Source organism: Ovis canadensis, chromosome 6, assembly GCF_042477335.2.
Source record: "Ovis canadensis isolate MfBH-ARS-UI-01 breed Bighorn chromosome 6, ARS-UI_OviCan_v2, whole genome shotgun sequence".
NCBI lineage: Eukaryota > Metazoa > Chordata > Mammalia > Artiodactyla > Bovidae > Ovis > Ovis canadensis.
Genome location: NC_091250.1, coordinates 129,408,445 through 129,544,091, shown reverse-complemented (window position 1 = coordinate 129,544,091; position 135,647 = coordinate 129,408,445). Strand labels below are relative to the sequence as shown.

Here is a 135,647-nt window from a genome sequence, read left to right as displayed (position 1 = left end):
CTGCCAGCTTCCCTCTGGCCTAGCCTGGCTCTCCTCACCCCTATCCTCATGCCTTTCCCTTAGGCCTCTCCCAGTATTTCCCACTGGGCATCTTGCCCATCCCTTTCCACAACCCACTGGACTGACTCCTTTACACTGCCTTGCAAATCATAACTCTCAGTGCGGGGCCTGGCACCCCCAGGAAGCCTTCCCTGATACACTCTCCTTCACATGATACCCCCAGTCTGAGCCTTGCAATAGGAATTGTAGTTGCTCTTTTAAGGAGGAAAGTTGGCTTTCACAAATAGGACCTGACAACCCGAGTTTGCACAGCTAGTGTAGGAGCAGAAGGCCTGAAATTTTCAGAATTAGGTCTGGATCAGGGATAGTGACCGTGGCAAGATGCCTAAGCTGTCTGCATCTCAGCAGTCCATCTGTAAAGTGGGATGCCCATAGATGTGCTGGAGACCCAAGAGGAAATGCACAGGAGATAACGACAGGCTATCTTTGAGACTGGATCTGTTATGCCCAATAGCCTAGCAGAAGAGACTACTTGAAGGTCTAGGACCCGTGACCTTGGTTCCTGGCAGCAAATTTTGTTAAGCAAAAGAGCCAGTGCGCATGTGTTCAGGTCCAATGAGATGCACCATAAACTCCACAGTGAACCCAAGCACCATGAGAAGAATGCAGGGTGCTGGCAGTGCCTTCTTGTCCCCTGTGTCAAAGGTGGGTGTGTGGCCTGTGAATCTCTTCCTGATCTGGGCCATAGCAGCTCTTGAGAGCATGAAGCATGACTTGTGCTGGGTGTTCCAGAGAAAGAACGGCCCGACCCTCCTCTGTGCTGCGTGGGAGTTTGTAAGATGGGCCCACCAGCACCACTTCCATGCATTCTTTGTGACATAGCGCTGTCTGTCCTCTAGGGCATGTGACCAGCCTGGGGGCTCAGGATGCCCTGATGGACAGACTGCCTGCACTACACCCGGTGCCAAGATCCACCCAACAGCAGCAGGGCCCAGGCATCCTCTAGCTTCCAGCCTTCCATTGCTGCCCTGTCTGCCCTCTGGGAGCCTGACCCGAAGCCTGCACCTAGGCCCTCCAGCACATGTCTCCCCCTGCCTTTCTGGCCTCACCTCCCACCCACTCTTCTGCTCAGTCCACCCTGAAGCTGCTGGAAGCTCCACTGTCCCCCATCCTCATGACCCTTTTCCTCTGCTGAGTCCTGGCCTCTGTGCTCCTGGCCTGGAAGGAGCCCCATCCTCCCAGCACCACAGCTGCAGGGTCAGGGCCTCCATACAGGTTGAGCCCTTTCCCAGGTCAGGCCCTTTGAGGTGCTGCTCCCTCTGCTGGGAAGCATCTTCCCCCACTTCCTGTCTGGCAGGTGCTATTCCTCCTTTATGTCGCCTCATCTCTGAGAGATTTTCTGTGGGCCTCCCATCCAGCCTCCATAGCATTTACTGAAGAATATTATTCTGTATTAACCTGTGTGCTTGGTCCACACCCTCCTCACCCACCAGACAGGCTTCATGGGTCCATTATGTCCTTTGCTGGATCAGCTCCAGGAACAAAGCAGGACCTCTTGATCTTTCGAGAGAAAGAACTCAGGGATGTAACTGTCATGGACATGGCTGCTCCCCTTCTACCATGGACGACATGGGTGATACCCGCAGCACAGCATATAGAGCTCAGCTCAGCAGCGCCTCCCAACTCCACCTCCACCTGCTGTGTGACGAGCCCCTCACTCCTGGAGCAGGGCAGTGCACACCTCCTGACAGCCTGACTCAGAGCCCCGGGCTCCTGACCTGTACAGCGGGCACTTGTAGGTCTTTCCATAGGATGGTCCGGATACTAAGCTGCTGGAGATGTATATCCCCCCCCCCCCCCCCCCCCAGTGCTTGACCACAGAGGTAACTCTCCTCATACACAGCAGGTCCACCCCACCCCAGGCTGAAAGGCTGCCTGCACCCCATTCTCAAGTTTTCATCAGTTAACAGCTACTGAATCCTGACTCTGTGCCAGGCTCTGTGCTGGAGGTGATGGGACAGGAGTTGTGCTGCCCCCAGGATGTCCTTGTGGGGAAACAGGACTTGGCCATGGTGGCTCTGACCACAGGAGAATCTATTCTGGTGGTCTGGAGGCGCTTGGAAGACCCTGGAGGGCTTCCTGGAGGAGGTTTGGAGGGGACAGCATGCTGGGGAGATGGCTGGTCGGGGACCATGGTGTTGGAGGAGAGCCGGGGCGAGGCTGGGTCTTGCAGGCTCTTTCTGCCCCTGTGCTCCCTCTTCCTCTCTTCATAGCTGAAGCTGGACAACTGCTGTGCCCATCTCCTCTCTACTTCTTTACCGAGGCTGGAGGAGGGGCAGGAAAGGTATTCAAATCCATCCACCCCAGCACTTTAGGTACATTTGTGTCTTGAATGATAGACTTTTGCTGTCATGTTAAATGAGGTAGCTGGGAACAGGCAGTCCACCATGTGGCCTTCAGGATCACTCTGAGGCACCTCTATTTTCCCTCCTCTTAATTGCCTTCCTAATCCTTGCTCCACTTTATAGATTATGCCAAAATCACGGTGGGGAGAACTGTAACCCCATCCCCAGCAGGCATTATGTTTGGGTGGGAACAGTTAGTTTGAGTTCTGGTTTGGCCAGCTGCTCTGTTTTTCGCTGTCCTCACCTCAGTGTCTTCTCCATGAGATGGGAACCATAAACAGGCACGTGATACAGTCACTGAGCGTCGGAGAAGTGGCCGCAGTGACTACTTGGCAGAGCACTGTCATCTGGGACCCAAGGCTCCACCCTCCCCATCACCTTGTGACCAAACCCTGGAGTTGTCCTCTGACAGGTGCCCCGTACTCCCCATCCCTTGCTTGGAGCAGAGTCACAGCCAGGAGATGGAGATCAAGGGAGGGGGGCATGGCGTGTGGGTGGGGGAGGAGATGCAGGAGTAGGTTGGGAAGAGCTTTCTTCACCCTTCAAAGTTTCTTTCAGCTGATCTAACAGTCAAATAGACATGAGACAGACTAAGAGGAGGAAAATAATTTCAGACATCAGGAATCCTGCATACTTCAGAAGTTCAGTGACAGTAGGTAAAATAAAGTATACATGTCCTTCTGAGCCAGGGGACTGGAAAGAGACCTGGGGCTTCGAAGGGAGATATTCAAGACAATTGGAAGAAGAACAAGTGTTTGTTAGTAAGATGTGTGACGTGCTATACAGATAGGTCACTCAGATAAAATTTATCACTGGTAGTGATTCTTATTCTAAGAAACACCACTCCCCGCCACTCCCCACCCACCCACCCTGCCAGCCGCCCCACATCCCACAATTTCAATTCTTCTAGGTAGTTAAGTGAGGGGTGTAAGTGTCTCTTGCCTACAGGGTCTTGATTGCTTTTAGCTCAAAATAATCCACATGCAAAGTGGCACATCTTGTGGAGGCTTATTCTGATCACCTTCAGTCCAGCCTTTGAAAATTCTCCAAGAAATTCACAGTCCAGAAGTTGCGTTGGTAGATGCTTCATCTCATTGAACCAGTCTCTTAGTCCCCAGAATAGTTCAGTTCAGTCAAATGGCTGTGTCTCATTTCAAGAGGTGGTGATGAAGGCAGGCTCCCAAAGTTAGAACTGTGGTACAAGTAATCAGGTACTTAATAAGAGGCATTTCTGTGGAAGGGCTTCCCCGATGGCTCAGTGGGCAAGTAATCGATCTGCATTTCTGGAGACACAGGAGATGTGGCATTGATCCCTGGGAAGGGAAGATCCCTTAGAGGAGGAAATGGCAACCCAATCCAGTATTTTTGCCTGAAAAATCCCATGGATAGAGGAGCTCGGCAAGCTACAGTCCATGGGGTAGCAAAGAGTCATACACGACTGAGCAACTAAGCATTTCTGTGGAAACTAAAGGGGAACAATACTGACTGGAGCTAATTATAATCCTGGTTTCTGAGTTCTGAAGAAAACCAGCCAAGATTTCTAGATGTCCAGCTCAAAGGACATTCAAATGGAGTGAAGATATGGAGACAATCACATATTGATAGGTTTTGTTAATTTGTAATTGGAATGTCTCCAGTCATCTTTCTGAGCAGCCACACAGCAGCAGGCACAAAGATTGTCCACACATGAACCACTATGCTGACCTCTAGGCAGTTTACATCAATTTGTCCAACATTACCTTGAACAGCTTTTAAAAAGGTCAGTTTTAGTTCTCAGTGATTCTACATCAGAAAAGTGGGAGAAAAAATTTAAAATGTTAGTTTGGAGTGTTTGTGCACAGTCACTCAGTCATGCCTGACACTTTGCAACCTTATGAAAACTAAGATCATGGCATCCGGTCCCATCACTTCATGGCAAATAGATGGGGAAACAGTGGAAACAGTGGCTGACTTTATTTTTTTGGGGGGGGGGTCTCCAAAATCACTGGAGGTGGTGATTGCAGCCATGAAATTAGAAGACGCTTATTCCTTGGAAGGAAAGTTATGACCAACCTAGACAGCATATTCAAAAGCAGAGACATTACTTTGCCAACAAAGGTCCATCTAGTCAAGACTATGGTTTTTCCAGTGCTCATGTATGGATGTGAGAGTTGGACTATAAAGAAAGCTGAACGCTAAAGAATTGATGCTTTTGAACTGTGGTGTTGGAGAAGACTCTTGAGAGTCCTTTGGACTGCAAGGAGATCCAACCAGTCCATCCTAAAGGAGATCAGTCCTGGGTGTTTATTGGAAGGACTGATATTGAAGCGGAAACTCTAATACTTTGGCCACCTGATGTGAAGAGCTGACTCATTTGAAAAGACGCTGATGTTAGGAAAGATTGAGGTCAGGAGGAGAAGGGGATGACAGAGGATGAGATGGTTGGATGGTATCACCGACTCAATGGACATGGGTTTGGGTGGACTGTGGGAGTTGGTGATGGACAGGGAGGCCTGGTGTGCTGTGGTTCATGGGGTTGCAAAGAGTCGGACATGACTGAGTGACTGAACTGAAATGAACTGAACTGTAACATGCCAGGCTCCTCTGTCCATGGAATTCTCCAGGCAAGAGTACTGGAGTGGGTTGCAACTTCCTACTCCAGGGGATCTTCCTGAAGCAGAGATCAAACTTCCATCTCTTGTATCTCCTGTATTGACAAGAGGATTCTTTACCACTAGAGCCACCTGGGAAGTCCTAGTTCTTAATGATTCCATGTCAGAAAGGTGGGAGAAAAATTCAAAATTTTAGTTTGAAGAGTTGTCCTCAAATAGGAGGAAACTAGAATTCATGATCCAGTTGAGGTTAGTGGTGGAAAACAAAATGTTAAAAGACTGTGCACAGCATTTAAATGTAATAGCCAAAAGGTTTATTACTAAAATGTAATTTTTCTCTCTAGAAGTAGCCCCCTTTTAACCAAAGATAGCCAAATTAAGACTAATTTGTTAGCAAGTTAAGTCTAAATTTAGCAAATTTGTCCTCTTTATTTACATAATTGCAGCAAGAAAGGGCTTCATAAGTGGCTCAGTGGTGAAAGAATCTGCCTGCAATGCCACAGCCACAGGAGATGCGGGTTTGATCCATGGGTTGGGAAGATCCGCTGGAGGAGAGCATGGCAACCCACTCCAGTATTTTTGCCTGGAGAATCCCATAGATGGGGAAGCCTGGTGGGCTACAGTCCATGGGGTCACAAAGAGTTGGATACAACTGAAGTGACTTACACACAACAGGAATAGTGAAAGATCATATGTATGTATGTGGGTGCTCAGTTCAGTTCAGTCGCTCAGTCGTGTCTGACTCTTTGCGACCCCAAGAATTGCAGCATGCCAGGCCTCCCTGTCCATCACCAACTCCCGGAGTTCACTCAAACTCACCTCCATCGAGTTGGTGATGCCATCCAACCATCTCATCCTCTGTCGTCCCCTTCTCCTCCTGCCCCCAATCCCTCCCAGCATCACAGTCTTTTCCAATGAGTCAACTCTTCACATGAGGTGCCCAAAGTACTGGAGTTTCAGCTTTAGCGTCATTCCTTCCAAAGAACACCCAGTACTGATCTCCTTTAGAATGGACTGGGTAGATTTCCTTGCAGTCCAAGGGACTCTCAAGAGCCTTCTCCAACACCACAGTTCAAAAGCTTCAATTCTTCAGCGCTCAGCTTTCTTCACAGTCCAACATTCACATCCATACATGACCACTGGAAAAACCATAGCCTTGACTAGACGGACCTCTGTTGGCAAAGTAATGTCTCTGTTTTTGAATATGCTGTCTGGGTTGGTCATAACTTTCCTTCCAAGGAGTAAGCGTCTTTTAATTTCATGGCTGCAATCACCATCTGCAGCGATTCTGGAGCCCCCAAAATAAAGTCTGACACTGTTTCCCCATGTATGTCCAATTCTTTGTGACCCCATGGACTATAGCCTACAAGTGTCCTTGTTCCATGGATTTTTACAGGCCAGAATACTGGAGTGGGTTGCCATTTACTCCTCCAGGGAATTTTTCCTATTCAGGGCATCTGATATGTCTCCTGTATCGGCCGGCAGATTCTTTACCAGTGAACCATCTGGAACTATCATAGAGGGTCTTTTAAATCTGATTTGCTGAAACTTTTTCATAAGGAGTCTCAGATTGAACTTTTAAAGGCCTCTTGCTGCCAGGAAGCCAAGCCAAAGGATTGCCATCAGACTCATCTTCAATGCCTAAAGATATGAGCAAATTGCTCTCTTCTTGAGGTCTCCTAAATAACCTGAGGTTCCTGCAGACACCAAGAAGTGACCTTCCCTACTCATCTGCTAAAGCCACTGAGAAACCTATAGGCAAAGGACTAGTTTATTCTTTTAAGGACATTTATGCTCCCATAACATCAGTCAGTTCCTTAAAGTTTGTCTATTTATATCTGAATTTATGAACATTTTCAAACTGGGTATTCCAACCAAAGTGTTGGCACTACAAAAAATATTTTCAATTATGTTCTGTTATAAACAAAATCGAATCTTATAGAAATTATGCAAATACTTATATTGCCACAAAAATAAGAATACTCACTAAGAGTTTCCAAATTCTGGAAGGATTAGGTAGAGAGAATAAGATGAATGTTTCAGTTCTTCCTACAAAGTTAGAAGGTACCAAATTACTTTAAGTCATATTTAACTTAAGAGGAAAAGTTTCCTCATATCTAGAAAAAATATTAGAGAACCAGCATAAAGAATCATAAAAATGATAGTCATCCTCATTGAATCATTTAATCTCCTGTAATTGATTCTTGCTGATATTTTTCTAAAATTTTATTGGAGTATAGTTGATTTACAAAGTTGTGTTAGTTTCTGCAATACAGCAAATGAATCAGTTATATATATATATATATATATATATATATTTGTATTTGCATATATATGTATATACACACATATATCCAGTAATTTTAGATTCTCTTCCCATATAAGTCATTACAGAATATTGAGTAGAACTCTCTATGCTATACAGTAAGTCATCTATTTTATATAGAGTAGTGTGTATGTGTCAATTCCAATCTCCCAATTCACCCCTCTCCCCTCTTTCCCCCTTGGCAGTCATCAGTTTATTTTCTACATCTCTGATTCTATTTCTGTTTTGTAAATAGACTCATTTGTGCCATTTTTAGATTACACATATGTGATACCATATGACATTGCCTTTCTCTTTCTGACATACTTCACTCAGTATGACAATCTCTAGGCCCATCCATGTTGCTGCAAATGGCATTGTTTTCTCTTTTTATGACCAAGCGATATTCCATTGTATATAGGTACCACATCATCTTTAGCTATTCCCCTGTTGATGAATATATAATAGGTTGGTTCCATGTCCTGGTTATTGTAGATAATTCTGAAATGAACATTATGGTGTATAATTCTTTTCAAATTATATATTTTTCTGGTGTGGCTAGGCTGGTAAAGAATCTGCCTGTCATGTAGGAAACCTGGGTTTGATCTCTGGGTTGGGAAGATCCCCTGGAGAAGGGAAAGGCTACCCACTCCAGGATTCTGACCTGGAGAATTCCATGGACTGTATAGTCCATATGGTTGCAAAGAGCTGGACACAACTGAGTGACTTTCACTTTCACTGGATATATGACCAGGAGTGGGATTGCTGGATCACATGGGAGCTCTATTTCTAAATGTTTAAAGAACCTCCTTACTGTTCTTCATAGTGGCTGTACCAATTTACATTTCCATCAAGAGTGTAGGAGGGTACCATTTTCTCCACATCCTCTCCAGAATTTATTGTTTGTAGATTTTTTGATGATGACCATTCTTACCACTGTGAGGTGATATCTCAGTTTTAACTTCAGTTCAGTTCAGTTCCGTCTCTCAGTCGTGTCCAACTCTTTGCAACCCCATGAACTGCAGCACTCCAGGCCTCCCTGTCCATCACCAGTTCCCGGAGTCCACCCAAACCCATGTCCATTGAGTTGGTGATGCCGTCCAACCATCTCATCCTCTGTCGTCCCATTCTCCTCCTGCCTTCAATCTTTCCCAACATCAGGATCTTTTCAAATGAATCAGTGCCGGGGGCCAGCATGAGGAATCCCGCCCGTGACAAAGTCATGCGGAAGGAAGCCTGACAAAACGCAAGGACGTGATCAGGCTTCAGGGACTCCCCCTGGAATTTCCTGAGCATCCACCCACCAAGACCAGAGTCTGCCTGATTTACTGTGTTATGCTTTCCACCTGCTCTTCTGTCATTAACAGGGGGCTGTCCCCCCACCACCTTTTTCTGGAAAAATTAGAGCTTTTAGATAATAAATCTCCTGGGCATAATATGAGTGTTTCAATCCAAAAACCCCTGTGATGGCTTTCTAGCCTGCCTGCAGGACTCGTACAGCTACGCATGTGATTGTTTGAGGCCTCCTGAAGGCAGGAGGCACAGGAAGCTTAAAAAATCCTAGGATTGCTGGGGCTTCCGAGGTGTCAAGATCATTAGAATAAAACTGATTAAGCGTTTCATTGTTGAGCCAATACTTGCTGCCAAATTTTCATATCTTTTATTTGTTGATATAGTTGGTATATAGAAAAAACAAGTAGCAACATTAGATCTTTGAGTTAAGTACTTTCTTTGTTAACCCACTGCGCCTTTGTTCTATAGAGATGTAACTTTAGTGCTTTAAGGAGATGCAGATTAAAGAAAAACACTTCAGGGGAAACGAGATTAACATTCATTAAGGAAGAGAGCCAAAAAGTGTTAGCAAGCCTCTTGGCCAGAAGATAATGTAAATCACCTGAGACCTTTTGTATACAAAAAGATATACAGAAAGGGTCAGGACTGCTGCCCCTGCATAACTCTGTATCTTTCATTATGTAAAATTTAGGGTATATAGTAGTTTTGATGTTAGCAACCCTAGACTTTTGAGTTAATTACTTTTCTTTTGTTATAAATCACTGTACTCCTTTTACTTGTTATAAATTGCTGTATCTTTGCTATGTAAGAATGTAACTTTAATTAGTGTTTTCTGAGAGTGGCACCAGACTTTGGGAAGAACAACACAAATAAGTCTTCTGGTTGACAAACCCTTATCAGGAAAGGGCCGTAAAATGTTAATTGGCCCTCTGGCTAGAAGATGATGTAAATCACCTAAGACTTGTGTATACAACTAGGTATGCAGAAAGAAAGCCTGGTTTTGAAAAGAGTCAGGGCTGCTGATGCTGCATAACTTTATATTATCCATTGATGTCTATGTACAAAAAAAAAGGTATAAAAGGTCTTTCTGGACAATAGGGGCCGGGCCAGTCATTGGAAGGACTGGTTTCCCCTGTGTCTTCTCTTTAATTTCAGGCTGAATTCCCATCTGGGGCATGGAGGCTCGCCATGTCTACTTACTTGTCCCGGCTTCTAAGATCCATAAGAGAGAGAGAGCCCAAGGCGGGGCACTCTGCGATATTCAAATGGACGCCTATGGCCTAATGTAGATGGTGCAAGCTCCTTGTCTGGAACTTTATTGGCTTTCCACGTAAACCAAGTTATTCAGCCTCTTTTCTCCAATTAATTTTCCTACTACACTATTTCTTCCTAATCTAGTCTTATATTAATAAATAAATAAGTTTTTTCCCTCTTCAATGCCGTTCCCTCTTCAAATTCCCTGGATCCACCGTGGCTGGACCCTGGCAAGTCAGCTCTTAGCATCAGGTGGCCAAAGTATTGGAGTTTTAGCCTCAACATCAGTCCTTCCAATGAACACCCAGGACTGATTTCCTTTAGGATGGACTGGTTGGATCACCTTGCAGTCCAATGGACTCTCAAGAGTCTTCTCCAACACCACAGTTCAAAAGCATCAGTTCTTCTGCACCCAGCTTTCTTTATAGTCCAACTCTCATATCCATACATGACTACTGGAAAAACCATAGCTTTGACTAAATGGACCTTTGTTGGCAAAGTAATGTCTCTGCTTTTGAATATGCTGGCTAGGTTGGTCATAACTTTCCTTCCAAGGAGTAAGCGTCTTTTAATTTCATGCAATCACCACCTGCAGTGATTTTGGAGCCCCCCAAAATAAAGTCTGACACTGTTTCCCCTGTTTCCCCATCTATTTGCCATGATGTGATGGGACGAGATGCCATGATCTTAGTTTTCTGAATGTTGAGCTTTAAGCCAACTTTTTCACTCTCCTCTTTCACTTTCATCAAGAGGCTCTTTAGTTCTTCTACACTTTCTGCCATAAGGGTAGTGTCATCTGCATATATGAGGTTATTGATATTTCTCCAGGCAATCTTGATTCCAGCTTGCGCTTCCTCTCATGATGTACTCTGCGTATAAGTTAAATAAGCAGGGTGACAAGATACAGCCTTGACGGACTCCTTTTCCAATTTGGAAGCAGTCTGTTGTTTCATATCCAGTTCTGTTGCTTCCTGACCTGCATACAGATTTCTCAAGAGACAGGTCAGGTAGTCTGGAATTCCAATCTCTTTCAGAATTTTCCACAGTTTATTGTGATCCACACAGTCAAAGGCTTTGGCATAGTCAGTAAAGCAGAAATAGATGTTTTCCTGGAACTCTCTTGCTTTTTTGATGATCCAGCAAATGTTGGCAATTTGCTCTCTGATTCCTCTGCCTTTTCCAAAACCAGCTTGAACATCAGGAAGTTCATGGTTCACGTATTGCTGAAGCCTGGCTTGGAGAATTTTGAGCATTACTTTACTAGCATGTGAGATGAGTGCAATTGTGCGGTAGTTTGAGCAATTTTTGGCATTGCCTTCCTTTGGGATTGGAATGAAAACTGACCTTTTCCAGTCCTGTGGCCACTGCTGAGTATTCCAAACTTGCTGGCATATTGAGTGCAGCACTTTCACAGCATCATCTTTTAGGATTTGAAATAGCTCAACTGGAATTCCATCACCTCTACTAGTTTGATACTTCCTAAGGCCCACTTGATGAAAGTGAAAGAGGAGAGTGAAAAAGTTGGCTTAAAGCTCAACATTCAGAAAACGAAGATCATGGCATCCGGTCCCATCACTTCATGGCATATAGATGGGGAAACAGTGGAAACAGGGTCAGATTTTATTTTGGGGGGCTCCAAAATCACTGCAGATGGTGACTTCAGCCATGAAATCAAAAGACGCTTACTCCTTGGAAGAAAAGTTATGACAAACCTAGACAGCATATTCAAAAGCAGAGACATTACTTTGCCGACTAAGGTCCATCTAGTCAAGGCTATGGTTTTTCCTGTGGGCATGTATGGATGTGAGAGTTGGACTGTGAAGAAGGCTGAGTGCCGAAGAATTGATGCTTTTGAACTGTGGTGTTGGAGAAGGCTCTTGAGAGTCCCTTGGACTGCAAGGAGATCCAACCAGTCCATTCTGAAGGAGATCAGCTCTGGGATTTCTTTGGAAGGAATGATGCTAAAGCTGAAACTCCAGTACTTTGGGCACCTCATGCGAAGAGTTGACTCATTGGAAAAGACTGTGATGCTGGGAGGGATTGGGGGCAGGAGGAGAAGGGGACGACAGAGGATGAGATGGCTGGATGGCATCACGGGCTCAATGGATGTGAGTCTGAGTGAACTCCGGGATTTGGTGATGGACAGGGAGGCCTGGTGTGCTGTAATTCATGGGGTCGCAAAAAGTCGGACACACTGAGCGACTGAACTGAACTGAACTGAACTGAACTGAAGGCCCACTTGACTTCACATTCCAGGATTTCTGGCTCTATGTGAGTGATCACACCATCGTGATTATCTGGGTTGTGAAGATCTTTTTTTTAATAGTTCTTCTGTGTATTCTTGCCACCTCTCCTTAATATTTTCTGCTTCTGTTAGTTCCATACCATTTCTGTCCTTTATTGATCGCACCTTTGCATGAAATGTTCTCTTGGTATCTCTCATTTTTTGAAGAGATCTCTAGTTTTTCCTATTCTATTGTTTTCCTCTATTTGTTTGCATTGATCGCTGAGTAAGGCTTTCTTATCTCTCCTTGCTATTCTTTGGAACTCTGCGTTCAAATGGGTATATCTTTTCTTTTCTCCTTTGCTTTCGGGTCCTTTCTTTTCACAGCTATTTGTAAGGCCTCCTCAAACAGCCATTTGATTTTCATTTCCCTAATGTTTGGTGATTTTGAGCATCTTTTCCATGTGGTTTTAAACCATCTGTATGTTGTCTTTGGAGAAATGTGTATTTAGGTCTTCCACCCAGTTTTTGATTGTGGCTTTTTTTTTTAATTGATACTGAGATGCATGAGGTATTTGTGTATTTTGGAGATTAAACCCTTGTTTGTTGCATACGTTGCAAATATTTTCTCCCATTCTGAGGGTTGTCATTTCATTTCACTTATGGTTTCCTTTGCTGTGCAAAAGCTTTTAAGTTTGATTAAGCTTTGTTTGTTTATTTTTGTTTTTATTTTTATTATTCTAGGAGGTGGACCAAAAAAGATCTTGCTGTGATTTATGTCAGAGAGTGTTCTGCTTATGTTTTTCTCAAAGAGTTTTATAATATTTGGCTTTACATCCAGGTCTTTAATCCATTTTGAGTTTATTTTTGTGTAGGTTGTTAGGGTGTGTTCTCATTTCTTCGATTTACACATAGCTGTTCAGTTTTCCCAGCACCATGTACTAAAGAGACTGTTTTTTTCTCTGTTGAATATTCTTGTTTTGTTTGTCATAGATTAGGTGACTATGGGTGCAAGGGTTTATCTCTGGACTGTCTACCCTCTTCCATTGATCTGTATTTCTTTTTCTGCATTCATACCATACTTTCTTGATTACTGTAGCTTTGAAGTATGGTCTGAAGTTGGAGAGCCTGATTTCTCCAGCTCCATTTTTCTTTCTCAAAGTTGCTCATGCTATTTGATATCTTTTTTTGTCTCCATACAAATTGTAAAGTGTTTTATTCTAATTCTGTGAAAAATGCCATTGGTTTTGATAGGGAATACATTGAATGTGTAGATTACTTTGGGTGTATAGTCTTTTTGAAAATATTGATTCTTCCAATCTCAGAACATGAGATATCTTCCCTGCTGTTTGTGCCATCTTTGATTTTTTTCATCAGTTATTCTTGGGATAAATGACCCTTGCGCATGGTATATGATCATTTTAATGTGTTGTTGGATTCAGTTTGTTAGTATTTTGTTGAGGATATTTGTAACTCAACAGTGATATTGGCCTATATATATTTTTTTGTGTGTGGTCTTTTTATCTGGCTTTTGTATCAGAGTGATTGTGGCCTCACACAACGAGGAGAGTGTTCCTTTTGCAAGTTTTTGGAATAGTTTGAGAAGGATAGATGCTAACTCTTCTCTAATTGTTTGATAGAAGTCACTTATGAAGCCATCTAGTCCTGGACTTTTGTCTGTTGTGTGAAATGAAATATTCCTGCCATGTCAGCAGGCAAGAAATATCACAGCCATTGGCAATTTTGGGCCTCCAAATGTGAATGAGGGCTCCCCAAGTGGAAAACAATGCCTGCGATCCAACAGATGCTGCCATCCCCACCCCCATGGTGGTTTCTGAGGAATTCAGGGGAATACAAGCAGTAGCCATCCACCCAGGCTGTAAAGAGTCTGCCTGCAATGCAGGAGACCTGGGTTCGATCCCTGAGTCGGGAAGAGTCCCCTGGAGAAGGAAATGGCAACCCACTCCAGTATTCTTGCCTGGAAGAGCCCATGGATGGAGGAGCCTGGCAGGCTATAGTCCGTGGGGTCACAGGGTCGGACACGACTGAGTGACTTCACTTCACTTCTTCAGTGAACAAGGTATTAAGGGTGGGAACAGTCAAGAAACAATCAAGGATTTGGCTCTGGAGGTGCGTATGAAAGGAATGAATTCAGTGAGTCTGGAGGCTTGCATTTTCCCACACATAGAAGTGAGGTGAAGTGAAGTCGTTCAGTCGTGTCCAGCTCTTTGTGACGCCAATGGACTGTAGCCCACCAGGCTTCTCCATCCATGGAATTTTCCAGGCATGAGTACTGGAGTGGGTTTCCAGATAAGTTTCTTAGCTTGGTGTCTGGTTTTCCTTCCTCAACAATAATCTTTGATGCTCATACTGCCTTTCCCCTTTGTTGAAAACTTGTATATAGCCTGAATCCCTCTCTTGACTCCTTGTAACAGTTTTCTCAGGGCTACTAAGATGCTGCCTCCCTGGATCAGAGTCCTTAACGTTCCCACCAAATAAAATAACTCTCTATTTTCAGGTTGTGACTAATTTTTTTAGTCGACAGTTGGGAATATTTTTAGTCACAGTTTTAATTTCAGTACTTGTGATTGGTCTGTCCATACTTTCATGTTTTTCTGGCTCACTCTTGGCAAGTTGTATTTTTCTAAGCATTTATCTATCTCTTCTAGGTTGCCCATTTTACTTCCATATAGGTGTCCATAGTAGTCTCATGATCCTTGGGATTCCTGAGGTATCAGTTGCAACTTACCCTTTTTCATTTCTAATTTTGTTGATTTGGATCCTCTCCTTTTTCTTCCTAATGGGTCTGGCTGCAGGTTTATTAGTTTGGTTTATCTTCTCAAAGAACCAATTTTTAGTTTCATTGATCTTTGCTATTGTTTTCTTCATCTCTATTTCATTTATTCTTGCTCTGTTCTTTATGATTTCCTTCTCTCTGCTAACTTCAGTTTTGTTTGTTCTTCTTTCTCTAGTTGCTCTAAACGTAAGGTTAGGTTGTTTATTTGCATTTTTTTTTGTTGTTGTTTGTTTCCTGACGTAAGGTGGTGTTGCTATAAACTTTCCTCTCAGAATTACTTTTGCTGTGTCCCATAGGTTTTGAATCATTTTGTTTTCACTGTTATTTGTCTCTAGGTACTTTTTTTTTTTCATTGCTCTGATTTCTTCATTGGTCCTTTGGTTGTCTAGTAACATATCGTTTAGCCTCCAAACGTTCATGTGTTTTTACAGTTTTTCCCTCCCTATAATTGATTTCTCACAGTGAAGTGGTTCAGAAAAGATGTTTGATGTGATTTCAATATTCTTAAATTTGCCGAGTCATAACTCGTGGCCTAAGGTGTGATCTAGCCTGGAGAATGTTTCATGTATACTTCAGAAGAAAGTAAATTTCTGCTGCCTTTGGATGGACTATCCTATAGATATAAAATCAATCTGATCTAATAAGTCATTTAAGGCTTGTGTTTCCTTATTAATTTTTGGTCTGGATGATCTATCCATTAGTGTGAGTGGGGTGTTATAATATCCCAGTTGTATTGTGTTACTGTTGATTTCCCCTTTGATAGCAGTCAGTATTTGCCTTATTTATTGAGGTGCCTCTATGTTGGGTCCATATATATTTATAATTGTTATATTTTCTTCCTGGATTGATACTTTGATCCTTGTGTAGAATCCTTTCCTGTCTCTTGTGATCATCTTCATTTTAAAGTCTATTTTTTTCTGATATGAATATTGCTATCCCAACTTTCTTTGATTTCCTTTTGCATGGACGCTCATCTGCAATCTCACTTTTCCTCTGAGTCCCCTCCCAGGCGTTGATCTTGACCACATCACCTTTTTCCCCTTTCCTATTCAATTATATGTGTATCTTATGTGTGTATCTTTCTTATAGGCTTGATTATATAGGAAATCTTCTGTCAGTTTTCAGTTAAGTTTTTAGTGAGAACTGTTCCATATGTACATATATTTTTGGTATGTTCAGGGGAGCAGGTGAGTATCACATGCTTTAACTCCACCATCTTGATCTTCTCCCCTACCACCAATAAGAAAGCGACAAAAATATAATCTAAGGAAGTTTTAGCATGACTTATTTGACAGTCTCCCCTATATAACTTAACATGTGAAATAAGGCTAATTCATGTAATATCTTTCTTTACATAAAGAGCAAAAATCTTCTGAGATGTTTCAGGGACCTCTGAAAGGTCCCCAGATAAACTTGAGGTCAAAAGGACTTCATATATAACTTGATTTGGGATAGCTTGTCAAAAAAATAAAAAGGTTTGGATATTTGATTAACTAGGATGACAGATCATTATGAAACAATATGTAACCACCTATTTGACCAAAGTGACAACAAAAAAATTTCAAAGGAAAATACAAAAGGTTGCATAGTTGTGAGCAAAACTTAGCTCTCTTAATATTAGGAAGACTTAGTTTTCTGAAACTGTCAAACACCTGATAGACACAAAATTATTTTGATGAAACACAACACCTTGGCTCTCTAAGTGGATTACTTAAAAGGGGGGAAAAATCTTTCAGGATCTCTTCAGGAGCAGTCCAACAGTCCATAAAACTTTTGTCCTTTAATAGATGAAAGGAAAAAAGAAATAAAGTTTCATTTTTACCTAAATATACTATTAATTTTAAAGCTTAATTTCATAAGCTTTATAGTTCAGTTCAGTTCAGTCGCTCAGTCATGTCTGACTCTGTGCAACACCATGAATCGCAGCACGCCAGACCTCCCTGTCCATCACCATCACCTGGAGTTCACTCAGACTCACGTCCATCGAGTCAGTGATGCCATCCAGCCATCTCATCCTCTGTCGTCCCCTTTTCCTCCTGCCCCCAATCCCTCCCAGCATCAGAGGTTTTTTCCCAATGAGTCAACTCTTCGCATGAGGTGCCCAAAGTACTGGAGTTTCAGCTTTAGCATCAGTCCTTTCAAAGAAATCCCAGAGCTGATCTCCTTCAGAATGGACTGGTTGGATCTCCTTGCAGTCCAAGGGACTCTCAAGAGTCATCTCCAACACCACAGTTCAAAAGCATCAATTCTTCAGCGCTCAGCATTCTTCACAGTCCAACTCTCACATCCGTACATGACCACAGGAAAAACCATAGCCTTGCATAGACGGACTTTAGTTGGCAAAGTAATATCTCTGCTTTTGAATATGCTATCTAGGTTGGTCATAACTTTTCTTCTAAGGAGTAAGCGTCTTTTAATTTCATGGCTGCAGTCACCATCTACAGTGATTTTGGAGCCCCCCCAAATAAAGTCTGACACTGTTTCTACAATTTCCCCATCTATTTGCCATGAAGTGATGGGACCGGATGCCATGATCTTCGTTTTCTGAATGTTGAGCTTTAAGCCAACTTTTTCACTCTCCTCTTTCACTTTCATCAAGAGGCTCTTTAGTTCTTCTTCACTTTCTGCCATAAGGATGGTGTCATCTGCATATCTGAGGTTATTGATATTTCTCCCGGCAATCTTGATTCCAGCTTGTGCTTTCCAGCCCAGCGTTTCTCATGATGTACTCTGCATATAAGTTAAATAAGCATAGTGACAATATACAGCCTTGATGTATTCCTTTTCCTGTTTGGAACCAGTCTGTTGTTCCATGTCCAGTTCCAACTGTTGCTTGCTGACCTGCATATAGGTTTCTCAAAAGGCAGGTCAGGTGGTCTGGTATTCCCATCTCTTACAGAATTTTCCACAGTTTATTATGACCCACACAGTCAAAGGCTTTTGCATAGTCAATAAAGCAGAAATAGATGTTTTTTCTGGAACTCTCTTGCTTTTTCCATGCTCCAGCAGATGTTGTCAATTTGATCTCTGGTTCCTCTGCCTTTTCTAAAACCAGCTTGAACATCAGGAAGTTCACGGTTCACATATTGCTGAAGGTTGGCTTGGAGAATTTTGAGCATTACTTTACTAGCGTGTGAGATGAGTGCAACTGTGCGTAGTTTGAACATTCTTTGGCATTGCCTTTCTTTGGAATTGGAATGAAAAAGGACCTTTTCCAGTCCTGTGGCCACTGCTGAGTTTTCCAAATTTGCTGGCATATTGAGTGCAGCACTTTCACAGCATCATCTTTCAGGATTTGAAACAGCTCAACTGGAATTCCATTGCCTCCACTAGCTTTGTTCATAGTGATGTTTTCTAAGGCCCACTTGACTTCACATTCTAGGATGTCTGGCTCTAGACGAGTGATCACACCATCATGATTATCCAGGCTGTGATGATCTTTTTTGTAGAGTTCTTCTGTGTATTCTTGCCACCTCTTAATATCTTCGGCTTCTGTTAGGTCCATACCATTTCTGTCCTTTATTGAGCCCATCTTTGCATGAAATATTCCCTTGGTATCTCTCATTTTCTTGAAGAGATCTCTAGTCTTTGCCATTCTGTTGTTTTCTTCTATTTCTTTGCATTGATCACTGAAGAAGGCTTTCTTATTTCTTCTTGCTATTCTTTGGAACTCTGCATTCAGATGCTTATATCTTTCCTTTTCTCCTTTTCTTTTTGCTTCTCTTCTTTTCACAGCTATTTGTAAGGCCTCCCCAGACAGCCATTTTGCTTTTTTTGCATTTCTTTTCCATGGGGATGGTCTTGATCCCTGTCTCTTGTACAATGTCATGAACCTCATTCCATAGGTCATCAGGCACTCTATCTATCAGATCTAGACCCTTAAATCTATTTCTCACTTCCACTGTATAATCATAAGGAATTTGATTTAGGTCATATCAGAATGGTCTAGAGGTTTTCCATACTTTCTTCAATTTAAGTCTGAACTTGGTAATAAGGAGTTCATGATCTGAGCCACAATCTGCTCCTGGTCTTGTTTTTGTTTACTGTATAGAGCTTCTCCATCTTTGGCTGCAAAGAATATAATAAATCTGATTTCAGTGTTGAGCATCTGGTGATGTCCATGTGTAGAGTCTTCTCTGGTGTTGTTGGAAGAGGGTGTTTGCTATGACCAGTGCATTTTCTTGGCAAAACTCTATTAGCCTTTGCCCTGCTTCATTCCGCATTCCAAGGCCAAATTTGCCAGTTATTCCAGGTGTTTCTTGACTTCCTACTTTTACATTCCAGTCCCCTATAATGAAAAGGACATCTTTTTTGGGTGTTCGTTCTAAAAGGTCTTGTAGGTCTTCATAGAATCGTTCAACTTTAGCTTCTTCAGCGTTACTGGTTGGGGCATAGACTTGGATAACTGTGATATCGAATGGTTTGCCTTGGAGACAAACAGAGATCATTCTGTTGTTTTTGAGATTGCATCCAAGTACTGCATTTTGGACTCTTTTGTTGACCATGATGGCTACTCCATTTCTTCTGAAGGATTCCTGCCCACAGCAGTAGATGTAATGGTCATCTGAGTTAAATTCACCCATTCCAGTTTATTTTAGTTCACTGATTCCTAGAATATCGATGTCCACCCTTGCCATCTCTTGTTTGACTACTTCCAATTTGCCTTGATTCATGGACCTGACATTCCAGGTTCCTATGCAATATTGCTGTTTATAGCATCGGATCTTGCTTCTGTCACCAGTCACATCCACAGCTGGGTATTATTTGCTTTGGCTCCATCCCTTCATTCTTTCTGGAGTTATTTCTCCACTGATCTCCAGTAGCAAATTGGGCACCTACTGACCTGGGGAGTTCCTCTTTCGGTATCCTATCATTTTGCCTTTTCATACTGTTCATGGGGTTCTCAAGGCAAGAATACTGAAGTGGTTTCCCATCCCTTCTCCAGTGGACCACATTCTGTCAGGCCTCTCCACCATGACCCGCCCATCTTGGGTGGGCCCACAGGGCATGGCTTAGTTTCATTGAGCTAGACAAGGCTGTGGTCCTAATGTGATTAGATTGACTAGTTTTCTGTGAGTATGGTTTCAGTGTGTCTGCCCTCTGATGCCCTCTTGCAACACTTACCCTCTTACTTGGGTTTCTCTTGCCTTGGGCATGGGGTATCTCTTCACAGCTGCTCCAGCAAAGCACAGCCAGTGCTCCTTACCTTGGATGAGGGGTATCTCTTCACTGCCGCCCTTCCTGACCTTCAACGTGGGATAGCTCGTTTAGGCCCTCCTGCACCTGTGCAAATTCACTTAATTTTAGCCAGCTTGACCACTCATAGTGAGTTTCTTACCCCCTGTTCTGCATGCTGTGATCTCTCCTTCTCTGTTTCATCCTGAGACAAATACTTGCAGGGGGAGGAGGGGCTTTTGTTTGTTTTTATTTTTAGCAAAATCACATCCCCATATCTCATAACTTTTCTTAGCCAAGGACACATCCTTCTTTCCTTGCAAAGTTGTTTCTTCTGTTATTTCCAGTAGTCCTAATTAAATACATTAGTTAGAATTCTGAACTTTTAGAAACCTTAATTTCTAATAAAAACTAAGAAGTAGGCATATGAACTGTCTGTCATACCAGAATTAATTAGATTGACAAATTTATGAATACATTTTATAATATCTAGAAACATGTGCCCTTCAACTACATCATTCTCAATCTCCATTTTTTTCCTTCTAGATATATAGTTCTATTTTAATTAATGAGAGATGGCCTAAAACAATTTCTACCAGGTTCTGAATATCAGCTGTGATCATGAGTTTAGTCAGATCAGTTGCCTCTCATCTTATTTTCTACTTTTAAAATATATTTACTCATCTGAGGAAGTTGTCCATTTACAGAAACTTGAAGATCCTGGTTTTAAGGAATTCTTTAACTACAGCCTATAGTTTGGCCTTTGACCAAGGAGTTAAAGATGCCTGAAAAGGATCATCTGTAGCCTCAGGTGGTCTTATCTTAAAAGTTAACTGTAAAGAAAAAAAAATTGACTGCTATTTCAGTACTACAAGGATCAAGCTATCCACCATTGGTGCACGTTAGGAGAACTCAGGATGAAAAAAGGGGAAGCCTTCTGTGCCCTGGATCTTCTATAATTGGTGACATTGCTAAGTATTACTTGGCGGTGGATAAACGAACTTTGAGGAGTAGGCTTTCCTTGGATTTAACTTCAAGAAAAGATCCCTGGGTTACCCTGGAATTTACAGGGATTAAAATGCAATTAAAATGTAAATTAAAATTTACAAGGATTAAAGTTACAAGAATTTTTGCTCAGTTGAGAGACACTGGGGTAGTTTGGATTCAGTGATTAAATAGGAGGCTGAGATGATGTGTTTCCTATATTCAGCTACTTTCATAGAATTTGTTGGAAAAAATTATAGATACCAAATGAGAGCTCCCAGCTTCAAAGAAATGAAACAAATCTTCCAACTGATGACAGCTTTCTCAGGCAGCCAAGAAACTTGTGGGAGTGTTGGAGGCAAGTCCACATACTGGGTAGTGGTCCCATCAGTTCAGTTCAGTTCAGTCGCTCAGTTGTGTCTGACTCTTTGTGACCCCATGAATCGCAGCACGCCTGGCCTTCCCTGTCCATCACCATCTCCTGGAGTTCACTTAGACTCATGTCCACCGAGTCCGTGATGCCATCCAGCCATCCCATCCTCGGTCGTCCCCTTCTCCTCCTGCCCCCAATCCCTCCCAGCATCAGAGTTTTTTTCCAATGAGTCAACTCTTCGCATGAGGCGGCCAAAGTACTGGAGTTTCAGCTTTAGCATCATTCCCTCCAAAGAAATCCCAGGGTTGATCTCGTTCAGAATGGACTGGTTGGATCTCCTTGCAGTCCAAGGGACTCTCAAGAGTCTTCTCCAACACCACAGTTCAAAAGCATCAGCACTCAGCCTTCTTCACAGTCCAACTCTCACATCCATACATAACCACAGGAAAAACCATAGCCTTGACTAGACGGACCTTAGTCAGCAAAGTAATGTCCCTGCTTTTGAATATACTATCTAGGTTGGTCATAACTTTTCTTCCAAGGAGTGTCTTTTAATTTCATGGCTGCAGTCACCATCTGCAGTGATTTTGGAGCCCCCCAAAATAAAGTCTGACACTGTTTCTACTGTTTCCCCATCTATTTCCCATGAAGTGATGGGACTGGATGCCATAATTTTCGTTTTCTGAATGTTGAGCTTTAAGCCAACATTTTCACTCTCCTCTTTCACTTTCATCAAGAGGCTTTTTAGCTCCTCTTCACTTTCTGCCATAAGGGTGGTGTCATCTGCATGTCAGAGGTTATTAATATTTCTCCCGGCAATCTTGATTCCAGCTTGTGTTTCTTCCAGTCCAGCATTTCTCATGATGTACTCTGCACAGAAGTTAAATAAGCAAGGTGACAAGATACAGCCTTGACGTACACCTTTTCCTATTTGGAACCAGTCTGTTGTTCCATGTCCAGTTCTAACTGTTGCTTCCTGACCTGCACACAGATTTCTCAAGAGGCAGGTCAGGTGGTCTGGTATTCCCATCTCTTTCAGAATTTTCCACAGTTTATTATGACCCGCACAGTCAAAGGCTTTGGCATAGTCAATAAAGCAGAAATAGATGTTTTTCTGGAACTCTCTTGCTTTTTCCATGCTCCAGCGGATGTTGGCAATTTGATCTCTGGTTCCTCTGCCTTTTCTAAAACCAGCTTGAACATCAGGAAGTTCACGGTTCACGTATTGCTGAAGCCTGGCTTGGAGAATTTTGAGCATTACTTTACTAGCATGTGAGATAAGTGCAAGTGGTCCCATAGAGAGACTCATTTATTAATTTAAAATTTGCTTGTGCAGATAATAGGTTACAGTGAATGGCACCACCAGATTTGTGGTCTCTGAAGGAGAAGGTTTAACTCTGGAACCAAAGATAGTCAGTCACTCAGAGCTTTGTGTGCAAAGTTTTACTTAGAGTGACAGGATAGAGAAAGCTTCTGACATAGACACCATAAGGGGGTAGAAAGAGTACCTGCCTCACAAGTTTAAGCAGGACCTTATATACTTCTCAACTTGCTGCTGAGAATTGATAAAAAAAAAAATACCTCAAGGTTGTAAGAGTTCCACCAGAGCCTTTCCCAAGGCATACATCCTAAGATAACTTTGGCACAAGATTGGCCAGGGAGAATGGGTTCTGGGCAATGTCTCTGGGCAAGATATACTATTGCTGTGTAATCAGGGGTACAAGTCTTGAGAAACAGGTTCCCAGGCAAAATCTGTTACAATTATAATTATTAACATGGAGCCTAAGAAAAGCATTTCCATGAGTAAGACCTTGTGGTCTGTGGTCATTAGTTCTGGACCTAAGGAAAGGCCAGTTCTCAGGCAAGATACATTATTGAACAAGGATTAAGGAAAGCATGAGAGAGAATGTTCATCTCCACCTTAAAGGGACTGCCTGCCTAAGATTTAAATCTTTCACAGGGACCCGCAGAAAAAGTTGGACACCCAATGCTCTCAACATTCACCGTGGTTATAGACTGCAGGAGGGAGAAACTGAGAAATGTAAGAGTTGAACAACTCTAGGGTGACACCGAGAGAAGTTATGCTCACAAGTAGCACCTTGGCCTATCACTCAGCTATCAGTATGATTTTATCCTGACTAGCCAACTTTAAAATGGGAAATAAACCTTTCAAATTAAAAGGAAGAGGGATGACAGGTTGCCAGCCTTCAGCTTACACCCCAACCCAGGGTTTATATAGGTGCAGGACTTATACTTGCAAGTACTCACTTAATTGAGAACTCACCCAAGATGGAGCTCTGTTGATACTCCAAAGCACATTTTGAATTTTGTGTATGCAGTTAGAGAAAGTTGTCTTGATAAAATATCTCCTCAGAATTCTGACCTTAAAGGAACAAAAGCCCTTCTGGGAGGAACTTGAATTTATCTCCCTGTGCCTTTGAGATGTATATGTTGTACTTGAACTGCTAGGTGTCCTGTTTCTATTTTGAGAGCTTGGTCTCTGCAGTCCAGAATGTACACATAATATGGGGTACAGCTTCCAGCCGGTCAGACAAACTGGGTTTCCAAGTAGTCTCTTGGCTGTGTCGGCTCTCAGGGAAATTTGTCATACAGGGTCCCATTCTATAAAGGCCTGTGTCATCTCAACCTTCATTGCATCTGCTAAGCAATGAAGGCCTTTACTTTCTTAGGCTGTTTTCTAGAGCTTGTGAAGGCAATATACTTTGCACTCCCTTGTAGGGACGCCTCTTGCCTCTTATTGGTTTGAATTGCTATTGAGATAGTATTTGTCAATGGGAGATGATGGATCCTTAGATGGAATAAATTTCTAAATTGGTACATTTTTAAAACGCTCTCATTGTAAACAGGCCAGAAAGGCAGGGGGGATGAGTCCTAGAGGGTCTGAGGTGCAGGCTGAGGGTCAGTTCCCAGAGGGCAGACACAGGAGCTGTGGAAGGTTAGAAGCTAGAGGATACTGGGTCCCTGCCGCTGTGAGGAGGCGCTTGGCACTAGTGCAGCTCCAGGCAGTCTGCTCATCAAGACAAGTTTGAACTCCCCAAGACATTTCACTTAGCAAAGTGGACAGAGAATGCTAATGCCACAAAGAATGCATGAGAACGGTGCTCGTGTGTCCACTCCATAAGCTCCCACGCAGCACAAAGGAGGGCTGGGCTGTTCTTTGTCTAGAACACCCACACAAGTCATGCTTCACACTCTCACAAGCCGCTGTGCCCAATCAAGAGGAGCTCGCAGGCCACAGGCCCACAGGTGGGAACAAGTTGACTTTGCTGCAGGGGAAGTATCGCACCCTGCGTTCTCCTCACCAGGTTGGATTCAATATGGAGTTCCTGGTGATCTCACTGGAGCGGCCAAAACACATGCAGAACCATCCCATTTGCTTGACGATTTGCTTCCAGGAAACAAGGTCATGAATCACAGAACATCAAGTAGCCTATTCAAACTGGGCGTGACAGAGCCTGTTCCAGAAAGACTTGCTCTTGCGCTGTAGCCTGTCCCTGCAGTGAAATGCCAACTCATGGTGAAGAACAGTGAGCCCCTGAGGCTGACATAGAAGCTGCCCTGACTCATAGCCTTGCAATCTTCAGATCTGCAAGATAAGATACATCTGCTGTTTATGTCCTTTCTCTGTTATCCTGTTATGGCAGATTAAACACCAATCACAAAGGATTTAATAGCAGGAGGCACGTTAACAGCTTGCAGAGTACTTGGAAGGAGGACAGGGTTGGTCTACACTGAGTGAAAAAGAGATGCCAACTCTGCCATGACAGGTGGAGGAGGGAGGATTAAAGATGCAGGGATGTAGGAATAGGCTGGATGGTGGTGGTTGGTGAGGTCAGAGGCCCAGAGGACCTTCCACAAACTGAGCACCAGTATCACCAACAAGCTCAGACACAGGGCTGGGCTGTAGACCAGGGCTGATGGTAGACACAAGATTACAGAAGTGGCTCCACGGTGGCACTTGAGGTAATACGATGCGAGAATCAGAAGTAAGGTGTCTGAACGTAGTTGTCAGAAGGAAAGTCAATAAATTACTGTGACGTTTCAAGACAAAAGGGGCAGCAAGCCCACTCTGGGCTATGGAGATGGTTACAAGGAACCAGGACTCTTAGGGGCAAAGTAGATGAACAGATGACATGGGTGACCCTCACACTGGCCTCTGAGAAGGAATCAGGGATGAATGGGTTAGGAGGTAAAGGGTGCCAGTTAGTGGTGTGGATTTTAGTAAGGAGGTGTGGCAGTGGGCACACAACCATGAGGACTACTGGTCCGATTGTGAACTGCCAGACTGAGAGAGAAATGGAGCAACCAGTGGAGGTTCTGTTGAGCAGGAGCTTGGAGATGGCACCTGTGACACCGGGGCACTGCCCTCTAGGAGGCATGTATACCCCAAACCAACGACCACAGCCAGGTGTTCCCAAGAGGTAGAATATGTGGGAAGGAAACAGGTGGGGCCCATTTGTCATCACTTGCAGGGACCTACTTGGGAATTGGAATCTCATATACACGACTCTGGACACTGCCAGTTCAGAGGTCTGGGCATTCAAAGTGGGGATGCTTCCACCATGGGAGAAGTTCTTGCTGGCCTGGTCCCTATGGGTTACTCCTGTCAAAAGGCCAGCAGACAAGAGTCAGCAGTGTAGTGGGGAAAACTGACCCAGACCATGTGAGGAGGTAGGTCAGGTCGGCTGAGTACAAGGAGGCTGAGAAGACTCGGTTTGGAGTTCACATGGGCATCTCTGGTCTTCTATTCTTCATCTGGATGCTGAATGGACAGGTAGGGGCTGTGGCTCAAAAGGCATGCTGACCAAGGGTCAGGCCCTCAGGAAAGAGGCTCTGGGTACCACCGGGTCAGCATCATACCAGCACAGGTGCACACTGGAGGTGAAAGGAGATGGATGGTAGGTAGGGACATGAGTATCTTCCACATCCCGCATGATCTACAAGAACAGCTAATGCACAGGCCTGGTGGAAGGGACGATGGTAGACACCTGTGGGATGTGGACAGCATCTCCACATGGGTGCAGGCGCGTGGGGCAGGGGCTGGAGCAGCGGGGCTGGCCTGCCCCTCTCTCTGTAGGGCTCCTAGGGCTGCTGCATGTCTCCTTCCACAGGGCCTGGTTAGGGCTCCCCGCAGCTGGGCGCGCCGGGATCCACACATGAGCCCACCAGGGACCAAGGCAAACTGTGTCTTGCCACTTCTGACAACCTCCAAGTCACACAGGCCATCTTTTCTCCATTCTGTTGGTTCCTAGACAGTCACAAGATCACCAGCTTCAAAGGGAGAAGATGCAGATCCTGTACTCAATAGGAGGAAGTCAAGATCAAGTCAGGTCAGGTGCATACCAGGGACAGGATGGGACAGAGAGGATGGAGAGCTGCCAGGAGACTGTGCTCTCCAGTTGTATTTGCCGGGGGAGTGGACAAGGTGGCCAGAAGGGAGAGTGAGTCACAGGTCTGGAAGCAATAGGAAGAGCCATTCAGGCATTTGGAGGTCAGAGAGAGGAGCCCATTCCCAGACCCCTGCTCCTAAGTCAGTGTTAGAGACCTCCAGGCAACACTCTGACCCCTGTAGGCTGCACCCTTTGCCAGGCATCCTCCAGGAAGGATACACCGCTATTGTCATCTCTTGTGCATTCCCTCTTGGGTCTCCAGCACATCTATGGGCATCCCACTTTACAGATGGACTGCTGAGATGCAGACAGCTTAGGCATCTTGCCACGGTCACTATCCCTGATCCAAACCTAATTCTGAAAATTTCAGGCCTTCTGCTCCTACACTAGCTGTGCAAACTCGGGTTGTCAGGTCCTATTTGTGAAAGCCAACTTTCCTCCTTAAAAGAGCAACTGCAATTCCTATTGCAAGGCTCAGACTGGGGGTATCATGTGAAGGAGAGTGTATCAGGGAAGGCTTCCTGGGGGTGCCAGGCCCCGCACTGAGAGTTATGATTTGCAAGGCAGTGTAAAGGAGTCAGTCCAGTGGGTTGTGGAAAGGGATGGGCAAGATGCCCAGTGGGAAATACTGGGAGAGGCCTAAGGGAAAGGCAAGAGGACAGGGGTGAGGAGAGCCAGGCTAGGCCAGAGGGAAGCTGGCAGTCCCCCCCAGGGGAGGCGGCATTTGGGGTTTGTCTAAAGGCAGATAGTCAGGAAACCGCAGATGGGAGCAGAGCGCTGCAAGGCAGTGAGCGACTGCCACCTGCCTGCACTGCTTAGTGACAGCATCTGTGTGGGTGTCACTCCTGGTTTCCTTTCCACTGCATCCACCAAAGGGTGTGGCCCAGTCAGCTGGCAGGAGGGCGGACCCTGCAGGCAGGCAGACGTCCTCCAGCCCCTGAGCTGGCCAAGGAGATGGAGCCACAGGGCTGGCTACCTCTGCTCCTGCAGTTGGGCCTGATGTGGCCCCTGGGGGCTCTTTCTGAGCCCCAACTGAGGGTATTTGTGGTTCCCCACAGCCACATGGACGTGGGCTGGCTGCACACCGTACAGGTAGGTGCCCTGAGTGACCCCTGCACACCTCTTGAAGCTGCGGTCCTTATTCCATCTGGACTCCAGAGTGGGTTTGTGTCCTGGGTCTCTGCTGTCAGGGAACTTGGCCTTGGGCCCACCTGTACTTGGCTATGGACTGGATGTTGGCTTTCCTGGTGGCTAAGATAGTAAAGAATCTGCCTACAATGCAGGAGACCCAGGTTCGATCCCTGGGTCAGGAAGACCCCCTGAAGAAGGAAATGGTAACCCACATCAGTATTCTTCCCTGGAGAATCCCAAGGACAGAGGAGTGTGGTGGGCTATAGTCCATGGGGTCACAAAGATTCGGACACGACAGAGCAACTAAGGTAGACTGGCTGTGGGCAGGGGTGAGAATGTGTCCCCAGCCGCAGCGTGTGGAAGGTGTCCTTTGAAATTCCACTGAGTGAATGAATGAACCAGGGCAGAGGAAAAGAGGGAGAGACTGATTTTTATAAGTTTCTGGGGCAGGTAACTGAAATGAATACCCAGACCTGCACAAGCTCTTTCTGGAAGGAGGAAGGAAATAAATGAATAGGACCACTCTGTGATCATGGATACAATACTTTCCATGAGATGTTAATAAGTGAGTCGCTCATTTTAAAGGGAGTTGGGCAGCAAGAGGCACTGAGGCTGAGGGTTGAGTCTCGTTCCAGCTCACTGGGCAGCCTCTGTGGGTGGTCACCCACCTACATGTGGAACTGCTGACATGTGGGGAGGCATGCTCATCACCCCCAGTTTAGAGAAGAGACACTGAGGCCCGGGATGGTGTGCTGCCCAAGTCACAGACATTGCTGTCTTGCCAGCTAACCCCTCCCAGGGCTCCTTGCATTCCTTTATTAACATCTCTGGGCACCACAGTGAGCCAGCCTGACCCAGATGGGAGCATGCTCAGCTCCATCATGGGGGCTCCCAGCCTCTGGAGAGGAGATAGATTCAGAGAGATGACTCGCAGGGTCAGCTTCTCTCAGCCTCAGCCCTTGACACACACTTCCCCATCATTTCATCCCAAGAAGGCCCATCAGGGTTCCTGGATCTCACTCCTTGGGCCCTGTTGTCAATTGGTCTGTGCTCCAAGGCAGGAGTGGTCAGCACACCCCTCTGGGCTGGCCCAGGGCCTTGGCTGGGCTGTCACATCCCTCTACCACGTAGAGTGTCTGTCTCCTCATGACTCTCCTCAGGGGCAGGCTCCCATCAAAGGTTGTCCACCCGGATACTTCTCTCAGTGTAGGGCTCACCATGTGTCCATCACAGACTGAACAATGTGCTCCCTTGTTTGAGGAGAAGGGGGAGCTGATTGCAGGGCCTGGACAGGCTTGGTGGGAGTGCCAGTGGCCCCCAGACACCGTGTCTCCCTGGACGTTCCTCCTCGGTCCCTGGTCCATGCCCTGTGGTTTCCCCAACGGATCTGGAGTGACAGTCTCTCCCCCTCCCCACCCCAGGAGAGCATGCAGGTTTATGTCACCAATGTCTACAACTCCGTGGTGGAAGAACTGACCCTTGAGAAGAAGCGCAGGTTCATCGTTGTGGAGCAGGAGTATTTCCGGCTGTGGTGGGATGGCATTGCCTCGGACGGGCAGAAAAGCCAGGTAATGCTGCCCTCAGGGGGTCCTCACCAGGCAGCTGAGAGCAGATGCCCTGGAGGTCCCAGGGACAACCCTGCAGGAAGCTCCTGGGTTATGCTCTGTGTGACCAGGCCAGGGCTGCATAGACCAGGAGGCCCCAATTGCGCTGAGCTATGCCCAGGGTCCATTTAGTACAGGTTTGTGTTCAACCCCATGCCCAGGGGACAAGTTCGTGTATGATCCTACCTTGCTGGTGCCTCCCGAAAAGTTGCAGCTCTGGCAGCCCAGCCGGGCACTAGCTGGTGTGAATGGGGTCACCTCTGACCCTGGCCACACCAGGGTGACCCTGTGTCTACACCCTCTGACTTCATTTATGAATCTGTGTGGCTCCCACGTACACTGTAGCCAGTGACCATCCAGATGTGCAGGAGTCCCTGTGGATTAACCTTCTGATCAACTCTGTATCACAGCGGGTCAGAGGCCATGGTCCTGGGAGGGACAGTCTAGGGCCAGGTCCTCTCCCCCTCTCTGTGTCATCAAGATTGGGACTGACCTCTTCAGCTGCATGTGAATTCATTGGTAGCATCAGTTCAGTTCAGTCACTCAGTTGTGTCCGACTCTTTGTGACCCCATGAATTGCAGCACGCCAGGCCTCCCTGTCCATCACCAACTCCTGGAGTTCACTCACACTCAAGTCCATAGAGTCAGTGATGCCATCCAGCCATCTCATCCTCTGTCGTCCCCTTCTCCTCCTAGCCTTAATCCCTCTCAGCATCACAGTCTTTTCCAAAGAGTCAACTCTTTGCATGAGGTGGCCAAAGTACTGGAGTTTCAGCTTTAGCATCATTCCCTTCGAAGAAATCCCAGGACTGATTTCCTTTAGAATCAACTGGTTAGATCTCCTTGTAGTCCAAGGGACTCTCAAGGTCTTCTCCAACACCACAGTTCAAAAGCATCAATTCTTTGGCACTCAGCTTTCTTCACAGTCCAACTCTCACATCCATACATGACCACTGGAAAAACCATAGCCTTGACTACATGGACCATTGTTGGCAAAGTAATGTCTCTGCTTTTGAATATGCTGTCTATTTTCGTCATAACTTTTCTTCCAAGGAGTAAGCGTCTTTTAATTTCGTGGCTACAATCACCATCTGCAGTGATTTTGGAGCCCCAAACAATAAAGTCTGACACTGTTTCCACTGTTTCCCCATCTGTTTGCCATGAAGTGATGGGACTGGATGCCATGATCTTCGTTTTCTGAATGTTGAGCTTTAAGCCAAGTTCTTCACTCTCCTCTTTCACTTTCATCAAGAGGCTCTTTAGTTCCTCTTCACTTCTGCCATAAGGGTGGTGTCATCTGCATATCTGAGGTTATGGATATTTCTCCCGGCAATCTTGATTCCAGCTTGTGCTTCCTTCAGCCCAGGATTTCTCATGATGTACTCTGCATAGAAGTTAAATAAGCAGGGTGACAATATACAGTTTTGACGTACTCCTTTTCCTATTTGGAACCAGTCTGTTCCATGTCCAGTTCTAACTGTTGCTTCCTGACTTGCATATACGTTTCTCAAGAGGCAGGTCCGGTGGTCTGGTATTTCCATCTCTTTCAGAATTTTCCACAGTTTATTGTGATCCACACAGTCAAAGGCTTTGGCATAATCAATAAGGCAGAAATAAATGTTTTTTTTGGAACTCCCTTGCTTTTTCCATGATCCAGTGGATGTTGTCAATTTGATCTCTGATTCCTCTGCCTTTTCTATAACCAGCTTGAACATCAGGAAGTTCACGGTTCACGTATTGCTGAAGGCTGGCTTGAAGAATTTTGAGCATTACTTTACTAGCATGTGAGATGAGTGCAATTGTGTAGTAGTTTGAGCAATTCTTTGGCATTGCCTTTCTTTGGCATTGGAATGAAAACGGACCTTTTCCAGTCCTGTGGCCACTGCTGAGTTTTCCAAATTTGCTGGCATACTGAGTGAAGGACATTCACAGCATCATCTTTCAGGATTTGAAATAGCTCAACTGGAATTCTATCACCTCCACTAGCTTTGTTCATAGCGATGCTTCCTAAGGCCCATCTGACTTCACATTCCAGGATGCCTGGCTCTAGGTGAGTGAACATACCATTGTAATTATCTTGGTCAGGAAGATCTTTTTTGTACAGTTCTTCTGTGTATTCTTGCCACCTCTTAATATCTTCTGCTTCTGTTAGGTCCATACCATTTCTGTCCTTTATGGAGCCCATCTTTGCATGAAATATTCCCTTGGTATCTCTCATTTTCTTGAAGAGATCTCTAGTCTTTGCCATTCTGTTGTTTTCCTCTATTTCTTTGCATTGATCGCTGAAGAAGGCTTTCTTATCTCTTCTTGCTATTCTTTGGAACTCTGCATTCAGATACTTATATCTTTCCTTTTCTCTTTTGCTTCTCTTCCTTTCACAGCTATTTGTAAGGCCTCCTCAGACAGCCATTTTGCTTTTTTGCATTTCTTTTCCACGGGGATGGTCTTGATCCCTGCCTCCTGTACAATGTACAACTTCATTCCGTAGTTCATGAGGCACTCTATCAGATCTAGACCCTTAAATCTATTTCTCACTTCCACTGTATAATCATAAGGGATTTGATTTAGGTCATACCTGAATGGTCTAGCGGTTTTCCCCACTTTCTTCGATTTAAGTCTGAATTTGGTAATAAGGAGATCATGATCTGAGCCACAGTCAGCTCCTGGTCTTGTTTTTGTTTACTGTATAGAGCTTCTCCATCTTTGGCTGCAAAGGATGTAATGAATCTGATTTTGGTGTTGATCATCTGGTGATGTCCATGTGTAGAGTCTTCTCTGGTGTTGTTGGAAGAGGGTGTTTGCTATGACCAGTGCATTTTCTTGGCAAAACTCTATTAGCCTTTGCCCTGCTTCATTCCGTATTCCAAGGCCAAATTTACCTGTTACTCCAGGTGTTTCTTGACTTCCTACTTTTGCATTCCAGTCCCCTATAATGAAAAGGACATCTTTTTTGGGTGTTAGTTCTAAAACGTCTTGTAGGTCTTCAGAGAACCGTTCAACTTCAGCTTCTTTAGCATTACTGGTTGGGACATAAACTTGGATAACTGTGATATTGAATGGTTTGCCTTGGAGACGAACAGAGATCATTCTGTTGTTTTTGAGACTGCATTCAAGTACTGCATTTCGGACTCTTTTGTTGACCACGATGGCTACTCCATTTCTTCTGAGGGATTCCTGCCCGCAGTAGTAGATATAATGGTCATCTGAGTTATATTCACCCAATCCAGTCCATTTTAGTTCACTGATTCCTAGAATGTCAATGTGCGCTAATCATTGGTAGCATGATTGAATTCCTGATTTAGGTGATTATATAAGTGCTATAATGATCTTCTTGCTCAACACATAGTGAACTATGGAATTAGAGACATGAAGCTGCTAACGTTTGTTCTCAATTGGTTTAAGTAAACCATATCTTGGATTTAAATAAATAAATCGTGTTAAGGAAATGGGTAAACAATATTAACAGTGAGATAATTGGGGGAAGCTGAAACTCCAATTTTTGGCCACCTGATGAGAAGAGCCAACTCATTGGAAAAGACCTTCATGCGTGGTAAGATTGAAGGCAGGAGGAGAAGGGGATGACAGAGGATAAGGAGCTTAAACGGCGTCACCAACTCAGTGGACATCCAACTGAGCAAACTCTGGGAGATAGTGAATGACAGGGAAGCCTGCAGTGCTTCAGTCCATGGGGTTATAAAGAGTCAGAGATGACTGATCAACTGAAAAACAACAATCTGTGGAAAGATTTATGGGAGGGGAGTGTTTTTTACAATCCTTGCAATGCTTTCATAACCTTGAAATTATTTCAAAACAAAAGTTGTGAACATATGTACCTGTATACATGCTTGATGAAGCATTAGCCATAGCCAGGTGCTGTTCTGATAGCCGGACACAGGGCTGACCAGGACAGACAGTGTCCTGATATTTGCAGAAGAAATGAGGCTGAGGAGTCTGAAGGAAGGACCGGGAGATGCACTAGCATGAGATCAGCAAAGAAAAACGGTTCAGCCTGGGAGGTGTAACGTGGCGTTTTTCTCTGCCAACCATGCCAAGGTCCGCCAGCTTGTGGCTGAAGGTCGCCTGGAGTTTGTCCTCGGAGGCCAGGTCATGCACGACGAGGCCGTGACCCACTTTGATGACCAGATCCTCCAGCTCACAGGTTTGATTATTCTTCCCCAGACCAGAGTCCCTGTGGCCTCCCTCGGGGCTGGGACTGGGTGTCTGAGCCCTGGTCCTGGGCTCTGTCTTCCGCCCTCAGCAGGAGACTGTCACCAGTCAACAGTGTGATTACTGACATGTGTCCATGTGTGCCTGAGTACAGGGGATGAGGGTGTGGCTTTTAGATGAGCCAGCCTGGCTGGTTCCTGACTCTGCTAACTCCCAACACTGTGAAACTGGGCAAGTGAGGCAGCCTCAATAAGCCTCAGCTGCCTCCTGTATAAAAATATTTGATAATGATGTATGATCTATCTCAAAGGGGTGTTATAAAGTTTAAATAGAAATAATTCAAATAGATCACATTGAGTACAGCATGTGGGTCTCTAATCAATGATCAATAAGGGTCAGATGCCATCTCTGCCATCACCTCACCCGCCAACTGTTCAGCCAATACCAACACCTCCAACACCACTGCCATTGCCACCGTTACAACTGCCACCAGCAATACTCGCACCTGTATCACCTCCAACACCACCACCTGCAAGTCTGTTATGAATGCCCCAACACCACCATCACCACCACTAACATCTTGGCATGTCATCGCATAATCTATAATACCAACACCTCCCACATCAGCACCATCACCACCACCACCACCATTACCAATGTCACCACCACTATCTCCACCTGTACCACCTCCAATACCACTGCCTCCAAGTCCATAATGAATCCTCCAGCACCACCATCATCGCCACTAACACCTCAGCCCATCATTGCATCACTTCTAACACCAACACCTCCAACAGCAACACCAAAATTACCACCATTACCACAGCCTACCCATCATGTACCTCTTCCAAAACCACCACATTCTTTATCACTATTTGCATTCCTACCACCATCAAAATTAAAAGCGTATTAATTTTTTTAAACACCATTCTTGTAGAGAAGGAGGACCAAAAAAAAAAAAAGAAGCAAAGGTAGAAAAATATGGGAAACCTATTGAAAATGTATTCATTTCCCATTTCCCCATTTCTGATTTCACCTCCAACATCAATACCACTTCTAACACCAGTGCATACAAGAACTCTCTCAACGGTTACATCCACACCATCACAACACCAACACCTCTACTATTACCCAAATCTCACCACCTTCACCACCATGAAAACCAACAGCAGCTCGTCTACCGCTGACATTTCCCCCTCTGCCACCAACAACACTATCTCCACCACCACAAGCACCACCAGAATCACCAGCACTATCACCTTCATGGTGACCTCTAACACTCCAACCTCTTCCGGCACCATCGCTTCCAGCAGCACCACCAAAACCTCCAGGGCTAACTGTACCACCACTGGACAACTGCCATCATCCATGCCAACAGCGTTAACAGGAAACTGATAATCATTACCACCGCCTATACCATCCTCACTACCATCATCATCACCACCAACTCCATTTGCATCATCATTATCCCTGTCAACACCACAACCACTGTCATCACAGCCATCATCACCAACACAGCTACCGTCAATACCACCACTACCACCACCATCGTCTCTTCCACATGCATTACTAACACCACCACTGTCGCACCACCATCACCTTCACAACCTCCATCGCCACATATTCTGTCACGAAGGGCACATTCTCCTCTACTTAACAGGTGTTTTTCACAGGCATCACTTCACTCACCCGAGAAGGCAGGGTGTCCAGAGGGCATCAGGCTCTCAGTCTCTTTCGCAGAAGAGACACTAAGGTGGAAGCTACAAGAAGTACAAAGTGTCATTGGGAGAGCCAGGTTGACTGCAGTGTGGGCTGGGCTCTAGTCCACTGTCACTCCCCTAAAGCCGGACCCTGTGCAGGACATCACGATGGCACCTGGCACTCTCTTTGGATTTTCTTACCGTCTCTCCTTTCAACTCTTTAATCTGTGCTTGCTTCCTTCTGAGTTTCTACTGCCTTATTTCTAGATGTAAGTGATAAGCTCATGGGAATCTTTATGTTTGACCATATAAACTCCCCCGTCTGCAAAATGCGGCCTCAGGCCTCACCTCCTGTCTTCCTCCTGTTCCTTCTGCTCCCTGCTTCCCAGATCTGCCCCTAAGACAAGGCCTCCTGTGGTTCAGAACAAGGTCTCTTGTTGTTTCCAGCCAGACGCACCTATGGAGTCTCATGTCCAGGAACCTTCCACTGGGGCCACAGTGCTCAAGCACCTCCCCTCTTCATGGTGACCTACAGTTTGCTTCTGGCAGTGACTGGTGTCTGATTCTTGTCTGGGTCCCCAGGGCTCAGTCCAGGATTTGACCAGAGCAGGGCTGGTGGGCATAGAGGGAGGGAAAGGGCACTGAGCTGTCTTCCTCCCGGTATGTACAGAATGACCATTCCTCGTCTCTGGTCTCAGCCAGTCTCACCTTCTTGAACATCACACAGCTGACCTTGCAAGCCAGACCAGAGGAGCCAGAATCTAAGCTAAGACAGGTTCCCATCACTGGGGCAGGAAGGGCTGTGAACCTCTCGATCCTTCCCAGGGGATTCTCTGAGGCTCCATTTCCAACACTGTCAGGCTCCTGGAACCCTCAAAGCATGGGCCCTGACTTCATCTCATGACAACCTCCTTTTCTAAGAACAAGGCATACACTTCCTTCCTTCAGTCCTCGTCGCAGTCCTGGAGATGGGGAGACTTACAAAACCCCATTCTTGGAAGTTGAATATGAGGCAAAAATGCTGCTGAAATTTACATTAATCATGCTGCCAGCAGGAGATGGTCTCAGTCTTTTTTAACAAAGTTATTTACTTTTTCCTTATTATGTTTCTTATTGAGGTATGGTTGACTTACAGTGTTTTACGTGCAGAGCAATGTGATTCAGGTGTACATACACACATATTATTCTTGAAATGATTTTTTATTATAGGTTATTATGAAGTATTAAGTGAAGGTGTGCTGTCCAGCACACCTTTCTTGTTTGTTGCATATCTATTTTTTAAATTAAAAATCTAGCATTCTATTCATACTTAGTCAAACAACTGAAATCAAAATGTCATACATTTTTTATTTAGGCAGAAACTCATGAATATTCTAAGATGTATAAGTATATGTTATGCATATTTTATATGTATATATATATACACACAATAGCATTGCTACTACAATTGAATAAAGGGTGGAAAAGAAGAAAAAAGATGAAGAAATTGGAAAACAAAAATTAAATTAAATGGGAGCACTGAATATTAAATAGCAAAAGTGAAACAAACTAAATAAATTAAAAGATCATCATATAGTCCAGTTGTTTTTAACTATGATAGTTCATTAGAAACATATCTCGAGCTCTGGAGGAAAAAAAGCAATATTGGTCATTTGTATTAAAAAAAATTCCAGGAAAATTCTGATACATATCTGCAGTTTAAAAAGTAATTACAGATTTTTCTATTAAATGGTAGTTTTGGTGATATAGAGTTCTATAATAATTCTGTTGAATAATCGTGACACAATAGTATTGAGTAAGTTACATAATCACAAAGGTAAAATATCTTATCAGTTTTCACAATCAATAGCCAGAGAGAAAATAAAAGATAATTACAATTACAAATGATTCTGGGAACATGATTAACCTAAAAATATAAAATAGGAGCAAATTATTTACGTGGGTTAAGCAGATTGACCTGGTAAGTGGAGGTTGGTGTTTTTCATGCATTTACATTTGAGATGATTATCAATATGTTTGATCCAATTACCATTTTCTTAATTGTTTTGGGTTTATTTTCTGTAGATCTTTTTCTTCCCTTGTGTTTCCTGCCTAGAGAATTTCCTTTGGCATTTGCTGTAAAGCTGGTTTGGTTGAGCTCTCCAACAAATGCTAAAGGGTCTTCTCTAGAAAGGAAACACAGAAAGGGTGTTTAACTCGAATCCAAAACAACAAAGTAAATGGCAAAGGGATCATACTTATCAATAATTACCTTAAATGTAAATGGGTTGAATGACTCTACCAAAAGACAAAGCCTGGCTGAATGGATACAAAAAGAAGACCCCTATATATGTTGTCCAGAAGAGATCCACCTCAAAACAAAGGACACATACAGATGGAAAGTGAAGGGCTGGAAAAAGATATTCCATGCAAATAGAGACTAAAAGAAAGGAGGAGTAGCAATACTCATATCAGATAAAATAGACTTTAAAATAAAGGCTGTGAAAAGAGGCAAAGAAGGACACTATATAATGATCAAAGAATCAATCCAAGAAGAAGATATAACAATTATAAATATATATGTACCCAACATAGGAGTAAGGCAAATGCTAAGGGGAAATTAACAATAACACAACAAGAGTGGGAGACTTTAATATCCCACTCATGCCTATGCATAGATGAACTAAACAGAAAATTTAACAAGGAAACACAAACTTTACATGATACAATGGATCAGTTAGACTTAATTGATATCTATAGGACATTTCACCCAAAAACAACGAATTTTCCCTTTTTCTCAAGCACACATGGAAACTTCTCCAGGATAGATCACATCCTGGGCCATAAATCTAGTCTTGGTAGATTAAAAAAAAAAAAAAAGAAAGAAATCATTCCAAGCATCTTTTCTGACTACAATGCAATAAGATTAGATGTCAATTACAGGAGAAAAACTATTAAAAATTCCAATATATGAAGGCTGAACAACACTCTGCTGAATAACCAACAAATCACAGAAGAAATAAAAAAAGAAATCAAAATATGCATAGAAACGAAGGAAAATGAAAACACAACAACCCGAAACCTATGGGACTCTGTAAAAGCAGTGCTAAGGGGAAGGCTCATAGCAATGCAGGCTTACCTCAAGAAACAAGAAAAAAAATCAAATAAATAACCTAACTCGACACTGAAAGCAACTAGAAAAGGAAGAAGTGAAGAACTCCAGGATTAGTAGAAGTAAAGAAATCTTAAAAATTAGGGCAGAAATAAATGCAAAAGAAACAAAAAAGACCATAGCAAAAATCAACAAAGCTAAAGGCTGGCTTTTGAGATGATAAAGAAAATTGACATACCATTAGCCAGACTCATCACGAAACAAAGGGAGATGAATCAAATCAACAAAATTAGAAATGAAAATGGAGAGATCACAACAGACAACACAGAAATACAAAGGATCCTAAGAGACTACTATCAGCAACTATATGACAATAAAATGGACAACATCAAAGAAATGGAAAAATTCGTAGAAAAGTACAACTTTCCAAAACTGAACCAGGAAGAAATAGAAAATCTTAATAGACCCAGCACAAGCATAGAAATCGAAACTGTAATCAGAAATCATCCAGCCAACAAAAACCCAGGACCAGGCTGCTTCACAGCTGAATTCTACCAAAAATTTAGAGAAGAGCTAACACCTATCCCAGTCAGACTCTTCCAGAAAACTTCAGAGGAAGGTAAACTTCCAAGCTTTTCTATGAGACCACCATCATCCTAATAGCAAAACCAGACAACGATGCCACAAAAAATGAAAACTGCAGGCCAGTATCACCAATGAACATAGATGCACAAATCCTTAACAAAAGCAAGCAGAATCCAACAACACATTAAAAAGATCATACATCATGACCAGGTGAGCTTTATGCTAGGGATGCAAGGATTCCTCAATATCCACAAATCAATCAACGTAATACACCACATCAACAAATTGAAAGATAAAAACCATATGATTATCTCAATGGATGCAGAGAAAGCCCTTGACAAAATTCAACATCCACTTATGAGTAAAAACCCTCCAGAAAGCAGGAATAGAGGGAACATACCTCAACATAATAAAAGCTATATATGACAATCCCATAGCAAACATTATCCTCAATGGTGAAAAATTGAAAGCATTTCCCTTAAAGTCAGGAACAAGACAAGGGTGCCCACTCTCACCACTACTACTCAACATAGTTTTGGAAGTTTTGGCCACAGCAATCAGAGCAGACAAAGAAATAAAAGGAATCCAGATTGGAAAATAAGAAGCAAACCTCTTACTGTTTACAGATGACATGATCCTCTACATAGAAAACCTGAAAAACTCCACCAGAAAATTGCTAGAGCTAATCAATGAATATAGTAAAGTTTCAGGATATAAAATCAACACACAGAAATCCCTTGCATTCCTATTCACTACCAATGAGAAAACAGAAAGAGAAATTAAAGAAAGTATTCCATTCACCATTGCAACGACAAGAATAAAATACTTAGGAATATATCTACCTAAAGAAACAAAAGATCTATATATAGAAAACTATAAAACACTGATGAAAGAAATCAAAGATGACTCAAATAGATGGCAAAATATACCATGTTCATGGATTGGCAGAATCAATATAGTGAAAATGAGTATACTACCCAAAGCAATCTATAGATTCAATGCAATCCCTATCAAGCTACCGATAGTATTTTTCAGAGAACTAGAACAAAAAATTTCACAATTTGTACGGAAATACAAAAAGGCTTGAATAGCCAAAGCAATCTTGAGAGAGAAGAATAGAACTGGAGGAATCAACCTGCCTGACTTCAGGCTATACTACAAAGATACAGTAAGCAAGACAGTATGGCACTGCCACGAAGACAGAAACATAGATCAATAGAACAAAATAGAAAGCCCAGAGATAAAGCCACGCACCTATGGACACCTTATCTTTGACAAAGGAAGCAAGAATATACAATGGAGAAAAGACAATCTCTTTAACAAGTGGTGCTGGGAAAACTGGTCAACCACTTGTAAAAGAATGAAACTAGAATACTTTCTAACACTATACACAAAAATAAACTAAAAATGGATTAAAGATCTAAATGTGAGACCAGAAACAATAACATTCCAGGAGGAAAACATAGGCAAAACACTCTCCGACATAAATCACAGCAGGATCCTCTACGACCCATCTCCCAGAGTAGTGGAAATAAAAACAAAAATTAACAAATAGGAACTAATTAAACTTAAAAGCTTTTGCACAACGAAGGAAACTATAAGCAAGGTGAAAAGACAACCTTCAGAATGGGGGAAAATAGTAGCAAATGAAGCAACTGACAAACAACTAATTTCAAAAATATACAAGCAACTCCTGCAGCTTAATTCTAGGAAAATAAACGACCCAATCAAGAAATGCACCAAAAAATTAAACAGACATTTCTCCAAAGAAGACATACAGATGGCTTAGAAACACATGAAACGATGCTCAACATCACACATTATCAGAGAAATGCAAATCAAAACCACAATGAGGTACCATTTCACGCCAGTCAGAATGGCTGCTATCAAAAAATCTACAAACAATAAATGCTAGAGAGGGTATGGAGAAAAGGGAACCCTCTTACACTGTTTTTGGGAACGCCACTATGGAGAACAGTGTGAAGATTCCTTAAAAAACTGGAAATAGAACTGCCATATGACCCAGCAAACCCAGTGCTGGGCATACACACCAAGGAAACCAGAATTGAAAGAGACACGTGTACCCCAATGTTCATTGCTGCACTGTTTATAACAGCCAGGACATGGAAGGAACCTAGATGTCCATCAACAGATGAATGGATAAGAAAGCTGTGGTACATATGCACAATGGAGTAGCACTCAGCCATTAAAAAGAATACATTTGAATCAGTTCTAATGAGGTGCATGAAATGAGTCTATTATACAGAGTGAAGTAAGTCAGAAAGGAAAACACTAATACAGTATACTAATACATATATATGGAATTTAGAAAGGTGGTAATGACAACTCTATATGCAAGACAACAAAAGAGATGCAGGTGTATAAAACAGTCTTTTGGACTCTGTGGGAGAAGGCAAGGCTGGGATGGTTTGAGAGAATAGCGCTAAATCATGTATATTATCATATGTGAGACAGATCACCAGTCCAGGTTTGATGCATGAGACAGGGTGCTCAGGGCTGGTGCACTGGGATGACCCAGAGGGATGGGATGGGGAGGGAAGTGGATGGGGGGCTCAGGATGGGGAACACATGTACACCCATGGCTGATTCATGTGAATATATGACAAAACCACTGTAATATTGTAAAGTAATTAGCCTCCAATTAAAAAAACCAGCTGGTTTGATGGTGCTAAATTCTCTTCACTTTTGCTTGTCTGGAAATCTTTCAATTTCTCCATCAAATCTGAAGGAGAGTCTTGCTGGTAGAGTATTCTTGGTTGTAGTTTCTTCCCATTCATCACTTTAAATGTATCATTCCATTCCCTTCTGGCTTGCAGAGTTTCTGTTGAGAAATCAGCTGATAGCCTGATGGGAGTTTCCTGATATGTTGTTTGTTGTTTTTCCCTTGTTGCTTTTAATATTTTATCTTTGTCTTTAATTTTTGTCAGTTTGATTACCATGTATCTTGGTGTGCTCCTCTTTGGGTTTATCCTTCCTGGGACTCTCTCTTGTCTCCTTCTGGGACCCCTATAATGCAAATTTTGCTGCATTTAATCATGTCCCAGAGGTGTCTTAAGCTACCTTCATTTATTTTCATTCATTTTTCTATATTCTGTTCTGTGGTAGTGTTTTCCACCATCCTGTCCTCCAGGTCATTTTCCCATTCTTCTTCCTCAGTTATTCTGCGATTATTCTAGTGTATTATTCATCACTGTTTGTTCTTTAGTTCTTCTAGGTATTTGGTAAACATTTCTTGCCTCTTCTCCATTATTTCCCCAAGATCCTGCATCATCTTCACTATCATTATTATGAATTCTTTTTCTGGAAGGATGCCTATCTCCACTTCATTTAGTTGTCTTTCTGAGGTTTTATCTTCTCCCTTATTCTGGGACATATCTTTCTTCCTTTTCATCCTGATTAACTTTCTGTAATGTGGTTTTTGTTCTAGCCACTGTGGAACTGCGGCTCTTCTTGCTTTTTCTGTCTGTCTTCTGATGAAAGAGGCCAAGAGGCTTGGGTAAGGTGCCTGATGGCAGGGACTGACAGTGGGGAAAACTGGATCTTGCTCCAGGGGGCAGATCTTTGCTCAGTAAAGCTTCAATCCAATTATTTGCTGATGAGTAGGGTTGCATTCCCTTCCTGATAGTTGTTTGGCCTGAAGTGACCAAGCACTGCAGTCTACAGGGTCTATGGTAGGGTTAATGGTGACCTCCAAGAGGATTTACAGCAAGGGAGACCTTCCAGGACCGTGGCTGTCAGTGCCTCTGCCTCTGAGGTGAACCCCGGCTGACCCAGGCCTCCTCAGGAGAACCTCCAACATTAAAAGGTAGTTTGGCTCAGCATCCTGTAGGGTTACTGCTCCTTTCCTGGAGGCCTCTGTGTGTGCAAGATTTTGTCTGGGTCTTCCAAGACTGGAGTATCTGTTCCCCCCATTTCTGTGGAAGTCTGATAATCAAATGCCACTGGCCTTCAAGGTCAGATTTCCTGGGGATTTCCAGGTCCTTTGTTGGTTCCCCAGACTGAGAAGCATGACATGTGGTTGAGAACCTTCACAGAAGTGGAAGGGCTTCTTTGGTATTACTGTTCCCCAGTTCGTGGAGAACCTTACCCCATGGGGATGGCATTTCATTATATCGTGATTGTACCCATCCTACAGGCTCAATATATAGCATTGTACAGGTGGTAGTTACAAAAACCATCCTCAAGAAAAAGAGATGCACCACAGAAAATGGTTGCCTGAGGAGGTCTTACAAATATATTAGGAAAGAAGAGAAGTGAAAGGCAAAGAAGAAATGGAAAGATATGCCCATCTGAATGCAGAGTTCATGAAAAGATATGTCCTTCTGAATGCAGAGTTCCAAAGTATAGCAAGGAGAGATACAAGAAAGGTTTCTTAAGCAAAGAAATAGAGGAAAACAACAGAATAAAAAAGACTAGAGCTCTCTTCAAGAAAATTGGAGATACCAAGGGAACATTTCATGCAAAAAGATTGGCACATAAAGGAAAGAAATGATAAGGAACTAACAGAAATAGAGGAGATTAAAGAAGATGTGTCAAGAATACACAAAGGAACCGGAGAAAGAAGTCTTGATGACCTGGATAACCACTATAGTGTGGTCACTCACCTAGAGCCAGACATTCTGCACTGTGAAGTCAAATGGGCCTTAGGAAGCGTAGTATAAACAAAGCTAGTAAAGGTGATGGAATTCTGGCTGATCTATTTAAAATCCTAGAAGATGATGCTGTTAAAGTGCTGACTCAATAGACCAGCACATTTGGAAAATTCAGCAATGGCCACAAGACTGGAAAGAGTCAGCCTTTATTCCAATCCCAAAGAAGGGTAATGCCAAAGAAAGTTGAAACTGCCATGCTCTAATTTCACATGCTAGCAAGATAACAGTCAATATCCTTCAAGCTAGACTTCAATAGTACATGAACGGAGAACTTCCAGATATTCAACCTGGATTTAGAAAAGGCAGAGGAAGCAGAGGTCAAATTGCCAACATCCTTTGGATCATAGAAACAGCAAGAGAATTCCAGGAAAACACTTACATCTATCTCATGGATTAGGCTAAGTCTTTTGACTGTGTGGATTATAGGAAACAGAAAACTCTTCAAGAGATGGGAATACCAGACCACCTTACCTGCCTCCTGAGAAACCTGTATGTAGGTTAAGAAGCAACCGTTAGAACTAGACATGGAACAACAAACTGGTTCCAAATTGACAAAGGAGTACACCAAGGCTGTATATTGACACCCTGCTCATGTAATTCATATGCAGAATGCATCATGCATAGCAGGCTGGATGAAGCACAAGCTGGAATCAAGATTGCAGGGAGAAATATCAGTAACCTTGAAACACAGATGACACCACCCTTTTGGCAGAAAATGAAGAGGAACTGAAGAGCCTCTTATTGGAGAAGGATATGGCAACCCGCTCCAGTATTCTTGCCTGGAGAATCCCAGGGATGGGGGAGCTTGGTGGGCTGCCGTCTATGGGGTCGCACAGAGTCGGACACAACTGAAGCGACTTAGCAGCAGCAGCAGTAAAGAGCCTCTTGATGAAAATGAAAAAGGAGAGTGAAAAAGCTGGCCTAAAACTCAATATTCCAAAAATTAAGATCATGGCATTCAGTCCCAACACTTCATGACAAATAGATGGGGAAACAATGGAAAAGAGCAACAGATTATTTTCTTCAGCTCCAAAATCACTGCCAAAGGTGACTGCAACCATGAAATTAAAAGACACTTGCTTCTTGGAATAAAAGCTATGACAAACAGACAGAATATTAAGAATCAGAGACATCACATTGCCGACAAAAGTCCATATAGCCAAAGCTATGGTTCTTCCAGTAGTCATGTATGGCTGAGGGAATTAGAGAAGGCTGAAGGCTGAAGAATTTGTGCTTTCAAACTTTGGTGTTGGAGAAGGCTCTTGCGAGTCCCTTGGACAGCAAGGAGATGAAACCAGTCAAGTCTAAAGGAAATCAACCCTGAATGTTCTTTTGGAGGACTGATGCTGAAGCTGAAACTCCGGTACTTTGGCAACCTGATCTGAAGAGCCAACTCATTGGAAAAGACCCTGATGCTGGGAAAGATTGAGGGCAGGAGGAGAAAAGGGCAACAGAGAATGTGATGATGGATAGCACCACCAGCTCAGTGGACATGAGTTTGAGCAAATTCTGGGAGACAGTGAAAGACAGGGAAGCCTGATATGAGCAGTCCAAGGGAATTCAAAGAGTTGGACCCGACTCAGCTTTCAGACAGAAACAAATCCCATTTAACAGTAACAGATATAAGGCAAAATAGGCATTAAACCAAGTTAAAACATTGTAGGGAACTAGGTTTAAAGAAGGTTGAGAAGTGCTTGCAAACGAGACTCTCAACCAGGGCTGAACATTCTTGCAAATGAGATGTTCTGCCCAGTGTAGGGAACTAGGTTTAAGGAAGGTTGAGAAGTGCTTGCAAACGAGACTCTCAACCAGGGCTGAACATTCTTGCAAACGAGATGTTCAGCTAAGAATCCTGTTTGTTCCCATGGGAAAAGAACATTTCTTGCACACAAGGATGTTTCTCTGATTCCTCAAAAGGAACAGACCCTGGGACAAAACGGATTCTAAGTTGATAAGAAAGTTCCCCAAAACAAAGTCTTGGCTGCAGTAACTAAGCCAAGGTAAAGGTTATCTCACCCTGCGCCTGCGCACTGTATAGTCTTTGAATCATAGTGCTTGGCAGCTTGCCCTGTAGGTTGTTGTGCAAGGGATATAAAATAAAGCAGCTGTAAGAAGCAAGTGTTAAAAATATAAAGATTTAAACCACTCTGCAGTGTTGGTGTTTCATTCCGTCGCCGGCATCTGGCGCCCAACGTGGGGCACGACAGAACCGAAAGGGTAAGCACCCTGGGGCAAAAGGCTATAAGGGGGACTTTTGAAAAAAAGAAAAAAAAATCCAAAAGGGTAAACACCCCGGAACAAAAGGCTGAAAGGGGGACTTTCGAGAAAAAGAAAAAAAAAAAATCCGAAAGGGAGAGCACCCCGGAGCGAAACGCTAAAAGGGGGACTTTCGAGAAAATAAAAAAAATAAGAAAAAAAAAAAAACAGAAAAAAAAAAAACCTATGGGGAATTCCCCGTCTTTAAAGTCACAATATATGGAGCTAGTTAAGGGGCTCCTGCATTCTATAAGAATTAAAACGTCTACTCGCCGCTTGAGTGAGCTATTCTGTCTTATAGAGCAGCATTGTTATTGGTTTCAATATCAAACAAAAGTACAGCTGAATTTGAAAAAATGGAAAGTGGTGCAGAAAGAGTTAAGAAGGAAGCATCAAAAAGGAAATGTGATTCCTTTAAGGCTGTGGACTCTATGTAGCGTTACAACACAGGCTTTAAAATTAATGGCTGCTAATAGTGAGGCCGCCTCATGTTATCTTGAGGAGGGGGCTTCACCTCGGCCTCCGCCCAAACCTCCGGATGATAGTACAGATTCATCCACTGAGCCACATAGAGATGTGAGTTCTGGGGAGGATTCAAATTCTGTAAAAGCAATGACTGTTGCCTTTTGAAAGGTTTTATTAAATAAAAAACAAACTTCCAAGGCTGTTAACCCTTCTGCACCACTTTACGCATCCCTGTTTCTAGTAGCTGCCGACAAGGCTGAGGTAGGGAGAGAGAGTCAATGGTTTTAGAAGTACGGAAAAAAGTATATTTTAGAAAATGCTTATTAATGACTCTCGTCCTTTAATGTCACTGATTATTAAAGGTAAACAGTTTGAAGGATTAATAGATACAAGAGCAGATGTTTTGGTTATTTCTCTCCAGCAGTGGCCTACTGACTGGAAAAAAGAAAAAATTCCTCTTGTTTTAACAGGCTTAGGATCAATAGCAGATGTGTGGAGAAGCGCTCAACCTTTGTCATGCCAATTGTCTAATGAAAAAGAACGTATCTATTTCTTTTTACATTGTTAATATACCTATTAATATCTGGGGAAGAGATCTTTTATTTTCTTTAGGAACAACGCTCACCATCTCATCGAAAAACTTGTAGCCACTGCTCAGATTCCTCGAGCTCTCCCATTGAAATGGTTAACTGATGTCCCTAAGTGGGTTGAGCAGTGGCCGCTTCCAAAAGTGAAGCTCGAGGCTTTAGAACAATTAGTAAAAGAACAGCTTCAATCTGGCCATATTGAACATTCTACCTCTCCTTGGAATTCTGTTTTTGTCATTAAGAAAAAATCTGGTAAATGGAAAACGTTGACTGATTTAAGGAAAGTTAACAAATGTATAAAACCTATGGGAGCTTTGCAATTAGGTCTCCCTTCTCCTGCTTTGATTCCACAGGATTGGTCTTTGATGGTTTTAGATTTGAAGGATTTTTTTTTTAATATTCCTTTGCAAATAAAAGATAAAAATAAATTTGCTTTTAATCATGGGCATCCCGTAAAACGTTATCAATGGACAGTGTTGCCTCAAGAAATGATTAATAGCCCCACGTTGGGGGCCAGATGCCGGCGACGGAATGAAACACCAACACTGCAGAGTGGTTTAAATCTTTATATTTTAACACTTGCTTCTTACAGCTGCTTTATTTTATATCCCTTGCACAACAACCTACAGGGCAAGCTGCCAAGCACTATGATTCAAAGACTATACAGTGCGCAGGCGCAGGGTGAGATAACCTTTACCTTGGCTTATTTACTGCAGCCAAGACTTTGTTTTGGGGAACTTTCTTATCAACTTAGAATCCGTTTTGTCCCAGGGTCTGTTCCTTTTGAGGAATCAGAGAAACATCCTTGTGTGCAAGAAATGTTCTTTTCCCATGGGAACAAACAGGATTCTTAGCTGAACATCTCGTTTGCAAGAATGTTCAGCCCTGGTTGAGAGTCTCGTTTGCAAGCACTTCTCAACCTTCTTTAAACCTAGTTCCCTACAAAACATAATCAAAATTAAAAGTTACATTATGTCCACAGTTAAGGTCAATATGTTTTATCAGGCCTTCTTAGAATTTTTTGATGTCATCAGATGAAGAAGAGTTGAAGAAAGTCTTTTCCTTGAAGCAGAGAAACCCACCATGGGAAGCCCTCAATTGATGAGGAGGTTGACAAGTTGAAAGCTGAGTCACATAGTTAATTTTAAGGCTTCAAGGTCTATGACAATATCTGTGCACAAAACCAGTCTGTCATAGAGACAGGTCCTTCTTCTTAGGGAGAGTTTGAGCCCTCGTTAAAGCTACAGGGAGAACATTAAACCAACTGTCTCATGTTTCTGAGTTTCCTACACAGATGCCTCTTAATAATGTCATTAGCTTTTCCAACTTTTTCTGAAGATTGGGGTCTCCAGGAACAGTGAAGTGGTATTCTATTCCTAGAACTTTTGACACCACTTGAGTTACAGTAGTTTTAAAGATGGAGCCATTGTCACTCTGAGATTTAGAGTTTAAGATCCCACTTACATCATGAGAAGTCAGTACAGTAAGATTTTGTCTATTAATAAGCTTAGGAGCTTTAGGTTTAGGAAAATGCTGGGAGCCAGCATGGGAGATCCCTCCCATGACAAGGTCATGTGGAAGAGACCTGACGAGCAAGGCAGATCAGGACTTGAGGGACCCCTTAGACCTGCTCGAGCATCTACTCCCAAACCAGAATCTGTCTTACTATTTTGTGCCTTTCACCAACTCTTCTGACATTAATAGGGGGCTATCTCCGACCACCTTTCTCTGGAAAAAAATCAACTTAGGGCTCTAGTTGATAAGTTTCTTGGGCATGAAAGGAATATTTCAATTCAAACCCCTTTTGTTGGCATTTTAGCTTGCTTGGCTGGTTTATCCAGACTTTTGCAGCTATGCATGTGATTGTTTACAGCCTCCCAACTGTGAGAGACACGAGAAGCCTAAAACATTCTAAAATATAGAGCCTTTTGAAGAGTTAAAAACTATTAGAGTAGTGCTGGTGTAGGATTTCATTGCTGAGCCAATGCTTGCTGCCAAGTTCCCATATCCCTTATCCACTGTGCACCTGGGTGTGCATTAGTTAACATAGTTGGAATGTAAGAAAAACAAGTAGTAGCCTTGGAATTAACCACATCAGACCTTTGAGCTAATTGGTTCTTTCTTTGTTGTAACTCACTGCACCTTTGCTCCGTGAAGATGTAACTCTGTTTAATACTTTCTGAGGCTGACATAGATTAAAAATATAAAGAAAAAACACTTTAAGGGAATATAAGTTTTCTGGTTGAGCAGCCTTTATCAAAAGAGGGTCATAAAATGTCCACAGGCCTCCAAGGCCAGAAGATAATGTACACAACATTGTTTATGGAAAAGGTATACAGAAAAAAATCCTGATTTTGATAAAGACAAAACAGATGTAATGTTTGGGCTGACTCTGCATGACTTTGCATCTTTCATTTCCCTCTACGTACAAGTCAAGGTATAAAAGTTCCTTTTGAAAATAAAGTTACGGGCCTCGCTCACTGAAGCTTGGTCACCCCATGTCATTTTTTCTCTCTCCCTTTCTATTTCAGGCTGATCCCTTGGAGTGCAGAGTCTCTCTGAGTTCACTTTCCTGCCCAGGCTTCTAAGACCCTCTCAAGAAGGTGCTCTGCACCTTCTTCCCATCAAGAGGGTGCCTGTGGCCTATGTGAACAGAACAAGTCCTGTGCTGGGGCTTTATTGGTTTTCTCTTTCTCTCCTCTATTTTCTTATCTGCAACATTCTTTCTTTTTCTCTTTCTAAATCTCTCTCACCAACGCTGTTTCCCCTGAGGGTACCCCTGGATCCTGCTGGGGCTGGACCACAACAGCAAAACAATAGTGTTAATTATCCTTTAAGCAATGCAGCCATGGCCTCTTTTTCAGTAACAAAGGGATTAAACTCTGATCCTTTGGGTAAGCTCAAAGTGGGAGCCTACCACAGAGCAGTTTAAAGAATCTTAAAAGCCTTTTGGGTTTCTGGGGACCAAACCAGCTTGTCAGTTTGGACCTGCTGAGTCTCAGTTGTAAGTTAATATAACGGCCAGGCAAGTTCTGCATAACCCAGAATCCAAATGGGGCAGTTGCCTGATTCCTAAAAATCCTCTCTTGTCTTAGTGTCATAGGTAGGGGATGACTTAATATAGGTTTAACTCTAAAAACTATCAATCAAATCAATGACTGAAAAATATTTCTCCTTCAGAAACTTTAGACAATAAAATATAAGGATTAGACACTTATTATTTGTATATCTTGAAGAAGTCAAGTATGAAACAGTGTACAAGGCTGTATATTGTCACCCTGCTTATTTAACTTATACGCAGAGTGCATCATGAGAAATGCTGGGCTGGAGGAAGCACAAGCTGGAATCAAGATCGCTGAGAGAAATATCAATAACCTCAGGTGCAGATGACACCATCTTTATGGCAGAAAGTGAAGAGGAACTAAAGAGCCTCTTGATGAAGTGAAAGAAGAGAGTTAAAAAGTTGGCTTAAAGCTCAACATTCAGAAAACTAAGATCATGGCATCCTGTCCCATCACTTCATGGCAAATAGAAGGGGAAACAGTGAAAACAGTGGCTGACTTTATTTTTCTGGGCTCCAAAATCACTGCAGATGGTGATTGCAGCCATGAAATTAAAAAATGCTTACTCCTTGGAAGCAGAGTTATGACCAACTCAGACAGCATATTAAAAACCAGAGACATTACTTTGCCAACAAAGGGCTGTCTAGTCAAGGCTCTGGTTTTTCCAGTGGTCAGGTATGGATGTGAGAGTTAGACTATAAAGAAAGCTGAGCCCCAAAGAATTGATGCCTTTGAACTGTAGTGTGGGAGAAGACTCTTGAGAGTCCCTTGGACTACAAGGATATCCAACCAGTCCATCCTAAAGGAGATCAGTCCTGAGTGTTCACTGGAAGGACTGATGCTAAAGCTGAAACTCCAATCCTTTGGCCACCTGGTGTGAAGAGCTGACTCATTTGAAAAGACCCTGATGCTGGGAAAGATTGAGGGCAGAAGGAGAAGGGGATGACAGAGGATGAGATGGTTGGATGGCATCACGATTTCTATGGACATGGATTTGGGTGGACTCTGCGGGTTGGTGAAGGACAGGGAGGCCTGGCGTGCTGCAGTTCATGGTGTCGCAAAGAGTCGGACATGACTGAGCGACTGAATTGAGCTGAACTGAACAAGTCTCCATTTATCATTTGAGTTTATTTACATCTAAAATAGGAGTGTTGTATGGACTGTTACAGGGAATTAATAGTCCTTGTTCCTGTACATTTTTAATGATTGGCTTTAACCTTCCTTAACTTTGGGCATTGGTGGGCACTATTTTTGATGTGGAAATGGGTGAGAGTCTTTGAGCTTGATAAAGACAGGAATAGCATTTTGCGCTCAACACACAGTTTTTCCATCAGCCCACACTTTGAGATTTACATTTTGTTTAACTAATGGGAGAGAAAGAGAAAGCTCCATATGCACGAAAACAGAGGCCTGGACGTTGTTCAGTATATTCCTCCCCAGAAGGGGTGAGGGAGACTTCATCACAATCAGAAACTTGTGAGAAAACAGCACAGAGTCTCAGTTACAGCTTAAAGAATGACTGAAATAATAGCATATGACTTGTCCTGACAGTCCCATTACAGTAGTGGACTGGGAGGAAACTGGACGAGGTCTTCAGTGCTCACAGAGAAATTTTCCTATTTCCAAAAGAAATCTACTGATTGGCCCTTCGCAGTTATTAATACCTTGAGTTCCTCAGGTGTAATTAGGAGGGGAGCTTGTGTGGGGCCCAAGACACCTTCAGTCATGATCCCTGGGGCCTACACCTCATAAAGCAGTCTCTTTTCCAGTATGTTCCTTTGCAGACTAGACATGGAGCTGAAGGCACTTAGATGCCTGAGGGCAATCCTTCTTGAGATGTCTGTCCTTTCCACAGTAATAGCAAGCCCATCCCTTTTTACCTGGGTCCGTCTGGGCATTTTTCTCAGGCAGTTTCAGAGCAGGTCTAACAGCCATTGTTGGGGCATCAGTCTTCTGCCTGGCTCTTTTTTTCGTATTTTCATCCTCATCTTCTCTGCCATAACATACTGTCTGAGCCAGCTGCAACACTTTTTCTAAAGACTGGTTTGGTCCAAACGCCTGTTTTAGTAAATTATGGCAGATATCTGGAGCTGACTGAGTGAGGAATCTATTTTTAAGGACCATTTCTCCATCTGAACTTTCAGGGTCAACATCAGTAAATGTGTAGAGAGCCTCCCATAATTATTAGGAATTTACCAGGAGTTTCCTTCCCTCCCTGTTCTATGTCAGCCAACTTAGCATATTTAAAAGTCAGTGCACACTCGCTTGAGTCCTGCGCGAATACATCCAGCAAAGAGAGTCTGTTATGGGAACTGCTTGGTTGCAAGTAGGGAGGAGGGCTATTTCGTGTTCCCACTTTCTCCTTACCTTAAGCTACTCATCTCCAAAAGTAGTAACTTCCCCCAAAACTCAAGCTCTTGAGTCAGGAGTCAGCATCTGTCCTAAGACATGTATTCATTTCAGTTCAGTCACTCAGTCATGTCCAACTCTTTGCGACCCCATGAATCAGCATATCAGGCCTCCCTGTCCATCACCGTCTCCTGGAATTCACTCAAACTCACGTCCATCGAGTCAATGATGCCATCTAGCCATCTCATCCTCTGTCGTCCCCTTTTCCTCCTGCCCCCAATCCCTCCAAGCACCAGTCTTTTCCAATGAGTCAACTCTTCCCATGAGGTGGCCAAAGTACTGGATTTTCAGCTTTAGCATCATTCTTTTTGAAGAACATCCAGGGCTGATCTCCTTTAGAATGGACTGGTTGGATCTCCTTGCATTACATCTCACCAAATAAGGTCATAAGGAAAAGTTAGTCCCAGAAAGCCTTCCATGTACCTTTTGGATCCTCTAAATATTCTACTGAGACTGAGGCAACCCCTCCTAGAAAGGTGCCCTGATTCTCAGCCTGTTCATTTGGAGCCCCAGATAGAGAGGCAAAGTAAGAGAACAGGAGGGAGCTGTAGGTTTCACATCTTAAATCTGTACCCATAGGACACAAGTCTGGAATGTCTCGCAGAGAGATAAAGAGCAAGACAGATGGCAGTTCTACTCATTTCTCTTGTTTTCTTCAGAACCGGTCTAGTTATAAAATAGTATCATAGTTAAGAGACCCTTCAAATGCCCAGAATTCCCCATCTTTCATAGGATAACATGACCATTCAATATCACAGAAGAAGATCAGGCATGTTTTCCTAACCTCTGTAGATCAAGCTGGTTTTTTGAAAAGGCAGAGGAACCAGAGATCAAATTGCCAACATCCGCTGGATCATGGAAAAAGCAAGAGAGTTCCAGAAAAACATCTATTTCTTCCTTATTGACTATAACAAATCCTTTGACTGTGTGGATCACAATAAACTGTGGAAAATTGTGAGAGATATTGGAATACCAGACCACCTAACCTGCCTCTTGAGAAATCTGTATGCAGGTCAGGAAGCAACAGTTAGAACTGGACATGGAACAACAGACTGGTTCCAAATACGAAAAGGAGTAAGTCAAGGCTGTCTATTGTCACCCTGCTTATTTAACTTATATGCAGTGTACATCATGAGAAATGCTGGACTGGAAGAAACACAAGCTGGAATCAAGATTGCTGGGAGAAATATCAATAACCTCTGATATGCAGATGACACCACCCTTATGGCAGAAAGTGAAGAGGAGCTAAAAAGCCTCTTGATGAAAGGGAAAGAGGAGAGTGAAAATGTTGGCTTAAAGCTCAACATTCAGAAAACGAAGATCATGGCATCCGGTCCCATCACTTCATGGGAAATAGATGGGGAAACAGAGGAAACAGTGTCAGACTATATTTTGGGGGGCTCCAAAATCACTGCAGATGGTGACTGCAGCCATGGAATTAAAAGACACTTACTCTTTGGAAGAAAAGTTATGACCAACCTAGATAGTATATTCAAAAGCAGAGACATTACTTTACCGACTAAGGTCCATCTAGTCAAGGCTATGGTTTTTCCTGTGGTCATGTATGGATGTGAGAGTTGGACTGTGAAGAAGGCTGAGCGCCAAAGAATTGATGCTTTTGAACTGTGGTGTTGGAGAAGACTCTTGAGAGTTCCTTGGACTGCAAGAAGATCCAACCAGTCCATTCTGAAGGAGAACAACCTTGGGATTTCTTTGTAAGGAATGATGCTAAAGCTGAAGCTCCAGTACTTTGGCCACCTCATGTGAAGAGTTGACTCATTGGAAAAGACTCTGAAGCTGAGAGGGATTGGGGGCAGGAGGAGAAGGGGACGACCGAAGATGAGATGTCTGGATGGCATCACGGACTCGATGGACGTGAGTCTGATGGAACTCCGGGAGATGGTGATGGACAGGGAGGCCTGGCGTGTTGCGATTCATGGGGTCGCAAAGAGTTGGACATGACTGAGCGACTGATCTGATCTGATCTGAGGATCAACTTCTCCCAGCATTAAAAACAAAACAAAACAAAAAAACAGTTTAAGGGAGTGGTTCTGGAACTGCTAGCTTCCATCTGTAGAGAGAAAAAAGCGCCATCCACAACCATGTTTTTTTTTTTTTTTTTTTTCCACCAGAGGCATCCTTCCCTGCTCTAGATGGGGGTGTATGCAGACTCTCCACCAAAGGTTTCCTTCCCTGGTCAGACTTTGTCAGTCCCTTACCAACGCAGGCATCTTCCTCATCCCTCTCGGTTCTACCACTGAGGCGGGGTGGAGATGCACAGGGGGTAGACCTGATAGCATCCCAGGCTGATGTAGTTCCATACCACCAAAACCTTTGTTTGACTGGCCCTTTTCTCTGATGCCATCCGGGGTGGAGCAGAGCAGTTTCCCCAGAATGTTTCCCAAGCTCGGGCTCCTAGGGGAAGCATCCGTCTTTCGCGTGCTTGTGTGCATTCCTGAGCACAGTCCTGACCGCAGTAGAAGCAGTGAGTCATAAAGGGCAGACAACAGCCAAGATAGCCCATCTGAGTGTAACCAGGCCCGTGTATGTGTAGCCAAGATGTGGTGGGGGGTTGGCCAGAGATGAGATTATATTGAGGGGAAACCCTTGGGGAGCTGGAATCAATGGCATATCAAATTTGGGACTTTCTGCAGTCACCTGATTCGTGCTTCTGTGGGCTGGCTTATAAATCATGCATTAAGATGTGAATAGACCAATGATTCGGGGAAGAAGTCCTAATATTACCATCTACTTCAAAACCCCTCCTTGCCTGTTAGGTGGCATCTCAGCCCTGGAGAAGGGCACAGGGCCCTGAGGGAGTGACAAAACTTATCTCTTTGCAGAAGGACATGGGTTTCTCTATGAAACATTTGGGGTCCGGCCACAGTTCTCCTGGCAGGTGGACCCATTTGGTGCATCCTCCACGACCCCTACCCTGTTTGCCCTGGCGGGCTTCAATGCCCATGTCATCTCCAGGATCGACTACAACCTGAAGAAGGTCATGCAGGATACCCGGGTGAGTGGTGGGCCACATCTACTCATCTACTTTCTCACCATTAGAACTGAAAAAAGCCGCTGTACCTTTAGTGATGGTGATGAGCTCCCCATGTCTGGGGATATTCAAGCTGAGTTAGAGACAGCCTGGCAGGTCCTGGCAGAGAGTCCTGCCCTGAGGAGGGTCAGATGAAGGTGCAGACAGGCAGCATCTGGAGGGCCAATTCCTCTGCCTCCTGTGGCTTGGGAGGTCAGGGGGAACCTTGAGGAGGGGGCAGCAGAGGGGGATCTTGACCCTTAACCCCTGAGAGCAGCGAGTGCAGAGAGGAGACTCAGGTGGGGCCTACGGAGGGGAACCAGCAGCCGTGTCGCCCCTGGGCCCTCACCCTGTTCCTTCCGGGTTTGTAGGAGCTGCAGTTCGTGTGGCGAGGGTCCAGATCCCTGTCCGTGCAGCAGGAAATCTTCACACATGTCCTGGACCAGTTTGGCTACTGCTCGTGAGCACCTGCCTCGGGCCAGTCCCCATCCCAGCACCCTCCCTGGACCACCTCAGCCACACCCTTCATGGCCAGCCCTGAGGGAATGCACTGAGCACGCATCTTACAGAAAGAATAACTTAGGCCTGGACACCCAGCCAAGGTCCTGCAGTAGCAGCCATGGGGCAGATGGAGTGGCTCAGGCGATTGAGTCAAAACTTCCGAGTTCTGGCACCAGCCCTCCTGTGGGCTGTCTGGTGGGGGGCCCTGGGTCCAGTCCCTCTGCCCTCTGTTCTTGGGGGACTGTGGGTGGGGGCTGAGCCCCCGTGAGCAGAGGAGGTGGGATGAAGCAGCAACTGACAGAAGAGGCAAGGGGAACTCACTAGCAGGTTCTGGGTGCCCTGTAGGATCAGGGTGAGGTGCCCAAGTGCCCACAGGGCTCACACAGGGGCATCTTCTGTCCACACAGCTCTCGTCTGCCCGCCACCACACTGTCCAGCCCCTGATGGGAGACGGAGGCCTCGATGCTCTGGCCTCCCTGAGCCCTGCCTGCCTCCCCACCCTTGTGCTGCTGCCATTTTCAGGGCAGGGCCCCCTAATGCTCCTCTCTCCCTTAGTGAGGGATTTAACTGGGATGGCGAAGCCATCTTCCCAGGTACATCCCCGAATGACATGTACCTCCAAATGCAAATCCCTGTCACCAAGGACAACATCCAAATATTTACCAGTCTCCTGGTGAGGAATGCGTTGACTCGAGCCACCTGGTTCCGGACACCACACGTCCTCTGGCCCTGGGTAAGTTGGGGTCCCTGGCCCTGGTTCCTCAACTCTGTGCAGGTGTTGCTCTCTTCGGTCTGACCCCAGGACTTGCCTCCTCCCAAGACTGTGTGTCCACCTCTAACCATTCCAGTGTCCATTCAGGCAGTGATCCCAACTCCAGCTCAGTCCTCCTTCCCTTCACCCCAAGTCCTCACCCAGTCTACCAGCTTCTCCCCCGACCCTGGATCATCCCCACAGTCTCTGCCTCCACGGCAGCCCCTCCTTTACACAGGCTCCAGCTCCTCCGCAGCTCTCCCCTCCTTTCCCATTCTCAATGTTGGGGGCAGAGGCTTCGGCCTGAATCCTGGCTCCCTACTCAGGGGCTGTGAGACTCGGACAATCTGAGCCTCACTTTCCTCTTCTGTGAAATGGGTATGATGACAGGACCTGCTCCATTGGCTGAATTTGTCTTATAATGAAAGACACCCTCATGGGACAGTGCTGGACACCCAGTCACCATTGTTGTCCCAGCCAAACTGGATGGAGCACCTGCTGTGCTCCCAGAGGAGAGAGCTTGTGAGCCCCGTGCGGCGTCAGTGTCCACCATGCGGAGAGGGGGGCCATCCTGCAGATGAAGAGATGCTACCCCTATGCAGGCTGGGCTCTTTACCCAGAAGGGCTGGACATTGTTTCTGTCCCCTGGCTGCAGGGATGTGACAGGCAGTTCTTCAATGCCTCGCTGCAATTCACCAACATGGACATTGTAATGGATTACATCAATAGTCACTCATTGGAGTTCAATTTATCAGTGGAGTATGCCACGCTCGGCGACTATTTCCTGGCTGTGCACTCTGACCAAGTCTCCTGGCAGGTCCGAGACCACCGCGACTTCCTGCCCTATTCCTTGGGTAGGAGCCTCTGGGGGTAGGGAGGGATTCGGTGCAAGGGAGATGTCACCAAAGCAGTGACATGTGGTTTCCCAGTCTCCTCGGCTCTGCCAGTGGAGCCCACAGGGCCACTGGGTCAGACAGCCCTCCCTCACCCGCCTACCTCCTGTGGACTGCCTGGGGTGGGGACAGATACAGGCGGGCTCAGTGTTGTCCACTGTTCCTTTGCCGGTTCCTTTCTTCACAAGAGAGGCTTGAGTGATGTCCAGAGGCAGCCTTGGTTTCCACTGGGGCACTGGCGGGGGTTGGTCATGCCCCCTGGGGACTTCGTCATGCCATGACCTTTGTGTCCAGGGTAAGGAGAGTGATTTCAGGGATCTCAGCTCCCAATGGCCCTGCCAGCCTGCCCCCATGGACAACCAGAGGGACCTGGTGGAAAGCATGCCTCTCCAGACCCTGATTTTCCTCAGAGGCACACAGGGGTGGCCAGCACTCCAGCCCTTCCATTCTGTGTTCTGACTTCTTGGCCCTCATCCCTCTACCTCCTCCTCTGAAGTCCTCCAGGGCCCCTTCCCACAGGCCATCCCAGGGGCCCAGGTGCTCACTGGGATTCTTTCCTCGTCACAGTGTCAGGCCTCCCCCGGCCTGCCCCCGCCCAGCCTGACCCTGTCAGTGGCCCAGGCCTTCCAGGGATCTGGTACCATTGCTGACCTGGCTGGACCAGGAACCCTGAGATCACCTGCTGGCCTAGGCTGTGTCCCTGGGGACCCAGGCAGATCCATCCTGACCTCATCTTCCTCAGCATTTCCCAAGTGGGGCTCAGGGGCCTCTAAGGGCAGGCCCTCCCACTGACTCCTGCCCTTTTTCTCCTAGACATGCATCATGCCTGGACTGGATTCTATGCCTCCCGAAGTGGGCTCAAGGGGCTGGCAAGGAGAGCCAGCAGTCTGCTGTACGCTGGGGAGTCCATGTTTACTCGCTATGTGCTGTTGGCTCCCCACCGGTTCCTGAACCCGGCCTGGGGCCTGCAGCAGCTCCAGCAGCTCCGCTGGGCGGTCTCCGAGGTAACACAGTGCCTCCCAGAGACAGGACAGGATTGGATATTCCGGGGCTGTGTGCTTCCCCCTCCCTAGGCCAGCGCACCTCCCTGTCCCTTGTTGCTATAGGTCCCTTTTATAGATGAGAACACTGAGGTCACCACTGAGGTCACAAGACCATGCATGATGAAGCTGCCCCAAGGCTAGGACCATGGCCTGCCAGGGCCCAGCTGTGGTTCAGTAAGGTTTAAAGCCAGACTGTCCCAGAGCAGTAAGGGCGAAGTGGAGCAGCATTGGTGTCCAACAGTCCTGGCTGGAGTCAAATCTCAGCTCAGCTCTATGAGCTCAGGATTCCCCTCTCTGAGCTCTAATTTCCTCCTTGAAAAATGAGAACTACATGCTCACTCAGGACATTAATAGGACAGTTGAATGTGATAATACACATATGCTGGTGGGCTCTGTGGCTGACACAAAGAAAGCTGTTCATAAATCTGCATATTATTTATTCCCCACTGTGCAGAAGGGAAAACTGAGACACAAGATCTCCTGTAACTTGTCTCCTCTCCAGTCAGAAATGGGCCTCACGGCCCATGAGATTCATAGTCACTAAAGGAAATTGCTGGCAGGACCAGTCATTGTGTGGGTGTGTGATGGGATAGACTTTAGCATCCATCAGGGTGAGTGGACACGTGGCTTCACCGCATGGGGTCATGTTTCCCTTCTGGGAAGAGGAGACCATCCATCCTACATGGTGCAGATGAGTACAAGGCCATGTGTGGGGCTTGTCTGGAACAGGTTATCAGCAATTCTGGGATGAGTGGGTCACAGAGGGAAGCTGGGCAGGCTCCTTTCCAGAAGTCTGTTTTCTGTCCAGCATCAGGGACATAGCTATGTGTTTTCCCAAGGTCAACAATACTTGGGGCAAGATCATCAGCCTCTCTGACCTCAGATTTCTCTTCTGTAAAGTGGGAGAAATCCCCAGTTCTCCAGCAGCACCTACTGAGAGGGAAGCGGAGTCAGGGCCCAGTGGGCATCAGGACAGCAGATGCTGAGCAGAGGCCAGCCTGACCCCACTCTTGTCCTGTTCCTGTGGGGGCCCAGGTCCAGCACCATGACGCCATCACCGGAACTCATGTTCCAAGAGTGGGTGACATGTTTGTGGAGCACCTGAGCACTGGGATGGAAGGGGTGCACAATCTGATGTCCTACATCATCCAGGACAGGTTTCCAGCCCACTCAGGTAAGTGAGGCCCATGGGGACAGTGTGGGCCATGGCGGGTGTCTGCCCCAGTCTGAGAAGACAGCCTGAGGGTTAGGGGACTGGCTGGAACACCTGAGCTTCAGACTCGAGGCCCGTCCAAGGGAGGCTCTCATTTCGGCATGAGCTGGGCAGGTGCCTTCACTTCATTGAGCTGTTTCCTCTCTGTGATTGAGGAAGGCCTAGTTCCTGCCTCCAACTAGAGGCAGGAATAAATGGTAATGCAGTGTGGATGTTGCCAAGCACACTGCTTGCACAATTTAGTGTAAAACCTCACACATCCTGAAAGCTGGAAGTGTTACTGTCCTCACTTCATAGCTGAGGGCACACAGGGAACAGAGATCGTGGAGCTGCCCAGGGTCACACAGGAAGGAATGGTCCCCATACTCCTGAGCTGCCCAGAGTCACACAGGGAGGATGATACCCATACCCCTGTGCTGCCCAGGGTCACACAGGGAGGATGATACCCATACTGCTGTGCTGCCCAGCTCCGCAGACAGGATGCACATGTTCTTTTGACTTTGCAGGTTTCACAGGTAGAGGATGAGTGATCACCCTGTTTGTCTGAGGGGATTCACCCCTGCAAATCCTGGGCAATCAGAGATAGGTGCCTTCCCTGCAGGAGCATGTGGCCCGCCCACCTTCCCAGGGTCCACACTCACCCTGCTCTCTCTCACTGTGCCCTCCCCACTCCGTCCCTCCCCTCACCTGCCCTGCTCTGCCCTCGGCTCTGTGTCTGTGTGCAGTCCCATCTTGCCTTCAGACACTGGAAGGGCCCCGGGGTCAGGAGTGCAGCAGACTGGAATCCTGTCCACTAGGACTGGTGGTGGGAGGGGATGATGGCCATAGAAAGGGAGGTAGAACTGGGTCCTTCCAGTGTCTGGTGAGACCAGCCATTCCCATGAGCTCACGGGGGCAGCTCCCCAAGGAAGGGGCAGGTGGAGACCCCAGAAAGGCATCCAGCCATGGGAACTGCCCAGGCAGAGACCGGGGACTGGACATTGTGTGTGCAGTGTTCAAGGATCTGGGAGTCATTGAATGTGGTCATAGATGGTCACCTGGGGTGGGGGGTAGAGCAGAAAAAGAATCCAGGTTCATACCAAAGAGGGCTCCAGTGCTGACCTTGGTGATTGACCTTGACCCTCCAAGGTCCAGAGAATTGTCTGTACATTGCCAAGCGCTCCAGCTTTGGAGCCAGGCCATAGGACATGGGTCACCTTGGACAACTAACCCTTTGCTATAGACCTCAGTCTTCTCACCGGTAACGTTGGCTGAAAAGTAGAAATGAGTGAGGAGGTCAAGGACCCTCATCTTTAGGGGCACGCTCCCCCATCCTGCCTAGGAATCAGAGCCCAGCTTGTACAGATGAGGAAGGAGTTGGGTATCAGACCCCATGTGTCTGTCTGTCCTTCCCCCTGGCCTCTGCAGAGCTGGTCTCACCTACCTTAGATTCTCTTGTTCTGAGGGGCACCAGGGGTGAAGGTTGGGTCGGGTAGGGCAGTAGAGCCTGTTCTCTGTGTGCAGGCCCAGAGCCTGGGGGTCACTTTGCGGTGGTCTACAACCCACTGGCCTGGACGGTCACCACTATCATCACCCTGACTGTGGACTTCCTCAAAGTCAGCATCACAGACGAGTCAGGGCGCCCTGTCCTGGCACAGGTAAGGGGGACATCCCGTCTATGGTGCAGGCCCTGTTGCTTCCCCTGCTCTGCACTGGGCCCCCGAAGTGGGCATCTAAAGGGAAGAGGTGACACGCTGCCTGACTGTGAGGGGTGTCCTATGGGTGAGTCGCCATCAGGGTCAGCGGATCCACCCAGCGGACTGACCCTGCCCTTTGCGTACCTGAGTTGACCAGAATCCGCCTGTAATGCAGAGCCACAAGAAACATGGGTTCAGTACCTGGTCAGGAATATCCACTGCATGAGCGCATGGTAACCCACTCCAGTACTCTTGACTGGAGAATCCCATGGGCAGAAAGCCTGGCGGGCTACAGTCGATGGGGTCACCAAGAGTCAGACAACACTGAGGTGACTTGGTGTATATGTATATAACCCTGTGTCAATTTCTACTTCTCATGGGGAAGCCAGCAATAGTCTTCACTGTGCATCTTTATGGAGGTGCTGTCATAGGGGCAGGCCCCAGCTATGACACCCACATCCTGTGTGGTCCCTCCTCATCTCCTTCCCAGACCTGGAGCTAGACTTGACTATAGAGGTGACCCTCCTGTTACCAAGCCAGCCCTTCCTTGGGGAGATGGTTCGAGTAATGCCATCAGTCAGCCATTCAGCAAACATTCCTGAAGCCTGTGCTGGGCTTGGCCCAGGTGAATGCTCATCCCTGGACTCGGGAGCCATCCTGGGATTCAAGGAGCAGACGCAGAAATGGACAGTTAAGGTGTGGGGTAATGACCAGGCAGCCAGGGCAGCGATCCTTAGCTGAGAGAGAGAGGGGGAAGATTCCTCTATGTCAAGGTCAGGGGAGGGAAGGGTGTTGGGTGGAGTAGACCCGACATGGAACATCTCCCTTCCCCACCCAGAGGCACCACCCACCAAGCCCAAATGCTCTTTCTTAAATACTACTGAACACCTAGTATGTGTCAGGAGTTACTTTAGGCATTGGATAAACTTTAATAAACAAATAGACAAAAGTCTCTGCACTCAGGGGCTCCTATTCCAGTTGGGGATCCAGGCAAGAAAAAAATCAGAAAGGATAGGAGTGACAGATGACAACTGTGGTGGAGGAAAACATCAGGACAGGTTAGGGCTGTGGGGTGGGGATGGGTGTCTGCTTTAGTTCAGAGAAAGGCCGGGCTGGAGGCTGTGAGGAGCCGCATGGGCTTGCCCGTAGTGCCCCAGACCTTCCCACAAGACCTGGAAGTGACACTTGCTTCCTAGAGACTGAAGAACCTCCTGCCTGGACCCAGTGCCCTCATGCAAATCCCTTCCCTGAGTCAGATGACACAGAGGTAGAGAAAGACCTGCAGGCTGACCTGGAAACCTCCCTCCTTGGAAAAATCAGAGGGCTAGGAGACAAGGGAGCCCCTCTAAAGAGGTCGAGGGAGCAGTGTGAGCAGTCTCAGAGGCAGGAACAGAGGGGAGTGTGGGAGGAGGGCAGGTGGTTTGCAGCCCCAGGAGAGGAGGAAGAGGGGAGAGGAGATTAGACCCGGTTGAGCAGGGAGGGTGCAGGAGGGGAGCCAGCTCAGCCCCGTGTTGGGTGACCAGCTGTCTCCATGCTGAGCAAGCACTCCATCTGCCAGGTGTGTAAGCCCAGGGTTTCCAAGGGAACGGAGGCACCTTCCATCCTGACAGCCATCGTTCATCCTGTCCTTCGGGTCTTTCAGGTCCAGCCCTCGAAGGAGATGCCCTCTGCCTATGACCTGTATGTGCTGACCACAATCCCAGGACTCAGTTACCGGCACTACAGCATCCGCCCCAGCAGGAGTTCCCAGGAGAAAACTGGGGAGCCTGAGCCCTTTGTGGCCAAAACCATGCAGTTTGGAGGCCGACTCAGGAGAAGTGCCCGGCAAGTGGGCGGGAGCCTGGTGCCTGTGAATAATGACTGCTACATCGTCTTCCTGGACCTGGACACCAACCTGATGCACAGCGTCTGGGAGAGGTGAGGTGCAGTCGTTGCTGTCTCTGAGGCCAGGGTGTGATGGTACTGAAGCTGCCTGTAGTGCATTGAGCTCTATTTCTAAGTGTGTGAGTCTAGGCCAGGACCCAGAAGCAGCCAGGACCTACAGGATCCAGCAGAGGTGGTCAGGGGGAGGGTGTGGGGAGCAGCAGAAATGGAGTGCAGCCCCAGAACGTTCTGAGTCTCCCTGTTCAGGCTGGGAAAGGTGCAGTCAGCGCTGTGGACTTAGGCTCCATCATGGCTCAAGCCCCACGCATCTTTCACCTCCAACAAGCCCTCGTGACTCGAACCTCCTTTCTGTCTCTCCAGACTGGCCTACATTGACATATCATGCAATGAGATTATTCCATATGTGGTACTTGGCAGGCTGCCTTCTTTCAATTCTCGTCATGTTTCCAACTTTCCGGCACGTTGAAGGGTGAATGAGACCCCTCATTCTTCTTGCAGACTCAATAATATTCTGTTGTACAGACAGACCACTTTCATCCTGTTGAAGGGTCTCTTCATCCCTGGCTCGTGGCTGGCGTCTCCATGGAGGCTCTGTGAGCCTGGTTCCAGCATGAGGATACATGTTTTCTGTCATGATGACACTGCTTTCTCTTTCCTCTGTGTGCAGGCAGAGTAACCGAAAGGTATACATGACCCAGCAGTTCATGGAGTATCATGTGAAGAGTGATGTCTGGAAAGGCTCTGTTTCAGACAATTATGTGTTTACACCCAGCGGTGCAGCGGAGCCAGCGTGGGAGGCTGTGAGGATGGAGATCGTGGAGGGGCCGCTGGTGACTGAGATCCGGCAGTACTTCTACAGGTGAGGGCGGACCCCTGGTTGTGCTCAGCACATGGAGGTGCTCACAGGCAGGGGAATGAGGAAATGAGGGCCCGTCATGCTTCAGACACCCAGCTCCTGGACCTGGGCTTGGCACACGGTCCTTCCTCCATGGAAGTTCGATGACGTCATGAGCTGCTCCAGTCTCTGCCGTCCTGCTCTGCTTGCCTGAGCTGTGTCACCTTGGTGGTACCTAAGTCCAGAGGTGGGACAGGAGCCCATGGTGGCAGTGACCTAGACACGAGAGCAGTTCTTGTGTTTTCATGAGCAGGACAGACAGAGCCCCCAGGCCTGGTCGGGTAACCAGAGTCTTCAGAGGACAGGGTCCCTCCTGTTCTATTGCCCAAGCAGGCTACCCGGCCTGCTGGCTGCAGGAAGGATGGAGGGAGGGTGATGGAATGAGATGAAGGAAAGAATAAGGGAGGTACATCAGAAGGCACCCTGCGCTTGACCTACCTGTCCTGCTTCTCCTCCAGGAAGGTGAACGACAGTGAGCCCACATTCGCCATCTATTCCCGGTTGGCCCGCAGTCCCCAGGGCTCTGACGGGGAGCTGCTCTGCCATCGCATAGAGCAGGAGTACCGGGTGGGCCCCTTGGAGCTGAACCGCGAGGCCATCCTGAGGACAAGCACCAAGCTGAACACGGGGCGGGTCCTCTACTCAGACAACAACGGCTACCAGATGCAGCGCAGGCCCTACAGGGACTACAAGAGCAACACCATTGCTCGGGTACGTCCTGAGCTGTCCTGGAGTTGGCTGCTGTAGACCCAATCTTGATGGCCAATTTCCAGAAAGCAGGAGAGTCCCCTTAGGGCCAGATCATCTCTGGAGCCCCACTGCCCTGAGTCTGCCCCTAGGGCCTGTGGTCAGGAGTGTTCAGACCAAGTCTCAGAGCTCTGGGGCCACCGCGGATGAGCTGTCTCCCTGAGGTCTGTGTGCACCGCGGGTCCTCCTCAGTCAGATGGATGACCAGCTGGGGGTTGCTTGAGGGTTAAGCACGTGGTGCCTGTCTAGGCCTGAACCGGGTGTGCCCCTCCTTGGCTACTCAGAGGTGAGCCACAGCCTGTCCTCCAGGGAGAGCTGAGCAGGGGCTCGATTCCAAAATCATTCAGTTCCCAGACCTCGCCCTCCAGAAGCATGACCTTGGGTGAGTCCCTGGCTGTCCCTGGACCTCGGTGCTCTCCTGGGAAGACAGCGACCTCCCCCAGAGCTGTGCTGAGGTCTGGGATGATCCAGGGGCAGCGCCGTGCTGGGCACCTCCTGAGCCTTCCTCTAGTTAGTTGTCTCTCCTTCCAGAGGGACCTGGAGAAGGGGTGTAGCTCCTCCCTGCTCTGTCTTCCGTGAGCTTCTGTCCGTTCATCTCTACAGCTGTTCTTCACACACTGTGCCCTGGGCTCCAGAGGGTCCAGGGCTATCTGCCCCGGACATCTTCCTTCAAAACAGGGAAGGACAGAGCTGTGTGAGTGCTTTCCAGCCCAGACACCAGCGCCTTTCTATTTGGGAACCCCTGGCTGGGGGCCATCTCTGGCTGGAGTGGCACAAATGCCTCACTGTCTCCCTGCACCAGGGGGACGTTTTGGGCACATTTTACAGAGGGGGAAATTGAGGCTTGGGCAGGCTGGCTGTCCCAGGGCATAAGGTCAGGAAGCAGTGGAGCTGGATTTGAATATAAGTGTGTCCATCTCACAAGTCAGAGCCCCTCCCATCACTACTGTGCCACCCTGGGCTGCTGCTGTCCCCATGCAGGAGGCCGCCTGGGGCCAGAGGGAGACCCTGGACCTGCTGGCTGACCTGGCCCACTGCTCCCACCACAAGCCTGCCAATGTTTCTGTCCACAGAATTACTACCCCATGGTGCAATCGGCCTTCATCCAGAGCAGACGCAGCAGGCTGGTGCTGCTGTCTGAGCAGGCACACGGCGTCTCCAGCCAAGGGAACGGGCAGGTGGAGGTAGGAGGAGGCCCCTCTGGTCACTCTTGGGGACCCCAGGGCCCAGGCAGGCCCGGTCAGACAGTTGTCCCCTGCAGGTCATGCTCCACCGGCGGGTGGTGAACAACGATCCGGGAAACATGGTTGTTGACCTCACACTGAACGACACCTCGGTCGTCCAGCCAGTGCTCTGGCTCCTACTGGGATCCAGGGCCCTCACCAGTGGCCTGCGCCAGAGGAGTCGGCTGGCGTTGCAGCACCGGCCCGTTGTGATGCTCAGAGAGATCAACGGTGAGGTGGGGGGGTCCTTTCAGTTCACCTGCCTTCGCTGCCCCCAGGGGAGCCCACCTTTCCAGGATGGGGCTGAGCTCGTATTGATAGCTAAGGGTGAATGATGTTGATTTGTGGTCTCTGAAGATGAAGATTTAGCTTTGGGATCAGGGCCCAGGCTTGATCACTCAGACCTTTTGTGTGGCAATAGTTATATTACACTGTAAAATGACAGAGAAAGCCTCTGACATGGACATCAGAAGGGGGAGGGGGAGAACCCCACTTGGTAGTCATATCAAGCCCTTATAAACTTTTACCAGACCCACTCCTACAAGTGACATCTTAAATGAACAAGGTTAGAACCAACAAGAGACAGGTCTTACCAGACTGACTGCCACAAGTAAGTCGTAAGATAAGATTAGTTGGAAGGTACTTCTTAAGAAGGAGAAACATGTCCTGGAGCACGATACTTTTTTATTATCTAATCATTAGTACAGATTGAGCAAGATGAGTTTTGTAGTGTAATCATTAGCTCTGGGCTTAAAGAAAGTTAGTCTTAAAGATTGCTGTCATAACACCTCAGAGTTTAAGTAAAAACATCTTTTGAGTCTAAGACAAAGAAATGTAGAAGAAAAAATGTTTGTCCATTTCTTCTCCTCAAGGACCCTGGACTGCTTATCAATCCATCTAAGGATTAACTCTCTCAGTACCTGCCAGGATCTGGGCTACTTTGGGGTAGGAAGGGACCAGAGTACTCACATCCAGGCCCCTCATTTTAAATGTGGGCAACTTGAGGTGCACAGCGGTTCAGTGACTCATTCAAGGTCATACAGCTAGTTGGTTCACAGCAGGGACTTACTGCAATCCCCTCCTTACCTCTTTCTCCTCAATCTCCTCTATTTCCTTCTCTGAGGACACATTCTACTTCTTCCTATGATATATGTCACCATTCAGGTCTGGTTGCTCAGCATTTAAAAGGCTGGCTTTATCTGAATTAAGTGCATTGTCACCAAGTGAGGGTGACTCTATTCTATGTCCTGATCTGCAAGTTTTACGAGTTGCCTCTCCTGAGACTTCTATAAATTTCCTTCACTACAGTTGGGTATCATAGCTAAATAGTTGGACATGAAGTACTTTAAACAGTGAGTGCGTTTGAAAGTATTTGAAGATGCTACTACAGAGAATCTTTAAAATTTTATAGACATAAACACAAAGTGTGCATTTGTCCGTTATATGCATATATGCATTTCCTTTTTTTTTGAGCACTGACGATATTGCATTGTTTACAAATTGAAGGTTTGCTGCACCTTGCATGCAGCATGTTCATCTGCACTGCTCTTGCAACAGCATTTGCTCAGTTCACATCAGTGAACATCAGTGCATCACATTTTGCAATTTCTCACAGTATTCAAATATTTTTCATTATTACTATAATTACTATAGGATTAGTGATCTTTGTGATTGTTTTTGCAGAAAGATTGCTAATCACTGAAGTCTCACCTGAGGTAACTTTTTTAACAAGAAAGCTTTTAAAATCTAATGTATATATAAACTTTTTCTTAGACATAATGCTGTTGCACACAATAGATTATACTAAAGTATAAACATAAATTTTATATGCACTATGAAGCCAAGACACTTGTGTCTGGCTTTATTACAATATTTGACTTATTTCAGTGGATGGAGTCAAACTCACATTAATTCCAAATTTTGCCTGTAATCCTTAACCTGTTTTCTATTTCTCATCACTTGCAGAAGTTTTGATGAGGGTGTGATTTTAGGTTTTCCCTGTTTGAGATTTAGGCTAGACCTTCACAAGGCATTAGCAAGAAGGTGGGTGGCAGCTGACTCGTTCACTGAGCATTTGTTGAGTGCCTGACATATGCTGCAGACTGTTACTGCATTTGACCCAGCTCTTGTCCTGAAGGATTTCTCAGGGGCTCTACTGGGGAACAAGTCATGGGATCCAGCTTCAGGGTGAAGAGGAATTAGACGTCACAAGAGACCTGATGTCTGTCTGTTTGGTGGAGTTTGCAACCCCAGACCAGGTGGTGTACAGTGATCAACTTCAAGAGATAACAGCTGATGTTCTCTTGTTTGGCAGTACAGAAACTGAAGGGGCAGGTAGTTGGGCTGGGTGTGGGGAGCAAGCGGAATGGAAGGATGAGCTGGACAAGAAGCTGGGGCAGGAGGGAAACAGGGTAGCTCTGAGCCTCTCAGGAGAAAGTGGTCATGTCCGTCTCTTTTGGGACTGTCAGGAACTGCCTGCCCAGCCACGCCTATGTCCAGGGGCAGACTCTGAGGAGAGGGATGGGTTTGGGCAGCTGGGCTGGGGCTGCTCCTGTGTCAGTCAGTCGTTCCTTCCTGGCAGCAGAGAGGATGATGCCATGGTGAAAAGGCTCCATGACTGTGGTCAGCTCCATCCACGGTCCTGTCCATGGCTGTGGCCAGCTCCATCCCAGGTTGGGGCACTGGGCTCTTCCACCTGCAAAGAGAGAAACCAAAGGTACTGAGATGGAGCCAGAGGAGCGTTTATTCTGGGGCAGACGCACCCGAGAGAAGGGTAGCGTGTATTGCTTCCTCGGGTGCTGGGCCCTTCATGCGGCTGTCCACCCTCTCTTTCTGTCACCTGAGCTTCTGTCTGCAGACCTTGTTTCTCCTCTCGTCTGGGAGGTGGCTGTGAACAACTCTTGGAACAACTCTGAGACGCCTGTGTCAAGGGCAGAAATCCCAGGAAAGGCTCTGATTGGCCCAGATCAAATCACGTGACCCAAGCCTGGCCAATCACTGAGGCCTGAGAACTTAAAGGGATGGCGGCTCCAGCTGGAGCCCAGAGTTGAACAGAGCATCTCCTGCAAGGGGAGGGCCGAGCCCCTCTGGGCAGAGGCAGCGATAGACGACAGCACGGGAGCTGGCGTCTGAGACCTTGTTTAAGAGCAGGTCTCTGTGTGAACTCCCCACAAGTTCTTGAAGAAATGGCGTCTTCTCTCTGCTCCCATCTCCCAGTCTGCAGTTTGAACTGACTGGACCAGATAAAGGCAGGCTGGGGCGTTTGCACCAACAGGTGCTTCAGGCTGCCTGCCGTGTGGGCCACAGGTGGGAGGGAGTGAGATCAGCTGAAGTGGGGGACTTAGTGTGGCAAGCTGTGAGTCAGGAGGAGAGTTTGGCTCAAAACCTCTCCTTGTCCATCTGCCTTTCAGAGATTGCCCCGCGTGGCTCAGGTTCCAGGCAGCAAGAGGCTGTGACGCTGCCCCCAAGCATCCACCTGCAGATCCTCAGCATCCCCGGCTGGAAGTACAGCTCAAACCACACAGAGCACCTGCGGACTCTCCAGAAAGGTGCGGCAGGTGTTCAGGTGTCCAGACTCACTCCTGCCTCCACATGTCAGCCCGGTCCCCCAGCCCATCACTGGACAAGAGGGGCTCTCCTCAGAGTCGTCCAGGCTCTGTGAGGTCTTGCTTCTTCCAGGGTCTTCTCCTGGAGCCACTTACACTGATGTCCCACCTAAATTTTGGGCTCAAGCATGACTTTGATGAGGTTCCGTTCTTGCATTGAAAAATGATTCTAATGTCAGGCACTGTGGATTGAGCCATGGATGACACAGGAAACATCCCTGGGCTCAGCGCGCCCCTGTCCACAGACGGAAGCAGGCAGCTCATCAGAGAGCAGTGACAGTGATCTGAGGAAGGTCCCAGCTGGTCCCCAGCTGGATCACTGAGGGCTTCCTGGTGGAGGCAAGATCTTCCAGAAACGAAGAGGTCCTGTACCCCTTACCTGCCTCTTTAGGCTCTGAGCAGTTCCAGGACAGGGCTGACAGTGCCCCAGCCACTGCTGTGTCCCCAAAGCTGCACTCAGGGCCTAGGGTGTTCCCATATAAGTGTCAGCCCAATTAAGAAGGAGGAACAGAAAGAGGTCAAGGCCACAAGTTACCTTTGTGCCTGATACACTGGATCTATGAAAGGCTGGCTCACGCCTGCAGCCACGTGGCTTACTGACCCTGACCTCCAGCATCCCTGCACCACTGCCCACCTGACTCATCTGACGGGGTGGACGGGGTTCCCAGCAGCAGCAGAGTCATTTGGCTCCAACGTATGTGTGTGTATGTGTATGTGTGTGTGTGTAAGAAGCTGAGTGAGGGGAGCACAGGGGATGGCAAGAGGGCCGCCTGCCTCCCCAGAAACAAACAACCCCCTTATCATCATCACCTGCATCACCATTATCATCTCCAGCATCATTTTCCAGTGCCAGGAATCCTTCCCTGATTCTCGAGCTCCAGTCCCTAAACCCATCACTTGCATGGAGACAAGAGACTTCGCAGGCCTCTTATGCTGCAGTAACAAGGAGCCCACACGCTCTCTGCCTCACACAGCACAGTTCATTTCGACCCCTTGCTCTGTGGGACCAGCAGGGTGGCCCTTCTCATTTGTTCTCCAACGACCAGAGATGGAGGCTCTAGTATGACACAGTTCCTAGGTCTTGGCGGCAATGACCTGACGCATGACCTTTGCAATAGTGACTCATCTTCAGGGTTACAAGGCCACACTCCCCTTCACAGGGGCCAGGGCAGAGAATCTTCCAGAGAACAGGAGGCTGGAGGGACAGGCCCAATGAGGACCTTGCCAGTGAATAAGAACGAAGACTTGCCACACTTCAGCACCGGCCTCAGTGTGGGTGGTGGGAGGCAGTAGCTTTGGTTGCGCCTGGGTTGGAGTCCTCCCCCTCCTTAATGCACACCAGCTGTGTGTCTGGGCAAGTGCCCGCCCCTCTCTGAGCCTTGTTTGGTCATCTGCAAAGTGGGGCTGTGTTAGCTGCCTCCGAGGGAGGGTGAAGATGTGAAAGGGAGGTGAGAGTATAAAGTGCCAGGCCGAGACTGTGTCCTCATGCCACCTTCCTTCTGTCCCCAAGACCGAAAGCACGAGCCGAAGGCAGACCTCCGCCGTGTCCTGCTGCGGCTCCAGCACCTGTATGAGGTGGACCAGGACCCGGTGTTGTCTCGGCCTGTGATGGTGAACCTGCGGGTAACCTGCCCCTCTCGTGTCCTGCTCCGACATCTCTGAGTCAGGCCCCCAGGAGGAGGCACCCTTGGGAGACAAACCCTGGTGTTTCGGTGTTTGCTGAGGTGGCCCCACCTGCCTGCCACCTGCTGGCAGTGCTGATCCAGCTCAGCACTTGGGAGCAGCTCCTTCCGGCCTCAGTTCCTCATCTGTAAAATGGGACTGCCCCTCCTCCCATGGGACTTCCGCTACAATGAACGTGGGGGATGCTGGGCCCGGGCCCCGGTGTGGCTGCCCTTCTTCATCTGGTTCTCTGCTCAGATCTGGGGTCCGGGTGCTCACCCCTCCCTGTGCTCTGTCCTGCAGTCTGTGCTGGAGGGACTGGGCTCCGTGGTGTCCGTGGAGGAGCGCTCACTCACAGGGACCTGGGACGTGAATGAGATGCGTCGCTGGACCTGGAGCACGCGGGACCGTCACCACCACAGAGGTCCGGGCTCCCTGGTCCTGATCCGGCCCCGGGTCCCCAGCCTGACCCCCAGCCAGACCCCAGCTCTGCCCCTAAGGCCTGTGTGACCTGGAGCTGGCCGTCCTTCTCTGGGTCTCAGTCTTCCTGAATCAGCTGCAGAAGGTTATAGACTCTAGGCTTCAGGTCAGTCTCCACGTGCCAGAGCCACAGATAGGTTGTGTGTGTGCGTGCATGCACTGGTGTGTCCAAGACTACACCCCTCTGCGGCCTCGAGTGACCGCAGACTTTAGGCGCAGCCCAGGTGCTGGGACGGCTGCCCCGCTCTGCGTTGTGCTGCACGCACACACTGCTTCCTGCCTGGAGACATGTGCCCCGGCCGCTCCTTCTGCCTGGAAAGCCCTTGGCCCTTTATCTGGCCCAGGGCTGAGTCAGTAGCCTCCCTTGCTCTCCCCTCTCCCTCACTTTGCTCTGTCCCATTTATCTCCTTTTCTGCCTACTGCACACAGCATAGCCTGGCTGCATGGGTAGGCACGTAGTCAATGTATGATAGACAGATGGATAAAGGGAAGATTTGATAGAAAAAAAGGATGGAGGGAAGGAAAAAAAGTGGATGGATGATGGACAGGTCAATGGTTGAGTGATGGATGGATGGAAGGAGGAAGGAAGGAAGGAAAGGGAATGAGTGAAGGATGCATGAAAGGGAGGGACATGGACGGCAGACGGACTGTTGTGTAGACAGAGGGTGAACAGATGGACAGGAGGACGCAGGATGGAGGGCAGCATGAAAGGATGGGAGAGTGTGTGGTGGGTGACTGGATGTCTGCAGGGATGGATGGATAGAGGGATGGATGCAGGAGCCAGTTTCATCCCAAGGAGGAAGCCTAAACCCCAGGCTGTGTCTAAGGACAGCCCACTGAGATCAAGGACAGGGCCCCTCATGGCCTCAGTGAGACAGCTCTTATGAACATATCCAGGTCCACAACCCACGGAGAAACCAGACCAAGCAGGGCCAGAGCCCCCTGTACCTGGCTTGACTGTGCTGTGCCCTCAGGGGAGGCCAGAAATGAAAGAGGCTCCCCGGGAGTGCAGTCCTGTCAAGAGGGGTCAGCTGAGGGTTGTAACCACGGACCACAGACGCAGCAGGAGCCGTGTTGCCAGGGGGATGCGGAAGGAGAGGACCTGAGGAAGCACGTGGCCCAGGGGCCGTGCTGGACTGACCCTCTCTGCTCCCAGGCAACTCCAGTTGGCCCTCGCCACCGCCAGGAGGCCCCGAGGTCACCATCTACCCGAAGGAGATCCGGACGTTCTTCATTCACTTTCAAGAGCACTGAGCCCTTGGCAGATTCTTGGACCGAAAACACAGGAAAGCAGCCTAGAGGGATGACTGGGACGCTGCCAATCTGGTGGGCTAAGGGCAGGAAATGGGTGGATGGGGGTGTCCTGACTTCTTAAATAAAATTGCATTAAGGACCTATGTCTTCCCCTGCCCACTGGAGCCAGCCCTCTCTCTCCTCTCCTGTTACGGATGGTAGCTTCACACATGCTCACACTCCTGCTTCACCTGCAAGAGTCGAAGCCAGGAAGTTCTCCCAAAGACAGAAGGAACAATCCCCAGGGATAGCAAAATGCATCTGCCTGCCTCCTGCCGGATCTCAGCAAGTCCACCAGCGTTACCACTGGCCCTGCTGTGTCCCGGGCACCTTCATGGGCTCATCCCAGGGTGGAGACGCCCCTGCTGTGGAGGGATATGCCTAAGATATATGGGAGGGAGCTACAGCACTGGCCTACTGACCCGGATGTGTGATGCCAGGCTCTGCGTCCAATCTCATACTCTTGCGTGGCCCTTGGGCACACCTGCCCTACAGGAAGTTCCTACAGCTCAGGCCACCGAAAGATGGAAGGAAATCATGTAGCAAGTGAAACATGGAAAACCCAGTGTAAGGATTATTAATATTAAAGATCCCACTGGCCTCATAATTTCAGGACCAAGAACAGCAGCTGCCTCAGGACTCTGTGCCCCTGGTGACCATTATGAGACAGAGCAGGACACGGAGGGGCTCTGGAGCTGGTGGGTACCCTCAGAAGGGTTGGCGCAAGAAGGGGAGAAGAAGAGATGGCAGGAGCAGATGGTCATATGCAAGCGTGTCATGCCATGCAGCGGTGGCCTCTGTGCCCAGGTTCTGCCCTGGGGTTGCCTGCCTCAGTGTGAAGCCCATTGTATGCAAGACAGACTGAACGGGAGTGGGTAGAGAGGAAGGTTCTCAAACTGCGGATGTTTGACTCTGCCCTGAAAAACTTTTCCTTCTCCCCAGCCCCAAATGCCCTCTGTTGGGGGGAGAGCTGTCTGAACTCCCCTGCTCCCCAGGGATGCCCTGTAGAGCTGGACAAAGCCCTGGAAGCCAGTTCCAAGGAGGAAAATAGAGCTGCTCCCCGTGTGATCTTGACAGATGAGTGGAGGACTGACCTTCTGATTCCAGCTGCCTCACCCAGTGCAGAACAATAGCCTCCCCTCTGGACACTAATGACCCCTAGAGTGCAGGAGTGTGGATGGACTTGAAAACCCTGCCTACCCATCTCCCAGCCCCAGAGTGAGATTAGAGGAGAGAAGGCCAGGGAGAGGGAACAGGTGGAGTTCTAAAGAGCCAGAGCAGAGAGAGAGAAAGAGCCTGCAAGACCCAGCCTCGCCCTGGCTCTCCTGCCACACCCTGGCCCAGGACCAGCCATCTCCCCAGCACCCTGTGCCCTCCACCCCTCCTGGAGGAAGCCCTCCAGGATCCTCCAAGCACGTCCAAACCAGCAGAGCAGATTCTCCTGTGGGCAGAGCCACCGCGGCCAAGTCCTGTTTCCCCACAAGAGCATCATGGGGGCAGCACAACTCCTGTCCCCTCACCTCCAGCACAGAGCCTGGCACAGAGTCAGGGTTCAGTGGCTGTTAACTGATGAAAACTTGAGAATGGGGTGCAGGCAGCCTTGCAGCCTGGGGTGGGGTGGACCTGCTGTGTATGAGGAGAGTTACCTCTGTGGTCATGCACTAGGCTGGGGGCACTTACATCTCCAGCAGCTTAGTACCCAAACCACCCTATAGACAGACCTATGAGTGCCCACTGTGCAGGTCAGGAGCCCGGGGCTCTGAGTCAGGCTGTCAGGGGGTGTGCACTGCCCTGCTCCAGGAGTGAGGGGCTCGTCACACAGCAGGTGGAGGCGGAGTTGGGAGGAGCTGCTGAGCTGAGCTCTATATGCTGTGCTGTGGGTATCACCCATGTCGTCCATGGTAGAAGGGGGGCAGCCATGTCCATGACAGTTACATCCCTGAGTTCTTTCTCTCGAAAGATCAAGAGGTCCTGCTTTGTTCCTGGAGCTGATCCAGCAAAGGACATAATGGACCCATGTGGACCAAACACACAGGTTAATACAGAAAAATATTCATCAGTAAATGCTATGGAGGTGGGATGGGAGGCCCACAGAAAATCTCACAGAGATGAGGTGACATAAAGGGGGAATAGCACCTGCCAGACAGGAAGCGGGGGAAGATGCTTCCCAGCTAAAGTGATTTAGCAAGCACCCAGTGAAGGAGTAGCACGTCAGAGGGCCTGACCCGGGAAAGGACTCAACCTGTATGGAGGCCCTGACCCTGCAGCTGTAGTGCTGGGAGGACGGGGCTCCTTCCAGGCCAGGAGCACAGAGGCCAGGACTCAGCAGAGGAAAAGGGTCATAAGGATGGGGGGCAGTGGAGCTTCCAGCAGCTTCAGGGTGGACTGAGCAGAAGAGTGGGTGGGAGGTGAGGCCAGAAAGGCAGGGGGAGACATGTGCTGGAGGGCCTAGGTGCAGGCTTCGGGTCAGGCTCCCAGAGGGCAGACAGGGCAGCCATGGAAGGCTGGAAGCTAGAGGATGCCCGGGCCCTGCTGCTGTTGGGTGGATCTTGGTACCGGGTGTAGTGCAGGCAGTCTGTCCATCAGGGCATCCTGAGCCCCCAGGCTGGTCACATGCCCTAGAGGACAGACAGCGCTATGTCACAAAGAATGCATGGAAGTGGTGCTGGTGGGCCCATCTTACAAACTCCCACGCAGCACAGAGGAGGGTCGGGCCGTTCTTTCTCTGGAACACCCAGCACGAGTCATGCTTCACGCTCTCAGGATTCACTATGGCCCAGATCAGGAAGAGGGCACAGGCCGCACACCCATGTGTGACGCTGGGGACAAGCTGGCTCTGCTGTGGGGTCCTGCCAGGACCGTGTGTCCTCATGGTGCCCGGGCTCGGTGTGCAGTTCCTGGTGCCTCTCGTTGGAGCTGAACACATGTGCACCTGCCCTTTTGCTGGACATCACTTTGCTGCCAGGAACCAAGGTCATGTGTCCCAGAACCTCAAGTAGCCTCTTCCACTGGACCACTCAGCATGACAGAGCCTGATCCAGAAAGAACCGCTCCTGTGCCTAGCCTGTCCCTGCAAGGAACCGGTACCTTCTCTTGAAGTGTCTTAGTCACTCTGTCGTGTCTGACTCTTTGTGATCCAAAGGACTGTAGCCCACCAGGCTCCCCTGTCCATGGATTTCTCCAGACAAGAATACTGGAGTGAGTAGCCATTCCCTTCTCAAGGGGACCTTCCCTATCCAGGGACTGAACCACGGTCTCCTGCGTTGCAGGCGGATTCTTTACCATCTGAGCCACCTACTGGTAAAGAACCTGCCTGTCAGTGCCAGAGACATAAGGGATTCAAGTCAGATCTCTGGGTTGGATAGATACCCTGGAATAGGGCATGGCAACACACTCCAGTATTCTTATATGAAGAGTCCCATGAACAGAGATCCTGGAGTCCATAGGGTCCCCAAGAATTGGACTTGACTAAAGTGATTTAGCAAGCACTCAGTGAAGGACAGCAAGCCCTGAGGCTGTCACAGAATCTGCCCTAACCCCTAACTCTCTAGGGGTTTTCTGGTCTCCCAATTTGAGATAATACATGTCTACTGTTTAAGACACTCAATGGGAGGAAAGTGCAGGTCAAGGCAGGTCAGGTGGGTACCAGGGAGGGGATGGGAGAGAGAGGATGGAGACCTGCTTGGAGACCGTGTTCTCCACATGTATTTGCTGGGGGAGAGGACACGGTGGCCAGAAGGGACAGTGAGTCTCAGGTCTGGCAGCGGTATTAAGAGCCACTCAGGCGTTTGGGTATCAGACAGAAGAGCCCACTCCCTTGCTCCTGAGCGAGGGGTACAGAGACCCCCAGGCAACACTCTGGCCCCTGCAGGTGCACCTCCGTGCCAGCTGTCCTCCAGTAAGGAGATCCTGTGGTTGTCATCTCACGTGCATTCCCTCAAAGGCCCCAGCTCCTGTAAGGGCGTCCCATTTTACAGATGGGCTGCTGAGACCCAGAGAGCTTAGGTTTCCTGCCAAGGTCACTATCCCTGATCCAGATGTAATTTTGAGTTTCAGGCCTTTTTGCCCCTCCACTAGCTGTGCAACCTCGGGTTCAGTTCAGTTCAGTCACTCAGTCATGTCGGACTCTTTGGAACCCCACGAATTGCAGCATGCCAGGCCTCCCTGTCCATCACCAATTCCCAGAGTTCACCCAAACTCATGTCCATTGAGTAGGTGATGCCATCCAACCATCTCATCCTCTGTTGTCCCCTTCTCCTCCTGCCCCTCATCCTTCCCAGCATCAGAGTCTTTTCCAATGAGTCAACTATTCGCATGAGGTGGTCAAAGTACTGGAGTTTCAGCTTTAGCATCATTCCTTCTAAAGAACACAGGACTGATCTCCTTTAGAATGGACAGATTGGATCTCCTTGTAGTCCAAGGGACTCTCAAGAGTCTTCTCCAACACCACAATACAAAAGCATCAATTTTTCGGTGCTCAGCGTTCTTCACAGTCCAACTCTCACATCCATACATGACCACTGGGAAAACCTTAACCTTGAGTAGACAGAACTTTGTTGGCAAAGTAATGTCTCTGCTTTTTTATATGCTATCTAGGTTGGTCATAACTTTCCTTCCAAGGAGTAAGTGTCTTTAATTTCATATCTGTACTCAACATCTGCAGTGATTTTGGAGCCCCCAAAAATAAAGTCTGACATTGTTTCCACTGTTTCCCCATCTATTTCCCATGAAGTGATGGGACCAGATGCCACGATCTTCGTAGTCTGAATGTTGAGCTTTAAGCCAACTTTTTCACTCTCCTCTTTCACTTTCATCAAGAGGCTTTTTAGTTCCTCTTCACTTTCTGCCATAAGGGTGGTGTCATCTGCATATCTGAGGTTATTGATATTTCTCCCAGCAATCTTGATTCCAGCCTGTGCTTCTTCAAGCCCAGCATTTCTCATGATGTACTCTGCATATAAGTTAAATGAGCAGGGTGACAATATACAGCCTTGATGTACTCCTTTTCCTATTTGGAACCAGTCTGTTGTTCCATGTCCAGTTCTAACTGTTGCTTCCTGACCTTCATATAGGTTTCTCAAGAGGCAGGTCAGGTGGTCTGGTATTCCCATCTCTTTCAGAATTTTCCACGGTTTATTGGGATCCCCACAATCAAAGGCTTTGGCATAGTCAATAAAGCGGAAATAGACATTTTTCTGGAACTCTCTTGCTTTTTCCTGATCCAGTGGATGTTGTCAATTTGATCTCCGGTTCCTCTGCCTTTTCTAAAATCAGCTTGAACATCTTGAAGTTCATGGTTCATGTATTGCTGAACCCTGGCTGGGAGAATTTTGAGCATGACTTTGCCAGTGGGTGAGATGAGTGCAGTTGTGTGTTTGAGCTTTGTTTGTAATTGCATCCTTGGGTAGTCAGGTCCTATTTGTGGGAGCCAACGTTTCTCCTTAAAAGAGATATTACAATTGCTATTGCAAGGCTCAGTCTGGGGTTTCATGTGAAGGAGAGTGTATCACAGTGGGCGTCCTGGTGGTGGCAGTCCCCACACTGAGTGTTACGTTTTGCAGGGCAGTGTCAAGGAGCCAGTCCAGTGGGTTGGGGGCAGGGAAGGGTAAGATGCCCAGTGGGAAATACCAGGAGAGGCCTAAGGGAAAGGCATGAGGACTGGGGTGAGGAGAGCCAGGCCCTGCCAGAGGGAAGTTGGCAGTCCCCCCAGGGGAGGCGGTATTTGGGGTTTGTCTAAAGGCAGATGGTCAGGAAACCGCAGATGGGAGCAGAGCGCTGCAAGGCAGTGAGCGACTGCCACCTGCCTGCACTGCTCAGGTGACACCATCCGTGTGGGTGTCACTCCTGATTTCCTTCCCACTGCATCCACCAAAGGCTGAGGCCCAGTCAGCTGGCAGGAGGCCGGGCCTTGCAGGCAGGCAGACGTCCTCCAGCCCCTGAGCTGGCCGAGGAGATGAAGCCGTGGGGCTGGCTGCCTCTGCTCCTGCAGTTGGGCCTGATGTGGCCCCTGGGGGCTCTTTCTGAGCCCCAACTGAGGGTATTTGTGGTTCCCCACAGCCACATGGACGTGGGCTGGCTGTACACCGTACAGGTAGGTGGCCCGAGTGACCCCTGCACACCTCTTGAAGCTGCGGTCCTTTTTCCATCTGGACTCCAGAGTGGGTTTGTGTCCTGGGTCTCTGCCATCAGGAGTCTCAGCCTGGGATCCATCACTACTGGGCTATGGACTGGCTGAGGGCTTCCCTGGTGGCTCGGATGGTAAAGAATCTGCCTACAGCGACAGAAACCCAGCTTTGATCCCTGGGTCAGGAAGTTCCCCTGGAGAATGGAATGGAAACCTACACCAGTATTCTTGCCTGGAGAATTCCATGGACAGAGGAGCCTGGCGGGATATGGTAAATGGGGCCACAAAGAGTCGGGCACAATGAGCATCTCACATGGGCTGGCTGTGGGCAGGGGTGAGAATGTGTCCCCTGCTGCAATGGGTGGAAGGTGTTCCTCAAATATTCCTTGAGTGAACGAATGAAACAGAGCAGAGGAAAAGAGCTCAGGACTGATTTCCATAAGTTTCTGGGGCAGGTAACTGAAATGATTACCCAGGCCTGCACAAGCTCTTTTCTGGCAGGAGGAAGGAAATAAGTGAATAGGACCACTCTGTGATCATGGATACAATGCTTTCCATGAGACGTTAATAAGTGAGTCGCTCATTTTAAAGGGAGTCGGGCAGCAAGAGGCGCTGAGGCTGAGGGTTGAGTCTCGTTCCGGCTCACTGGGCAGCCTCTGTGGGTGCTCACCCACCTGTGTGTGGAACTGCTGACATGCAGGGAAGCATGCTCGTCACCCCCAGTTTAGAGATGGGACAGTGTAGCCTGCGCTGGGGTGCTGCCCAAGTCAGCACACATCGCAGCCTTGCCCGCTCACCCCCTCCCAAGGCTCCTTGCATTCCTTTATCAGCATCTCTGGGAACCATGCTGAGCCAGCCTGATCCAGATGGGAGCAAACAGAGCTCCATCCTGGGGACTCCCACCCTCGGGGTGCAGGAGTAAATCGATCCAGAGAGATGCTCAAGCTGTCAGCTCCTCTCAGCCTCAGCCCTTGACACATACTTCCCCATCATTTCATCCCAAGAAGGCCCATCAGGGTCCCTGGACCTCACTCCCGGGGCCCTGTTTTCGACTGGTCTGTCCTCCAAGGCAGGAGTGGGCAGCACGCCCCTCTGGGCTGGCCCAGGGCCTTGGCTGGACTGACACATCCCTCTGCCACGTAGAGTGTCTGTCTCCTCATGATGCTCCTCAGGGGTAGGCTCCCATCAAAGGGGGTCCGCCCGGGTCCCTGTCTCAGTGCAGGCCTCACCGTGTGTCCATCAGAGTGGACACCAGGCTCCCTTTTTTGAGGAGCAGGGGGAGCTGATTGCAGGGCCTGGACAGGCTTGGGGGGAGCGCCAGTGGCCCCCACACACCATGTCTCCCTGGACGTTCCTCCTCGGTCCCTGGTCCATGCCCCGTGGTTTCCCCCACGGGTCTGGAGTGATGGTCTCTCCCCCTCCCCACCCCAGGAGAGCATGCAGGCTTATGTCACCAATGTCTACAACTCCGTGGTGGAGGAACTGATCCTTGAGAGGAGGCGCAGGTTCATCGCCGTGGAGCAGGAGTATTTCCGGCTGTGGTGGGATGGCGTCGCCTCAGACAAGCAGAAAGGCCAGGTAATGCTGCCCTCAGGGCGTCCTCACCAGCCAGCTGAGAGCAGATGCCCTGGGAGTCCCGGGGACGACCCTTCAGGAAGCTCCTGGGTTGTGCTCCATGAGGCCAGGGTGGGGCTGCATAAACCAGGAGGCCCCAACCTGGCTTAGCTGTTTCCAGGGTCCATTTAGTACAGGTTTATGGTCAGCCCCAGACCCAGGGGACAGGTTTGTATTTGATCCTGCCTTTCTGGTTTCTCCTGAATAACTGAAGCTCTGGCAGCCCAGCCAGGCACTCAGGTGGTGTGAATGGGGTCACCTCTGACACTGTGCGCTCTGGGGTGACCTTGTGTCCACACCTTCTGACTTCATTTGTGGATCTGCGTGGCCCCCATGGGCACCAGAGCCCAGGACCAGCCAGGGGTGCAGCAATCCCTTTGGATTAGCCTCTGGGGCTGATTAATTCCATATCACAGGGGGTCAGAGGCCCTGGTCCATGGAGGGGCAGCCTGGGGCCAGGTCCTCCCCGATCCCTATGTGGTCACAGGTGGGGCTGTCTCTTCAGCTGCATGTCCCACATCTGGAAGCAAGAGTATCCTCCCTCCTCAGAGAGGCTGTGCCCAGAATGTGCCCAGGATGTAAGCACCTAGGGTGCCTGGGGCATGGTCCCTTCCAGGCATCACCTGCCCTCAGAGCAGTCACTGATGGTGAAACTCAGAGGCTCAGCCACCTGCTCAAGTCAGAGAGCTCAGACGGTGAAGCCAGGTGTCCACCAGGTCCCCAGAGGGGATGTGACCCTGCAGCCTGTGGAGCCGAGAGGATGGGCCTCCCATCTGATGGGCTCTGCCATGGGCCAAGTGTGGGCTCAGGTTTGTAGAGGTTACTCTACTGACTCCTCCCCATAGCCTGCAAGGTGAGGACCCTTATCCTACTTCACAGAGCTGTTCCAGGTTCAGAGAGGGCAGGCATCTGGCTCAAGGTCACGCAGCTTATACCTGACAGGTGGGTTCTGGGTCAGTATTGTTAATCAAAGCATAGCTCTCTGGTGTCCACTGGGCAGTTCTTCCTTCTTTATATGGACACGCCCAGACACAAGTCCCTTAATCCTCCTCTCACAGCTAGGTGTGCTGGCTAAGACCTAGACAGGAAATTCAATATGTCCCTGAAAGTGAAAGTGAAGTCACTCAGTCGTGTCCGACTCTTTGCGATCCCATGGACTGTAGCCTCCGACTCTTTGCGACGCCATGGACTGTAGCCTACCAGGCTCCTCTGTCCATGGGATTTTCCAGGCAATAGTACTGGAGTGGATTGCCATTTCCTTCTCCAGGGGATCTTCCCAACCCAGGGGTTGAACCCGGTCTCCTGCACTGTAGACAGACGCTTTACCATCTGAGCCACCAGGGAAGTCCCTGGAAACTAGCAATTTTCCGTGAGTTGTGTGGGCTGACTCCAGGTCCTGGATGGGGCCCAACATGAAGCAGGTGCACATTTGAAACAGTACACAGCAGGCGTCATTCCACATTTCTCAAATGAACGGTCTGCAAAGACAGTCCTTTCAGATCAGATCCACGCCACAGTCTGCCAGGAGCATGGTGTGCTCAGTGTCACGGTCTCTGACTGTATTTATGCTTCCACTCTTCCCTTCTTTCATGGATATACTTTATTTTTGTACCATGAGGTCTGTGGGTTGTTAGCTCCCTAGTTACAGTAAAAAGGAAAGCAACTCAGTCATGTCCAACTCCTTGCAATCCCATGGACTGTATCCTGCCAGTCTTCTCTCTCTGCTGCTAAGTCACTTCAGTCATGTCTGACTCTGTGTGACCCCATAGACAGCAGCCCACCAGGCTCCTCTGTCCATGGGATTTTCCAGGCAAGAGTACCGGAGTGGGGTGCCATCGCCTTCTCCGCCAGTCTTCTGTGTACATGGAATTCTCCAGATAAGAATACTGGAGTGGATAGCCATTCCCTTCTCCAGGGGATCTTCCCAACACTGGGATCAAACCTGAGTCTCCTGCATTGTAGGCAGATTCCCCACCACCTGAGACACCAGGGAAGCCCAAGAAGGGATCAGAGTCACATCCTCAGCACTGAAAATGCATCCTACACACTGAAGTCCCAGGAAATTTCCTTCATTCCTGTATTCTAAAATATTTGCCAGGCAAGCATGTGCCAAATGCAATTTGAAGAGCATTCTACAAACGTACTAGCCTGAAACCATAAAAATTATGAAACAGAAATGCTCAGGAAGTGTTGGAAATTAGAGGATAAACTCCAGTATTCTTGCGTGGAGAATCCCATGGACAGAGGAGCCCAGTGGGGCACAGTCCACGGGGTGGCAAAGAGTCGGACATGACTGAGAACCTGAGCATGAATGCATGCGCGCATTACTAACGTGAAACAGCCTGAGTGGTGATCATTCTAGAGCAGCTGTAATGATCTTTTTCTTTCAAAAATGACCTGAACTATTCAGATAAAGGCATACAGTTGCTAACTTGTACTTTCAAAAGGCTTAGAAAAAACTGACTGTGTGTAATGACACGGGGGAGTGTGAACATAAAGAGGTAAAAAATGTTAGCAATGAGCTAATCTGGAGGATTTATGGGAGTTTTTGGTACAGTTCCTGCAAGTTTTCCATAATCTTGGCTTCATTCAAAAGCAAAAGCCGTGGACATATGTACCTGTGTATACGCCTGATGAAGCAGCAGCCAGGGACAGGTGCTGTTCTCGGAGCTGGACACAGTGCTGACCAGGACAGACAGCGTCCTGCTCTTGCAGAATAAATGAGGCTGTGGAGTTTGAAGGAAGGACCATGAGATGCTATGGGCATGTGCCCAGAAAATACAACTGGCTCAGCCTGGGAGGTGTAACCTGGCCTTTTCTCTCTGCCCACTATGCCAAGGTCCGCCAGCTCGTGGCCGAAGGTCGCCTGGAGTTTGTCCTTGGAGGCCAGGTCATGCACGACGAGGCTGTGACCCACTCTGATGACCAGATCCTCCAGCTCACAGGTTCGATTACCGTTCCCCAGATCAGGGTCCCTGTGGCCTCCTGTGGGGCTGGGACTGGGTGTCTGAGCCCTTGTCCTGGAGTCCATCTTCCCCTCTCAGCAGGAGACTGACCAGTCAGCACTGTGACCGCTGGCGCCGTGCCCATGTGTGCCTGAGTGCAGGGGCTGAGGGTGTGGATTCTAGACGAGCCAGCCTGGCTGGTTCCTGACTCTGCTAACTCCCAGCCCTGTGACCCTGGCACGTGATGCAGCCTCATTAGGGCTCGGTTCCCTCCACTGTGAAAGTGCTTGATGGTGATAGAAGATCTATCTCAAAGGAGTGTTATGAAGATTAAACTGGGATAATTCAAACAGAGCATACTGAGTAGAGTTTGTATTGTTGTTCAGCCTCACAGTCGTTTCTGACTCTGCGACCACATGGACCATATTATACCAGGTTTCCCTGTCCTTGACCATCTCCCGGAGTTGCCTCAAACTCATTGAGTCCATTGAGTCGTTGATGCCATCCAACCATCTCTTCTGTCACCCCGTTCTCCTCCTGCCCTCAATCTTTCCCAGCATCGGGATCTTTTCCAATGAGTCAGCTCTTCATATCAGGTGACCAAAGAATTGGAGCTTCAGCTTCAGCATCAGTCCTTCCAATGAATATTCAGGGTAATTTCCCTTAGGATTGATTAATTTGATTTTGCTTTCCAAGATTTTCGAGTCTTCTCCAGCACCATGATTTGCAAGCATCAATTCTTTGACGCTCAGCCTTCTTTATGCTCCAAGTCTCACGTCTGTATTTGACTACTGGTAAAACCATAGCTTTGACTCTGTGGCACTTTGATGATAAAGTGATGTTTCTGCTTTTTAATACAATGTCCAAGTTTGCCATAGCTTTTCTTCCAAGAGAAGCTTTAAGTTTTATCATATGAATTCCCCAGCCTGCAAAATGCAGCCTCAGGGATCACTTTCTGACCACCTGTTCCTTCTGCCTCCTGCTTCCCTTGACCTGCTCCCATATCAGAGTCTTCTGTGCTTTCAGAACAAGCTTTCCTGTTGCTTGCACCCAGACTCAGCTGACGAGTCTCATGGTCCAGGCTCTCTCCCCTGGGACCACAGTACTCGAGCACCTCCCGTCTTCACCATGAACTACAGGTTGCTTCCACAGTGACCAGAGTCTGATTCTTCTCTGGGTCCCCAGGACTTAGTCCAGGGCTGACCAGGGCTAGTGGGCACAGAGGGAGGGAGTAAGCACTGAGCAATCCTCCTCCAGGTGCCCACAGCAGAAGCATCCCTCGCCTCTGGTCTCAGCCCATGATGCCCACCGTCCTGAACACCCCAGAGCTGACCCTGCTGGGCTAACCACAGCAGCCAGAATCCAGGCAAAGTCGAGTTCCCATGACTGGGACAGGAAGGGATGTGGACCCCTGGATCCTCCCCAGGGGATTCTTTGGGGCTCCATTTCCAACACCAGCCAGGCTGCTGGGACCCTAGATGATGGGTCTGACTTCATCCCATAATGACCTCCTGTTCTAAGAACAAGGCATTCACTTAATTCCTTCGGTCCTTCAGTCCAAGAGGCAGTCCTAGAGATGAGGGGGTCTTACAAACTCCCACTCATTGAGGTCGAATTTGAGGCTCAAAAGTTGCTGAGTCTTACCCGAATCCTGCTGCCAGCAGGTGAGGGGCTCATTCTGACCAAGCCTGGCCCAGTCAGTAATGTGCTTGAGAGCTCAGCCCCCCTCTCAGGAGGCTGAAGCAAGTGCCTGCCTATCTGTTCTCTCCTGGGGGCCTCTGAACAGCTTGGTGGCAGGTGGTGGTGTTCAAGCCCCGTTTTCAGGGTGAGGAAACTGAGGCACAGAGAGCTGTAAGGACGTCCATGCAGCCAGCAGTCAAATGACTCTAGCCGGGCCCATCTGGTCCTGCTGTGTAACTTGTGCCCCCAAGTGTGTGTGTGTGTGTGTGTGTGTGTGTGTGTAGGGGCAGGGGTGTACATCTTACTTGCAGTGGGGCCTTTTCAAGCCGCCATCCCTGATTCCCTGGACCACCACGTGTGGTTGTATCCACAGTCTGTCATATTTCTCTGATGTTATGGGCGGGTCATGCTGGACCACACCTCGCTGGTCCTGGATCCATTCCCTCCTCTTCACCTTTGTTGAGCCCCTGCTGAGTGTCAGGCTCTGGACAGGAAGAATGAAGCAAGGAGGTCAACATGGGCTCAGTCTAAGGTCAAGATGATTTCTCAGGTAGGGGTCAGAATGGGCAGGATCTTGTTAGGAGAGGACAGGCCTGTGACCTTCTGCTGCTGTAGCATGGCTTCTCAGGCATGTCTTTTAAAAAGTTTTATTTTTGATTAGAGGTTAATTGATTTATAATATTGCATTGATTTCAGCCTTATGTCAACATTAATGAGCATACATATGTCTGGTCCCTCTGGAAACTCCCTCCCCACCCACCCAGCCCTTCCTACCCCTCTAGGTTGTCACAGAACACTGAATTTGAGCTCCCTGCATCATACAGCAAAGTTCCACCGGCTATCTAATTTTGCATATGGTGATGTATATGTTTCAGTGCTGTTCTCTCAATCGTCCCACCTTCTCCTTCCTCTTCTGTGTTCACAGGCGTGTTCTCTATGTCTGCATCTCCACTGCTGCTCTGGAAATCGGATCATCAGTACCATCTTTCTAGATGCCATATATATGTGTATTAATATATGTTTGGTTTTCTCTTTCTGCCTTACTTCACTCTGTATAATAGGCTCTAGGTTCATCCGCCTCATCAGAACTGGCTCAAATGCACTTTTTTATGACTGAGTAATAGTCCATCATATGTACGTACCACAGCATCTTTATCCTTTCATCTGTTGACAGACATCAGGTTGCTCACATGTCCTACTTATTGTAAACAGTGCTGCAGTGAAAACTGGGGTATATGTGTCTCTGTATTTCTCACCTTTTTCCCTGATGAGTCTCACTAATGGGTGGTCAGTTTTGTTTATCTTCTTAAAGAATCATCTTTTAGTTTTTTTTTAAATCTTTGTTATTACCGCCTTCATTTCTTCTTTAATTTGTTTCTGCTCTGATATGTATGATTTCTTCCCTAAGTTTGAGTATTTTTTGTTATTCTTTTTCTATTTGCTTTATATGTCAGATTTGGTTGTTTATTTGATGTTTCTCTTGTTTCTTGTTTTTTTCTTTTTCTCTTGTTTCTTGTTTTGCTGTAAACTTCCCTCTTAGCACTGCATTTACTGAAACCCATAGGCTTTGAGTTGTCATGATTTCATTGTCATGTGCTTCTAGGTTTTTTTTATGTTTCCTTGATTTCTTCAGTAATCTCTTAGTTATTCAAGACATATTGTTTAGCCTCCATGTGTTTGTGTTTTTATAGATTTTTCCCCCTGTAATTGATATCTATTCTTATAGCATGTGGTCAGAAAAGATGCTTGAAATGATTTCGGTTTTTAAACTTTACCATGGTTTGATTTGTTACCTAGGACGTGGTCTATCTTGTGCATATTCCATGTGCACTGGAGAAAAATGTGAAATCTACTGCTTTTGGATGAAACAGTCCAAAGGGTCCAATGTATCATTTAAAGCTTCTGTTTCCTTGTTAATTTTCTGTCCGGATGATCTGTCCATTGATGTGAGTAGGGTATAAAAGCCACCCACTGTTATTGTGTTACTGTTGATTTCCCCTTTAACAGTTTTTAGCATTTGCCTTATGTATTGATCTGCTCCTCTGTTGGGTGCATATATACTTATACTTGCTGTAGCTTCTTCTTGGATTGGCCCCTTGCTCATTATGTGGGATCCTTCATTGTCTCTTGTAAAGGGCTTTATTTTGAAGTCTATTTTATCGGATATGAGTATTGCTACTTTCACTTTCTTTTGATTTCCATTGTGTGGAGTATCTTTTTCCAGCTCCTCACTTTCAGCCTGTGTGTGTCCCTAGGTCTGAGGTGGATCTCTTGTAGATAGCATGCACAGTGGTCTTGTTTTTGTATCAGTTCAGCCAGTCCCTATCTTTTTGTAGAAACATTGAGTCCATTTACATTTAAGGTAATGATTGATACCTGTGATCCTATTACCATTTACTTTCTTGTTTTGGGTTTCTTTTAGGTCTATTCTTTCTCTTGTGTTTTCTGTCTAGATAAGCTCATTTAGCGTTTGTTGTAAAGCTGCTTTGGTGCTGCTGAATTGTGTTAACTTTTGCTTGTCTGGAAAGCTTTTGATTTTTCCGGAATGCAGTCCTTGCTGGGTAGAGTAATCTTGGTTGCAGGTTTTTTCCTGTAATCCCTTTAAGTCTATCCTGCCACTTCCTTCAGGTCTGCAGAGCTTCTGGTAAAGGATGTGCAGTTAGCCTTATGAGAAACACCTTGTGTGTTATTTGTTGCTTTCCCCTTGCTGCCTTTAATATTTGTTTTTTGTGTTTAAAGTCTGGCAGATGTGAATGATCTTGCCATGACCGATGAGACTAGTGATAAGTCATCCCTTTAGACTGGGTTTGTGTTCCCTGAATGAAGTAAAGACTGAATGTGGAATTGAAAGTGAAAGTGAAAGTGAAGTCGCTCAGTTGTGTCTGACTCTTTGCGACCCGTGGGCTGTAGCCCACCAAGCTCCTCCGTCCATGGGATTCTCCAGACAAGAATAGAATGTGGAATTAGGGGCCACCAAATCAACACCCATTGGGCCTGCCCTCCTCAGACAGACCATCTGGGGTCAGGGTGTGCTCTACACAGTTTACTGACCCCTCATCTCAGACCCACCATCCCCAGGTCTTCCCCCTCCTCTCCAGCTACTCCTTCTTGGTCTCCTCTGTTTCATACACACCATCTGCTGCTCCCATTGGTCCCTGAGTCCTCAGAGCCCGCCCCCAGTCCAGCCACCTGGTGGACTTCATCACCTCCTCTGCACCAGACCCCAAGTCTACTCCAGGCTCCCCCCAGCCTCCCAGCAGTCACCCACCTCCTGGTTGGGCCTTGTTTGTGAATCTGATCTCATTTTTGCCCCAGAACCCTGGAATCTTCTGGGCCAGAGCCAGTGTCCCAGACTGGTGAGCTCGTCAGTGAAGGGCAGTTTGACTTGGCACCAGGCACTTGAATTCATTGAGGCTTTGTTCTCTCATCCTAACATGCAGAATTTAGCCCCAGCTCAGAGTATTCAGGTATTATATTTCAGGAGCATCTTTGGGAAGTTTAACCAATAGATTCTCAAATCTGGGGACTTCTGCAGTCACCTTGATCTCTGCACATAGGGATGCCATGAAAATCATGAATAAATAGATGAATATTTAGGTAATTCTGGAATGGGCCATTTGACTTTGTATCTGTTTCACCAAGACCCTGCTTGGTCTGGAATAGAATTTCAGCCCTGGAGAAGGGCACGAAGCCTGAGAGAGTGAGGGGGTGATGGGCCACCATTCAGTCACTGAGGAGCTTTATCTCTTTGCAGAAGGACACAGCTTTCTCTATGAAACATTTGGGATTCGACCACAATTCTCCTGGCAGGTCGACCCATTTGGTGCATCTGCCACGACCCCCACCCTCTTTGCCCTGGCTGGCTTCAATGCCCATGTTATCTCCAGGATTGACTACGACCTGAAGGAGGCCATGCAGATTAACCAGGTGAGTCGTGAGCTGCATCTACTCATCCACGTTCTAACCATCAGAACTGAAAAACACTTCTGCACCTATAATGATCCATAATGAGCTCCACAATATTTGGGGACATTCAAGCCGAGTTACAGACAGCCTGGCTGGCAGGCCCTGGCAGAGAGTCCTGCCCTGAGGAGGGTCAGATGAAGGTGCAGATAGGCAGCATCTGGAGGGCTGATTCCTCTGCCTCCTGTGGCTTTGGGAGGTCAGGGGGAACCTTGAGGAAGGGGCAGCAGAGGAGGATCTTGACCGGAACCTCTGAGAGCAGTGGGGGTGGTGAGCGATGAAACTCAGGCGGGGCCTGGAGGGGGGGAGCTGGAAGCCATGTTGCCCCCGGGCACTCACTCCATCCCTCCGGGTTTGCAGCAGCTGCAGTTCGTGTGGCGAGGGTCCAGATCCCTGTCGGCACAGCAGGAAATCTTCACACACGTCCTGGACCATTTTGGCTACTGCTCGTGAGCACCTGCCTCTGGCCAGTCCCCGTCCCAGCACCCTCCTTGGACCACCTCAGCCACGCCCCTCATGGCCAGCCCTGAGGGCACACACTGAGCACCCATCTTACAGAAAGAACAACTGTGGCCTGGACGTGCAGCCAAGGTCCCACAGTAGCAGCCATGGGGCAGCTGCACTGAGCTCTGGAGGCAGTATCAAGGCCTTTGTGTCCTCAGCCCCTCTGTGGGCTGTCTTGTGGGCAGCTCTACATCCAGTCCCCTCTGCCCTCTGTGCCTGCGAGGCTGTGGGCAGGGGCTGAGCCCTCATGAACAGGGGAAGTGGGATGAAGGGGCAGCTTGGAGAAGAACCTGGGGGGACTCACTAGCAGGTTACTGACATTGGGCTCCACTCTGCACCTGGCACTGCTTCTCAGCTTTTCCACCAGTACTTTCACTCAGTCCTCTTAGTGATCTTCATACATTCTATGATCAGGAGACTGAGGTTCACAGTGTTTCAAATTGGTCATTCCTGTGGGCTGGTCAATGGGCCCCCCTATGTGATTCCTTGCTGCCCAGCATGAATGGCGAGACCCTCACCAGCGGCTGTCCAGAGCCCTGAGGTTCCTTCCTGGGGTCAGAGCCTCCCGGGCTATATTGGAGTCTGAGGATTTTGTGCTACTGCTCTATCTTTGTATAGAATTTTGTGATTCTGTTCATCATGATGTTTTTTTCATTATATTTTATTTCAAAAGTGTGAAAATCTCATCATGGTGATACTGAGATTTTTGCAAGTGCGAAGTTTTGTGCAAAGGTGAATATCTCACTTGCGTCGTTTAGGTCACAGCCCTGCTCGGGGTTCTTGGAATAAGATTTGATGGCTAACCCTAAAGAATGAATGATCACACAAATCATACCTGATCCATGTGGAAGAACTGGGGCGCAGAGGGTGTGTGCTCCACAGAACAGCTGAAAAATCATGGGCCTTTCAGGGTAATGTGGCCAAGGTCCTGCAGGACTGAAATGTGACACCTTCTGTCCACATAGCTCTCATCTGCCTACCACCACCCTGTCTGCAACAGAAGCTCCGATGCTCTGACCTTGCTGAGCTCTGCTTGTCTCCCAGACCTCGGGCTGCTGCTCTTCTCAGGGCTGGGCCCCCTAATACTCCTCTCCCTCTCTCAGTGAAGGATTTTACTGGGATGGTGAACCCATCTTCCCACATCCACCTGCGGATGGCTGGTACCCCAACATGCAATTACCTGTCACTCAGAAAAGTCTCCAGTCCTTTGTTGAGGCCATGTTGTACTACGTGGGGGAATGAGCCACCTGGTTCCAGACACCACACCTCCTCTGGCCCTGGGTAAGTTGGGGACCCAACCAGGCCCTGGTTCCTCAATTCTGCCCAGGGTGTGCTGTCATGCGTCCGATCTCAGCACATGGGTCCACTCGGGACTGGTGCTCAGTGTTAGCCAGGCCAGTGTCCATCCAGGCAATGGGCCATCCCAGCCCCGGCTCCGTCCTCCTTCCCAAGTCCTCACCCAGTCTACCATCTCCTCCCCCCACTCTGGATCACCCCCACCACCTCCACCTCTGAGGTATCCCCTCCCCGACGCAGGCTCCAGCCTCTCCCCAGCTCTCCCCTCCTTTCTCCTTCTCAATGCTGGCAGCAGAGGCCTGGGCCTGAATCCTGGCTCCCTACTCAGGGGCTGTGAGACTTGGGACCCTCTGGGCCTCACTTTTGTCATCTGTGAAATGGGGATGATGACAGGACCTGCTTCATAGGCTGGTTTTGAGGTCAAGAAGGGAAAGACACCCCCAGGGGACAGTGCCCAACACCCAGTCACCACTGTTGTCACAGCTAAACTGTATGGAGCACCCAATGTGTGCCTGGTACTCTTCTATGGGATGCATGAGTCTCCCCCATTTTCTCTGCCCAACTGGGCACAGGGGCAGGCCCTATAGTGTCCTATCTGCTACTCATAAGGAACCAAGAGCCAGAGAGGTTAGGGAATCTTTCTGACGCCACACAGGTACTTAGCAGGGCAGCTAGGAAAGTGGAATTTGTGCTCAGGCCATCAGAAAAGCTATACAGCCTGCTTTCTTTGCGTACAACTGTCTCTTTTTTTTGGGGGGGGGGAGTTAAATTATTTTTAATATATGAGTGTGTGTGTGTGTGTGTGTGTGTGTGTGTTAGTCACTCAGTTGTGGCCAATTCTTTGTGATCCTGTGTACTGTAACCCTCTAAGCTCCTCTGTCCATGGGATTCTCTAGGCAAGAATAGCGTAGTGGTTTGCCATTTCCTACTCCAGTATATATGAGCAAATATTAATAACTTTTGAACAAAATTGTATATATTAGGTAAACAGGAAAACTGATATGATAACTTAAATCAAAATATATTAATATTTGGCAGCTTGACAGGCTGCCAGTTAAAAAAAAACAATGAAATGTTTACTGTCTCAAGAATTATATGTATGTATGTATGCTTATGAGGCTTCCCTGGTGGCTCAGACGGTGAAGCATCTGCCTGCAATACGGGAGACCCAGGTTCAATCCCTGGGTTGGGAAGATCCCCTGGAGAAGGCAATGGCAACACACTCCAGTATTCTTGCCTGGAAAATTCCATGGACTGAGGAGTCTGGTGGGCTACAGTCCATGGCGTTGCAAAGAGTCGGACATGACTGAGCAACTTCACTTTGACTTTCACTTTTATGTTTGCATATATATGTATTGTAATATGATCACTACAAAGATCTCGTTAATATTTGTCACCACAAATAGTTACACAATTTTTTTCTATAATACAAACTTTAAAATTTACCTTTTAACAACTTTCAATTCAATAATAGAGTATGGCTCACCACAGCCTCCACTCTGTGCAGTACAACCTTACAACCTTGTAACTTTGTAGAGGGCAATTTGTACCTTACGGCCTCTATCATGCATCCACCCTACCCTCCTGTTTTTGGCATCCACCAATCTGTTCTCTCTGTACATGAACCCATTTTTCACATGTTTTCTCTTTTCCGTTAATTCACATATGCATGACACCAACAGTATTTCATCTTCCTCTGTCTGACTGTTTCCCTGAGCATAATGCCCTCAAGTTCCACGCATGTTGTTGCAAATGGCAGGATTTCCTCTTTTGATGGTGAATAACACTGTGTACGTAAAGCACGTTCTCTTGATCTGATCATCCATTGATGGTTGGTTGATTCCACGCCTTGACTGTTATAAATGATGCTGCAGTGAACATGAGGATACAAAAGTCTTTTCAAAATAGTATTTTCGTTGCCTTTGAATAAGTATGAAGAGAGGGGATGGCTGAATCAGCTCTTTTATTAATTTTGGGGGGACTCTCCATACTGTTTTCATCATGGCTGGGCCAATTTACATTCAGGCCAACAGCGCATGAATGTCTCCTTTTCTCCTTATCCTGACATACGTGAGTTGTTTCTTTTCTCATAAACAATAGCTGTCCTAATAGTTGTGAGGTTGTACCTCTGTCTAATTTTATTTGTTCAGCATCTCTTCCCATCTGTTGGTATCTCCATGTCTTCCTTGGACAAATGTCTTTTCAAGAACTCTGTCCATTTTTTACCTGACTTGTTTGCATTACTACTACTGATTTGTGTGTGTTCTTTATATATTTTGGATATTAACCCTTTTCAGATTTATGACTTGCAAATATTTTCTCTCCTTTCCTAGGCTGTCTTTATTTATGGTGTTTCTTTGCTGTGCAGAAGCTTTTAGTTTGATGTAGTCTGCTTGTTGATCGTGCTTGTTTATCCCTTTCCACGTGGTACCCATCCAAAAACTCATCATCAAGACCAGTGATAAGGAATTTACTGCTTACACTTCCTTCTGGAGGTTTTATAGTTTCACGTGTCCTACTCTTTGTGAACACTTGGACTACACAGTCCATGGAATTCTCCAGGCCGGAATACTGGAGTGGGTAGCCATTCCCTTCTGCACGGGATCTTCCCAACACAGGGATTGAACCCAGGTCTTCTGCACTGCAGACAGATTACCAGCTGAACCACCAGGGAAGACCAAGAATATGGGAGTGGGTAGCTTATTCCTTCTCCAGTGGATCTTCCCAACCCAGGAATTGAACTAGAGTCTCCTGCATTTCAAGTGGATTCTTTACCAGCTGAGCTACCAGGGAAGCCCTTATAGTTCCAGGAGTTACAATCAAGTCTTTGCTTAACTTGAGTTACTCTTTGAGTACTGTGTCCGGCAGTGGTCCCACCTCATTCTACACATGAGGATGTTCAGTTTTCACCAGACTGTTTCTGGTAGAAGATGTCCTTTCCCCAGTTTATATTCTTGCCCTTTTGCTGTAATAGAATTGCCATACACACATGGCTTTGTTCCTGAGCTCTCTATTCTATCCCATTGATCCATCTGTATCTTTTATTGTTGGTGCCAGACTATTTGGCTTGCTGTGACTTTGCCGTGAAGTCTGAAATCAGGGTGCACGGTGTTTCAAGTTTTGTTCTTCCCACTAAAGATTGCTCTGACTACCCAGAGTCTTCTGTGGTTCTCACAAATTTAAAGATTGGTTGTTCTCTTTCTGTGAAAAACGTCTTTGGAATTTTCATAGGTGTTGCATTGAATCTGTAGATGGCTTTGGAAAAGGAGGCCCTCTTCTTGCAGTCGTGAGCACAGAGTGTTTTCCCACTCACTTGTGTCTTCCTCCATTTCTATCATCACCATGTCATCTAGTTTTCAGTGTACAGGGCTGTCACCTGCTCCATGAAATGTATTCTTAGGTATTTTACCTTTTTGATATAACTATAAATCGGATTGTTTCCTTCATTTCTCTTTCTGATGATCAGTTATTAGTGTGTGGGAACACCAGAGCAGGTGATTATGTGTATTGATATTTTTATCTTGCAACTTTACTGCTGTTATTCATTTAAGATTTGTCTTTCGGGTTTTATATGATCTTTATTTCTATAACACCATTATAATTGCCATTAGTGAGAATTTTACTGGTTCTGCTCCAATTTACATGTCTTTCCTTTCCTATTTGCTACTCTCTATGCTTTATAAAACCATGTTAAATAAGTGGTGAGTGGGATCACCCTTGTCTTTTTCATGATCTCACAGGAATAGGTTTTATCTTTTCATCCTTGAATTGATGTCAGTTGTCAGATGTCATATAAGATCTCTCAAATGATGACATACTTTCCATTCAGTTCTACTTTGATGAGGGTTTTTATCATAAATGGAAGATGAATTATGTCATATGCTTTTTTTGCATCTGTTGAGATGATCATACAATTTTTATCTTGCATTTTCTTAGTGTGCTGTAGTACATGGATTGATTTGAGGATGTTGAACAATCCCTGCATTCCTGGAATAAATCCTGCTTGAAGATGGTATAATATTGTCTTCATGTATTTGAATTTGTTTTGCTAATGTGTTGTTGATTTCGTGTCTATGTTCCTGGGAGATATTGAGGCTTCTTTGCCTAGTTTCATGTCAGGGTGATCTTGGCCTTGTATTTGACCAAGAAATTATATTGAAACTTTTCTGTCCAGTTCTAGTTTATGGGACAGACTAACAAGAATGTGTATCAGTTCTTCTTCAATAGCTGATAGAAATTTCCACTGAGAGTTGATCATTGGTTTCTTGAGAGGTATCTGAATCCAGGTTCAATTTTATTACTAGGAATCCATTGTTCATTCTTTCTATTTATGCATAGTTTAGATTATATATTTCCAAGAATTTATTGGTTTTTATACTTTGGCATCTTTCAGAGGATGTAATTAAGGTCAGTAAATTCAAGTAAGCCATTATCCTTTTTATTCACGTTTAGTATCTTACCATAATTAAGGTTATTAATATCTAGTAATGTGCTGGGGTTTAAGAAACAGTCAGGAAGTGAAGTCAATCAGACACAGAAAGCCAAAACCTGAATCATCTCTCATGCGGAATTTCACAAGTCTTATAGAGAAAGAGATGAGATTTTGGCAGCCAAAGGTGGCCCTAGAGAGTGTGCAGAATTGGGGAATGTTGTGAAAGGGTCCAAAGCTGCAGCTGTAAGACAAACCAGTGCCGGGGAAACACCCTCAACATGGCAGAGAGGCAGACACACCCCAGCACAGGGCCTGGGATTCATGCCCGCCGTGGGGAGTGCGGGTGGTCATGGGGATAGGAGGGGCTCTCCCCCTGCAGGCTGGGCTCTGCACCCAGAAGGGCAGGGCATTGCTTCTGTCCCCGGGCCTGCAGGGATGTGACAGGCAGTTCTTCAATGCTTCACTGCAATTCACCAACATGGACCGTGTAATGGAGGAGGTCAACAAGTTCACATACCAGCACGGCATCTCGGTGCAGTACGCTATGCTGGGCAACTACTTCCAGGCTGTGCATGCTCACCAGCTCTCCTAGAAGGTCCGAGACCACCAAGACTTCCTGCCTTATTCCTCAGGTAGGAGCCTCTGGTGGGGGATCAGGGAGGGATTCAGTGCCAGGGAGGAAAGGGGCCCCCAAACTCAGTGCCTGCTCAGGCCTCTGCTTGGAGCCTGCTAGGGGCTCTGGGGGAGGTACAGGCCCTGACCCTCCTGCCTGACACCCTCCACACACTGCCCACTTCCTAGCTCCCGGAGCCTCTCACGCTGTCCACACGCAGCAGGTCCCGTCTCTGCCTTTTATTGCAGTGCTGCCAGAGGACTGGCCCGTGCCCACCTCCTCTTCCTGCAAAGTCCCAATTGTTCTGTAGTGTCACCTCCTCTGATCCCCACATGGTGCTTGTGGTAAAGAATCCACCTGCCAATGCAGGAGACACAGGAGATGCAGGTTGGACCCCTGGGTAGGGAAGATCCCTCGGAGGAGGAAATGGCAACCCGCTCCAGGATTCTTGCCCGGGAAATCCCATGGACAGAGGAGCCTGGTGGGCTACAGTCCGTGGGGCCACAGCGTCGGACACGACTGAGCATGCATGCATGCGTGTCACCTCCTCTAGGAAGCCTTTCCTGACCTTAAGTCTCGATCGGCTGTCTCCTCTTCCCCTCAGGGTCCCACTTTTCACCTATTGCCACAGAGGCATTATTGGGGGACCTTGTCTCCCACAAACCCGTGTCCTGGAGGCCAGGACGGGTTTGGCTGTGGCCGGCAAGGCTCAGGGTGAAAGGTCATGGACTGAGCCTTGTGGTGGGTTGTGTGCACCGTGGAACCGTTCTGTGTCAGGAAAGCAGGGACGTTCATCTTGGTTAGCGCATCCAGTGTGAGAATGAAGTGAGATGAGGAGAGCCCTTAGCCTAGTGCCTGGGCCAGAGCCAGGGCTCAGCAGATGCAGCTGTTAACACTGACAGCAGCATCTCCATCCTGGGAGGCCAGGCGCCATCCTGGACATGCTGTGGGCACTCCATGCTGAGGAAGCTAGCCCAGGGCCTGATGCCCTGAAGGAAGCCCAGCATCAGTGCCTCTTCCCGGTCCAGCCCTACCCACCTCCAAGCGGACCCTCTAGAAGGTCCAGCTCCTCTATCTGTAAGCCAGACAGGAATTATGCACACACAGCCTCCCACTGACAGCTGGGGAGACAGAAATGCCCTCCACAGCCCAGTCCAGCCCTTGCTCAGGGCATCTGCGGGGGACGGTGTTGGTGAAATTATTGAACATCTGAAACCCTTACTGCATACAATGCCAGAATCCTTCAAAGATCCTTGTTGTCCTGCTCCCTTTTGCAGAGAAAGAGGAGCTAGGGGGTGTGGGTGTGGGGAGAGACTGTGGCCAGGACTCCATGAGCCAGGGCAGCCCAGGGACCCTGACCAGGCCCTGCCACCCAGCCACCTTTGCCCAGCCCTAGGGCCTAACCGGGAGCACTCAGCAAGAGAGTGTTTGAAGTGAAGGCACAGCACAGTCTGCAGAAGCCATAGGAGTCGAGAAGAGTGGGAGATGAAACACTTGCTGAGAGACAGCTCAGACCTCATGTGCTTGGCATGTTTCCTCCCAATCCTGCTTTGAACTCTGTCCAGGGTCAGGGAAGTAGCTCCAGGGGTATGCCAGCTCCCACCCCCGTGCCATTCATTCCTGATAGGCAGACAGAGGGACCTACTGAGATGCAGGCCAGCAAAGGATCTCTTTTGTCCTCAGAGGTATACAGGGCTGCCACACTCCAGCCCTTCCCTCTGGGTCTTGCCATCATCCCCCATTCCAGGGCCTTTCCCCACAGGCCATTCCAGGGGCCCAGGTGCACACTGGGTGTCTTGTCCTTGCCACAGTCCTTCAGCACTTGGGATTCTCCAGGCCTGCCCCAGCCCCGCCTGATGCTACCAGCTGCCCAGGCCTTCCAGGGATCTTGTACCATTGCTAACTTGGCTGGACCAGGAACCCTGAGATCATCCCAGGCCTAGACTGTATCTACGGGAACCCAGGCAGATCCATCTCTGACCTCATCTTCCTCAGCATTTCCCAGATGGGGCTCAGGGGCCTCTGTGGGCAGGACCTCACACCCATTCCTGGCCTTTGCTCCTAGATTTATTTCATGCCTGGGCTGGATTCTACGCCTCCCGAAGTGGTCTCAAGGGGCTGGTGAGGAGAGCCAGCGCTCTGCTGTATGCCGGGGAGTCCATGTTCACACGCTACGTGCTGTTGGCTCCCCACCGGTTCCTGGACCCGGCCTGGGGCCTGCAGCAGTTCCAGCAGCTCCGCTGGGTGGTCTCCGAGGTAACGCAGTGCCTCGTAGAGACAGGATAGGGTTGGACCCTCCTGGGCTGTGTGCTTCCCCCTTCCCAACCCAGCACACCTCCCAGTCCATGGTCACTACAGGTCCACTTTACAGATGAGAAAACCCCAATTCTCCAGCAGCACCTGCTGAGAGGGAAGGGGAGTCAGGGCCCAGTGGGCATCAGGACAGCAGGTGCTGAGCAGAGGCCGGCCTGACCCCACTCTTGCTCTGCTCTGCTGGGGGCCCAGGTCCAGCACCATGATGCCATCACTGGGACTCATGCTGTCAAGGTTGGTGACATGTTTGTAGAGAACCTGAGCACCAGGATGGAAGGGGTGCACAAGCTGATGGCCTCGATCATCCAGGACAGGTCTCCAGCCCACTCGGGTAAGTGAGGCCCCTAGGGGCACAGTGGGCCCTGGCAGGCGTCTGCCCCATTCTGAGAAGAGAGCCTGAGGGTCAGGGGATGGACCAGGATACCTGAACATCAGACTCAAGTCCCATTCAGTGGAGGCCCTCATTTCAGTGTGAGCTGGGCAGGTGCCTTCACTTCTCTGAGCCCTGTTTCCTCTCTATGATTGAGGAAGGGCTGTTGTTCCTAGAGGGAGGAAAAAATGCTAACACATTCTGGATGTTGCCAACATATTGTTTGCACAATTTAATGTAACACTTAATGACCTGATAACCACAATGGTGTGATCACTTACCTACAGTCAGGCATCCTGGAGTGTGAGTCAAGTGGGCCTTAGGAAGCATTACTATGAAGAAAGCTAATGGGGGTGACTGAATTCCAGCTAAGCTCTTTTAAATCCTAAAAGATAATGCTGTTAAAGTGCTGCACCCAGCATGCCATCAAATTTGGAAAACTCAGCAGTGGCCACAAGACTGGAAAAGTCCGTCTTCATACCAATCCCGAAGAACAGTAATGCCAAAGATGCTCAAATGACCACACAGTTGTGCTGATTTTGCATGTTAGCAAGGTTATGCTCAAAATCTTTCAAGCTAGGCTTAAGCAGTATGTGAATGGAGAACTTCCAGATGTACAAGGTGGATTTAGCAAAGGTAAAGGGATCAGAAATCAAACTGCCAACATCCCTTGGATCACAAAAAGCAAGAGAATGCCAGAAAATCATTTACATTTGCTTCATTGACTACACTAAAACCTTTGACAGTGTGGATCACAACAAACTGCAGAAAATTCTTCAAGAGATAGGAATACCAGTCCACCTTACTTGCCTCCTTGGAAACCTGCATGCAGGTCAAGAAGCAATATTTAGAATCGGACATGGAACAATGAACTGCTTCAACATTGGGAAAGGAGCACATCAAGGCTCTATACTGTCACCCTGCGTATGTAACTTACATGCACAATGCGTCATGTGAAATGCTGGGCTGGATGAAGCACAGACTGGCATCAGGATTGCCAGGAGAAAAATCAATAACCTCAGATATGCAGATGACACCACCATTATGGGAGAAAGTGAAGAGGACCTAAAGAGCCCCTTGAGGAAGGTAAAAGAGGAAAGTGAAAAAGCTGGCTTACAACTCAACATTCAAAAAAAATGAAGATCATGGCATCTGGTCCCATCACTTCATGACAAATAGATGGGGAAAAATGAAAACAGTGGAAGACTTTATTTTCTTGGGCTCCAAAATCACTGCAGATGGTGACTTGCAGCCATAAAATTAAAAGACCCTTACTTCTTGGAAGAAAAGCCTTGACAAACCGCCGGGGTCCAGCCCCGGTGGATCCAGGGAATTCGAAGGGTGGACAGCGTCGGCGTGGAAAGACTTGTTTATTTATTAAAGTAAGATTAGATTAAGAAACTATAGTGTAGTAAGAAGATTAAGTGGAGGAAGAGGGCTGAATAGCTTGGTTTACGCGGAAGGCCAATAAAATTCCAGACAAGGAATTTGCACCATCTACGTAGGGCCACCGGCGCCCGCTTGAATATCTAAGGGTGCCTCGCCTTAAGCTCCCTTTCTCGCAGGTCTTAACAGCCAGGGCAAGTAAGTAGACCTGGCGAGCCTCCACGCCCCAGATGGAGATTCAGCCTGAAGTTAAAGTAAAGAGCAGAGAGAGGGAAAGAGAGAGAAGAAGAAAGAGAGAGAGAGAGAGAGACACGGGGGGAACCAGAGTCCCAAGAAACCAGGCCGGGAGACTAGTTAGAGAAGCTGGTCCAAGAAGCTGGCCCCCGGCCCCTGGCCCCCGAAGCTGGCCCCATCCTTTATTGTTCAGAAGGCCTTTTATACTTTTGATAAAACACAGAGATCAATGGGTAACACAAGATTATGTAGCGTTCGCAGCTCAGGCTCTTTCTATACATCATTTGGTATACAAAAGGTCTCAGGTGATTTACATTATCTTCTGGCCAAGAGGCTTGTTAACACTTTTTGGCTCTCTTCCTTAATGAATGTTAATCTTGTTTCCCCTGAAGTGTTTTTCTTTAATCTACATCTCCTTAAAGCATTAACATTAAAGTTACATCTCTATAGAATAAAGGTGCAGTGGGATATAACAAAGAAGGTACTTAACTCAAAGATCTAATGTTGCTAATACAAGGTCTACTACTTGTTTTTCTAACTATATCTACAACTAAAGGATGTGAAAATTTGGCAGCAAATATTGACTCAACAAATGAAACCTTTAATCAGTCCTATTCTAAAGATTTTGACTCCTCGGAAGCTCCTACATTCCTAGGATGTTTTAAGCTTCCTGTGCCTCCTGCTGTCAGGAGGCCTCAAACATTCACACGCGCAGCTGTACGAGTCCTGCAGGCAGGCTAGAAAGCCATCAGAGGGGTTTTTGGATTGAAACACTCTTTCAAATGCAGAAGACTAAAGCCCTGAATTGACTTTTTCCAGAAAATGTCAGAAGAGTGGAAAAGCAGAGCACAAAAGCTGGCAGATTTTTATTGGGGTACATGCTTAGGAATTTCCAGAGGGGTCCCTGAAGTCTGAGCACGCCTTGCGTATGTCAGCTTCCTTCCTCATGACCTTGTCACGGGCGGGATTCCTCACACTGGCTCCCGGCAACAAACCTAGGGAGGGTATTAAAAAGCAGAGGCATCACTTTGCTGACAACGGTCCATATAGCCAAAACTATAGTCTTTCTAGTGTTCATGTACAGATATGAGAACTGGACCATAAAGAAGGCAGAGTGCAAAAGAATGGATGCTTTTGAACTATGGTATGGTGCTGAGGAAGACTCTTGAGAGTCCCTTGTACTCAAGAAGATCAAACTAGTCAATCCTAAAAGGTAGCAACCCTGAATACTCTTTGGAAGAACTGATTCTGAAGCTGAAACTCCAATAGTCTGTCCACCTGATGTGAAGAGCTGACTCATTGGAAAAGAGCCTGATACTGAGAAAGACTGAGGGCAGGAGAAGAGGATGACAGGGGATGAGACGGTTGGATGGCATTATCAACTCAGTGGACATGAGTTTGAGCAAGCTCTAGGAGATGGAGAGATGGGAAGGCCTGGCATGCTGCAGTCCATGGGGTCTCAAAAAGTCACACACTATTGAGCGACTTAACAGGAATCACACATCCTGAAAGCTGAAATGGTCACTGTCCTCACTTCATAGCTGAGGACCCATGCACAACACACAGCTCATGGCCCTGCCCAGGGTCAGACAGGTTGGATTGGGACCCTTAGCCAAGTGCTCCCCAGCTCTGCAGACTGCATGCAGTTTTCTCAGGGACCTTGGCCAGTCTGGCCCCTGCACTCCCTCCTGAGCTCTGCTTGGAGGCACATCACATCTGGGCGGCCATGTGACTAGCTTCTTTGTCTATGAGGGTTTCACAGGTGGAGAGTGAGTATCACTCCATTTGCCTGAAGCTGACAGGCTTCATCCTTGAAAATCCTGGGCCAACAGAGACAACTGTTGTCCCTGCAGGAGCATGTGGGCCGCCCACCTTCCCAGGGTCCACACTCACCCTGCTCTCTCTCACTGTGCCCTCCCCACCCTGCCCCTCCCCTCACCTGCCCAGCTCTGCCCTATGCTCTGTGTACAGTCCCATCTTACCTTCAGACTCTGGAAGAGCCCTGGGGTCAGGAGTGCAGCAGACTGGAATCCTGTCCATAGGGACTGGGGTGGGGAGGGGATGATGGGCATAGAAATGGAGGTAGAACTGGGTCCTTCCAGTGTCTGGTGAGGCCAGCCATTCCCATGAGCTCACGGGGGCAGCTCCCCAAGGAAGGGGCAGGTGGAGACCCCAGAAAGGCATCCAGCCATGGGAACTGCATGGGCGGAGGCCCGATCCAGAAGTCATCAAACATGGTCATAGCCTGGGGCATATGGGGTGGGGAAGGAGTGGAAAGGGAATCCAGGTTCATACCAAAGAGTGCTCCAGTGCTGACTTTGGTGATTGACCCTGATCCTCCAAGGTCCAGAGAGTTCTGTCTACATTGCCAAGCACTCAAGCTTTGGAGCCATGCCTTAAGACACGGGTCACCTTGGACAGCTGACCATTTGCTCTGGACCTGTGTCCTCACCAGTAAAGTGGGCTGACAGGAAGAGATGAGTGAGGAGCTAATCTCTGGAGCGACGCCTCCCCCACCCCACCTGGGATCCAGGACACAGCCTGAACAGATGAGGAGGAAGTTGCATGTGGGAGCCCATGTGTCTGCCTGCCCTTCCCTCTGGACTCTGCAGGCCAGGCTCACCTGCCTCCGTTTCTCTTGCTCCAAGGGGCACCAGGGATGAGATGTGGGTCAGGTCCAGCAGTCAGTAGAGCCTGTTCTCTGTGTGCAGGCCCAGAGCCTGGGGGACACTTTGCAGTGGTCTACAACCCGCTGGCCTGGACGGTCACCACCATCATCACCCTGACTGTGGAATTCCCCAATGTCAGCATCACAGACGAGTCAGGCCACCCTGTGCCTGCACAGGTGAGGGGGACACCCGGCCTATGGTGCATGCCCTGTTGCTGCCCCTGCTCTGCACGGGGCCCCCAGACATAGGGTGTCTAAAGGGAACATGGGACATGCTGCCCTCACCGTGAGGACAGTGTCATGGGGTGAGTCACCATCAGGGTCAGTGGATCCACCCAGGGGTCTGACCCTAGGCTTTGGGCATCTGAGTTGACCAGAAGTCCCTTCTGCTGTGCTTACCCTATAAGGTCTCACAGTGGTCTGGGATACATGGAGAGCATATATGCTCTCAGGAAAATATCCGCTTTGCATGAGAAGTCCATCAGAAGTCCTAAATGTGCATCTTTATGGAGGTGCTGTATTACAGGTAGGGCCCAACCACCTCTCTAAGGCACCCACATCCTGTGTTGTCCCTCCCAATGGCCTTCCCAGACCTGGAGCTAGACTTGTCTAAAGGTGACCCTACTGTCACCCAGCCAGCCCTTCCCAGATGAGGTGGAGGAGGTGATGCCATTAGTCAGCCATTCAGTAAACACGACTGCATGTCTGTTCTGGCGTGGCCCCTAGCTGAGTGCTTGTCCCTGACACTGAAGTCCCCATGGAATTCAAGGAACAGACACAGATATAGAGAGTTGAAGTACGGAGTGATGACCTGTTGGCCAGGGCAGCAGTCCTTAACTGAGACAGCAGAGGAAGATTCCTCTGTTGTGGTCAGGTGTGGGGAGGGGGTGGGTTGAGCTGACCCAACACAAAACATCCCCCTCCCCACCCAAAGGCAGCACTCTCTAAGTGTCAATGCACTTCAATATTCTTGAGCACCTACTATGTGTCAGGCGTTACTCTAGGCACTGGAGAAACTTTAACAACCAAGTAGACAAAAGTCCCTGCCCTCGGGGGGCTCCTATTCTAGTGGGGGATCCAGGCAGGAAGAAAATAAGAAAGTGTAGAAAGGGACAGATGATAAGCGTGGTGAAGGAAAACCTTCAGGAAAGGTATGGCGTGTGGGGTGGGGACAGGGTGTCTGCTAGTTCAGAGAAAGGCCAGGCTGGAGGCTGTAAGAAGCAACATGAACTTGCTCATAGCTCTGTAAATCCTCCCCACAGGACCCAGAGATGACATCTGTGCCCTATCGAGTGAGCCCCATCCCCCACTCCCCACGTGGATTCAGTGGTGTCACCCAATTCCCTTGCCTGAATCCGATGATGTGGAGATGGAGAAAGGCCTGCAGGGGTGACCTGGAAGCCTCCCTCCTCAGGGAAATTGGAGGATTAAGAGACAAGAGCCCACCCTCCAAGGAAGAGGCTTCCAGGTTGAGGGAACAGAATGAGCAAAGGCTCAGAGGCAGGAACAGGAAGGAGTGTGGGAGGAGGGCAGGTGGTTTGCAGCCCTGCTGGAGAAGGAAGAAGGGGGACGAGGACTGATTCTGTTGTGCAGAGAAGATGCAGGAGAGGAAAGCAGCTCAGCCCAGTGATGGATGACCCAGCTATCTCTGTGCAGAGCAAGCACTCCATTCACCAGGTGTGTAAGCCCAGGGTTTCCAAGGAGACTAAGGCATCTTCCATATCTGACATCCATCATTCATCTTGTCCCTCATGCCTTTCAGTTCCAAAGATCAAAGGAGATGCCCTCTGCCTATGACCTGCACGTGCTGACCATGATCCCAGGACTCAGTTACAGGCACTACAGCATCCAGCCCAGCAGGAGGCCCCAGGAGGACACTGGGGAGCCTGTGACCTCCTTGGCCAGCTCCAGGCGGTTTGGACTTAGACTCAGGAGAAGTGGCAAGCAGGTGGGCGGAAGCCTAGTGCCTGTGAAGAATGACTGCTACACCGTATTCCTAGACAAGGACACCAACCTGATGCACAGCATCTGGGAGAGGTGAGGTGCAGTTGTTGCTGCCTCTGAGGCCAGGAGGACCCTGGGACCTGGGCAAGTAATGCCCTTCCTGGGTCTCCATTTCCTCAGCTACAGGGTGACAGTGTGATGGTGGGGAAGCTCCCTGCAGTGCAATCAGGTGTATGTTTAGTAGCGAGAATCTAGGCCAGATCCATAGAGCCGTTCTTGAATTTGCTTATTCCAGAGTTTGATTCACGGAAAATGGGGCATTGCAGATCACATCCTGGGAATTGGTAATAGTCGTATTATCTACTTTTTAATATTCAGAGCCACAAACATCCATCTATTCACCCACATTCCCATCCATCTGCGCACTCACCCACCCACTCATCTATGCACCTAACCCTGCACGTTTCCGTCCATCATCCGTCAAAGTATCCATCCATCCTATCCACCCATTCATTCACCCATCCTTCCGTCCATCCTTCCATCCATCCATCCACCCATCCATCCATTCATCCCCTCAAGTATTTATTCACTCACCAGCACTCTTTGGCAGCTGAGCCCAGGAAAGTCTCCCCAGAGTTTGAAGCCTCCGTGTGCATGCTCAGGTTTCATCCCAGGCAGTTTCTATTCCTCTTCAGCTTCTTGTCCAACACATCCACATCTGTTTCCTGATGTGGTCTCCTAACAAAGCAGAAGTCTGTGGGTGGGGGGAGTGGACAGGAAGCTTGGGGGAGTATCTGGCAGAAAGTGAGGTAAGGAAAGAGAAGGAAGAGGCAGACAGAGAAGGGGAGGAAGGCAGGGTGCATTGGTGTGAAGTGAGTGTCACCTGGAGCTCAGCCCCGTCATCTGTCAGCAGTCTGAAAGAACAGACCAGTACACCCCTGCCCCTGATGGGGCTCAGTCTTCCAGTCAGCCCACAAGTCCTTCTTGAGAGGGCATGAGGCACAGAGGTAGGATAGACTGCAGAGAGTGTGGGGGAGCAGCAGAAATGGGGTTTCACCCCAGCAGGTTCTGAGTGCTACCCCGTCCCAGTGTCTGGCTGGGAAAGGTGGAGTCTGCAGGCCAGCTTGAGCTGTCATCAGAGCCCTATGCCCCTTCTGCAGAACCTCTGAAAGGCCAGCTCCAGCTCCCAACCCCTTCCCGCCCACCTTCTCAGGCCCCATGCCCCTCTTGCAGAACCCCTGAAAGACCAGCTTCAGCTCCCAACCCCTCCCTGCCCACCTTCAGATGCCTCACGTCTAAGCCACAACCCTACACATTGCCTCCCAGGAGAACTCATGTCCTGCTGTCTATCTTCCTGACTTTTCCAAGTTTCATCCACAATGCAGTGTGAGTGAAACTCTATTTCTCTTCAGGGCCCAATAATATTCCTCTGACAGATATCCCTTGGTTCATTTGTCCAGTCCTCATCTCATGAGCATGTGGGTGGTTTCCACTCTGGGGCTATGGTGAGAAAGGCTGCTGTGAATACGAATGTACAAGATGTTGTGTGGACAAAAGCTTTTCTTTCTCTTGGGTTAGTTCCTAGGAGTGGAATTACTAGGTCACAGGAAACTCTTATGTTAAGCTCTTTGTGAAATGGCTGGACTGTTTCCCACGTTGCTGCACCATTTTGCATTCTTATCCAAGTGTGTGAGGGTCCAATTTCTGCACATCTCCACCTACACTTGGGTCTATCTGCCTTTTGGATATAGCTATGCTAGTGGATATGATGTGGCATCTCATTGTGACTTTGATTTGCATGCCCTGAGAACTACAGGCATTGAACATCTCTCCATGGGCCTGTTAGCCATTTGTGCGTCTCCTCTGGTGAAATGTGTTTTTAGATCCTTTGCCCGTCTCAAAACTGGGTAGTTCTTTATTATGGAGTTGTAAAAGTTCTTTCAACGTAGGGAGAATTACTACAAACAAAGCTGGTGGAGGTAATGAAAATCCAGCTGAGCTGTTTCAAATCCTAAAAGATGATGCTGTTTAAGTCCTGCACTCAATATGTCAGCAAATTTGGAAAATTCAGCAGTGGCCACAGGACTGGGGAAGGTCAGTTTTCATTCCAGTCCCTAACAGCAGCAATGCCAAAGAATGTTCCAGCTACTGTACAACTGTGCTCATTTCAAAAACAATTCGTTTTTTGGGGGCAAAAGTATTTGCGGTTTCAGACAGTGGATTTTAAATCCCTTATGTGCGTGCATGCATGCCAAGTCACATCAGTCATGTCCAACTCTTTTTGGCCCTATGAACCATAGCCTGCCAGGCTCCCCGGTCCGTGGGATTCTTCTGGCAAGAATACTGGGGTCAGTTGCCGAGCCTTCCTCCACTTGATCTTCCCAACCCAGAGATCTAACCCACGTGGCTTACATCTTCTGAATTGGCAGGTGGGTTCTTTACCTCTAGTGCCACCCGGGAAGCTCCTTAAATAATTATAACTAGGCTCAAATACATCTTTATTAATCAACATAGGGATCATTACAATGAACACATTTTTGGCAATAAGAAAAGAAGTTTGTTTATTCCTATAGCATAAAAACCTGTGCTTCAGGATATCAGGAACTCTTGGAAAGCATTTTCTGTCTCCTGCTGGTTGTGGAAGCATTTGAGAGTTACTGAGCATACTTCTCTGGTGTAATGGTTTCGCTGGCATATAGAAAGATGTAGTGGATCAAATGGGCAGCAGACCACCAAACAGTGACCATGACTTTTCATTTTTAGTGCAGGTTTGGCTTTGGGAAGATTTTGTAGCTTCTTCTCGGATAACTAGTGAGCTGGCTGTTGATGGTGGTTAAACAAAATCCACTTTTGCCACACTTCATGATTCGATTGAGAATTGGTTCATCGTTGTTGTATAGAATAAGAAAAGATGAGACTCAAAAGGCTGATTTTTAAATTTTTGGTCAGCTCATGAGTGAGTGAAGCTGCTCAGTTGTGTCCGACTCTTTGCAACCCCATAGATTGTAGCCTACCAGGCTCCTCTGTCCATGGGATTTTCCAGGCAAGAGTACTGGAGTGGGTTGCCAGCACCCATTTGTTAAGCTTTTTCATCTTTCTAATTTTCTTCAAATGCTGAATGATGATAGATTTCCAACACTGTATTCTTTGGCAACTCCTCACCTGGTTGTAAGAGGACCAGCTTCAATAATGGCTCTCAATTGGTTGTTGTCAACTTTCGATGGCCAGCCAATATTCTCCTCATCTTCAAGACACTCATCTACTTCTTGAACCATCACATTACTGTACATTTGTTAGCAGTTCCTGGGCCAAATGCATTGTTGATGTTGCAAGTTGTCTCTGCTGCTTTCCAACTCATTTTGAACTCAAATAAGAAAATCGTTGACATTTGCTTTTTATCTAACATCATTTCTGTAGCCTAAATAAATATAAAACAAACAGGAAGCAATGTCATTAGCAGAAAAGCATAAAGTGAGAAATGCACATTGAAATGACATATAACTTCATTCATTAAAGAATATATTCCAGTATCAAACAGCAAATTTCAACAATGCAAAAGTCACAATTATTTTGCACCAACTCTAGCTAGGTTATGCTCAAATTCCTTCAAGACAGACATCCGCAATAAGCGAACCAAGGACTTCCAGATGTACAAGCTCAGTTTCGAAGAGGCAGAGGAACCAGAAATCAAATTGCCAACAGTTATTGGATCATAGAAAAGCAAGGGAATTCCAGGAAAATATCTGCTTCATTGACTACATTAAAGCCTTTGACTATGTATCACATCAAATTGTGGAAAATTCTGGAATAGATTGGAATACCAGACCACCTTATCCTTCTCCTGAGAAATATGTATGCAGGTTAAGAAGCTGCAGTTAGAAGTGGATATGGAACAATGGACTGGTTGCAAACTGGGGAAGGAGTACATCTAGGTTGCATATTGTCTCCCGCTTATTTACCTTACATACAGGGTGTATCTTGCAAAATGTTGGGCTGGATGAATCATAAGCTGGAATCAAGATTGCTGAGAGAAATATCAACAACCTCAGATGTGCAAATGATACTACTCTAATGACAGAAAGCGAAGAGGAACTAAAGAGCCTCTTGATGAGGGTGAAGAAGAAAGTGCAAAAGCCATCCTGAAACTGCACATTCAAAAAACTAAGATCATGGCATCTGGTCTCATCTCTTCATGGCAAATAGGAGGGGAAAAAATGGAAGTAATGACACATTTGATTTTCTTTGGCTCCAAAATCATTGTGATGGTGACTGCAGCCATGAAATTAAAAGATGCTTACTCCTTGGAAGGAAAGCTTTGATAAACCTAGACAGTGTATTAAAAGCAGAGACATCACTTTGCCAACAAAGGTCCATATATATCAAGAAGAAGTAGAAGTGAAGTCATTCAGTAGTGTCTGACTCTTTGTGACCCCATGGACTCTAGCCTACTAGGCCCCTCTGTCCATGGGATTTTCCAAGAAGAGTACTCTAGAGCATCTTCCCGACCCAGGGATCGAACCTGGGTCTCCTGCATTATATACAGATGCTTTACCATCTGAGCCAGCAGGGAAGTCCAAAATATATCAAAGCTATGGTTTTTCCAGTGGTCATGTACAGATGTGAGAGCCGGAACATAAAGAAGGCTGAGTGCCAAAGAGTTGATGCTTTTGAACTGTGGTGTTGGATAAGGCTCTTGAGAGTCCCTTGGACTGCAAGGAGATCAAAGCAGTCCATCCTAAAGGAAATCAACCCTGAATATTCACTGGAAGGACTGATGCTGAAGCTGAAGCTCCAGTACCTTGGCCACCTGATGTGAAGAAACAACTCATTGGAAAAGCCCCTGATACTGGGAAGGATTGAAGGCAAAAGGAGAATGGTGTGACAGAGGGTGAGTTGCTCGGATAGCACCCCTGACTCAACGGACATAAATCTGAACAAACTCTGGGAGAAAGTGGAGTACAGGGGAACCTGTTGTGCTGCAGCCCATGGGGTCACAGAGAGTTGGACATGTATTATCCCACTGAACAACAACAACAATATGAGTTCTTCCTATTTTTAGATACACATCCATCATCAGGTGCATGGCTTGGGAATGTCTCTCATAGTGGGGCTTGACTTGCAAGTCTCAACATGGCACTGAGAGGACCTCTTATGCAAGGAAGCCAGGGGTGGGGGCCTGGGGTCAGATGAGAAAGGCCTGGGTGCCAGACTAATGAAAGGGTTCTTTTCCTCCTCCCCTCTTCTAAGGAGCTCAGGAGGGCGCTCCTCCAAGACCTCTTTTTCCTTGGCCACAAGAACCCTACAGAAATCCGCAAAGGAGCACAGACATGGCACTTCTTCAACCCCTGCTGCCAGACAGGGCCAGCTGGGATGCAAGCGCATAGCTGTGCCTTTGTGTAGGCCACACCCAGGGCGACAGCGCAAACCCATGTGTGCAAGGCTCTGAGCCCATTCCTCCCTTATCCCCGGCGTATCCATGCCACCAGTCCTAACCTAAGGGAGTGAGAATGGAGTGTGACTTTGAGTTCTTCTTGGCATTTCCTGTGTGCGGAATCTCAGGAAATGAGGTCGCATCTCCCAGAGGGCTATGCCTCTGCCCTGAGATGTGTTCATAATCCGTACTTGTGAGGGTCCGGAGAAGAGGATGAAGGGTTAACTGAAGGCCCTGGCAAGTGACATGGGGACAGCACCAGTGTGACAGGCTTCCACGATGTCCTGGCTTGATGACCTCCTGAAGGAGTAGGTATCCCCCTGCTGGCATCTAGGATAATGGGGCCTGGCTAACGAAGGCAAAGCCTCTGCAGGCATGATACACTCTCTACTTGTATCCCCAGGAGCCTGCACTGAAGCCTGTGTGCCCTCCTCTGTGGAATCCAGTCCTGGACACAGATAGGGTCTGATGCTGAGTGGGCTCTGGTGGGTCCAGCCAGCTCTCCTCCAAGCCAAGTGTGTGGACTTCACTCAGTGACCGCATAGCTGTCACTGAAGAGCTGACGAGGTTGTTTGTGTCCACCCCTGGTTCCAGGCTGGCATCTCCACAGAGGCTCTGTGAGCCTGGTTCTAGCATAAGGATGGCACATTGTCCATGACGATGACACTCTTTTCTCTTTCCTTTCTGTGCAGGCAGAGTAACTGGACAGTACGGGTGACCCAGAGTTTTAGGGAGTATCATGTGAAGAGTGATGTCAATCATGGCCCCATTTCAGATAATTATGTGTTTACACCCAACGGTAGAGCAGAGCCAGCATGGGAGGCTGTGAGGATGGAGATCGTAGAGGGACTGCTGGTGATTGAGATCCGGCAGTACTTCTACAGGTGAGGGTGGCCTCCTGCTTGTGCTCAGCTCATGGAGGTGCTCACAGGCAGGGGAATGAGGAAATGAGGGCCCGTCATGCTTCAGACACCCAGCTCCTGGACCTGGGCTTGGCACACGGTCCTTCCTCCATGGAAGTTCGATGAAGTCATGAGCTGCTCCAGTCTCTGCAGTCCTGCTCTGCTTGCCTGTGCTGTGTCACCTTGGTGGTACCTAAGTCCAGAGGTGGGACAGGAGCCCACGGTGGCAGTGACCTAGACACGAGAGCAGTTCTTGTGTTTTCATGAGCAGGACAGACAGAGCCCCCAGGCCTGGTCGGGTAACCAGTCTTCAGAGGACAGGGTCCCTCCTGTTCTATTGCCCAAGCAAGCTACCCGGCCCCCAACCTGCAGGAAGGATGGAGGGGGGGAAACAGAAGGAGAGGAAGGAAGAAAGGAGAAGGGCGGGGCATCCAGAAGACTCTTCAGGCTTGACCTACCTGTCCTGCTTCTCCTCCAGGGAGGTGAACGATAGTGAGCCCACATTCGCCATCTACTCCCAGCTGGCCCATGGACCCCAGGGCTCTGATGGGGAGCTGCTCTGCCATTGCATAGAGCAGGAGTACCGGGTGGGCCCCTTGGAGCTGAACCGCGAGGCCATCCTGAGGATAAGCACCAAGCTGGACACGGGGCGAGTTCTCTACTCGGACAACAACGGCTACCAGGTGCAGCGCAGGCCCTACAGGAACTACAAGAGCAACACCATCGCTCGGGTACGTCTTGAGCTGTCCTGGGGGCACAGCAGCCAGAGATATAGTCCTGATGGCAGGTTTTCAGAAGGCAGGAGAGATCCCTTAAGCTCCAGAGCATCTCCCTTAGGGTGTCTGCCCCTCAGGCCTGTGGCCCAGGCATGTTCAGACCTGGTCTCAGAGTTCTGGAGCCACCACGTATGAGGTGTGTCCCTGAGGTTTCCTGGGTGCCCCGCAGGTTCTCTTCGGTCAATGGGTGACCTACTGGGGGTTGCTTGAGGATTATGCACCTGGTACTTGTCTAGGCCTGAATAGGGTGTGACCCTCCCTGGCTGCTCTGAGCTGAGTCACAGCCTGTCTTCCAGGGAGAGCTGAGCAGGGGCTGAATTCCAAATTCAATCAGCTCCCAGGGCCTTGCCCTCCATCAGCGTGACCTTGGGTGCGTCCCAAGGTGTCCCTGGGCCTTGGTGCTCTCCTGGGAAGACAGCGACCTCCCCCAGATCTGTGCTGAGCGCTGGGATGATCCAAGGGCAGCGCCATGCTGGGCGCCTCCTGAGCCTCTGTCCCTGTTAGTTGTCTCTCCTTCCACTGGGGCCCTGAGAAGGGATGTGGTTCCCCACTGCTCTGTCTTCCATGAGCTTCTGTCCCTTCATCTCTGTGGCTGGTCCTCACCCACCGTGGTCTGGGATCCAGAGGGTCCAGGACCATCAACACAGGTCATTTTGCCCCAATAGAACAAACAAATAGAACGAAAGATTGTATGAGCACTTTCCAGCCCAGACACCAGCCCCTTTCTACTTGGGAACCACTGGCTGGGGGCATCCCAGGCTGGATGGGCACAAATGTCTCATTCACTCCCTGCACTAGGGGGACCTTCGGGGCACATTTTACAGATGGGAAAACTGAGGCTTGGCAGGCTGAGTCCCCCAGGGCATAAGGTCAGGAAGCGGTGGAGCTGGATTTGAATCCAAGTGTGTCCATCTCACAAGTCCGAGCCCCTCCCCTCACTACCACACCACCCTGGGCTGCTGCTGCGCCCATGCAGGAGGCCACCTGGGGCCAGAGGGAGACCCTGGACCTGCTGGCTGACCTGGCCAACTGCTCCCACCACCAACCTGCCAATGTTTCTGTCCACAGAATTACTACCCCATGGTCCAGTCAGCCTTCATCCAGAGCAGACGCAGCAGGCTGGTGCTGCTCTCCACACAGGCACACGGCATCTCCAGCCAAAGGAACGGACAGGTGGAGGTAGGAGGAGGCCCTGCTGGTCACTCTCGGGGACCCAGGGCGCAGGCAGACCCAGTCAGACAGTTGTCCCCTGCAGGTCATGCTCCACCGGCGGCTGTGGAACAATGACAAGGGTGCCCTGGGCAACAACCTCACACTGAACGACACCTCGGTCGTCCACCCAGTGCTCTGGCTCCTTCTGGGATCCAGGGCCCTCACCAGTGGCCTGCACCAGAGGAGCGGGCTGGCGCTGCAGCACCGGCCGGTCGTGATGCTCAGAGAGATGAACGGTGAGGTGGGGGGTCCTTTCAGTGCACCTGTCATCACTGCCCCGGGCGAGCTGACCTGTCTAGCGCTGGGGCTGAGCTGGTGCCCGCAGGGATCTGGGCTACTATGGGGCAGGAAGTGATCAGGGGCCTCAGATGCAGGCCTCTCATTTTAAATGTGAGCAACCTGAGGTGCAAAGAGGGTTCAATGACTTGTTAAAGGTCATACAGTTTTGTGTGTGTGTGTGTGTGTGTGTGTGTGTGTGTGTATTAGTCGCTAAGTGACGTCTGACTTTGCGACCCCACGGACTGTAGCCCACCAGGCTCCTCTATCCAAGGAATTCTCCGGGCAAGAATACTGGAATGGGTTGCCATTTCCTCCTCCAGGGATCTTCCTGATCCAGGGATCGAAGCTGGGTCTCCTGCATTCCAGGCAGTTTCTTTACCGTCTGAGCCACCAAGGAAGCCCCAGGGAAGCAGTCTTGACACTCCTGTTTCAAGAGCAGAGATGCCAGGGAGAGGTTCTGATTGGCCCAGATCGAATCACGTGACCCAAGCCTGGCCAATCACTGAGGCCTGGGAGTTGTGAAGAGATGGCAGCTCCAGCTGGAGCCCAGAGTTGAACAGAGCATCTCCTGGAAGTGGAGGGCTGAGTCCCTCTGGGCAGAGGCAGCGATAGATGACAGCACGGGAGCTGGCGTCTGACATCTTGTTCTCAGAGCAGGTCTCTGTCTGAACTCCCTGCAAGTTCTTGAAGAAATGGCGTCTTCTCTCTGCTCCCATCTCCCAGTCTGCAGTTTGAACTGACTGGACCAGAGATTCAAGGCAGGCTGGGGCGTTTGCACCAACAGGTGCTTCAGGCTGCCGGCTGTGTGGGCCACAGGTGGGAGGGAGTGAGATCAGCTGAAGTGGGGGACTTAGTGTGGCAAGCTGTGAGAGTCAGGAGGAGAGTTTGGCCCAAAGCCTCTCCTTGTTGTCCATCTGCCTTTCAGAGATTGCCCCGCATGGCTCAGGTCCCTGGAAGCAAAAGGCTGTGACGCTGCCTCCAGGCGTCCACCTGCAGATTCTCAGCATCCCCAGCTGGAAGTACAGCTCAAACCACACAGAGCACCTGCAGACTCTCCAGAAAGGTGCGGCAGGTGTTCAGGTGTCCAGACTCACTCCTGCCTCCCCATGTCAGCCTGGTCCTCCAACCCTTCACCAGACAAAGGGCCCTCCTCAGAGTTGTCCAGGCTCTGTGAGGTCACCTGGTTTCCTTATCTGCCCAATGAGGGATCTGAGGCCCACAGGGAGGCAGATCACTCAGCAAGCAGGAACAAGGTGGGTCTGGATAATATCAGATGCAGTGACTGTGTACAGAGGGAAGCCCCCAGCAGGTGATCAGGAATGGCTTCCTGGAGGAGGAAACAACTGCCAGGTACCCATTATTCATATCACCAAGGCGTTTGCTCCACTGTACCTGCTCTGTTACACTGCATGTATCTCAACGGCATGGCTCACTATGCCTCAATCCCTCTTCTGCTCTCAGAGACCCACCAAGGGCTGTCACCCTCCAGTGTAAGTGTCTGTGGAATGAGGAGGAGGAAAAAGAGGCAGAAGCCAAAGGTCATCTTTGTCCCTGATATAGGGGTGTTGCTGAATTGCTGGCTCAACTCTGTAGATGAAAGTGGCTGGGCTGGTCAAGTCCATCCTGTTAGAGAGAGGTTGGTATAGACTGAGCCAGGGGAGCCACAGCCACAAGGGATGCTGTGAGGCCTGCCGCCCCTCATGTTGCTTGAAACCTCAAGGAATCACCACCAGCATGATCATTGCCATCATTATCATTATCGTCACCACCATCTTCATCACCATTATGCTCGTCAACTTCAAGTTCTGCACCGAGAAGTCCTTCCCTGATTCTAGAGCTCCAGTCCCTAACCTTGGCTCTACAAATGGAGAGAAGAGAATTTGCAGACCTCTTAGGCTGCAGTAACAAGGACCCACAGCATCACCATCCTCCCACAGCATAGGTCATTTTGTCCCTGTGTTCTGTGGGATTGGCAGGACTGCCCTCCTCATCTGGTCTCAAAGGACCAGAAGATGGAGGCTGTATTATAACACGTTTCCTATGTCTCGGTGGCAGAAATAACACCTCAGTGACTGTGTATAGTCACATTTGTGATGGTGCCTCATCTTCAGGGTTACAAGGCCACACCCCCCTTCAGAGGGGCTGAGGCAGAGAGAATCTTCCAGAGAACAGGAGGCTGGAGGGACAGGCCCAATGAGGACCTCACCAGTGAATAAGAACGAAGACTTTCCAGACTTCAGCAACGACCCCAGTGTGGGTAGTGGGAGGTGACCACTTTGGCTGCACCTGGGTTGGAGTCCTCCTCCCTCCTTTATGCACACCAGCTGTGTGTCTGGGCAAGTGCCCGCCCCTCTCTGAGCCTTGTTTGGTCATCTGCAAAGTGGGGCTGTGTTAGCTGCCTCCGAGGGAGGGTGAAGATGTGAAAGGGAGGTGAGAGTATAAAGTGCCAGGCCGAGACTGTGTCCTCATGCCACCTTCCTTCTGTCCCCAAGACCGAAAGCATGAGCCCAAGGCAGACCTCCGCCGTGTCCTGCTGCGGCTCCAGCACCTGTATGAGGTGGACCAGGACCCCGTGCTGTCTCGGCCTGTGACGGTGAACCTGCGGGTAACCTGCCCTTCCCGTGTCCCTCTCCAACATCACTGAGTCAGGCCCCCAGGAGGAGGCACCCTCAGGAGACAAACCCTGGTGTGACTACCCAGACTCAGATCAATTGAGTTCAGTCGCTCAGTAGTGTCTTTTTGCGACCCCATGAATCGCAGCACGCCAGGCCTCCCTGTCCATCACCATCTCCCGGAGTTCACTCAGATTCATATCCATCGAGTCAGTGATGCCATCCAGCCATCTCATCCTCTGTTGTCCCCTTCTTCTCCTGCCCCCAATCCCTCCCAGCATCAGAGTCTTTTCCAATGAGTCGACTCTTCGCATGAGGTGGCCAAAGTACTGGAGTTTCAGCTTTAGCATCATTCCTTCCAAAGAAATCCCAGGGCTGATCTCCTTCAGAATGGACTGGTTGGATCCTCTTGCAGTCCAAGGGACTCTCAAGAGTCTTCTCCAACACCACAGTTCAAAAGCATCAATTCTTCGGTGCTCAGCCTTCTTCACAGTCCAACTCTTACGTCAATACATGACCACAGGAAAAACCATAGCCTTGACTAGACGGACCTTAGTCGGCAAAGTAATGTCTCTGCTTTTGAATATGCTATCTAGGTTGGTCATAACTTTCCTTCCAAGGAGTAAGCTTCTTTTAATTTCATGGCTGAAGTCACCATCTGCAGTGATTTTGGAGCCCAAAGAAATAAAGTCTGACACTGTTTCCACTGTTTCCCCATCTATTTCCCATGAAGTGATGGGACCCGATGCCATGATCTTCATTTTCTGAATGTTGAGCTTTAAGCCAACTTTTTCACTTTTCTCTTTCACTTTCATCAACAGGCTAAGGGTGGTGTCATCTGCATATCTGAGGTTATTGATATTTCTTCTGGCAATCTTGATTCCAGCTTGTGTTTCTTCCAGTCCAGCATTTTTCATGATGTGCTCTGCATGTAAGTTAAATGAGCAGGGTGACAATATACAGCCTTGACGTACTCCTTTTCCTATTTGGAACCAGTCTGTTGTTCCATGTCCAGTTCTAACTGTTGCTTCCTGACCTGCATATAGGTTTCTCAAGAGGCAGGTCAGGTGGTCTGGAATTCCCATCTCTTTCACAATTTTCCACAGTTTATTGTGATCCACACAGTCAAAGGCGCTGGCATAGTCAATAAAGCAGAAATAGATGTTTTTCTAGAACTCTCTTGCTTTTTCCATGATCCAGCAGATGTTGTCAATTTGATCTCTGGTTCCTCTGCCTTTTCTAAAACCAGCTTGAACATCAGGAAATTCACGGTTCACATGTTGCTGAAGCCTGGCTTGGAGAATTTTGAGCATGACTTTACTAGCATGTGAAATGAGTGCAATTGTGTGGTAGTTTGAGCATTCTTTGGCATTGCCTTTCTTTGGGATTGGAATGAAAACGGGCCTTTTCCAGTCCTGTGGCCACTGCTGAGTTTTCCAAATTTGCTGGAATATTGAGTGCAGCACTTTCACAGCATCATCTTTCAGGGTTTGAAATAGCTCAACTGGAATTCCATCACCTCCACTAGCTTTGTTCGTAGTGATGCTTTCTAAAGCCCGCTTGACTTCACATTCCAGGATGTCTGGCTCTAGATGAGTGACCACACCATCGTGATTATCTGGGTCATGAAGATCTTTTTTGTATAGTTCTGTGTATTCTTGCCATCTCTTCTTAATATCTTCGGCTTCTGTTAGGTCCATACCATTTCTGTCCTTTATGGAGCCCATCATTGCATGAAATGTTCCCTTGGTATCTCTAATTTTCTTGAAGAGATCTCTAGTCTTTCCCATTCTGTTCTTTTCCTCTATTTGTTTGCATTGATCACTGAAGAAGGCTTTCTTATCTCTTCTTGCTATTCTTTGGAACTCTGCATTCAGATGCTTATATTTTTCCTTTTCTGCTTTGCTTTTCACTTCTCTTCTTTTCACAGCTATTTATAAGTCCTCCCAATACAGCCATTTTGCGTTTTTTGCATTTCTTTTCCATGGGGATGGTCTTGATCCCTGTCTCCTGTACAATGTCACGAACCTCATTCCATAGTTCATCACTCTGTCTATCAGATCTAGGCCCTTAAATCTATTTCTCACTTCCACTGTATAATCATAAGGGATTTGATTTAGGTCATACCTGAATGGTATAGCATTTTCCCCAACTTTCTTCAATTTAAGTCTGATTTCGGCAATACAGTCAGCTCCTGGTCTTGTTTTTGCTGACTATATAGAGCTTCACCATCTTTGGCTGCAAAGAATATAATCAATCTGATTTCAGTGTTGACCATCTGGTGATGTCCATGTGTAGAGTCTTCTCTTGTGTTGTTGGAAGAGGGTGTTTGCTATGACCAGTGCATTTTCTTGGCAAAACTCTATTAGTCTTTGCCCTGCTTCATTCTACATTCTAAGGCCAAATTTGCCTGTATACTCCAGGTGTTTCTTGACTTCCTACTTTTGCATTCCAGTCCCTTATAATGAAAAGGACATCTTTTTTGGGTGTTAGTTCTAAAAGGTCTTGTAGGTCTTCATAAAATCGTTCTACTTCAGTTTCTTCAGCATTACTGGTTGGGGCATAGACTTGGATAACTGTGATATTGAATGGTTTGCCTTGGAAACGAACAGAGATCATTTTGTCGTTTTTAAGATTGCATCCAAGTACTGCATTTTGGACTCTTTTGTTGACCATGATGGCTATTCCATTTCTTCTGAGGGATTCCTGCCTGCAGTAGTAGATATAATGGTCATCTGAGTTAAATTCACCCATTCTAGTCCATTTTAGTTCACTGATTCCTAGAATGTTCACTCTTGCCATCTCTTGTTTGACCACTTCCAATTTGCCTTGATTCATAGACCTGACATTCCAGCTTCCTATACAATATGGCTCTTTACAGCATCAGACCTTGCTTCTATCACTGGTCACATCCACAACTGGGTATTGTTTTTGCTTTGGCTCCATCCCTTCATTCTTTCTGGAGTTATTTCTCCACTGATCTCCAGTAGCATATTGGGTACCTACTGACCTGGGGAGTTCCCCTTTCAGTATCCTATCATTTTGCCTTTTCATACTATTCATGGGGTTCTCAAGGCAAGAATACTGAAGTGGTTTGCCATTCCCTTCTCCAGTGGACCACATTCTGTCAGACCTCTCCACCATGATCTGCCTGTCTTGGGTGGCCCCACAGGGCATGGCTTAGTTTCACTGAGTTAGACAAGGCTGTGGTCCTAGTGTGATTAGATTGACTAGTTTTCTGTGAGTATGGTTTCAGTGTGTCTGCCCTCTGATGCCCTCTTGCAACACCTACCATCTTACTTGGGTTTCTCTTACCTTGGGCGTGGGGTATCTCTTCACAGGTGCTCCAGTAAAGTGCAGCCACTGCTCCAGACTCAGATGGCACCTGGCAAACACCGCATCAGGGTGGTCTCAAAAAGGAACTGGGGGTCCCTCACCCTCCCTCACGGTGGTCTTCTGAATTTACCATCATGTAGCACACATGTATTTTGTTTATCATTTTTTCTTGTAGTACATCTTCTTACACAACACAGAAGTTAAATGCTTAATAAGAAAGTGAACAGATTGTTGCACAGACTCCCTAGTGGGTTATCAGAGTCACACAGTCCAGGGGCGAGTCTGCATGCCTCCTCTGGGCTTCTTGGGCCCCTGGGCTCTGGGCCTCAGTCTCCTCACCTGTAAATGGGGAGGAGAGAGTCTTTGCCCACAGGGATGCTGAGAGGCTGGGATGGGACTGTGTGCACACAGGTGCCTGGCACTTAGCATACCTGATGGGTGTCAGTGTCCCAGACCCCTGTCCTCTCAAGCTTGCACGACCCTTAGGAGCAGATGTAAAGGCAGAGGGCAGATAGAAGCAGCACAGGGAGCCTGCCCTCCATGCCTTCCCCTTCCCCAGGTCAGGAAAGCTCCTGCAGAACAACCCCTGCTCTCAGGGCAGCTGCCTGTCCTTCCTTCCCAGGAAGAGTGTTCACCCACCTCCCCTCTCAGCCTGGAGGCTGGTTTGATGCTCATTCGGGGAAAGGGGATGTGGAACATAACTGACATCATCCCAGGGCCATGCAGGGCTCCCGGGAGCATCACGGAGAGACAGGCACTCGATGTTGGAGTGGCTCAACGTGACTGTCACCTGCTGGGAGTGCTGATCCACCTCAGCCCTGGGTGGTCAGCTCCCCGCCTGCCACCCCGCCCCCCCCAGCTTCAGTTCCTCATCTGTAAAATGGGACTGCCCCTCCTCTCGCACGGACTTGCACTACAATGAATGTGGGGGATGCTGGGCCCTGGGCCCTGGTGCGGCCACCCTGCTGTTGTTGGATTCTCTGCTCAGATTTGGGGTCCGGGTGCTCACCCTCCCTGTGCTCTGTCCTGCAGTCTGTGCTGCGGGGACTGGGCTCCGTGGTGTCTGTGGAGGAGCGCTCACTAACAGGGACCTGGGATGTGAGCGAGATGTATCGCTGGACCTGGAGCACGGGGGACCCTCACCGCCACAGAGGTTTGGACGCCCTGGTCCTGACCCTGCCCCGGGTCCCCAGCCTGACCCCCAGCCAGACCCCAGCTCTGCCCCTAAGGCCTGTGTGACCTGGAGCTGACCATCCTCCTTCTCTGGGTCTCAGTCTTCCTGAATCAACCAAAGAAGATCATAGACTCTAAGTTCCAGTTCAGTTTCCATCTGCCAGGGCTCCACACAGAGTGTATGTGTCTATGTGTGTGTGGCTGTGTGAATGTTTGTGCACATGTGCGTTCAAGACCACACATGCCACCCATGTCTAGATAAACCCAAGATTTGCATGTGTACCCCGAGGGATTGTGATACCCTCCATGGTGTGCATTACACTGCACACCCGACATTTACTCCTGTGAATCCCAGGCTACTTCTTGCCTCCCAGCATTTACCATTGCGCCCCCCTCCACCTGGTTTGCCTTTGATCTTCATCTGGACCAGCTCCTAGTCAGGCTCCCTCAGGTTCATGTCTGAGCCAGGTGCCTCCTCTGCTCCTCCTTCCTTGTCAATTGGCTCTGACCTGTTTATCTCTTCTTTATCTACTGCACCACAGCATAGTCTGGGTATGTAGGTAGACACTGCAGTTCAGTTCAGTCACTCAGTCATGTCTGACTCTTTGCAAACCCACTGACTACAGCACACCAGGCTTCCCTGTCCATCACCAACTTCCAGAGCTGACTCAAATTCGTCCATCAAGTCAGTGATGCCATCGAGCCATCTCATCCTCTGTTGTCCCCTTCTCCTCCCACCTTCAATCTTTCCCAGCATCAGGGTCTTTTCCAAGGAGTCAGTTCTTCACATAAGGTGGCCAAAATATTGGAGTTTCAGCTTCAGCATCAGTCCTTCCAATGAATATTCAGGACTGATTTCTTTAGGATTGACTGGCTTGATTTCCTTGCTGTCCAAGGGACTCTCAAGAGTCTTCTCCAACACCAGAGTTCAAAATCATCAATTCTTTAGCACTCAGCTTTCTTCACAGTCCAACTCTCACATCCATACATGACTACTGGAAAAACCAAAGCTTTGACTAGACAGAACTTTGTTGGCAAAGTAATGTCTCTGCTCTTTAATGTGCTGTCTAGGTTGGTCATAACTTTTCTTCTAAAGAGCAAGTGTTTTTTAATTTCATGGTTGCAGTCACCATCTGCAGTGATTTTCGTAGACACCTAGCCAGTGTATTATAGACTGATGGAATTAAGGGTATTTAGTTGGAAAAAAGGATGTAAGGAAGGAAGGAAAGTATGGATGCAGGAAGATACATGGTTGGATAATGGATGGATGAAAGATGAATGGAAGGAAGGAAGGAACATGGATGATGTATGCATGGGTGGATAGATTAGAGGATGGATGGAAAGAAGTTGGATGGTTGATGGAAGACTGAAGTTTGGATGGAGTGACAATAGATGGATGGAGAAATTGGATTCAGGGATGGATGGATGGACAGATGGATGGCAGCAGGTATGGATGAATGGATGAAATGCTTCCATCCCAAGCATGAAGCCTAAACCCAGGGTGTGTCTAAGGAGAGCCCATTGAGATCAAGGGCAGGGCCCCCTCATGGCCTCAGTGAGAAGGCTCTTAGGCACATATATGGTGCTGCAACCCATGGAAATATGAGGCCAAGTGGGGCAAGGACCCCTGTACATGTCTTCAAAGTGCTGTGCCCTCAGGGGAAGCCAGAAATGAAAGAGGCCCCCCAGAAGTGGAGTCCTGTCAAGAGGGGGCAGCTGAAGGCCGTGACCACAGTGGGAGCCACAGACGCAGCAGGAGCTGTGTTGTCAGGGGGATGAGGAAGGGGGGGACCTGACGAAGCAGGAGGTCCAGGGGCCAGGCTGGACTGACCCTCTCTGCTCCCAGGCAACTCCAGTCGGCCCTCGCCACCGCCAGGAGGCCCCGAGGTCACCATCTACCCGAAGGAGATCCGGACGTTCTTCATTCACTTTCAAGAGCACTGAGCCCTTGGCAGATTCTTGGACCGAAAACACAGGAAAGCAGCCTAGAGGGATGAGGGGAAAGCTGCCAATCTGGTGGGCTAAGGGCAGGAAATGGATGGAGGGGGGGTGTCCTGACTTCTTAAATAAAATTGCATTAAGGACCTATGTCTTCCCCTGCCCACTGGAGCCAGCCCTCTCTCCTCTCCTGTCACAGAGGGTAGCTTCACACACGCTCACACTCCTGCTTCACTTGCAAGAGTCAAAGCCAGAAAGTTCTCCCAAAGACAGAAGGAATAATCCCCAGTGACACCAAAAGGCCTGCAACCTTGCCAGATCTCAGCAAGTCCACTACTGCATGCTGGGCACCCACCTCACGGTGGCAACACCCTTGCAAGGGCCCGGCTCTGCCTACTGTACAGTGAAGGGAGCTTCTGTGCCGGCTTGGTGTGTGGATCAAGCTGGGAGTCCAACCCCAGACTCTTCCCCTGCCCAGGCACACCTGTCCAGCAAGAAGGCCCTGAAACTCAGGCCACCAAAAGATGAAAGAAAACCACACCATGTGAAATGGAGGACATTTAGTATGGGAATTATTAATGATAAGAAAAGTGCGACTTCCTCTCCTAGGAGTGTGCCCAAAGGATTAAAGCATTCAACCACCAGGAGCTATTTCATGCATATTCACAGCAGCATTATTCTCAATGACCAAATGTGTCTCATCGACACAACTCAAGTGCCCATTCAAGATACCTAGATACTGGAAAACTTTCCTTGTACACAGTGGACTATTACACCACCATTCAATTCAGTTCAGTTGCTCAGTCCTGTCCAACCCTTTGCGACCCCATGGACTGCAGCACACCAAGCCTCCCTGTCTATCACCAACTCCTGGAGCTTACTCAAACTCATGTCCATCAAGTCGATGATGCCATCCAACTGTCTCATCCTCTGTCATCCCCTTCTCCTGCCTTCAATCTTTTCCAGCATCAGGGTCTTTTCAAACGAGTCAGTTCTTCACATCAGGTGGCCAAAGTATTGGAGTTTCAGCTTCAGCATCAGTCCTTCCAATGGCTATTCAGGACTGATCTCCTTTAGGATGGACTGGTTGGATTTCCTTGCAGTCTAAGGGACTCTCAAGAGTCTTCTCCAACACCAGAGTTCAAAAGCATCAATTCTTCGGTGCTCAGCTTTCTTCACAGTCCAACTCTCACATCTATACATGACTACTGGAAAAACCAAAGCTTTGACTAGACAGACCTTTGTTGGCATAGTAATATCTCTGCTTTTTAATATGCTGTCTAAGTTGGTTATAACGTTACACCACCTTAAGAAGAACAAAGAATCTCCTAACGTGGTACTTAGTGAAGAAAGGCAGACATGAAAGAGGTATACTGTGGAATCATGTTTAGAAGAATGTCCAGAATTGGTAAATTTTCTGGTACATTAGAAGCCATCTATGATACCATACCACACTGTATCAGGATCTCACACACCGCACTGTGTAAGGTAGCCACTATATGGAATTTCATATTGGTGCTTCACTGGCTTTTCTTTAATGCCAGGGTTTCTACACAATATGTGTTTGATGATGATAAAACATATGATAACAAAATTCAATATCTGGAATTGTGTGCAAGTTATACCTAACCTAGAGAGAGATCAATCAGTCAACAGATATTCATATAATGGTTTCCTGTGGTTACTATAACAGAGAGCCATAAACTGGGTGTGTTAAGCCATAGAAAAGACCAGATCAAAGGGTCAGCAGGGCAGTTGCCTTCTGAGTCTGTGTGGGATAATGTGTCCCACACCTCTGTCCCAGCTTCTGGAGATGAATGGGCCATCTTTGCCCTTCATTGTGTTGTAGAAGCATCACTTGTTCTGTGCCTTCATCTTCCCAAGGCCTGTGTCCAAATTTCCACTCCTTGTAAGGACACCAGTCAAATTGAATTAGGGACTCACTCTCAAGACCTTGATTAAAGAATTAAATCTGCAAAGACTTTATTTTCAAACATGGTCACTAGGCATTGAAATTTTAATATCCAAATTTGGGACAGGACGCAATTTAACCCATCACAATACAGACATTCAGGGACAAATTTGAGGTGTACAATAACTTACTTCATAGTTTATTTAGTGTTTATCAGGCAACTGCTTGTGCAAGAACTTGGAAAGAGCAGAGAGAAACTCACAAAATGCCCTCCTTTGTGGAGCACAGACATCAAGGGCAGGAAGGATATTTCATGACGTGCATTGTTTAGTCAAAACTATGGTTTTTCCAGTAGTCATGTATGGATGTGGGAGTTGGAATATAAAGGAGGCTGAGCCCTGAAAAATGGATGCTTTTGAACTGCAGTGTTGGAGAAGACTCTTGAGAGTCCCTTGGACTGCAAGGAGATTAAACCAGTCAATTCAAAAAGAAATCAATCTTGAATATCCATTGGAAGGACTGATGCTGAAGCTGAAGCTCCAATACTTTGGCTACCTGATGCAAAGAGCTAACTCACTGATAAAGACCCTGATGCAGGGGAAGATTGAGGGCAAAGGGGGAAGGGGATGACAGAGGATAAGATGGTCGGATGACATCACTAACTTGATGGGCATGAGTTTGGGCAAACTCAGGGAGATGGTGAAGGACAGAGAAGCCTGGGGTGCTACAGTCGATAGGGTCACAAGAGTTAGACATGACTTAGCAACTGAACAACACCACCAACACCAGAAAAAAACTACTGACTACCAGGAAGTAGATCACAGACTGTAACCCTGATAACCAATGTCATAAAGTAATATTATGATTAACAGTTTGATTGTTCATGGACTGGGTTGAGGTGCTGTGATCCTGCCAGGCACCTTGGTGAACAGGAAGAGAAAGCATCTTCTCTGGTGGAAGCATCTGCAGGGATCAGGCCACAAGAGGTCAGTTGAGGATGGGATAGATGTGAGCAGTTCTCCCGTGGGTGAGGTTCAACCTGAACAGCTATCTGCAGGAGTCTTGGGAAGGAGCCCTGGAAGTCTCACAAGAAGTGCAATCCTGCTGTGGGAAAATGGTGACCTTGACATTGCATAGGTGGTGACTGAATCCTTTCTCCATGGCTGGTGAATAATGTGGCCTGAGCAATTCACTTATTTCTCTGAACTTAAAACTGCCAATTAAAAGGAAACACAAACCCTAATTGATACAATGGACCAGTTAGACCTAATTGATATTTATAGGACATTTCACCCAAACACAATGAAATTTACCTTTTTCTCAAGTGTACATGGACCCTTCTCCAGGATAGATCACATCCTGGGCCACAAATCTAGCTTTGATAAATAAATTAAAAAAAATGAAATCATTCCAAGCATCTTTTCTGATCACAATGCAGTAAGATTAGACATCAATTAGAGGGGGGTGGGGTGGGGTGGGAAACACAACTATTAAAAATTCCAACATACGGAGGCTGAACAATACGCTGTTGAATAACCAAAAGTCACAGAAGAAATAAAAAAAGAAATCAAAATATGCATATAAACGAATGAAAATGAAAAGACAACAACTCAAAACCTATGGGACACCATAAAATCAGTGCTAAGAGGAAGGTTCATAGCACTACAGGCTTCAGTTCAGTTCAGTTCAGTTCAGTCGCTCAGTCGTGTCCGACTCTTTGTGACCCCATGAATCGCAGCATGCCAGGCCTCCCTGTTCATCACCATCTCCTGGAGTTCACTCAGACTCGGAAAAAATCAAATAAATAACCTAACTCTACCCCTAAAGCAACTAGAAAAGGAAGAAATAAAGAAGCCCAGGGTTAGTAGAAGGAAAGAAATCTTAAAAATTAGGGCAGAAATAAATGAAAAAGAAAAGATACCATAGCAAAAATCAACAAAGCTAAAAGTTCTTTGAGAAGATAAATAAAATTGACAAACCATTAGCCAGACTCATCAAGAAACAAAGGGAGAAGAAACAAATCAACAAAATTAGAAATGAAAATGGAGAGATCACAACAGACAACATAGAAATACAAAGGATCATAAGAGACTATCAGCAACTATATGCCAATAAAATGGACAACTTGTAAGAATGGACAAATTCTTAGAAAAGTACAACTTTACAAAACTGAACCAGGAAGAAATAAAAAATCTTAACAGACACATTACAAGCATGGAAATTGAAACTGTAATCGGAAATCTTCCAGCAAACAAAAGCCCAGGTCCAGACGGCTTCACAGCTGAATTCTACCAAAAATTTAGAGAAGAGCTAAACCTATCATACTCAAACTCTTCCAGAAAATTGCAGAGGAAGGTAAACTTCCAAACTCATTCTATGAGGCCACCATCATCCTAATACCAAAACCAGACAACGATGCCACACACAAAAAAAGAAAACTGCAGGCCAATATCACTGATGAATATAGATGCAAAAATCCTTAACAAAATTCTAGTAAACAGAATCCAGCAACATATTAAGAAGATCATACATCATGACCAAGTGGGCTTTACCCCAGGGATGCAAGGATTCTTCAATATCCACAAATCAATCAACGTAATACACCACATTAACAAATTGAAAGATAAAAACCATATGATTATCTCAAAGCTGCTTCTGCTAAGTCGCTTCAGTCTTGTCTGACTCTTGCGACCCCAGAGATGGCAGCCCACCAGGCTCCCCCATCCCTGGGATTCTCCAGGGAAGAACACTGGAGTGGGTTGCCATTTCCTTCACCAATGCATGAAAGTGAAAAGTGAAAGTGAAGTCACTCAGTTGTGTCCGACCCTCACCGACCCCATGGACTACAGCCTTCCAGGCTCCTCCGTCCATGGGATTTTCCAGGCAAGAGTACTGGAGTGGGTTGCCATAGATGCAGAGAAAGCCTTTGACAATATTCAACATCCGTTTATGATAAACCGCTCCACCACCCCCCCCCCCCCGAAAGCAGGAATAGAAGGAACATACATCAACATAATAAAAGCTGTATGTGACAAACCCACAGCAAACATTATCCTTGATGGTGAAAAACTGAAAGCATTTCCCTTAAAGTTGGAAACAAGACAAGGGTGCCCACTCTCATCACTACTATTCAACATAGTTTTGGAAGTTTTGGCCACAGCAATTAGAGCAGAAAAAGGAATAAAAGGAATCCAGATTTGAAAAGAAGAAGTAAAACTCTCACTGTTTGCAGAGGACATGATTCTCTACATAGAAAACCATAAAGACTCCACCAGAAAATTGCTAGAGCCAATCAATGAATATAGTAAAGTTGCAGGATATAAAATTAACACACAGAAATCCCTTGCATTCCTATACACTAACAATGAGAAAACAGAAAGAGAAATTAAGGAAACAATTCCATTCACCATTGCAATGAAAAGAATAAAGTACTTAGGAATCAGTTCAGTTCAGTTCAGTCGCTCAGTTGTGTCCGACTCTTTGTGACCTCATGAATTGCAGCACTCCAGGCCTCCATGTCCATCACCATCTCCTTGAGTTCATTCAAACTCATGTCCATCGAGTCAGTGATGCCATCCAGCCATCTCATCCTCTGTCGTCCCCTTCTCCTCCAGCCCACAATCTCTCCCAGCATCAGAGTCTTTTCCAGTGAGTCAACTCTTCCCATGAGGTGGCCAAAGTACTGGAGTTTCAGCTTTAGCATCATTCCTTCCAAAGAATACCCAGGGCTGATCTCCTTTATTTTATTTTTTTTCTTTTATTAAATTTTAATTTTTACTTTATTTTACTTTACAATACTGTATTGGTTTTGCCATACATTGACATGAATCCACCATGGGTGTATATGCGTTCCCAAACATGAACCCCCCTCCCACCTCCCTACCCATAACATCTCTCTGGGTCATCCCCATGTACCAGCCCCAAGCATGCTGTATCCTGCATTGGACATAGACTGGCGATTCGATTCTTACATAATAGTATACATGTTTCAATGTCATTCTCCCAAATCATCCCACCCTCTCCCTCTCCCTCTGAGTCCAAAAGTCCGCTATACACATCTGTGTCTTTTTTGCTGTCTTGCATACAGGGTCGTCATTGCCATCTTTCTAAATTCCATATATATGTGTTAGTATACTGTATTGGTGTTTTTCTTTCTGGCTTACTTCACTCTGTATAATCGGCTCCAGTTTCATCCATCTCATCAGAACTGATTCAAATGTATTCTTTTTAATGGCTGAGTAATACTCCATTGTGTATATGTACCACGGCTTTCTTATCCACTCTGCTGATGGACATCTAGGTTGTTTCCATGTCCTGGCTATTATAAACAGTGCTGCAATGAACATTGGGTACACGTGTCTCTTTCAATTCTGGTTTCCTTGGTGTGTATGCCCAGCAGTGGGATTGCTGGGTCATAAGGTAGTTCTATTTGCAATTTTTAAAGGAATCTCCACACTGTTCTCCATAGTGGCTGTACTAGTTTGCATTCCCATCAACAGCGTAGGAGGGTTCCCTTTTCTCCACACCCTCTCGAGCATTTATTGCTTGCAGATTTTTGGATCGCAGACATTCTGACTGGTGTGAAGTGGTACCTCATTGTGGTTTTGATTTGCATTTCTCTAATAATGAGTGATGTTGAGCATCTTTTCATGTGTTTGTTAGCCATCCGTATGTCTTCTTCGGAGAAATGTCTATTTAGTTCTTTGGCTCATTTTTTGATTGGGTCATTTATTTTTCTGGAATTGAGCTGCATAAGTTGCTTGTATATTTTTGAGATTAGTTGTTTGTCAGTTGCTTCATTTGCTATTATTTTCTCCCATTCAGAAGGCTGTCTTTTCACCTGATCTCCTTTAGAATGTTCTCCTTGTAGTCCAAGGGACTCTCAAGAGTCTTCTCCAACACCACAGTTCAAAAGCGTCAGTTCTTCAGTGCTCAGCTTTCTTTGAAGTCCAACTCTCACATCCATACATGACCACTGGAAAGACCATAGCCTTGACTAGATGGACCTTAGTCAGCAAAGTAATGTCTCTGCTTTTGAATATACTATCTAAGTTGGTCATAAGTTTTCTTCCAAGGAGTAAGCGTCTTTTAATTTCATGGCTGCAGTCACCATCTGCAGTGATTTTGGAGCCCAAAGAAATAAAGTCTGACACTGTTTCCACTGTTTCCCCATCTATTTCCCATGAAGTGATGGGACCAGATGCCATGATCTTCGTTTTCTGAATGTTGAGCTTTAAGCCAACTTTTTCACTTTTCTCTTTCACTTTCATCAAGAGGCTTTTTAGTTCCTCTTCACTTTCTGCCATAAGGGTGGTGTCATCTGCATATCTGAGGTTATTGATATTTCTTCTGGCAATCTTGATTCCAGCTTGTGTTTCTTCCAGTCCAGCGTTTCTCATGATGTACTCTGCATAGAAGTTAAATAAGCAGGGTGACAATATACAGCCTTGACGTACTCCTTTTCCTGTTTGGAACCAGTCTGTTGTTCCATGTCCAGTTCTAACTGTTGCTTCCTGACCTGCATATAGGTTTCTCAAGAGGCAGGTCAGGTGGTCTGGTATTCCCATCTCTTTCAGAATTTTCCACAGTTTATTGTGATCCACACAGTCAAAGGCGCTGGCATAGTCAATAAAGCAGAAATAGATGTTTTTCTAGAACTCTCTTGCTTTTTCCATGATCCAGCAGATGTTGTCAATTTGATCTCTGGTTCCTCTGCCTTTTCTAAAACCAGCTTGAACATCAGGAAGTTCACGGTTCACGTATTGCTGAAGCCTGGCTTGGAGAATGTTGAGCATTACTTTACTAGCGTGTGAGAAGAGTGCAACTGTGCAGTAGTTTGAGCATTCTTTGGCATTGCCTTTCTTTGGGATTGGAATGAAAACGGACCTTTTCCAGTCCTGTGGGCACTGCTGAGTTTTCCAAATTTGCTGGCATATTGAGTGCAGCACTTTCACAGCATCATCTTTCAGGGTTTGAAATAGCTCAACTGGAATTCCATCACCTCCACTAGCTTTGTTCATAGTGATGCTTTCTAAGGCCCACTTGACTTCACATTCCAGGATGTGAAGTGAGTGATCATACTTTAGGTGAGTGATCACACCATCGTGATTATCTGGGTCATGAAGATCTTTTTTTTACAGTTATTCTGTGTATTCTTGCCACCGCTTCTTAATAGCTTCTGCTTCTTTTAGGTCCATACCATTCCTGTCCTTTATCGAGCCCATCATTGCATGAAATGTTCCCTTGGTATCTCTAATTTTCTTGAGGAGATCTCTAGTTTTTCCCATTCTGTTCTTTTCCTCTATTTCTTTGCATTGATCGCTGAGGAAGGCTTTCTTATCTTTTCTTGCTATTCTTTGGAACTCTGCATTCAGATGCTTATATCTTTCCTTTTCTCCTTTACTTTTCACTTCTCTTCTTTTCACAGCTATTTGTAAGTCCTCCCCAGACAGCCATTTTGCTTTTTTACATTTCTTTTCCATGGGGATGGTCTTGATCCCTGTCTCCCGTACAATGTCACGAACCTCCATCCATAGTTCATCAGGCACTCTATCTATCAGATCTAGTCTCTTAAATCAACCCCACGAGAGCAACCCCACTTCCAAGGAACAGTGGCTGCATGTGTACAGGAGGGCTGAGAAGAGCTACTCCATGTTCAAGGTCAGGAGGGGTGGCAGTGAGGAACTACTCCTCGTCCCATGTAAGGAGCAGCAGCTGCACTTTGCTGGAGCAGCCGTGAAGAGATACCCCACGCCCAAGGTAAGAGAAAGCCAAGTAAGATGGTAGGTGTTGCAAGAGGGCATCAGAGGGCAGACACACTGAAACCATAATCACAGAAAACTAGTCAATCTAACCACATGGACCACAGCCTTGTCTAACTCAATGAAAGTAAGCCATGCCATGTGGGGCCACCCAAGATGGGTGGGTCATGGTGGAAAGGCCTGACAGAATGTGGTCCATTGGAGAAGGGAATGGCAAACCACTTCAGTATTCTTACCTTGAGAACCCCATGAACAGTATGAAAAGGCAAAATGATAGGATACTGAAAGAGGAACCCTCCAGGTCGGTAGGTGCCCAATATGCTACTTGAGATCCATGGAAAATAAATCTAGGAAGGATGAAGGGATGGAGCCAAAGCAAAAACAATACCCAGCTGTGGATGTGACTGGTGATAGAAGCAAGATCCAATGCTGTAAAGAGCAATATTGCATAGGAATCTGGAATGTTAGGTGCATGAATCAAGGTAAATTGGAAGTGGTCAAACAAGAGATGGCAAGAGTGAATGTCGACATTCTAGGAATTAGTGAACTAAAATGGACTGGAATGGGTGAATTTAACTCAGATGACTGTTATATCTACTACTGAGAGCAGAAATCCCTCAGAAGAAATGGAGTAGCCATCATGGTCAACAAAAGAGTCTGAAATGCAGTACTTGGATGCAATCTCAAAAACGACAGAATGATCTCTGTTCATTTCCAAGGCAAACCATTCAATATCACAGTTATCCAAGTCTATGCCCCTACCAGTAACGCTGAAGAAGCTGAAGTTGAACAGTTCTATGAAGACCTATGAGACCTTTTAGAACAAAACCCCCCAAAAGATGTCCTTTTCATTATAGGGGACTGGAATGCAAAGTAGGAAGTCAAGAAACACCTGGAGTAATAGGCAAATTTGGCCTTGGAATACGAAATGAAACAGGGCAAAGACTAATAGAGTTTTGCCAAGAGAACGCACTGGTCATAGCAAACACCCTCTTCTAACAACACAAGAGAAGACTCTACACATGGACATCACCAGATGATCAACACCCAAATCAGATTGATTATATTCTTTGCAGACAAAGATGGAGAAGCTTTATACAGTCAGCAAAAACAAGACTGGCAGCTGTCTGTGGCTCAGATCATGAACTCCTTATTGCTGAATTCAGACTTAAATTGAAGAAAGCAGGGAAACCCACTAGACCATTCAGGTACTTAGGAATATATCTACCTAAAGAAACAAAAGACCTATATATAGAAATTATAAAACACTGATAAAAGAAATCATCCATGACACAAATAGATGGAGAAATATACCACGTTCATGGATTGGAAGAATCAATATAGTGAAAATGAGTGTACTACCCAAAGCAACCTATAGATTCAATGCAATCCCTATCAAGCTACAACAGTATTTTTCAGACAACTAGAACAAATAATTTCACAACTTGTATGGAAATACAAAAAACCTTGAATAGCCAAGGCAATCTTGAGAAAGAAGAATGGAACTGGAAGAATTAACTTGCCTGACTTCAAGCTATACTACAAAGCTAGTCATCAAGACATTATGATACTGGCATAAAGACAGAAATATAGATCAGTGGAACAAAATAGAAAGCCCAGAGATAAATCCACACACCTTGGACATCTTACCTTTGACAAAGGAGGCAAGAATATACAATGGAGAAAAGGTTATCTCTTCAACAAGTGGTGCTGGGAAAACAGGTCAACCACTTGTAAAAGAATGAAACTAGAACACTTTCTAACATGATACACAAAAATAAACTCAAAATGGATTCAAGATCTAAATGTAAGACCAGAAACTATAAAACTCCTGGAGGAAAACACAGGCAAAACACTCTCTCATATACATTACAGCAGGATCCTCTACGACCCACCTCCCAGAGTAATGGAAATAAAAGCAAAAATAAAAAAATGGGACCTAATTAAACTTAAAAGATTTTGCGCAGTGAAGGAAACTATAGGCAAGGAGAGAAGACAGCCTTCAGAATGGGAGAAAATAATAGCAAACGAAGCAACTGACAAAGAATTAAACTAAAAATATATACAAGCAACTCCTGCAGCTCAATTCCAGAAAAATAGACGACTCAATCAAAAAATGGGTCAAAGAACTAAACAGACATTTCTCCAAAGAAGACATATAGATGGCTAACAAACACATGAAACAATGCTCAGGTTCACTCATTATCAGAGAAATGCAAATCAAAACCGCAATGAGGTACCATCTCACGCTGGTCAGAATGGCTGCTATCCAAAAGTCTACAAACAATAAATGCTAGAGAGGGTGTGGAGAAAAGGGAACACTGTTGGTGGGAATGCAAACTAGTACAGCCATTATGGAGAACAGTGTGGAGATTCCTTAAAAAATTGGAAATAGAACTGCCATATGACCCAGCAGTCCCACTGCCGGGCATACACACCCAGGAAACCAGAATTGAATGAGACACGTGTACCCAATGTTCATCGCAGCACTGTTTATAATAGCCAGGACATGGAAGCAACCTCGATGTCCATCAGCAGATGAATGGATAAGAAAGCTGTGGTACATATACACAATGGAGTATTACTCAGCCATTAAAAAGAATACATCTAAATCAGTTGTACTGAGGTGGATGAAAGTGGAGCCTATTATACAGAGCGAAGTAAGCCAGAAATAAACACACCAATTCAGTACAGTAACACTTTTTTTTTTTTGTATTTTAGAAAGATAGTAATGATAACCCTATATGCAAGACAGCAAAAGAGACACCAATGTATAGAACAGTCTTTTGGACTCTGTGGGAGAAGACGAGGGTGGGATGATTTGAGAGAATAGCATTGAAACATGTATATTATCATATGTGAGACAGACCACCAGTCCAGGTTCATTGCATTAGACAGGGTGCTCAGGGCTGGTGTACTGGGATGACCCAGAGGGATAGGTTGGGGAGGGAGGTGGGAGGGGGTGCTCAGGTTTGGGAACACATGTACACCCATGGCTGATTCATGTCAATGTATGGTGAAACCACTATAATATTGTAAAGTAAGTAGCCTGCAATTAAAATAAATAAATTTTAAAAATAAAAATAAAACTGCCCATCTAAAGATGCAGATATTAATATATATCTTTAATGTGTGTGTTTCTGTTCTCAGTCATGTCCAACTGTTTGCAACCCTACATACTGTAGCCTGCCAGGCTCCACTCTCTATGGGATTCCCCAGGCAAGAATACCGGAGTGGGTTACCATTTCCTCCAGGAGATCTTACTGGCCCAGGTGTCGAACCCACATCTCCTGCATCTTCCGGCATTGGCGGGCAGATTCTTTACCACTGAGCCACCTGGGAAGCACCATATCTTCAATAATTGTGTTCAAAATTGGGGAGAAAGCATGTAAAGTGCCCGACTCATGCTAGATGGTGCTCATTATCATGTAGTACAAGTCTCTTATTTTTAGAAATGAGGGAATAGAAATCTGGAAATGGCCAGGCCTCACCCTAGGCATATTACCAGGTTTCCCCTGTTTGGCCTGCAGCCACGGTTGAGCCTCCTTGAGGCATTAAGTGACTTTGGTGAGTTTTTTCCTAGGTGTGAAAAAATATAGCTGTCTCAATGGGCTCTCAGTCTGAGGTTTTGCTTTATACTGGCTATGTACTCACAACTCTTTCTGGTGATTTTGAAAAGCAAAGACTTAAATTTCATGCGTGTGCTTGTTCATTTATTTATTTTTTCTTTCTTTCCTAAAATTTTTAAACACAAAGAGAGATAGAACAATAACAAATTGCTGTTGTTGTT

General features: G+C 47.3%; 1 protein-coding gene and 1 pseudogene across 2 annotated transcripts; both read left to right on the top strand.

Annotated features, from left to right (window-relative positions):
• The first annotated feature begins 27,766 nt into the window (after positions 1-27,766).
• LOC138442206 (epididymis-specific alpha-mannosidase-like) lies at positions 27,767-73,539 on the top strand. 2 transcript variants are annotated; one of them, XM_069593267.1, is made up of 19 exons: positions 27,767-27,904; positions 29,365-29,511; positions 33,601-33,706; positions 55,386-55,558; positions 55,945-56,033; positions 56,630-56,807; positions 57,481-57,679; positions 58,532-58,722; positions 59,797-59,935; positions 61,478-61,611; positions 63,293-63,567; positions 64,202-64,393; positions 64,888-65,140; positions 66,250-66,360; positions 66,438-66,630; positions 69,810-69,947; positions 71,515-71,627; positions 71,970-72,090; positions 73,303-73,539. In XM_069593267.1, the coding sequence occupies exons 1-19, from the start codon at positions 27,767-27,769 to the stop codon at positions 73,398-73,400; spliced, it is 2,988 nt and encodes a 995-aa protein (XP_069449368.1). In that variant the 3' UTR covers positions 73,401-73,539. The 2 variants fall into 2 exon arrangements, with proteins under 2 accessions (XP_069449368.1, XP_069449369.1); XM_069593268.1 differs by lacking the exons at positions 27,767-27,904; positions 29,365-29,511; positions 33,601-33,706 and adding an exon at positions 45,871-45,980.
• A 5,853-nt stretch (positions 73,540-79,392) lies between these two features.
• Positions 79,393-123,281, top strand: LOC138442943 (epididymis-specific alpha-mannosidase-like; annotated as a pseudogene).
• Positions 123,282-135,647: the final 12,366 nt, after the last annotated feature.

Coding starts and splice junctions, on each gene's coding strand:
- LOC138442206 (XM_069593267.1), top strand. CDS start 27,767: ATGGAGCCACAGGGCTGGCTACCTCTGCTCCTGCAGTTGGGCCTGATG. Junction 27,905..29,364: donor GCTGGCTGCACACCGTACAG/GTAGGTGCCCTG, acceptor TCCCCACCCCAG/GAGAGCATGCAGGTTTATGT. Junction 59,936..61,477: donor CAGGTTTCCAGCCCACTCAG/GTAAGTGAGGCC, acceptor CTCTGTGTGCAG/GCCCAGAGCCTGGGGGTCAC.